Genomic DNA, 135,335 nt, shown 5'->3' with positions numbered 1-135,335 from the left:
CAGCACCCTGAGTACTGAGCACCCAGCACCCCGAGCACTGAGCACTGAGCAACCTGAGTACTGACCACTGAGCACCCTTAGTACAGAGCACCGAGCACCCTGACTGAGCACTGAGCACCCTGAGGACTGAGCACCCAGCACCCTGAGTACTGAGCACCCAGCATCCTGAGTACTGAGCACCGATCACCCTGAGCACTGAGCATCCAGCACCCCGAGCACTGAGCACACAGCACCCTGAGTACTGAGCACCCTGAGTACTGAGCACCCAGCACCCCTAGCCCTGAGCACCCAGCACCCTGAGAACTTAGCACCCAGCAAATGAGCACTGAGCACCCAGCACCCTGAGTACTGAGCACCGAGCACCCTGAGTACTGAGCACCCAGCACCCTGAGTACTGAGCACCGAGCACCCCGAGTACTGAGCACCCAGCACCCTGAGAACTGAGCACCCAGCACCCTGAGCACTGAGCACCCAGCACCCTGACTACTGAGCACCGAGCACCCCGAGCACTGAGCACCAGGCACCCTGAGCACTGAGCACCCAGCACCCTGAGTACTGAGCATCCAGCACCCTGAGTACTGAGCACACAGCACCCTGAGCACTGAGCACCCAGCAGCCTGAGTACTGAGCACCCAGCACCCTGAGTACTGAGCACCCAGCACCCTGAGTACTGAGCACCCAGCACTCTGAGTACTGAGCACCAAGCACCCTGAGTACTGAGCACCGAGCACCCCGAGTACTGAGCACCCAGCACCCCGAGCACTGAGCACCCAGCACCCTGAGCACTGAGCACCCAGCACCCTGAGTCCTGAGTACTGAGCACCCTGAGTACTGAGCACCCAGCATCCTGAGCACTGAGCACCCAGCACCCTGAGTACTGAGCACCGAGCACCCCAAACACTGAGCACCGAGCACCCTGAGAACTGAGCACCGAGCACCCTGAGTACTGAGCACTCAGCACCATGAGTACTGAGCCCCGTGCACCCAGAGTACTGAGCAACCTGAGTACTGAGCACCCAGAACCCCGAGAATGAGCACCCAGCACCATGAGTACTGAGCACCGAGCAGCCTGAGCACTGAGCACCCAGAACCCTGAGTACTGAGCACCAAGCACCCTGAGTACTGAGCACCCAGCACCCTGAGTACTGAGCACCCAGCACCCTGAGTTCTGAGCACCCAGCACCCTTAGCACTGAGCACACTGAGTACTGAGCAACCAGCACCCTGAGCACTGAGCACCCAGCACCCCGAGCACTGAGCACCCAGCACCCCGAGCACTGAGCATTGAGCACCCTGAGCAGTGAGGACCCAGCACCCCGAGCACTGAGCACCCAGCACCCTGAGTACTGAGCACCCAGCACCCTGAGCACTGAGGACCCAGCACCCCGAGCACTGAGCACCCAGCACGCTGAGTACTGAGCACTGAGCACCCAGCACCCTGAGTACTGAGCACCCAGCACCCTGAGTACTGAGCACCCAGCACCCCGAGCACTGAGCACTGAGCAACCTGAGTACTGACCACTGAGCACCCTTAGTACAGAGCACCGAGCACCCTGACTGAGCACTGAGCACCCTGAGGACTGAGCACCCAGCACCCTGAGTACTGAGCACCCAGCATCCTGAGTACTGAGCACCGATCACCCTGAGCACTGAGCATCCAGCACCCCGAGCACTGAGCACACAGCACCCTGAGTACTGAGCACCCTGAGTACTGAGCACCCAGCACCCCTAGCCCTGAGCACCCAGCACCCTGAGAACTTAGCACCCAGCAAATGAGCACTGAGCACCCAGCACCCTGAGTACTGAGCACCGAGCACCCTGAGTACTGAGCACCCAGCACCCTGAGTACTGAGCACCGAGCACCCCGAGTACTGAGCACCCAGCACCCTGAGAACTGAGCACCCAGCACCCTGAGCACTGAGCACCCAGCACCCTGACTACTGAGCACCGAGCACCCCGAGCACTGAGCACCAGGCACCCTGAGCACTGAGCACCCAGCACCCTGAGTACTGAGCATCCAGCACCCTGAGTACTGAGCACACAGCACCCTGAGCACTGAGCACCCAGCAGCCTGAGTACTGAGCACCCAGCACCCTGAGTACTGAGCACCCAGCACCCTGAGTACTGAGCACCCAGCACTCTGAGTACTGAGCACCAAGCACCCTGAGTACTGAGCACCGAGCACCCCGAGTACTGAGCACCCAGCACCCCGAGCACTGAGCACCCAGCACCCTGAGCACTGAGCACCCAGCACCCTGAGTCCTGAGTACTGAGCACCCTGAGTACTGAGCACCCAGCATCCTGAGCACTGAGCACCCAGCACCCTGAGTACTGAGCACCGAGCACCCCAGGCACTGAGCACCCAGCACCCTGAGTACTGAGCACCCAGCACCAAAAGTACTGAGCACCGAGCATCCTGAGCACTGAGCAACGAGAACCCCGAGCACTGAGCACCCAGCACCCTGAGTACTGAGCACCCAGCACCAAGAGTACTGAGCAGCGAGCACCCCGAGCACTGAGCACCCAGCACATTGAGTAATGAGCACCCAGCACCCCGAGTACTGAGCACCCAGCACCAAAAGTACTGAGCACCGAGCATCCTGAGCACTGAGCACCCAGCACCCCGAGAATGAGCACCCAGCACCCTGAGTACTGAGCACCCAGCACCCTGAGTACTGAGCACCCAGCACCCCGAGCACTGAGAACCCTGAATACTGAGCACCCAGCACCCTGAGTACTGTGCACTAAGCACCCAGAGCGCTGAGCACCCAGGACCCCGAGCACTGACTACTGAGCACCCAGCACCCTGAGTACTGAGCACCGAGCTCCCCGAGCACTGAGCACCCTGAGTACTGAGCACCCAGCACCCTGAGTACTGAGTACCCAGCACCCTGAGCACTGAGCACCCAGCACCCTGAGTACTGAGCACCCAGCACCCGAGCACTGAGCACCCAGCACCCTGAGTACTGAGCGCTCAGCACCCTTAGTACTGAGCAACCTGAGCACTGAGCACCCAGCACCCTGAGTACTGAGCACCCTGAGGACTGAGCACCGATCACCCTGAGCACTGAGTACCCAGCACCCTGAGTACTGAGCACCCAGCACCCTGAGCACTGAGCACACAGCACCCTGAGTACTGAGCAGCGAGCACCCTGAGTACTGAGCACCCAGCACCCTGAGTACTGAGCACCCAGCACCCTGAGTACTGAGCACCGAGCACCCCGAGTACAGAGCACCCAGCACCCTGAGCACTCAGCACCCAGCACCCCGAGCACTGAGCACCCAGCACCCTGAGTACTGAACTCCCAGCACCCCGATCCCTGAGCACCCAGCACCCTGAGTACTGAGCACCCTGAGTACTGAGCACCGATCACCCTGAGCACTGAGCACCCAGCACCCTGAGTACTGAGCACCCAACGTACTGAGCACCGAGCACACCGAGCACTGAGCACCCAGCAAACTGAGCACTGAGTACTGAGCTCCCAGCACCCTGAGCACTGAGCACCCAGAACCCTGAGCACTGAGCACCCAGCACCCTGAGTACTGAGCACCCAGCACCCCAAGCACTGAGCACCCAGCACCCTGAGTACTGAGCATCAAGCACGCTGAGCACTGAGCACCCAGCACCCTGAGCACTGAGCACCCAGCACCCCGAGTACTGAGCACCCAGCACCCTGAGTACTGAGCACCCAGCACCCTGAGTACTGAGCACCCAGCACTTTGAGCACTGAGCACCCAGCACCCTGAGCACTGAGCACCCAGCACCCTGAGTACTGAGCATCAAGCACGCTGAGCACTGAGCACCTAGCACCCTGAGCACTGAGCACCCAGCACCCTGAGCAATGAGCACTCAGCACCCTGAGTACTGAGCACCGAGCACCCCGAGCACTGAGCACCGGGTACCCAGAGCACTGAGCACCCAGCACCCTGAGTACTGAGCACCCAGCACGCTGAGTACTGAGCACCCAGCACCCTGAGCACTGAGCACCCAACACCCTGAGTATTGAGCACTGAGCACCCAGCACCCCAAGCACTGAGCACCCAGCACCCTGAGTACTGAGTACTGAGCACCCTGAGTACTGAGCACCCAGCACCCTGAGTACTGAGCACCGAGCTCCCCGAGAACTGAGCACCCAGCACCCTGAGCACTGAGCACCCAGCACCCTGAGCACTGAGCACTCAGCACCCTGAGTACTGAGCACCGAGCACCCCGAGCACTGAGCACCGGGTACCCCGAGCATTGAGCACCCAGCACCCTGAGTACTGAGCACCCAGCACCCTGAGTACTGAGCACTGAGCACTGAGCACCCTGAGCACTGAGCACCCAGCACCCTGAGCAATGAGCATCCAGCATCCTGAGCACTGAGTACTGAGCACCCAGCACCCCGAGCACTGAGCACTGAGCAACCTGAGTACTGAGCACTGAGCACCCAGCACCCTGAGTACTGAGCACCCAGCACCCTGAGCACTGAGCACCCAGCACCCTGAGTACTGAGCACCCAACGTACAGAGCACCGAGCACCCTGAGCACTGAGCACCCAGCACCCTGAGTACTGAGCACCCAGCACCCTGAGTACTGAGCACCCCGAGTACTGAGCACCCAGCACCCCGAGCACTGAGCATCCAGCACCCTGAGTACTGAGAACAGATCACCCTGAGCACTGAGCACCCAGCACCCCGAGAACTGAGCACCCAGCACCCCGAGTACTGAGCACCGACCACCCCGACCACTGAGCACCCAGCACCCTGAGTACTGAGCACCCAGCACCCTGAGTACTGAGCACCCCGAGTACTGAGCACCCAGCACCCCGAGCACTGAGCACCCAGCACCCTGAGTACTGAGAACAGATCACCCTGAGTACTGAGCACCCAGCACCCTGAGTACGGAACACCCAGCACCCTGAGCACTGAGCACTGAGCACCCAGCACCCTGAGCACTGAGCACTGACCACCCAGCACCCCGAGCACTGAGCACCCAGCACCCCGAGCACTGAGTACTGAGCACCCAGCACCCTGAGTACTGAGCACCGAGCTCCCCGAGCACTGAGCACCCAGCACCCTGTGCACTGAGCACCCAGCACCCTGAGCACTGAGCACCCAGCACCCTGAGTACTGAGAACTGGGCACCCTGAGTACTGAGCCCCCAGCACCCCGAGCACTGAGCACAAAGCACCCCGAGCACTGAGCACCCAGCACCCCGAGAATGAGCACCCAGCACCCTGAGTACTGAGCACCCAGCACCCTGAGCACCGAGCACCCAGGACCCCGAGCACTGAGTACTGAGCACCCAGCACCCTGAGTACTGAGCACCGAGCTCCCCGAGCACTGAGCACCCAGCACCCTGAGCACTGAGCACCCAGCACCCTGAGCACTGAGCACCCAGCACCCTGAGTACTGAGCACCCACCACGCTGAGTACTGAGCACCCAGCACCCTGAGCACTGAGCACCCAACACCCTGAGTACTGAGCACTGAGCACCCAGCACCCCGAGCCCTGAGCACCCAGGACCCTGAGCACTGAGCACCGAGCACCCCGAGCACTGAGCACCCAGCACCCTGAGCACTCAGCACCCATCACCCCGATCACTGAGCACCCAGCACCCAGAGCACTGAGCACCCAGCACCCTGAGAACTGAGCACCCAGCACCCAGAGAACTGAGCACCCAGCACACTGAGCACTGAGCACCCAGCACCCTGAGTACTGAGCACCCAGCACCCTGAGTACTGAGCACCCAGACCCCGAGCACTGAGCACCCAGCACCCCTAGCACTGTGCACCCAGCACCCTGAGTACTGAGCACCCAGCACCCTGAGCACTGAGCACCCTGCAGCACGAGCACTGAGCACCCAGCAAACTGAGCACTGAGTACTGACCTCCCAGCACCCTGAGCACTGAGCACCCAGAACCCTGAGCACTGAGCACCCAGCACCCTGAGTACTGAGCACCTAGCACCCCAAGCACTGAGCACCCAGCACCCTGAGTACTGAGCATCAAGCACGCTGAGCACTGAGCACCCAGCACCCTGAGCACTGAGCACCCAGCACCCCGAGTACTGAGCACCCAGCACCCTGAGTACTGAGCACCCAGCACCCTGAGTACTGAGCACCCAGCACCCAGAGCACTGAGCACCCAGCACCCTGAGAACTGAGCACCCAGCACCCAGAGAACTGAGCACCCAGCACACTGAGCACTGAGCACCCAGCACCCTGAGTACTGAGCACGCAGCACCCTGAATACTGAGCACCCAGACCCCGAGCACTGAGCACCCAGCACCCTGAGCACTGAGCACCCAGCACCCTGAGTACTGAGCACCTAGCACCCCAAGCACTGAGCACCCAGCACCCTGAGTACTGAGCATCAAGCACGCTGAGCACTGAGCACCCAGCACCCTGAGCACTGAGCACCCAGCACCCCGAGTACTGAGCACCCAGCACCCTGAGTACTGAGCACCCAGCACCCTGAGTACTGAGCACCCAGCACTTTGAGCACTGAGCACCCAGCACCCTGAGCACTGAGCACCCAGCACCCTGAGTACTGAGCATCAAGCACGCTGAGCACTGAGCACCTAGCACCCTGAGCACTGAGCACCCAGCACCCTGAGTACTGAGCACCCAGCACGCTGAGTACTGAGCACCCAGCACCCTGAGCACTGAGCACCCAACACCCTGAGTACTGAGCACTGAGCACCCAGCACCCCAAGCACTGAGCACCCAGCACCCTGAGTACTGAGTACTGAGCACCCTGAGTACTGAGCACCCAGCACCCTGAGTACTGAGCACCGAGCTCCCCGAGCACTGAGCACCCAGCACCCTGAGCACTGAGCACCCAGCACCCTGAGCACTGAGCACTCAGCACCCTGAGTACTGAGCACCGAGCACCCCGAGCACTGAGCACCGGGTACCCCGAGCATTGAGCACCCAGCACCCTGAGTACTGAGCACCCAGCACCCTGAGTACTGAGCACTGAGCACTGAGCACCCTGAGCACTGAGCACCCAGCACCCTGAGCAATGAGCATCCAGCATCCTGAGCACTGAGTACTGAGCACCCAGCACCCTGAGCACTGAGCACCCAGCACCCTGAGTACTGAGCACCCAGCACCCCAAACACTGAGCACCGAGCACCCTGAGAACTGAGCACCGAGCACCCTGAGTACTGAGCACTCAGCACCATGAGTACTGAGCCCCGTGCACCCAGAGTACTGAGCAACCTGAGTACTGAGCACCCAGAACCCCGAGAATGAGCACCCAGCACCATGAGTACTGAGCACCGAGCAGCCTGAGCACTGAGCACCCAGAACCCTGAGTACTGAGCACCAAGCACCCTGAGTACTGAGCACCCAGCACCCTGAGTACTGAGCACCCAGCACCCTGAGTTCTGAGCACCCAGCACCCTGAGCACTGAGCACCCAGCACCCCGAGCACTGAGCATTGAGCACCCTGAGCACTGAGGACCCAGCACCCCGAGCACTGAGAACCCAGCACCCTGAGTACTGAGCACCCAGCACCCTGAGCACTGAGGACCCAGCACCCCGAGCACTGAGCACCCAGCACGCTGAGTACTGAGCACTGAGCACCCAGCACCCTGAGTACTGAGCACCCAGCACCCTGAGTACTGAGCACCCAGCACCCCGAGCACTGAGCACTGAGCAACCTGAGTACTGACCACTGAGCACCCTTAGTACAGAGCACCGAGCACCCTGACTGAGCACTGAGCACCCTGAGGACTGAGCACCCAGCACCCTGAGTACTGAGCACCCAGCATCCTGAGTACTGAGCACCGATCACCCTGAGCACTGAGCATCCAGCACCCCGAGCACTGAGCACACAGCACCCTGAGTACTGAGCACCCTGAGTACTGAGCACCCAGCACCCCTAGCCCTGAGCACCCAGCACCCTGAGAACTTAGCACCCAGCAAATGAGCACTGAGCACCCAGCACCCTGAGTACTGAGCACCGAGCACCCTGAGTACTGAGCACCCAGCAACCTGAGTACTGAGCACCGAGCACACCGAGTACTGAGCACCCAGCACCCTGAGAACTGAGCACCCAGCACCCCGAGCACTGAGCACCCAGCACCCTGACTACTGAGCACCGAGCACCCCGAGCACTGAGCACCAGGCACCCTGAGCACTGAGCACCCAGCACCCTGAGTACTGAGCATCCAGCACCCTGAGTACTGAGCACACAGCACCCTGAGCACTGAGCACCCAGCAGCCTGAGTACTGAGCACCCAGCACCCTGAGTACTGAGCACCCAGCACCCTGAGTACTGAGCACCCAGCACCCTGAGTACTGAGCACCAAGCACCCTGAGTACTGAGCACCGAGCACCCCGAGTACTGAGCACCCAGCACCCCGAGCACTGAGCACCCAGCACCCTGAGCACTGAGCACCCAGCACCCTGAGTCCTGAGTACTGAGCACCCTGAGTACTGAGCACCCAGCATCCTGAGCACTGAGCACCCAGCACCCTGAGTACTGAGCACCGAGCACCCCAGGCACTGAGCACCCAGCACCCTGAGTACTGAGCACCCAGCACCAAAAGTACTGAGCACCGAGCATCCTGAGCACTGAGCAACGAGAACCCCGAGCACTGAGCACCCAGCACCCTGAGTACTGAGCACCCAGCACCAAGAGTACTGAGCAGCGAGCACCCCGAGCACTGAGCACCCAGCACATTGAGTAATGAGCACCCAGCACCCCGAGTACTGAGCACCCAGCACCAAAAGTACTGAGCACCGAGCATCCTGAGCACTGAGCACCCAGCACCCCGAGAATGAGCACCCAGCACCCTGAGTACTGAGCACCCAGCACCCTGAGTACTGAGCACCCAGCACCCTGAGCACTGAGAACCCTGAATACTGAGCACCCAGCACCCTGAGTACTGTGCACTAAGCACCCAGAGCGCTGAGCACCCAGGACCCCGAGCACTGACTACTGAGCACCCAGCACCCTGAGTACTGAGCACCGAGCTCCCCGAGCACTGAGCACCCTGAGTACTGAGCACCCAGCACCCTGAGTACTGAGTACCCAGCACCCTGAGCACTGAGCACCCAGCACCCTGAGTACTGAACACCCAGCACCCGAGCACTGAGCACCCAGCACCCTGAGTACTGAGCACTCAGCACCCTTAGTACTGAGCAACCTGAGCACTGAGCACCCAGCACCCTGAGTACTGAGCACCCTGAGGACTGAGCATCGATCACCCTGAGCACTGAGTACCCAGCACCCTGAGTACTGAGCACCCAGCACCCTGAGCACTGAGCACACAGCACCCTGAGTACTGAGCAGCGAGCACCCTGAGTACTGAGCACCCAGCACCCTGAGTACTGAGCACCCAGCACCCTGAGTACTGAGCACCGAGCACCCCGAGTACAGAGCACCCAGCACCCTGAGCACTCAGCACCCAGCACCCCGAGCACTGAGCACCCAGCACCCTGAGTACTGAACTCCCAGCACCCCGATCCCTGAGCACCCAGCACCCTGAGTACTGAGCACCCTGAGTACTGAGCACCGATCACCCTGAGCACTGAGCACCCAGCACCCTGAGTACTGAGCACCCAACGTACTGAGCACCGAGCACACCGAGCACTGAGCACCCAGCACCCTGAGTACTGAGCACCGAGCACCCTGAGCACTGAGCACCCAGCACCCTGAGTACTGAGCACCGAGCACCCCGAGCACTGAGCACCCAGCGCCCAGAGCACTGAGCACCCAGCACACCGAGCACTGAGCACCCAGCACCCGTAGCACTGAGCACCCAGCACCCCGAGCACTGAGCATTGAGCACCCTGAGCACTGAGGACCCAGCACCCCGAGCACTGAGCACCCAGCACCCTGAGTACTGAGCACCCAGCACCCTGAGCACTGAGGACCCAGCACCCCGAGCACTGAGCACCCAGCACGCTGAGTACTGAGCACTGAGCACCCAGCACCCTGAGTACTGAGCACCCAGCACCCTGAGTACTGAGCACCCAGCACCCCGAGCACTGAGCACTGAGCAACCTGAGTACTGAGCACTGAGCACCCTTAGTACAGAGCACCGAGCACCCTGACTGAGCACTGAGCACCCTGAGGACTGAGCACCCAGCACCCTGAGTACTGAGCACCCAGCATCCTGAGTACTGAGCACCGATCACCCTGAGCACTGAGCATCCAGCACCCCGAGCACTGAGCACACAGCACCCTGAGTACTGAGCACCCTGAGTACTGAGCACCCAGCACCCCTAGCCCTGAGCACCCAGCACCCTGAGAACTTAGCACTCAGCAAATGAGCACTGAGCACCCAGCACCCTGAGTACTGAGCACCGAGCACCCTGAGTACTGAGCACCCAGCACCCTGAGTACTGAGCACCGAGCACCCCGAGTACTGAGCACCCAGCACCCTGAGAACTGAGCACCCAGCACCCCGAGCACTGAGCACCCAGCACCCTGACTACTGAGCACCGAGCACCCCGAGCACTGAGCACCCAGCACCCTGAGCACTGAGCACCCAGCACCCTGAGTACTGAGCATCCAGCACCCTGAGTACTGAGCACACAGCACCCTGAGCACTGAGCACCCAGCAGCCTGAGTACTGAGCACCCAGCACCCTGAGTACTGAGCACCCAGCACCCTGAGTACTGAGCACCCAGCACCCTGAGTACTGAGCACCAAGCACCCTGAGTACTGAGCACCGAGCACCCCGAGTACTGAGCACCCAGCACCCGGAGCACTGAGCACCCAGCACCCTGAGCACTGAGCACCCAGCACCCTGAGTCCTGAGTACTGAGCACCCTGAGTACTGAGCACCCAGCATCCTGAGCACTGAGCACCCAGCACCCTGAGTACTGAGCACCGAGCACCCCAGGCACTGAGCACCCAGCACCCTGAGTACTGAGCACCCAGCACCAAAAGTACTGAGCACCGAGCATCCTGAGCACTGAGCACCGAGAACCCCGAGCACTGAGCACCCAGCACCCTGAGTACTGAGCAACCAGCACCAAGAGTACTGAGCAGCGAGCACCCCGAGCACTGAGCACCCAGCACATTGAGTAATGAGCACCCAGCACCCAGAGTACTGAGCACCCAGCACCAAAAGTACTGAGCACCGAGCATCCTGAGCACTGAGCACCCAGCACCCCGAGAATGAGCACCCAGCACCCTGAGTACTGAGCACCCAGCACCCTGAGTACTGAGCATCCAGCACCCTGAGTACTGAGCACACAGCACCCTGAGCACTGAGCACCCAGCAGCCTGAGTACTGAGCACCCAGCACCCTGAGTACTGAGCACCCAGCACCCTGAGTACTGAGCACCCAGCACCCTGAGTACTGAGCACCAAGCACCCTGAGTACTGAGCACCGAGCACCCCGAGTACTGAGCACCCAGCACCCCGAGCACTGAGCACCCAGCACCCTGAGCACTGAGCACCCAGCACCCTGAGTCCTGAGTACTGAGCACCCTGAGTACTGAGCACCCAGCATCCTGAGCACTGAGCACCCAGCACCCTGAGTACTGAGCACCGAGCACCCCAGGCACTGAGCACCCAGCACCCTGAGTACTGAGCACCCAGCACCAAAAGTACTGAGCACCGAGCATCCTGAGCACTGAGCAACGAGAACCCCGAGCACTGAGCACCCAGCACCCTGAGTACTGAGCACCCAGCACCAAGAGTACTGAGCAGCGAGCACCCCGAGCACTGAGCACCCAGCACATTGAGTAATGAGCACCCAGCACCCCGAGTACTGAGCACCCAGCACCAAAAGTACTGAGCACCGAGCATCCTGAGCACTGAGCACCCAGCACCCCGAGAATGAGCACCCAGCACCCTGAGTACTGAGCACCCAGCACCCTGAGTACTGAGCACCCAGCACCCCGAGCACTGAGAACCCTGAATACTGAGCACCCAGCACCCTGAGTACTGTGCACTAAGCACCCAGAGCGCTGAGCACCCAGGACCCCGAGCACTGACTACTGAGCACCCAGCACCCTGAGTACTGAGCACCGAGCTCCCCGAGCACTGAGCACCCTGAGTACTGAGCACCCAGCACCCTGAGTACTGAGTACCCAGCACCCTGAGCACTGAGCACCCAGCACCCTGAGTACTGAGCACCCAGCACCCGAGCACTGAGCACCCAGCACCCTGAGTACTGAGCACTCAGCACCCTTAGTACTGAGCAACCTGAGCACTGAGCACCCAGCACCCTGAGTACTGAGCACCCTGAGGACTGAGCACCGATCACCCTGAGCACTGAGTACCCAGCACCCTGAGTACTGAGCACCCAGCACCCTGAGCACTGAGCACACAGCACCCTGAGTACTGAGCAGCGAGCACCCTGAGTACTGAGCACCCAGCACCCTGAGTACTGAGCACCCAGCACCCTGAGTACTGAGCACCGAGCACCCCGAGTACAGAGCACCCAGCACCCTGAGCACTCAGCACCCAGCACCCCGAGCACTGAGCACCCAGCACCCTGAGTACTGAACTCCCAGCACCCCGATCCCTGAGCACCCAGCACCCTGAGTACTGAGCACCCTGAGTACTGAGCACCGATCACCCTGAGCACTGAGCACCCAGCACCCTGAGTACTGAGCACCCAACGTACTGAGCACCGAGCACACCGAGCACTGAGCACCCAGCACCCTGAGTACTGAGCACCGAGCACCCTGAGCACTGAGCACCCAGCACCCTGAGTACAGAGCACCGAGCACCCCGAGCACTGAGCCCCCAGCGCCCAGAGCACTGAGCACCCAGCACACCGAGCACTGAGCACCCAGCACCCGTAGCACTGAGCACCCAGCACCCCGAGCAATGAGCACCCAGCACCCTGAGTACTGAGCACCCAGCACCACGAGTCCTGTGCACCCAGAAACCTGAGCACCGAACACCCAGCACCCCGAGCACTGACCACCCAGCACCCTGAGCACTGAGCACCCAGCACCCTGAGTACTGAGCACTGAACACCCCGAGTACTGAGCACCCAGCACCCCGAGCAGTGAGCACCGAGCACCGCGAGCACTGAGCACCCAGCACCCCGAGCACTGAGCACCCAGAACACTGAGCACTGAGCACCCAGCACCCCGAGCACTGAGCACCCAGCACCCGGAGCACTGAGCACCCAGCACCCCGAGCACTGAGCACCCAGCACCCCGAGCACTGAGCACCCAGCACCCTGAGTACTCAGCACCCAGCACCCTGAGCACTGAGCAACCAGCACCCTGAGTACTGAGCACCCTGCACCCCAAGCACTGAGCACTTTGAGTACTGAGCACCCAGCACCCCAAGCACTGAGCACACTGAGTACTGAGCAACCAGCACCCTGATTAATGAGCACCCAGCACCCCGAGCACTGAGCACCCAGCACCCTGAGTACTGAGCACCGAGCACCCTGAGTACTGAGCACCCAGCACCCTGAGTACTGAGCACCCAGCGTACTGAGCACCCAGCACCCTGATAATTGAGCACCCAGCACCCCGAGCACTGAACACCCAGCACCCTGAGTACTGAGCACCGAGCACCCTGAGTACTGAGCACCCAGCACCCTGAGCACTGAGCACCCAGCACCCTGAGTACTGAGCACCGAGCACCCCGAGTACTGAGCACCCAGCACCCCGAGCACTGAGCACCCAGCACCCCGAGCACTGAGCACCCAGCACACCGAGCACTCAACACCCAGCACCCCGAGCACTGAGCACCCAGCACACCAAGCACTGAGCACCCAGCACCCCGAGCACCGAGCACCATGAGTACTAAGCACCGAGTTCCCTGAGCACTGAGCACCCAGCACCCTGAGCACTGAGCACCCAGCACCCTGAGTACTGAGCACCAAGCACCCCGAGCACTGAGCACCCAGCACACTGAGTACTGAGCACCCAGCACCCTGAGCACTGAGCACCGAGTACCCTGAGCACTGAGCACCCAGCACCCTGAGGACTGAGTACCCAGCACCCCGAGCACTGAGCACCCAGCACCCTGAGCACTGAGCACCCTGAGTACTGAGCACTGAGCACCCTGAGTACTGAGCACTGAGCACCCTGAGTACTGAGCACCCAGCACCCTGAGTTCTGAGCACCCAGCAACCTGAGCACTGAGCACCGAGCACCCTGAGCACTGAGCACCCAGCACCCTGAGCACTGAGCACCCAGCACCCTGAGCACTGAGCACCCAGCACCCTGAGTACTGAGCACCCTGAGTACTGAGCACAAAGCACCCTGTGCACTGAGCACCCAGCACCCCGAGCACTGAGCACCCAGCACCCTGAGCACTGAGCACCCTGAGTACTGAGCACTGAGCACCCTGAGTACTGAGCACTGAGCACCCTGAGTACTGAGCACCCAGCACCCTGAGCAATGAGCACCCTGAGTACTGAGCACCCAGCACCCGGAGTACTGAGCACCGAGCACCCTGAGTACTCCGCACCGAGCACCCTGAGTACTGAGCACCCAGTACCCTGAGCACTGAAGACACAGCACCCTGAGTACTGAGCACCCCGAGCATTGAACACCCAGCACCCTGAGCACTGAGGGCCCATCACCCTGAGTACTGAGCACCCAGCACCCTGAGCACTGAGCAACCAGCACCCTGAGAACTGAGCAGCCAGCACCCTGAGCACTGAGCACCCAGGACCCTGAGTACTGAGCATCCAGCACCCCGAGCACTGAGCACCCAGCACCCTGAGTACTGAAGACTGAGCACCCAGCACCCCGAGTACTGAGCACTGAGTACCCAGCACCCCGAGCACTGAGCACCCAGCACCCTGAGCACTGAGCACCCTGAGTACTGAGCACCCAGAGCACTGAGCACTGAGCACACTGAGTACTGAGCACCGAGCACCCTGAGTACTGAGCACCCAGCACTCTGAGCACTGAGCACAATGCAAGCTGAGTACTGAGCACCCTGAGTACTGAGCACCGAGGACCCTGAGCACCCAGTACCCTGAGTACTGAGCACCGAGCACCCCGAGTACTGAGCACCCAGCAGCCTGAGCACTGAGCATCCAGCACCCCGAGCACTGAGCACCCAGCACCTTGAGTACTGAGCACCGAGCACCCCGAGCACTGAGCACCCAGCACCCTGAGTACTGAGCACCCAGCACCCCGAGCACTGAGCACCCAGCACCCTGAGTACTGAGCACCCAGGACCCTGAGTACTGAGCACTGAGCAGCCTGAGCACGGAGCACCCAACACCCCGAGAACTGAGCACCCAGCACCGTGAATACTGAGCACCCAGCACCCTGAGTACTGAGCACTCAGCACCCTGAGTACTGAGCACCGAGCACCCCGAGCACTGAGCACCCAGCACCCTGAGCACTGAGCACCCTGAGGACTGAGCACCCAGCACCCTGAGTACTGAGCACCCAGCACCCTGAGTACTGAGCACCCAGCATCCTGAGTACTGAGCACAGATAACCCTGAGCACTGAGCATCCAGCACCCCGAGCACTGAGCACCCAGCACCCCGAGTACTGAGCACCCTGAGTACTGAGCACCCAGCACCCCGAGCACTGAGCACCCAGCACCCTGAGTACTGAGCACCCTGAGTGCTGAGCACCCAGCACCCTGAGTACTGAGCACCCAGCACCCTGAGTACTTAGCACCCAGCACCTGAGCACTGAGCACCCAGCACCCTGAGTACTGAGCACCGAGCACCCTGAGTGCTGAGCACCCAGCACCCTGAGTACTGAGCACCCAGCACCCCGAGTACTGAGCACCGAGCACCTTAGTACTGAGAACCCAGCACCCTGAGCACTGAGCACCCAGCACCCTGAGTACTGAGCACCCAGCACCCTGAGTCCTGAGCACCCAGCACCCTGAGTACTGAGCACCCAGCACCCTGAGTACTGAGCACCCAGCACCCTGAGTACTGAGAACCGAGCACCCCGAGCACTGAGCACCCAGCACCCTGAGTACTGAGCACCCAGCACCAAAAGTACTGAGCACCAAGAATCCTGAGCACTGTGCACCGAGCACCCCGAGCACTGAGCACCCAGCACCCTGAGTACTGAGCACCCAGCACCAAGAGTACTGAGCAGCGAGCACCCCGAGCACTGAGCACCCAGCACCCTGAGTAATGAGCACCCAGCACCCCGAGTACTGAGCACCCAGCACCGTGAGTACTGAGCACCCAGCACCCTGAGTACTGAGCACCCAGCACCCTGAGCACTGAGCACAAAGCACGCTGAGTACTGAGCACCCTGAGTACTGAGCACCGAGGACCCTGAGCACTTAGCACCCAGCACCCTGAGCACTGAGCACCCAGCACCCGAGAATGAGCACCCAGCACCCTGAGTACTGAGAACCGAGCACCCTGAGTACATAGCACACAGCACGCTGAGCACTGAGCACCCAGCACCCCGAGTACTGAGCACCCAGCACCCCGAGCACTGAGCACCCAGCACCCCGAGAATGAGCACCCAGCACCCTGAGTACTGAGCACCCAGCACCCTGTGTACTGAGCACCCAGCACCCCGAGCACTGAGCACCCTGAATACTGAGCACCCAGCACCCTGAGTACTGTGCACTAAGCACCCAGAGCGCTGAGCACCCAGGACCCCGAGCACTGAGTACTGAGCACCCAGCACCCTGAGTACTGAGCACCGAGCTCCCCGAGCACTGAGCACCCTGATTACTGAGCACCCAGCACCCTGAGTACTGAGCACCCAGCACCCTGAGTACTGAGCACCGAGCACCCCGAGTACAGAGCACCCAGCACCCTGAGCACTCAGGACCCAGCACCCCGAGCACTGAGCACCCAGCACCCTGAGTACTGAGCACCCAGCACCCTGAGTACTGAGCACCCTGAGTACTGAGCACCGATCACCCTGAGCACTGAGCACCCAGCACCCTGAGTACTGAGCACCCAACGTACTGAGCACCGAGCACACCGAGCACTGAGCACCCAGCACCCTGAGTACTGAGCACCGAGCACCCTGAGCACTGAGCACCCAGCACCCTGAGTACTGAGCACCGAGCACCCCGAGCACTGAGCACCCAGCGCCCAGAGCACTGAGCACCCAGCACACTGAGCACTGAGCACCCAGCACCCGTAGCACTGAGCACCCAGCACCCCGAGCAATGAGCACCCAGCACCCTGAGTACTGAGCACACAGCACCCCGAGTCCTGAGCACCCAGAAACCTGAGCACCGAGCACCCAGCACCCCAAGCACTGAGCACCCAGCACCCTGAGCACTGAGCACCCAGCACCCTGAGTACTGAGCACTGAACACCCCGAGTACTGAGCACCCAGCACCCCGAGTACTGAGCACCCAGAACCCTGAGCACTGAGCACCCAGCACCCCGAGCACTGAGCACCCAGCACCCCGAGCACTGAGCACCCAGCACCCTGAGTACTCAGCACCCAGCACCCTGAGCACTGAGCACCCAGCACCCTGAGTACTGAGCACCCTGAGTACTGAGCACACAGCACCCTGTGCACTGAGCACCCAGCACCCCGAGCACTGAGCTCCCAGCACCCTGAGCACTGAGCACCCTGAGTACTGAGCAATGAGCACCCTGAGTACTGAGCACTGAGCACCCTGAGTACTGAGCACCCAGCAACCTGAGTACTGAGCACCCAGCACGCTGAGCAATGAGCACCCTGAGTACTGAGCACCCAGCACCTTGAGCACTGAGCACCGAGCACCCCGAGCACTGAGCACCCAGCACCCGGAGTACTGAGCACCCAGCACCCTGAGTACTCAGCACCGAGCACCCTGAGTACTGAGCACCCAGTACCCTGAGCACTGAACACACAGCACCCTGAGTACTGAGCACCCCGAGCACTGACCACCAAGCACCCTGAGCACTGAGGACCCAGCACCCTGAGTACTGAGCACCCAGCACCCTGAGCACTGAGCACCCAGCACCCTGAGTACTGAGCACCCAGCACCCTGAGCACTGAGCACCCAGGACCCTGAGTACTGAGCATCCAGCACCCCGAGCACTGAGCCCCCAGCACCCTGTGTACTGAGGACTGAGCACCCAGCACCCCGAGCACTGAGCACTGAGTACCCAGCACCCCGAGCACTGAGCACCCAGCACCCTGAGCACTGAGCACCCTGAATACTGAGCACCCAGAGCACTGAACACTGAGCACCCTGAGTACTGAGCACCGAGCACCCTGAGTACTGAGCACCCTGCACTCTGAGCACTGAGCACAAAGCAAGCTGAGTACTGAGCACCCTGAGTACTGAGCACCGAGGACCCTGAGCACCCAGTACCCTGAGTACTTAGCTCCGAGCACCCCGAGTACTGAGCACCCAGCACCCTGAGCACTGAGCACCCAGCACCCCGAGCACTGAGCACCGAGCACCGCGAGCACTGAGCACCCAGCACCCTGAGTACTGAGCACCCAGAACCCTGAGCACTGAGCAACCAGCACCCCGAGCACTGAGCACCCAGCACCCCGAGCACTGAGCACCCAGCACCCTGAGTACTCAGCGCCCAGCACCCTGAGCACTGAACAACCAGCACCCTGAGTACTGAGCACCCTGCACCCCAAGCACTGAGCACCCTGAGTACTGAGCACCCAGCACCCCAAGCACTGAGCACCCTGAGTACTGAGCACCCAGCAACCCGAGCACTGAGCACCCAGCACCCTGAGTACTGAGCACCGAGCACCCTGAGTACTGAGCACCCAGCACCCTGAGTACTGAGCACCCAGCGTACTGAGCACCCAGCACCCTGATTAATGAGCACCCAGCACCCCGAGCACTGAACACCCAGCACCCTGAGTACTGAACACCGAGCACCCTGAGTACTGAGCACCCAGCACCCTGAGCACTGAGCACCCAGCACCCTGAGTACTGAGCACCGAGCACCCTGAGTACTGAGCACCCAGCACCCCGAGCACTGAGCACCCAGCACCCCGAGCACTGAGCACCCAGCACACTGAGCACTCAGCACCCAGCACCCTGAGTACTGAGCACCCAGCACCCCGAGCACTGAGCACAAAGCACCCTGAGTACTGAGCACCCAGCACCCTGAGCACTGAGCACCGAGTACCGTGAGCACTGAGCACCCAGCACCCTGAGGACTGAGTACCCAGCACCCGAGCACTGAACACCCAGCACCTTGAGCACTGAGCACCCTGAGTACTGAGCACGGAGCACCCTGAGTACTGAGCACTGAGCACCCTTAGTACTGAGCACCCAGCACCCTGAGTACTGAGCACCCAGCAACCTGAGCACTGAGCACCGAGCACCCTGAGCACTGAGCACCCAGCACCCTGAGCACTGAGCACCCAGCACCCTGAGCACTGAGCACCCAGCACCCTGAGTACTGAGCACCCTGAGTACTGAGCACACAGCACCCTGTGCACTGAGCACCCAGTACCCCGAGCACTGAGCACCCAGCACCCTGAGCACTGAGCACCCTGAGTACTGAGCACTGAGCACCCTGAGTACTGAGCACTGAGCACCCTGAGTACTGAGCACCCAGCAACCTGAGTACTGAGCACCCAGCACCCTGAGCAATGAGCACCCTGAGTACTGAGCACCCAGCACCCTGAGCACTGAGCACCGAGCACCCCGAGCACTGAGCACCCAGCACCCGGAGTACTGAGCACCCAGCACCCTGAGTACTCAGCACCGAGCACCCTGAGTACTGAGCACCCAGTACCCTGAGCACTGAACACACAGCACCCTGAGTACTGAGCACCCCGAGCACTGACCACCCAGCACCCTGAGCACTGAGGACCCAGCACCCTTAGTACTGAGCACCCAGCACCCTGAGCACTGAGCACCCAGCACCCTGAGTACTGAGCACCCAGCACCCTGAGCACTGAGCACCCAGGACCCTGAGTATTGAGCATCCAGCACCCCGAGCACTGAGCACCCAGCACCCTGTGTACTGAGGACTGAGCACCCAGCACCCCGAGCACTGAGCACTGAGTACCCAGCACCCCGAGCACTGAGCACTGAGCACCCTGAGTACTGAGCACCGTGCACCCTGAGTACTGTGCACCCAGCACTCTGAGCACTGAGCACAAAGCAAGCTGAGTACTGAGCACCCTGAGTACTGAGCACCGAGGACCCTGAGCACCCAGTACCCTGAGTACTGAGCACCGAGCACCCCGAGTACTGAGCACCCAGCACCCTGAGCACTGAGCACCCAGCACCCCGAGCACTGAGCACCCAGCACCTTGAGTACTGAGCACCGAGCACCCCGAGCACTGAGCACCCAGCACCCTGAGTACTGAGCACCCAGCACCCCGAGCACTGAGCACCCAGCACCCTGAGTACTGAGCACCCAGAACCCTGAGTACTGAGCACTGAGCACCCTGAGCACGGAGCACCCAACACCCCGAGCACTGAGCACCCAGCACCCTGAGTACTGTGCACCCAGCACCCTGAGTACTGAGCACTCAGCACCCTGAGTACTGAGCACTGAGCACCCCGAGCACTGAGCACCCAGCACCCTGAGCACTGAGCACCCTGAGGACTGAGCACCCAGCACCCTGAGTACTGAGCACCCAGCATCCTGAGTACTGAGCACAGATCACCCTGAGCACTGAGCATCCAGCACCACGAGCACTGAGCACCCAGCACCCCGAGTACTGAGCACCCTGAGTAATGAGCACCCAGCACCCCGAGCACTGGGCACCCAGCACCCTGAGTACTGAGCACCCTGAGTGCTGAGCACCCAGCACCCTGAGTACTGAGCACCCAGCACCCTGAGTACTTAGCACCCAGCACCTGATCACTGAGCACCCAGCACCCTGAGTACTGAGCACCGAGCACCCTGAGTACTGAGCACCCAGCACCCTGAGTACTGAGCACCCAGCACCCCGAGTACTGAGGACCCAGCACCCTGAGCACTTAGCACCCAGCACCCTGAGCACTGAGCACCGAGCACCCCAAGTGATCACCCCAGGGTGATCATTGCCCAGTGTTCAGGGTGCTGGGTGCTCAGTCCTCATGGTGCTCAGTACTCAGGGTGCTCGGTGCTCAGCACTCAGGGTGCTGGGTGCTCAGTGTCCAGGGTGCTGGGTGCTCAGTACTCAGGGTGCTGGGTGCTCAGTACTCAGGGTGCTGGGTGCTCAGTGCTCAGGGTGATCAGTGCTCAGTACTCAGGGTGCTGGGTTCTCAGTGCTCAGGGTGATGGGTGCTCAGTCCTCAGGGTGCTCAGTACTCAGACTGCTGGGTGCTCAGTGCTCAGTACTCATGGTGCTCAGTACTCAGGGTGCTGGATGCTCAGTGCTCGGTGTGCTGGGTGCTCAGCACTCAGCGTGCTGGGTGCTCAGTGCCCAGGGTGCTGGGTGCTCAGTACTCAGGGTGCTGGGTGCTCAGTACTCAGGGTGCTGGGTGCTCAGTGCTCAGGGTGATCAGTGCTCAGTACTCAGTGTGCTGGGTGCTCAGTGCTAGGGGTGCTGGGTGCTCAGCACTCAGCGTGCTGGGTGCTCAGTGCCCAGGGTGCTGGGTGCTCAGTACTCAGGGTGCTGGGTGCTCAGTACTCAGGGTGCTGGGTGCTCAGTGCTCAGGGTGATCAGTGCTCAGTACTCAGGGTGCTGGGTGCTCATTGCTCAGGGTGCTGGGTGCTCAGTACTCAGGGTGCTTGGTGCTCAGCACTCAGGGTGCTGGGTGCTCAGTGCCCAGGGTGCTGGGTGCTCAGTACTCAGGGTGCTGGGTGCTCAGTACTCAGGGTGCTGGGTGCTCAGTGCTCAGGGTGATCAGTGCTCAGTACTCAGGGTGCTGGGTGATCAGTACTCAGGGTGCTGGGTGCTCAGTACTCACGGTTCTGGGTTCTCAGTACTCGGGGTGCTGGGTGCTCATTACTCAGGGTGCTGGGTGCTCAGTGCTCGGGGTGCTCGGTGCTCAGTACTCAGGATGCTCGGTGCTCAGAACTCTTGGTGCTGGGTGCTCAGTACTCAGGGTGCTGGGTGCTCAGTGCTCAGGGTGCTGGGTACTCAGTGCTCAGGGTGCTGGGTGCTCAGTATTCAGGGTGCTGGGTGCTCAGTGCTCAGGGTGCTGGGTTCTCAGTGCTCAGGGTGCTGGGTGCTCAGTACTCAGGGTGCTGGCTGCTCAGTACTCAGGGTGCTGGGTGCTCAGTGCTCGGGGTGCTGGGTGCTCAGTGCTCGGGGTGCTGGGTGCTCAGTGCTCGGGGTGCTCGGTGCTCAGTACTCAGGGTGCTGGGTGCTCAGTGCTCGATGTGCTCAGTACTCAGGGTGCTGTGTGTTCAGTGCTCAGGGTGCTGGGTGCTCAGTACTCAGGATGCTCGGTGCTTAGTACTCGGGGTGCTGGGTGCTCAGTGCTCGGGGTGCTCGGTGCTCAGTACTCAGTGCTCAGGGTGCTCAGTGCTCAGTGCTCAGGGTGCTGGGTGTTCAGTACTCAGGGTGCTTGGTGCTCAGTACTCGGGGTGCTGGGTGCTCAGTGCTCAGTACTCAGGGTGCTGGGTGCTCAGTGCTCGGGGTGCTGGGTGCTCAGTGCTCAGTACTCAGGGTGCTGGGTGCTCAGTGCTCAGGGTGCTGTGTGCTCAGTGCTCAGGGTGCTGGGTGCTCAGTGCTCAGGGTGCTGGGTACTCAGTGTCAGGGTGCTGGGTGCTCATTCTCAGGGTGCTGGGTGCTCAGTACTCAGGTTGCTCAGTACTCTGGGTGCTCGGTGCTCAGTACTCATGGTGCTGGCTGCTCAGTACTCAGGGTGCTCGGTGCTCAGTTCTCAGGGTGCTCGGTGCTCAGTGTTTGGGGTGCTGGGTGCTCAGTACTCAGTGCTCAGGATGCTGGGTGCTCAGTGCTCAGGGTGCTGGGTGCTCAGTGCTCAGGGAGCTCAGTGGTCAGTGCTCAATACTTAGGGTGCTGGGTGCTCAGTACTCAGGGTGCTGGGTGCTCAGTGCTCGGGGTGCCCGGTGCTCAGAGCTCGGGGTGCTCGGTGCTCAGTTTTCAGGGTGCTGGGTGCTCAGTACTCACGGTGCTGGGTGCTCAGTGCTCGGGGTGCTGGGTGCTCAGTGCTCGGGGTACTGGGTGCTCAGTGCTCGGGGTGCTGGGTGCTCAGTACTCAGGGTGCTCAGCGCTCAGTACTCAGGGTTCTGGGTGCTCAGTGCTCGGGGTGCTCGTTGCTCAGTACGTTGGGTGCTCAGTGCTCAGGGTGCTGGCTGCTCAGTGCTCAGGGTGCTGGGTGCTCAGTGCTCAGGGTGCTTGATGCTCAGTACTCAGGGTGCTGGGAGCTCAGGGCTCGGGGTGCTGGGTGCTCAGTATTCAGGGTGCTGGGTGCTCAGTGCTCAGGGTGCTGGGTACTCAGTGCTCAGGGTGCTGGGTGCTCAGTATTCAGGGTGCTGGGTGCTCAGTGCTCGGGGTGCTGGGTACTCAGTGCTCAGGGTGCTGGGTGCTCAGTACTCAGGGTGCTGGGTGCTCAGTACTCAGGGTGCTGGGTGCTCAGTGCTCGGGGTGCTGGGTGCTCAGTGCTCGGCGTGCTGGGTGCTCAGTGCTCGGGGTGCTCGGTGCTCAGTACTCAGGGTGCTGGGTGCTCAGTGCTCGAGGTGCTCAGTACTCAGGGTGCTGTGTGTTCAGTGCTCAGGGTGCTGGGTGCTCAGTACTCAGGATGCTCGGTGCTTAGTACTCAGCGTGCTGGGTGCTCAGTACTCTGGGTGCTGGGTGCTCAGTGCTCGGGGTGCTCGGTGCTCAGTACTCAGTGCTCAGGGTGCTCAGTGCTCAGTGCTCAGGGTGCTGGGTGTTCAGTACTCAGGGTGCTTGGTGCTCAGTACTCGGGGTGCTGGGTGCTCAGTACTCAGGGTGCTGGGTGCTCAGTACTCAGGGTGCTGGGTGCTCAGTACTCGGGTGCTGGGTGCTCAGTGCTCAGGGTGCTGGGTGCTCAGTGCTCGGGGTGCTGGGTGCTCAGTACTCAGGGTGCTGCGTGCTCAGTACTCAGGGTGCTGGGTGCTCTGTGCTCGGGGTGCTGGGTGCTCAGTGCTCGCGGTGCTGGGTGCTCAGTGCTCGAGGTGCTCGGTGCTCAGTACTCAGGGTGCTGGGTGCTCAGTCCTCTAGGTGCTCAGTACTCAGGGTGCTGTGTGTTCAGTGCTCAGGGTGCTGGGTGCTCAGTACTCAGGGTGCTCGGTGCTTAGTACTCAGGGTGCTGGGTGCTCAGTACTCCGTGTGCTGGGTGCTCAGTGCTTGGGGTGCTCGGTGCTCAGTGCTCAGGGTGCTGGGTGCTTAGTGCTCGGGGTGCCCGGTGCTCAGTACTCGGGGTTCTGGGTGCTCAGTTCTCAGGGTACTAGGTGCTCAGTACGTTGGGTGCTCAGAACTCAGGGTGCTGGGTGCTCAGTGCTCAGGGTGCTAGGTGCTCAGTGCTCAGGGTGCTGGGTGCTCAGTGCTCAGGGTGCTGGGTGCTCAGTGCTCAGGGTGCTGGGTGCTCGGTGCTCTGGGTGCTGGGTGCTTAGTGCTCGGGGTGCCCGGTGCTCAGTACTCAGGGCGCTGGGTGCTCAGTGCTCAGGGTGCTGGGTGCTCAGTACTCAGGGTGCTGGGTGCTCAGTACTCAGGGTGCTGGGTGCTCAGTACTCAAGGCGCTGGGTGCTCAGTGCTCAGTACGCTGGGTGCTCAGTACTCAGGGTGCTGGGTGCTCAGTACTCAGGGTGCTCGGTACTCAGTGCTCAGGGTGCTGGGTGCTCGGTGCTCCGGGTGCTGAGTGCTTAGTGCTCTGGTTGCTATATGCTCAGTACTCAGGGTGCTGGGTGCTCAGTGCTCAGTACTCAGGGTGCTGGGTGCTCAGTGCTCAGGGTGCTGGGTGCTCAGTGCTCAGGGTGCTGGGTGCTTGGTGCTCGGGGTGCTGGGTGCTTAGTGCTCGGGTTGCTGGGTGCTCAGTACTCAGGGTGCTGGGTGCTCAGTGCTCAGTACTCAGGGTGCTCTGTGCTCAGTGCTCAGGGTGCTGTGTGCTCAGTGCTCAGGGTGCTGGGTGCTCAGTACTCAGGGTGCTGGGTGCTCAGAACTCAGGGTGCTGGGTGCTCTGTGCTCGGGGTGCTGGGTGCTCAGTGCTCGCGGTGCTGGGTGCTCAGTGCTCAGGGTGCTCGGTGCTCAGTACTCAGGGTGCTGGGTGCTCAGTGCTCGAGGTGCTCAGTACTCAGGGTGCTGTGTGTTCAGTGCTCAGTGTGCTGGGTGCTCAGTACTCAGGGTGCTCGGTGCTTAGTACTCAGACTGCTGGGTGCTCAGTACTCCGGGTGCCGGGTGCTCAGTGCTCGGGGTGCTCGGTGCTCAGTGCTCAAGGTGCTGGGTGCTCAGTACTCAGGGTGCTCATTGCTCAGGGTGCTGGGTGCTCAGTACTCAGGGTGCTGGCTGCTCAGTGCTCAGGGTGCTCGGTGCTCAGTACGTTGGGTGCTCAGTACTCAGGGTGCTCGGTGCTCAGTACTCGGGGTGCTGGGTGCTCATTAATCAGGGTGATGGGTGCTCAGTACTCAGGGTGCACAGTGCTTGGGGTGCAGGGTGCTCAGTACTCAGGGTGCTCTGTGCTTGTGGTGCTGGGTGCTCAGTACTCAGGGTGCTGGGTGCTCAGTGCTCAGGGTGTTGGGTGCTAAGTACTCAGGGTGCTGGGTGCTCAGTACTCAGGGTGCTGGGTGCACAGAGCTCGGGGTGCTGGGTGCTCAGTGCTCGGGGTGCGGGGTGCTCAGTGCTCGGGGTGCTGGGTGCTCAGTTCTCGGGGTTCTGGGTGCTCAGTGCTCAGGGTGCTGGGTGCTCAGTGCTCGGCGTGCTGGGTGCTCAGTGCTCGTGGTGCTTGGTGCTCAGTGCTCGGGGTGCTGGGTGCTCAGTGCTCGGGGTGCTTGGTGCTCAGTGCTCGGGGTGCTGGGTGCTCAGTGCTCAAGGTGCTGGGTGCTCGGTGCTCGGGGTGCTGGGTGCTTAGTGCTCGGGGTGCCCGGTGCTCAGTACTCGGGGTTCTGGGTGCTCAGTGCTCAGGGTACTCGGTGCTCAGTACGTTGGGTGCTCAGTATTCAGGGTGCTGGGTGCTCAGTGCTCAGGGTGCTGGGTGCTCAGTGCTCAGGGTGCTGGGTGCTCAGTGCTCAGGGTGCTGGGTGCTCAGTGCTCAGGGTGCTGGGTGCTCAGTGCTCAGGGTGCTGGGTGCTCGGTGCTCTGGGTGCTGGGTGCTTAGTGCTCGGGGTGCCCGGTGCTCAATACTCGGCGTGCTCAGTGCTCAGTACTCAGGGTGGTGGGTGCTCAGTGCTCAGGGTGCTGGGTGCTCAGTACTCAGGGTGCTGGGTGCTCGGTGCTCAGTACGCTGGGTGCTCAGTACTCAGGGTGCTGGGTGCTCAGTACTCAGGGTGCTGGGTGCTCAGTACTCAGGGTGCTGGGTGCTCAGTGCTCGGGGTGCTCGGTGCTCAGTACGCTGGGTGCTCAGTACTCAGGGTGCTGGGTGCTCAGTACTCAGGGTGCTGGGTGCTTAGTACTCAGGGTGCTGGGTGCTCAGTGCTCGGGGTGCTGGGTGCTCAGTGCTCAGTACTCAGGGTGCTGGGTGCTCAGGGCTCAGGTTGCTGGGTCCTCGGTGCTCAGTACGCTGGGTGCTCAGTACTCAGGGTGCTGGGTGCTCAGTACTCAGAGTGCTGGGTGCTCAGTACTCAGAGTGCTCGGTGCTCAGTACTCAGGGTGCTGGGTGCTCAGTGCTCAGGGTGCTGGGTGCTCAGTACTCAGGGTGCTGGGTGCTCAGTGCTCGGGGTGCTGGGTGCTCAGTACTCAGGGTGCTGGGTGCTCAGTGCTCAGGGTGATCAGTGCTCAGTACTCAGGGTGCTGGGTTCTCAGTGCTCAGGGTGATGGGTGCTCAGTCCTCAGGGTGCTCAGTACTCAGGCTGCTGGGTGCTCAGTGCTCAGTACTCATGGTGCTCAGTACTCAGGGTGCTGGATGCTCAGTGCTCGGGGTGCTGGGTGCTCAGTACTCAGGGTGCTGGGTGCTCAGTGCTCAGGGTGATCAGTGCTCAGTACTCAGTGTGCTGGGTGCTCATTGCTAGGGGTGCTGGGTGCTCAGCACTCAGCGTGCTGGGTGCTCAGTGCCCAGGGTGCTGGGTGCTCAGTACTCAGGGTGCTGGGTGCTCAGTACTCAGGGTGCTGGGTGCTCAGTGCTCAGGGTGATCAGTGCTCAGTACTCAGGGTGCTGGGTGCTCATTGCTCAGGGTGCTGTGTGCTCAGTACTCAGGGTGCTCGGTGCTCAGCACTCAGGGTGCTGGGTGCTCAGTGCCCAGGGTGCTGGGTGCTCAGTACTCAGGGTGCTGGGTGCTCAGTACTCAGGGTGCTGGGTGCTCAGTGCTCAGGGTGATCAGTGCTCAGTACTCAGGGTGCTGGGTGCTCAGTACTCAGGGTGCTGGGTGCTCAGTACTCACGGTTCTGGGTTCTCAGTACTCGGGGTGCTGGGTGCTCATTACTCAGGGTGCTGGGTGCTCAGTGCTCGGGGTGCTCGGTGCTCAGTGCTCAGGATGCTCGGTGCTCAGAACTCTTGGTGCTGGGTGCTCAGTACTCAGGGTGCTGGGTGCTCAGTGCTCAGGGTGCTGGGTACTCAGTGCTCAGGGTGCTGGGTGCTTAGTATTCAGGGTGCTGGGTGCTCAGTGCTCAGGGTGCTGGGTTCTCAGTGCTCAGGGTGCTGGGTGCTCAGTACTCAGGGTGCTGGGTGCTCAGTACTCAGGGTGCTGGGTGCTCAGTGCTCGGGGTGCTGGGTGCTCAGTGCTCGGGGTGCTGGGTGCTCAGTGCTCGGGGTGCTCGGTGCTCAGTACTCAGGGTGCTGGGTGCTCAGTGCTCGAGGTGCTCAGTACTCAGGGTGCTGTGTGTTCAGTGCTCAGGGTGCTGGGTGCTCAGTACTCAGGATGCTCGGTGCTTAGTAGTCGGGGTGCTGGGTGCTCAGTGCTCGGGGTGCTCGGTGCTCAGTACTCAGTGCTCAGGGTGCTCAGTGCTCAGTGCTCAGGGTGCTGGGTTTTCAGTACTCAGGGTGCTTGGTGCTCAGTACTCGGGGTGCTGGGTGCTCAGTGCTCAGTACTCAGGGTGCTGGGTGCTCAGTGCTCGGGGTGCTGGGTGCTCAGTGCTCAGTACTCAGGGTGCTGGGTGCTCAGTGCTCAGGGTGCTGTGTGCTCAGTGCTCAGGGTGCTGGGTGCTCAGTGCTCAGGGTGCTGGGTACTCAGTGCTCAGGATGCTGGGTGCTCATTCTCAGGGTGCTGGGTGCTCAGTACTCAGGTTGCTCAGTACTCTGGGTGCTCGGTGCTCAGTACTCATGGTGCTGGCTGCTCAGTACTCAGGGTGCTCGGTGCTCAGTTCTCAGGGTGCTCGGTGCTCAGTGTTTGGGGTGCTGGGTGCTCAGTACTCAGTGCTCAGGATGCTGGGTGCTCAGTGCTCAGGGTGCTGGGTGCTCAGTGCTCAGGGAGCTCAGTGGTCAGTGCTCAATACTTAGGGTGCTGGGTGCTCAGTACTCAGGGTGCTGGGTGCTCAGTGCTCGGGGTGCCCGGTGCTCAGTGCTCGGCGTGCTCGGTGCTCAGTTTTCAGGGTGCTGGGTGCTCAGTACTCACGGTGCTGGGTGCTCAGTGCTCGGGGTGCTGGGTGCTCAGTGCTCGGGGTGCTGGGTGCTCAGTGCTCGGGGTGCTGGGTGCTCAGTACTCAGGGTGCTCAGCGCTCAGTACTCAGGGTTCTGGGTGCTCAGTGCTCGGGGTGCTCGTTGCTCAGTACGTTGGGTGCTCAGTGCTCAGGGTGCTGGCTGCTCAGTGCTCAGGGTGCTGGGTGCTCAGTGCTCAGGGTGCTTGATGCTCAGTACTCAGGGTGCTGGGAGCTCAGGGCTCGAGGTGCTGGGTGCTCAGTATTCAGGGTGCTGGGTGCTCAGTGCTCAGGGTGCTGGGTACTCAGTGCTCAGGGTGCTGGGTGCTCAGTATTCAGGGTGCTGGGTGCTCAGTGCTCAGGGTGCTGGGTGCTCAGTGCTCAGGGTGCTGGGTGCTCAGTACTCAGGGTGCTGGGTGCTCAGTGCTCGGGGTGCTGGGTGCTCAGTGCTCGGCGTGCTGGGTGCTCAGTGCTCGGGGTGCTCGGTGCTCAGTACTCAGGGTGCTGGGTGCTCAGTGCTCGAGGTGCTCAGTACTCAGGGTGCTGTGTGTTCAGTGCTCAGGGTGCTGGGTGCTCAGTACTCAGGATGCTCGGTGCTTAGTACTCAGCGTGCTGGGTGCTCAGTACTCCGGGTGCTGGGTGCTCAGTGCTCGGGGTGCTCGGTGCTCAGTACTCAGTGCTCAGTGTGCTCAGTGCTCAGTGCTCAGGGTGCTGGGTGTTCAGTACTCAGGGTGCTTGGTGCTCAGTACTCGGGGTGCTGGGTGCTCAGTACTCAGGGTGCTGGGTGCTCAGTACTCAGGGTGCTGGGTGCTCAGTACTCGGGTGCTGGGTGCTCAGTGCTCAGGGTGCTGGGTGCTCAGTGCTCGGGGTGCTGGGTGCTCAGTACTCAGGGTGCTGCGTGCTCAGTACTCAGGGTGCTGGGTGCTCTGTGCTCGGGGTGCTGGGTGCTCAGTGCTCGCGGTGCTGGGTGCTCAGTGCTCGAGGTGCTCGGTGCTCAGTACTCAGGGTGCTGGGTGCTCAGTCCTCTAGGTGCTCAGTACTCAGGGTGCTGTGTGTTCAGTGCTCAGGGTGCTGGGTGCTCAGTACTCAGGGTGCTCGGTGCTTAGTACTCAGGGTGCTGGGTGCTCAGTACTCCGGGTGCTGGGTGCCCAGTGCTTGGGGTGCTCGGTGCTCAGTGCTCAGGGTGCTGGGTGCTTAGTGCTCAGGGTGCCCGGTGCTCAGTACTCGGGGTTCTGGGTGCTCAGTGCTCAGGGTACTAGGTGCTCAGTACGTTGGGTGCTCAGAACTCAGGGTGCTGGGTGCTCAGTGCTCAGGGTGCTAGGTGCTCAGTGCTCAGGGTGCTGGGTGCTCATTGCTCAGGGTGCTGGGTGCTCAGTACTCAGGGTGCTGGCTGCTCAGTGCTCAGGGTGCTCGGTGCTCAGTACGTTGGGTGCTCAGTACTCAGGGTGCTGGGTGCTCAGTACTCAGGGTGCTGCGTGCTCAGTACTCAGGGTGCTGGGTGCTCTGTGCTCGGGGTGCTGGGTGCTCAGTGCTCGCGGTGCTGGGTGCTCAGTGCTCAAGGTGCCCGGTGCTCAGTACTCGGGGTTCTGGGTGCTCAGTGCTCAGGGTACTAGGTGCTCAGTACGTTGGGTGCTCAGAACTCAGGGTGCTGGGTGCTCAGTGCTCAGGGTGCTAGGTGCTCAGTGCTCAGGGTGCTGGGTGCTCAGTGCTCAGGGTGCTGGGTGCTCAGTGCTCGGGGTGCTGGGTGCTCAGTACTCAGGGTGCTGCGTGCTCAGTACTCAGGGTGCTGGGTGCTCTGTGCTCGGGGTGCTGGGTGCTCAGTGCTCGCGGTGCTGGGTGCTCAGTGCTCGAGGTGCTCGGTGCTCAGTACTCAGGGTGCTGGGTGCTCAGTCCTCTAGGTGCTCAGTACTCAGGGTGCTGTGTGTTCAGTGCTCAGGGTGCTGGGTGCTCAGTACTCAGGGTGCTCGGTGCTTAGTACTCAGGGTGCTGGGTGCTCAGTACTCCGTGTGCTGGGTGCTCAGTGCTTGGGGTGCTCGGTGCTCAGTGCTCAGGGTGCTGGGTGCTTAGTGCTCGGGGTGCCCGGTGCTCAGTACTCGGGGTTCTGGGTGCTCAGTTCTCAGGGTACTAGGTGCTCAGTACGTTGGGTGCTCAGAACTCAGGGTGCTGGGTGCTCAGTGCTCAGGGTGCTAGGTGCTCAGTGCTCAGGGTGCTGGGTGCTCAGTGCTCAGGGTGCTGGGTGCTCAGTGCTCAGGGTGCTGGGTGCTCGGTGCTCTGGGTGCTGGGTGCTTAGTGCTCGGGGTGCCCGGTGCTCAGTACTCAGGGCGCTGGGTGCTCAGTGCTCAGGGTGCTGGGTGCTCAGTACTCAGGGTGCTGGGTGCTCAGTACTCAGGGTGCTGGGTGCTCAGTACTCAAGGCGCTGGGTGCTCAGTGCTCAGTACGCTGGGTGCTCAGTACTCAGGGTGCTGGGTGCTCAGTACTCAGGGTGCTCGGTACTCAGTGCTCAGGGTGCTGGGTGCTCGGTGCTCCGGGTGCTGAGTGCTTAGTGCTCTGGTTGCTATGTGCTCAGTACTCAGGGTGCTGGGTGCTCAGTGCTCAGTACTCAGGGTGCTGGGTGCTCAGTGCTCAGGGTGCTGGGTGCTCAGTGCTCAGGGTGCTGGGTGCTTGGTGCTCGGGGTGCTGGGTGCTTAGTGCTCGGGTTGCTGGGTGCTCAGTACTCAGGGTGCTGGGTGCTCAGTGCTCAGTACTCAGGGTGCTCTGTGCTCAGTGCTCAGGGTGCTGTGTGCTCAGTGCTCAGGGTGCTGGGTGCTCAGTACTCAGGGTGCTGGGTGCTCAGAACTCAGGGTGCTGGGTGCTCTGTGCTCGGGGTGCTGGGTGCTCAGTGCTCGCGGTGCTGGGTGCTCAGTGCTCAGGGTGCTCGGTGCTCAGTACTCAGGGTGCTGGGTGCTCAGTGCTCGAGGTGCTCAGTACTCAGGGTGCTGTGTGTTCAGTGCTCAGTGTGCTGGGTGCTCAGTACTCAGGGTGCTCGGTGCTTAGTACTCAGACTGCTGGGTGCTCAGTACTCCGGGTGCCGGGTGCTCAGTGCTCGGGGTGCTCGGTGCTCAGTGCTCAAGGTGCTGGGTGCTCAGTACTCAGGGTGCTCATTGCTCAGGGTGCTGGGTGCTCAGTACTCAGGGTGCTGGCTGCTCAGTGCTCAGGGTGCTCGGTGCTCAGTACGTTGGGTGCTCAGTACTCAGGGTGCTCGGTGCTCAGTACTCGGGGTGCTGGGTGCTCATTAATCAGGGTGATGGGTGCTCAGTACTCAGGGTGCACAGTGCTTGGGGTGCAGGGTGCTCAGTACTCAGGGTGCTCTGTGCTTGTGGTGCTGGGTGCTCAGTACTCAGGGTGCTGGGTGCTCAGTGCTCAGGGTGTTGGGTGCTAAGTACTCAGGGTGCTGGGTGCTCAGTACTCAGGGTGCTGGGTGCACAGAGCTCGGGGTGCTGGGTGCTCAGTGCTCGGGGTGCGGGGTGCTCAGTGCTCGGGGTGCTGGGTGCTCAGTTCTCGGGGTTCTGGGTGCTCAGTGCTCAGGGTGCTGGGTGCTCAGTGCTCGGCGTGCTGGGTGCTCAGTGCTCGTGGTGCTTGGTGCTCAGTGCTCGGGGTGCTGGGTGCTCAGTGCTCGGGGTGCTTGGTGCTCAGTGCTCGGGGTGCTGGGTGCTCAGTGCTCAAGGTGCTGGGTGCTCGGTGCTCGGGGTGCTGGGTGCTTAGTGCTCGGGGTGCCCGGTGCTCAGTACTCGGGGTTCTGGGTGCTCAGTGCTCAGGGTACTCGGTGCTCAGTACGTTGGGTGCTCAGTACTCAGGGTGCTGGGTGCTCAGTGCTCAGGGTGCTGGGTGCTCAGTGCTCAGGGTGCTGGGTGCTCAGTGCTCAGGGTGCTGGGTGCTCAGTGCTCAGGGTGCTGGGTGCTCAGTGCTCAGGGTGCTGGGTGCTCGGTGCTCTGGGTGCTGGGTGCTTAGTGCTCGGGGTGCCCGGTGCTCAATACTCGGCGTGCTCAGTGCTCAGTACTCAGGGTGGTGGGTGCTCAGTGCTCAGGGTGCTGGGTGCTCAGTACTCAGGGTGCTGGGTGCTCGGTGCTCAGTACGCTGGGTGCTCAGTACTCAGGGTGCTGGGTGCTCAGTACTCAGGGTGCTGGGTGCTCAGTACTCAGGGTGCTGGGTGCTCAGTGCTCGGGGTGCTCGGTGCTCAGTACGCTGGGTGCTCAGTACTCAGGGTGCTGGGTGCTCAGTACTCAGGGTGCTGGGTGCTTAGTACTCAGGGTGCTGGGTGCTCAGTGCTCGGGGTGCTGGGTGCTCAGTGCTCAGTACTCAGGGTGCTGGGTGCTCAGGGCTCAGGTTGCTGGGTCCTCGGTGCTCAGTACGCTGGGTGCTCAGTACTCAGGGTGCTGGGTGCTCAGTACTCAGAGTGCTGGGTGCTCAGTACTCAGAGTGCTCGGTGCTCAGTACTCAGGGTGCTGGGTGCTCAGTGCTCAGGGTGCTGGGTGCTCAGTACTCAGGGTGCTGGGTGCTCAGTGCTCGGGGTGCTGGGTGCTCAGTACTCAGGGTGCTGGGTGCTCAGTGCTCAGGGTGATCAGTGCTCAGTACTCAGGGTGCTGGGTTCTCAGTGCTCAGGGTGATGGGTGCTCAGTCCTCAGGGTGCTCAGTACTCAGGCTGCTGGGTGCTCAGTGCTCAGTACTCATGGTGCTCAGTACTCAGGGTGCTGGATGCTCAGTGCTCGGGGTGCTGGGTGCTCAGTACTCAGGGTGCTGGGTGCTCAGTGCTCAGGGTGATCAGTGCTCAGTACTCAGTGTGCTGGGTGCTCATTGCTAGGGGTGCTGGGTGCTCAGCACTCAGCGTGCTGGGTGCTCAGTGCCCAGGGTGCTGGGTGCTCAGTACTCAGGGTGCTGGGTGCTCAGTACTCAGGGTGCTGGGTGCTCAGTGCTCAGGGTGATCAGTGCTCAGTACTCAGGGTGCTGGGTGCTCATTGCTCAGGGTGCTGTGTGCTCAGTACTCAGGGTGCTCGGTGCTCAGCACTCAGGGTGCTGGGTGCTCAGTGCCCAGGGTGCTGGGTGCTCAGTACTCAGGGTGCTGGGTGCTCAGTACTCAGGGTGCTGGGTGCTCAGTGCTCAGGGTGATCAGTGCTCAGTACTCAGGGTGCTGGGTGCTCAGTACTCAGGGTGCTGGGTGCTCAGTACTCACGGTTCTGGGTTCTCAGTACTCGGGGTGCTGGGTGCTCATTACTCAGGGTGCTGGGTGCTCAGTGCTCGGGGTGCTCGGTGCTCAGTGCTCAGGATGCTCGGTGCTCAGAACTCTTGGTGCTGGGTGCTCAGTACTCAGGGTGCTGGGTGCTCAGTGCTCAGGGTGCTGGGTACTCAGTGCTCAGGGTGCTGGGTGCTTAGTATTCAGGGTGCTGGGTGCTCAGTGCTCAGGGTGCTGGGTTCTCAGTGCTCAGGGTGCTGGGTGCTCAGTACTCAGGGTGCTGGGTGCTCAGTACTCAGGGTGCTGGGTGCTCAGTGCTCGGGGTGCTGGGTGCTCAGTGCTCGGGGTGCTGGGTGCTCAGTGCTCGGGGTGCTCGGTGCTCAGTACTCAGGGTGCTGGGTGCTCAGTGCTCGAGGTGCTCAGTACTCAGGGTGCTGTGTGTTCAGTGCTCAGGGTGCTGGGTGCTCAGTACTCAGGATGCTCGGTGCTTAGTAGTCGGGGTGCTGGGTGCTCAGTGCTCGGGGTGCTCGGTGCTCAGTACTCAGTGCTCAGGGTGCTCAGTGCTCAGTGCTCAGGGTGCTGGGTTTTCAGTACTCAGGGTGCTTGGTGCTCAGTACTCGGGGTGCTGGGTGCTCAGTGCTCAGTACTCAGGGTGCTGGGTGCTCAGTGCTCGGGGTGCTGGGTGCTCAGTGCTCAGTACTCAGGGTGCTGGGTGCTCAGTGCTCAGGGTGCTGTGTGCTCAGTGCTCAGGGTGCTGGGTGCTCAGTGCTCAGGGTGCTGGGTACTCAGTGCTCAGGATGCTGGGTGCTCATTCTCAGGGTGCTGAGTGCTCAGTACTCAGGTTGCTCAGTACTCTGGGTGCTCGGTGCTCAGTACTCATGGTGCTGGCTGCTCAGTACTCAGGGTGCTCGGTGCTCAGTTCTCAGGGTGCTCGGTGCTCAGTGTTTGGGGTGCTGGGTGCTCAGTACTCAGTGCTCAGGATGCTGGGTGCTCAGTGCTCAGGGTGCTGGGTGCTCAGTGCTCAGGGAGCTCAGTGGTCAGTGCTCAATACTTAGGGTGCTGGGTGCTCAGTACTCAGGGTGCTGGGTGCTCAGTGCTCGGGGTGCCCGGTGCTCAGTGCTCGGCGTGCTCGGTGCTCAGTTTTCAGGGTGCTGGGTGCTCAGTACTCACGGTGCTGGGTGCTCAGTGCTCGGGGTGCTGGGTGCTCAGTGCTCGGGGTGCTGGGTGCTCAGTGCTCGGGGTGCTGGGTGCTCAGTACTCAGGGTGCTCAGCGCTCAGTACTCAGGGTTCTGGGTGCTCAGTGCTCGGGGTGCTCGTTGCTCAGTACGTTGGGTGCTCAGTGCTCAGGGTGCTGGCTGCTCAGTGCTCAGGGTGCTGGGTGCTCAGTGCTCAGGGTGCTTGATGCTCAGTACTCAGGGTGCTGGGAGCTCAGGGCTCGAGGTGCTGGGTGCTCAGTATTCAGGGTGCTGGGTGCTCAGTGCTCAGGGTGCTGGGTACTCAGTGCTCAGGGTGCTGGGTGCTCAGTATTCAGGGTGCTGGGTGCTCAGTGCTCAGGGTGCTGGGTGCTCAGTGCTCAGGGTGCTGGGTGCTCAGTACTCAGGGTGCTGGGTGCTCAGTGCTCGGGGTGCTGGGTGCTCAGTGCTCGGCGTGCTGGGTGCTCAGTGCTCGGGGTGCTCGGTGCTCAGTACTCAGGGTGCTGGGTGCTCAGTGCTCGAGGTGCTCAGTACTCAGGGTGCTGTGTGTTCAGTGCTCAGGGTGCTGGGTGCTCAGTACTCAGGATGCTCGGTGCTTAGTACTCAGCGTGCTGGGTGCTCAGTACTCCGGGTGCTGGGTGCTCAGTGCTCGGGGTGCTCGGTGCTCAGTACTCAGTGCTCAGTGTGCTCAGTGCTCAGTGCTCAGGGTGCTGGGTGTTCAGTACTCAGGGTGCTTGGTGCTCAGTACTCGGGGTGCTGGGTGCTCAGTACTCAGGGTGCTGGGTGCTCAGTACTCAGGGTGCTGGGTGCTCAGTACTCGGGTGCTGGGTGCTCAGTGCTCAGGGTGCTGGGTGCTCAGTGCTCGGGGTGCTGGGTGCTCAGTACTCAGTGTGCTGCGTGCTCAGTACTCAGGGTGCTGGGTGCTCTGTGCTCGGGGTGCTGGGTGCTCAGTGCTCGCGGTGCTGGGTGCTCAGTGCTCGAGGTGCTCGGTGCTCAGTACTCAGGGTGCTGGGTGCTCAGTCCTCTAGGTGCTCAGTACTCAGGGTGCTGTGTGTTCAGTGCTCAGGGTGCTGGGTGCTCAGTACTCAGGGTGCTCGGTGCTTAGTACTCAGGGTGCTGGGTGCTCAGTACTCCGGGTGCTGGGTGCCCAGTGCTTGGGGTGCTCGGTGCTCAGTGCTCAGGGTGCTGGGTGCTTAGTGCTCAGGGTGCCCGGTGCTCAGTACTCGGGGTTCTGGGTGCTCAGTGCTCAGGGTACTAGGTGCTCAGTACGTTGGGTGCTCAGAACTCAGGGTGCTGGGTGCTCAGTGCTCAGGGTGCTAGGTGCTCAGTGCTCAGGGTGCTGGGTGCTCATTGCTCAGGGTGCTGGGTGCTCAGTACTCAGGGTGCTGGCTGCTCAGTGCTCAGGGTGCTCGGTGCTCAGTACGTTGGGTGCTCAGTACTCAGGGTGCTGGGTGCTCAGTACTCAGGGTGCTGCGTGCTCAGTACTCAGGGTGCTGGGTGCTCTGTGCTCGGGGTGCTGGGTGCTCAGTGCTCGCGGTGCTGGGTGCTCAGTGCTCAAGGTGCTCGGTGCTCAGTACTCAGGGTGCTGGGTGCTCAGTCCTCTAGGTGCTCAGTACTCAGGGTGCTGTGTGTTCAGTGCTCAGGGTGCTGGGTGCTCAGTACTCAGGGTGCTCGGTGCTTAGTACTCAGGGTGCTGGGTGCTCAGTACTCCGGGTGCTGGGTGCCCAGTACTTGGGGTGCTCGGTGCTCAGTGCTCAGGGTGCTGGGTGCTTAGTGCTCGGGGTGCCCGGTGCTCAGTACTCGGGGTTCTGGGTGCTCAGTGCTCAGGGTACTAGGTGCTCAGTACGTTGGGTGCTCAGAACTCAGGGTGCTGGGTGCTCAGTGCTCAGGGTGCTAGGTGCTCAGTGCTCAGGGTGCTGGGTGCTCAGTGCTCAGGGTGCTGGGTGCTCAGTGCTCAGGGTGCTGGGTGCTCGGTGCTCTGGGTGCTGGGTGCTTAGTGCTTGGGGTGCCCGGTGCTCAGTACTCAGGGTGCTCAGTGCTCAGTACTCAGGGTGCTGGGTGCTCAGTGCTCAGGGTGCTGGGTGCTCAGTACTCAGGGTGCTGGGTGCTCGGTGCTCAGTACGCTGGGTGCTCAGTACTCAGGGTGCTGGGTGCTCAGTACTCAGGGTGCTCGGTGCTCAGTGCTCAGGGTGCTGGGTGCTCGGTGCTCGGGGTGCTGAGTGCTTAGTGCTCTGGTTGCTATGTGCTCAGTACTCAGGGTGCTGGGTGCTCAGTGCTCAGTACTCAGGGTGCTGGGTGCTCAGTGCTCAGGGTGCTGTGTGCTCAGTGCTCAGGGTGCTGGGTGCTTGGTGCTCGGGGTGCTGGGTGCTTAGTGCTCGGGTTGCTGGGTGCTCAGTACTCAGGGTGCTGGGTGCTCAGTGCTCGGGGTGCTGGGTGCTCAGTGCTCAGTACTCAGGGTGCTCTGTGCTCAGTGCTCAGGGTGCTGTGTGCTCAGTGCTCAGGGTGCTGGGTGCTCAGTACTCAGGGTGCTGGGTGCTCAGTACTCAGGGTGCTGGGTGCTCTGTGCTCGGGGTGCTGGGTGCTCCGTGCTCGCGGTGCTGGGTGTTCAGTGCTCAGGGTGCTCGGTGCTCAGTACTCAGGGTGCTGGGTGCTCAGTGCTCGAGGTGCTCAGTACTCAGGGTGCTGTGTGTTCAGTGCTCAGTGTGCTGGGTGCTCAGTACTCAGGGTGCTCGGTGCTTAGTACTCAGACTGCTGGGTGCTCAGTACTCCGGGTGCTGGGTGCTCAGTGCTCGGGGTGCTCGGTGCTCAGTGCTCAAGGTGCTGGGTGCTCAGTACTCAGGGTGCTCATTGCTCAGGGTGCTGGGTGCTCAGTACTCAGGGTGCTGGGTGTTCAGTGCTCAGGGTGCTCGGTGCTCAGTACGTTGGGTGCTCAGTACTCAGGGTGCTCGGTGCTCAGTACTCGGGGTGCTGGGTGCTCATTAATCAGGGTGATGGGTGCTCAGTACTCAGGGTGCACAGTGCTTGGGGTGCAGGGTGCTCAGTACTCAGGGTGCTCTGTGCTTGTGGTGCTGGGTGCTCAGTACTCAGGGTGCTGGGTGCTCAGTGCTTAGGGTGTTGGGTGCTAAGTACTCAGGGTGCTGGGTGCTCAGTACTCAGGGTGCTGGGTGCACAGTGCTCGCGGTGCTGGGTGCTCAGTGCTCGGGGTGCGGGGTGCTCAGTGCTCGGGGTGCTGGGTGCTCAGTTCTCGGGGTTCTGGGTGCTCAGTGCTCAGGGTGCTGGGTGCTCAGTGCTCGGGGTGCTGGGTGCTCAGTGCTCGGGGTGCTTGGTGCTCAGTGCTCGGGGTGCAGGGTGCTCAGTGCTCGGGGTGCTTGGTGCTCAGTGCTCGGGGTGCTGGGTGCTCAGTGCTCAAGGTGCTGGGTGCTCGGTGCTCGGGGTGCTGGGTGCTTAGTGCTCGGGGTGCCCGGTGCTCAGTACTCGGGGTTCTGGGTGCTCAGTGCTCAGGGTACTCGGTGCTCAGTACGTTGGGTGCTCAGTACTCAGGGTGCTGGTTGCTCAGTGCTCAGGGTGCTGGGTGCTCAGTGCTCAGGGTGCCGGGTGCTCAGTGCTCAGGGTGCTGGGTGCTCAGTGCTCAGGGTGCTGGGTGCTCAGTGCTCAGGGTGCTGGGTGCTCGGTGCTCTGGGTGCTGGGTGCTTAGTGCTCGGGGTGCCCGGTGCTCAATACTCGGCGTGCTCAGTGCTCAGTACTCAGGGTGGTGGGTGCTCAGTGCTCAGGTTGCTGGGTGCTCAGTACTCAGGGTGCTGGGTGCTCGGTGCTCAGTACGCTGGGTGCTCAGTACTCAGGGTGCTGGGTGCTCAGTACTCAGGGTGCTCGGTGCTCAGTACTCAGGGTGCTGGGTGCTCAGTGCTCGGGGTGCTGGGTGCTCAGTACTCAGGGTGCTGGGTGCTCAGTGCTCGGGGTGCTCGGTGCTCAGTACGCTGGGTGCTCAGTACTCAGGGTGCTGGGTGCTCAGTACTCAGGGTGCTGGGTGCTTAGTACTCAGGGTGCTGGGTGCTCAGTGCTCGGGGTGCTGGGTGCTCAGTGCTCAGTACTCAGGGTGCTGGGTGCTCAGGGCTCAGGTTGCTGGGTCCTCGGTGCTCAGTACGCTGGGTGCTCAGTACTCAGGGTGCTGGGTGCTCAGTACTCAGGGTGCTCGGTGCTCAGTACTCAGGGTGCTGGGTGCTCAGTGCTCGGGGTGCTGGGTGCTCAGTACTCAGGGTGTTGGGTGCTCAGTGCTCGGGGTGCTCGGTGCTCAGTACGCTGGGTGCTCAGTATTCAGGGTGCTGGGTGCTCAGTACTCAGGGTGCTGGGTGCTCAGTGCTCAGGGTGCTGGGTGCTCAGTGCTCGGGGTGCTCAGTGCTAAGTACTCAGGGTGCTGGGTGCTCAGTACTCAGGGTGCTGGGTGCTCAGTACTCAGAGTGCTGGGTGCTCAGTGCTCGTAGTGCTGGGTGCTCAGTGCTCAGGGTGCTCAGTGCTCAGTACTCAGGGTGCTGGGTGCTCATTACTCACTCTGCTGGGTGCTCAGTGCTCGGGGTGCTGGGTGCTCAGTACACAGTGTGCTGGGTGCTCAGTGCTCAGGGTGCTCGGTGCTCAGTACTCATGGTGCTGGGTGCTCATTCTCAGGGTGCTGGGTGCTCAGTACTCAGGTTTCTCAGTACTCTGGGTGCTCGGTGCTCAGTACTCATGGTGCTGGCTGCTCAGTACTCAGGGTGCTCGGTGCTAAGTTCTCAGGGTGCTCGGTGCTCAGTACGTTGGGTGCTCAGTGCTCAGGGTGCTGGCTGCTCAGTGCTCAGGGTGCTGGGTGCTCAGTGCTCAGGGTGCTTGATGCTCAGTACTCAGGGTGCTGGGTGCTCAGTGCTCAGGGTGCTGGGTGCTCAGTGCTCAGGGTGCTGGGTGCTCAGTGCTCAGGGTGCTGGGTGCTCAGTACTCAGGGTGCTGGGTGCTCAGTACTCGGGGTGCTGGGTGCTCTGTACTCAGGGTGCTCGGTGCTCAGTGCTTGGGGTGCTGGGTGCTCAGTACTCAGGGTGCTGGGTGCTCAGTTCTCAGGGTGCTGCGTGCTCAGTGCTCAGGGTGCTGGGTGCTCAGTACTCAGTGCTCAGGATTCTGGGTGCTCAGTGCTCGGGCTGCTGGGTGCTCAGTGCTCAGGGTGCTGGGTGCTCAGTACTCAGGGTGCTGGGTTCTCAGTACTCAGGGTGCTGGGTGCACAGTGCTAGGGGTGCTGGGTGCTCAGTGCTCGGGGTCTGGGTGCTCAGTACTCCTGGTGCTGGGTGCTCAGTACTCAGGGTTCTGGGTGCTCAGTGCTCAGGGTGCTGGGTGCTCAGTGCTCTGGGTGCTGGGTGCTCAGTGCTCAGGGTGCTGGGTGCTCAGTGCTCTGGGTGCTGGGTGCTCAGTGCTCGGGGTGCTGGGTGCTGAGTGCTCAGGGTGCTGGTTGCTCAGTGCTCGGGGTGCTCGGTGCTCAGTACACAGGGTGCTAGGTGCTCAGTGCTCGGGGTGCTGGGTGCTCAGTGTTCAGTACTCAGGGTGCTGGGTGCTCAGTGCTCGGGGTGCTGGGTGCTCAGTACTCAGGGTGCTGGGTGCTCAGTGCTCAGGGTGCTGGGTGCTCAGTGCTCAGGGTGCTGGGTGCTCAGTGATCGGGGTGCTGGGTGCTCAGTACTCAGGGTGCTCAGTGCTCGGGGAGCTCGGTGCTCAGTACTCAGGGTGCTGGGTGCTCAGTACTCAGTGCTCGGGGTCCTGGGTGCTCCGTGCTCGGGGTGCTGGGTGCTCAGTGCTCTGGGTGCTTAGTGCTCAGTACTCAGGGTGCTGGGTGCTGAGTACTCAGGGTGCTCAGTGCTCGGGGTGCTGGGTGCTCAGTACTCAGTGTGCTGGGTGCTCAGTACTCAGGGTGCTCAGTGCTCGGGGTGCTGGGTGCTCAGTGCTCAGGGTGATCGGTGCTCAGTACTCAAGATGCTGGGTGCTCAGTACTCAGGGTGCTGGGTGCTCAGTACTCAGGGTGCTGGTTGCTCAGTCCTCAGGGTGCTCAGTGCTCAGGGTGCTGGGTGATCAGTGCTCGGGGTGCTCGGTGCTCAGTACTCAGGGTGCTGAGTGCTCAGTACTCAGGGTGCTGGGTGCTCAGTACTCAGGGTGCTGGGTGCTCAGTGCTCGGGGTGCTGGGTGCTCAGTGCTCAGGGTGCTCAGTGCTCAGTACTCAGGGTGCTGGGTGCTCAGTACTCAGGGTGCTCATTGCTCAGGGTGCTGGGTGCTCAGTACTCAGGGTGCTGGGTGCTCAGTGCTCAGGGTGCTCGGTGCTCAGTACGTTGGGTGCTCAGTACTCAGTGTGCTCGGTGCTCAGTACTCGGGGTGCTGGGTGCTCATTAATCAGGGTACTGGGTGCTCAGTACTCAGGGTGCTCAGTGCTTGGGGTGCAGGGTGCTCAGTACTCAGGGTGCTCTGTGCTTGGGGTGCTGGGTGCTCAGTACTCAGGGTGCTGGGTGCTCAGTGCTCAGGGTGTTTTGTGCTCAGTACTCAGGGTGCTGGGTGCTCAGTACTCAGTGTGCTGGGTGCTCAGTGCTCGGGGTGCTGGGTGCTCAGTGCTCGGGGTGCTGGGTGCTCAGTGCTCGGGGTGCTGGGTGCTCAGTGCTCAGGGTGCTGGGTGCTCAGTGCTCGGGGTGCTGGGTGCTCAGTGCTCGGGGTGCTTGGTGCTCAGTGCTCGGGGTGCTGGGTGCTCAGTGCTCAGTGTGCTGGGTGCTCGGTGCTCGGGGTGCTGGGTGCTTAGTGCTCGGGGTGCCCGGTGCTCAGTACTCGGGGTTCTGGGTTCTCAGTGCTCAGGGTACTCGGTGCTCAGTACGTTGGGTGCTCAGTACTCAGGGTGCTGGGTGCTCAGTGCTCAGGGTGCTAGGTGCTCAGTGCTCAGGGTGCTGGGTGCTCAGTGCTCAGGGTGCTGTGTGCTCAGTGCTCAGGGTGCTGGGTGCTCGGTGCTCTGGGTGCTGGGTGCTTAGTGCTCGGGGTGCCCGGTGCTCAGTACTCGGGGTGCTCAGTGCTCAGTACTCAGGGTGCTGGGTGCTCAGTACTCAGGGTGCTGCTTGCTCGGTGCTCAGTACGCAGTGTGCTCAGTACTCAGGGTGCTGGGTGCTCAGTACTCAGGGTGCTCGGTGCTCAGTGCTCAGGGTGCTAGGTGCTCGGTGCTCGGGGTGCTGGGTGCTTAGTGCTCGGGTTGCTGGGTGCTCAGTACTCAGGGTGCTGGGTGCTCAGTGCTCAGTACTCAGGGTGCTGGGTGCTCAGTGCTCAGGGATCTGGGTACTCAGTGCTCAGGGTGCTGGGTGCTCGGAGCTCGGGGTGCTGGGTGCTTAGTGCTCGGGTTGCTGGGTGCTCAGTACTCATGGTGCTGGGTGCTCAGTACTCAGGGTGCTGGGTGCTCAGTGCTCAGGGTGCTGGGTGCTCGGTGCTCGGGGTGCTGGGTGCTTAGTGCTCGGGTTGCTGGGTGCTCAGTACTCAGGGTGCTGGGTGCTCAGTGCTCGGGGTGCTGGGTGCTCAGTGCTCAGTACTCAGGGTGCTGGGTGCTCAGTGCTCAGGGTGCTGTGTGTTCAGTTCTCAGGGTGCTGGGTGCTCAGTACTCAGGGTGCTGGGTGCTCAGTACTCAGGGTGCTGGGTGCTCAGTGCTCAGGGTGCTGGGTGCTCGGTGCTCGGGGTGCTGGGTGCTAAGTGCTCGGGTTGCTGGGTGCTCAGTACTCAGGGTGCTGGGTGCTCAGTGCTCGGGGTGCTGGGTGCTCAGTGCTCAGTACTCAGGGTGCTGGGTGCTCAGTGCTCAGGGTGCTGTGTGCTCAGTGCTCAGGGTGCTGGGTACTCAGTGCTCCGGGTGCTGGGTGCTCAGTACTCAGGGTGCGGGGTGCTCAGTACTCAGGGTGCTGGGTGCTCTGTGCTCGGGGTGCTGGGTGCTCAGTCCTCGCGGTGCTGGGTGCTCAGTGCTCAGGGTGCTCGGTGCTCAGTACTCAGGGTGCTGGGTGCTCAGTGCTCGAGGTGCTCAGTACTCAGGGTGCTGTGTGTTCAGTGCTCAGTGTGCTGGGTGCTCAGTACTCAGGGTGCTCGGTGCTTAGTACTCAGGGTGCTGGGTGCTCAGTACTCCGGGTGCTGGGTGCTCAGTGCTCGGGGTTCTCGGTGCTCAGTGCTCAAGGTGCTGGGTGCTCAGTACTCAGCGTGCTCATTGCTCAGGGTGCTGGGTGCTCAGTACTCAGGGTGCTGGGTGCTCAGTGCTCAGGGTGCTCGGTGCTCAGTACGTTGGGTGCTCAGTACTCAGGGTGCTTGGTGCTCAGTACTCGGGGTGCTGGGTGCTCATTAATCAGGGTGATGCGTGCTCAGTACTCAGGGTGCTCAGTGCTTGGGGTGCAGGGTGCTCAGTACTCAGGGTGCTCTGTGCTTGGGGTGCTGGGTGCTCAGTACTCAGGGTGCTGGGTGCTCAGTGCTCAGGGTGTTGGGTGCTCAGTACTCAGGGTGCTGGGTGCTCAGTACTCAGGGTGCTGGGTGCTCAGTGCTCGGGGTGTTGGGTGCTCAGTGCTCGGGGTGCTGGGTGCTCAGTGCTCGGGGTGCTGGGTGCTCAGTGCTCGGGGTTCTGGGTGCTCAGTGCTCGGGGTGCTGGGTGCTCAGTGCTCAGGGTGCTGGGTGCTCGGTGCTCGGGGTGCTGGGTGCTTAGTGCTCGTGGTGCCCGGTGCTCAGTACTCGGGGTTCTGGGTGCTCAGTGCTCAGGGTACTCGGTGCTCAGTACGTTGGGTGCTCAGTACTCAGGGTGCTGGGTGCTCAGTGCTCAGGGTGCTGGGTGCTCAGTGCTCAGGGTGCTGGGTGCTCAGTGCTCAGGGTGCTGGGTGCTCAGTGCTCAGGGTGCTGGGTGCTCAGTGCTCAGGGTGCTGGGTGCTCGGTGCTCTGGGTGCTGGGTGCTTAGTGCTCGGGGTGCTCGGTGCTCAGTACTCAGGCTGGTGGATGCTCAGTGCTCAGGGTGCTGGGTGCTCAGTACTCAGGGTGCTGGGTGCTCGGTTCTCAGTACGCTGGGTTCTCAGTACTCAGGGTGCTGGGTGCTCAGTACTCAGGGTGCTCGGTGCTCAGTACTCAGGGTGGTGGGTACTCAGTGCTCGGGGTGCTGGGTGCTCAGTACTCAGGGTGCTGGGTGCTCAGTGCTCGGGGTGCTCGGTGCTCAGTACGCTGGGTGATCAGTACTCAGGGTGCTGGGTGCTCAGTACTCAGGGTGCTGGGTGCTTAGTACTCAGGGTGCTGGGTGCTCAGTGCTCCGGGTACTGGGTGCTCAGTGCTCAGTACTCAGGGTGCTGGGTGCTCAGTGCTCAGGTTGCTGGGTGCTCAGTGCTCAGGGTGCTTCGTGCTCGGTGCTCGGTGCTCGGGGTGCTGGGTGCTTAGTGCTCGGGGTGCTGGGTGCTCAGTACTCAGGGTGCTGGGTGGTCAGTACTCACGGTGCTGGGTGCTCAGTACTCGGGGTGCTGGGTGCTCACTACTCAGGGTGCTGGGTGCTCAGTTCTCAGGGTGCTGGGTGCTCAGTGCTCGGGGTGCTCGGTGCTCAGTACTCAGGGTGCTCATTACTCAGGGTGCTCAGTACTCAGGGTGCTGGGTGCTCAGTACTCAGGGTGCTCAGTACTCAGGGTGCTGGGTGCTCAGCGCTCGGGGTTCTGGGTGCTCAGTGCTCAGGGTGATCGGTGCTCAGTACGTTGGGTGCTCAGTACTCAGGGTGCTGGGTGCTCAGTGCTCGGTGTTCTGGGTGCTCAGTGCTCAGGGTGATCGGTGCTCAGTGCTCGGGGTGCTGGGTGCTCAGTACTCAGGGTGCTCGGTGCTTAATACTCAGGGTGCTGGGTGCTCAGTGCTCGTGGTGCTGGGTGCTCAGTGCTCAGTACGCAGGGTGCTGGGTGCTCAGTGCTCGGGGTGCTGGGTGCTCAGTGCTCAGTACTCAGGGTGCTGGGTGCTCAGTGCTCAGTTTGCTGGGTGCTCAGTGCTCGGGGTGCTGTGTGCTCAGTACTCAGTGTGCTTTGTGCTCAGTACTCCGGGTGCTGGGTGCTCAGTTCTCGGGGTGCTCGGTGCTCAGTACTCAGTGCTCAGGGTGCTCAGTTCTCAGTGCTCAGGGTGCTGGGTGTTCAGTACTCAGGTTACTGGGTGCTCAGTACTCAGGGTGCTGGGTGCTCGGTGCTCAGGGTCCTGGGTGCTCAGTACTCGGGGTGCTCGGTGCTCCGTGCTCAGGGTGCTGGGTGCTCAGTACTCATGGTGCTGGGTGCTCAGTACTCAGTGTGCTGGGTGCTCAGTGTGCTGGGTACTCAGTGCTCAGAGTGCTCGGTGCTCAGTACTCGGGGTGCTGGGTGCTCATTCTCGGGGTGCTGGGTGCTCAGTGCTCGGGGTGCTGGGTGCTCAGTACTCAGGGTGCTGGGTGCTCAGTGCTCAGGGTGCTGGGTGATCAGTACTCAGGGTGCTGGGTGCTCAGGGTGCTCAGGGTGCTGGGTGCTCAGTACTCAGGGTGCTGGGTGCTCAGTGCTCAGGGTGCTGGGTGCTCAGTACTCAGGGTGCTCAGTACTCAGGGTGCTGGGTGCTCAGTGCTCGGGGTGCTGGGTGCTCAGTACTCAGGGTGCTGGGTGCTCAGTGCTCGGGGTTCTGGGTGCTCAGTGCTCAGGGTGATCGGTGCTCAGTACTCAGGGTGCTGGGTGCTCAGTGCTCAGGGTGCTGGGTGCTCAGTACTCAAGGTGCTCAGTGCTCAGTGTGCTGGGCGCTCAGTGCTCGGGGTGCTCGGTGCTCAGTACTCAGGGTGCTGAGTGCTCAGTACTCAGGGTGCTGGGTGCTCAGTGCTCGGGTTGCTCGGTGCTCAGTACGCTGGGTGCTCAGTACTCAGGGTGCTGGGTGCTCAGTACTCAGGGTGCTTGGTGCTTAGTACTCAGGGTGCTGGGTGCTCAGTGCTCCGGGTGCTGGGTGCTCAGTGCTCAGTACTCAGGGTGCTGGGTGCTCAGTGCTCAGGCTGCTGGGTGCTCAGTGCTCAGGGTGCTTCGTGCTCGGTGCTCGGTGCTCGGGGTGCTGGGTGCTTAGTGCTCGGGGTGCTGGGTGCTCAGTACTCATGGTGCTGGGTGGTCAGTACTCACGGTGCTGGGTGCTCAGTACTCGGGGTGCTGGGTGCTCACTACTCAGGGTGCTGTGTGCTCAGTACTCAGGGTGCTGGGTGCTCAGTGCTCGGGGTGCTCGGTGCTCAGTACTCAGGGTGCTCATTACTCAGGGTGCTCAGTACTCAGGGTGCTGGGTGCTCAGTACTCAGGGTGCTCAGTACTCAGGGTGCTGGGTGCTCAGTGCTCGGGGTGCTGGGTGCTCAGTACTCAGGGTGCTCAGTACTCAGGGTGCTGGGTGCTCAGTGCTCGGGGTGCTGGGTGCTCAGTGCTCAGGGTGATCGGTGCTCAGTACTCAGGATGCTGGGTGCTCAGTACTTAGGGTGCTGGGTGCTCAGTGCTCGCGGTGCTGGGTGCTCAGTGCTCGGGGTGCTGGGTGCTCAGTGCCCGGGGTGCTGGGTGCTCAGTGCTCGGGGTGCTGGCTGCTCAGTGCTCGGGGTGCTTGGTGCTCAGTGCTCGGGGTGCTGGGTGCTCAGTGCTCAGGGTGCTGGGTGTTCGGTGCTCGGGGTGCTGGGTGCTTAGTGCTCGGGGTGCCCGGTGCTCAGTACTCCGGGTTCTGGGTGCTCAGTGCTCAGGGTACTCGGTGCTCAGTACGTTGGGTGCTCAGTACTCAGGGTGCTGGGTGCTCAGTGCTCGGGGTGCTGGGTGCTCAGTGCTCAGTACTCAGGGTGCTGGCTGCTCAGTGCTCGGGGTTCTGGGTGCTCAGTGCTCAGTACTCAGGGTGCTGGGTGCTCAGTGCTCAGTTTGCTGGGTGCTCAGTGCTCGGGGTGCTGGGTGCTCAGTACTCAGTGTGCTTTGTGCTCAGTACTCCGGGTGCTGGGTGCTCAGTTCTCGGGGTGCTCGGTGCTCAGTACTCAGTGCTCAGGGTGCTCAGTGATCTGTGCTCAGGGTGCTGGGTGTTCAGTACTCAGGGTGCTGGGTGCTCAGTACTCAGGGTTCTGGGTGCTCAGTGCTCAGGGTCCTGGGTGCTCAGTACTCGGTGTGCTCGGTGCTCTGTGCTCAGGGTGCTGGGTGCTCAGTACTCATGGTGCTGGGTGCTCATTACTCAGTGTGCTGGGTGCTCAGTTCTCAGGGTGCTGGGTACTCAGTGCTCAGAGTGCTCGGTGCTCAGTACTCGGGGTGCTAGGTGCTCATTCTCGGGGTACTGGGTGCTCAGTGCTCGGGGTGCTGGGTGCTCAGTACTCAGGGTGCTGGGTGCTCAGTGCTCAGGGTGCTGGGTGCTCAGTACTCAGGGTGCTGTGTGCTCAGGGTGCTGGGTGCTCAGTACTCAGGGTGCTGGGTGCTCAGTGCTCAGGGTGCTGGGTGCTCAGTACTCAGGGTGCTGGGAGCTCAGTGCTCAGGGTGATCTTTGCTCAGTACTCAGGGTGCTCAGTACTCAGGGTGCTGGGTGCTCAGTGCTCGGGGTGCTGGGTGCTCAGTACTCAGGGTGCTGGGTGCTCAGTGCTCGGTGTTCTGGGTGCTCAGTGCTCAGGGTGATCGGTGCTCAGTACTCAGGGTGCTGGGTGCTCAGTGCTCAGGGTGCTGGGTGCTCAGTCCTCAAGGTGCTCAGTGCTCAGTGTGCCGGGCGCTCAGTGCTCGGGGTGCTCGGTGCTCAGTACTCAGGGTGCTGAGTGCTCAGTACTCAGGGTGCTGGGTGCTCAGTACTCAGGGTGCTGGGTGCTCAGTGCTCAGGGTGCTGGGTGATCAGTGCTCAGTGTGCTGGGTGCTCAGTGCTCAGGGTGCTGGGTGCTCAGTGCTCGGGGTGCTGGGTGCTCAGTACTCAGGGTGCTGGGTGCTCAGTGCTCGGGGCGCTGGGTGCTCAGTGCTTGGGGTGCTCAGAGCTCAGTACTCAGGGTGCTGGGTGCTCAGTGCTCGGGGTGATCGGTGCTCAGTAGTCAGGGTGCTGGGTGCTCAGTGCTCGAGGTGCTCAGTACTCAGGGTGCTGTGTGTTCAGTGCTCAGGGTGCTGGGTGCTCAGTACTCAGGGTGCTCGGTGCTTAGTACTCAGGGTGCTGGGTGCTCAGTACTCAGGGTGCTCGGTGCTTAGTACTCAGGGTGCTGGGTGCTCAGTGCTCAGGGTGCTGGGTGCTCAGTGCTCAGTACGCAGGGTGCTGGGTGCTCAGTGCTCGGGGTGCTGGGTGCTCAGTGCTCAGTACTCAGGGTGCTGGGTGCTCAGTGCTCAGTTTGCTGGGTGATCAGAGCTCGGGGTGCTGGGTGCTCAGTACTCAGTGTGCTTTGTGCTCAGTACTCCGGGTGCTGGGTGCTCAGTTCTCGGGGTGCTCGGTGCTCAGTACTCAGTGCTCAGGGTGCTCAGTGCTCAGTGCTCAGGGTGCTGGGTGCTCAGTGCTCGGGGTGCTCGGAGCTCAGTACTCAGGGTGCTGGGTGCTCAGTGCTCGGGGTGATCGGTGCTCAGTAGTCAGGGTGCTGGGTGCTCAGTGCTCGGGGTGCTCGGTGCTCAGTACGTTGGGTGCTCACTACTCAGGGTGCTGGGTGCTCAGTGCTCAGGGTGCTGGGTGCTCAGTGCTCAGGGTGCTGGCTGCTTAGTGCTCAGGGTGCTGGGTGCTCAGTGCTCGGGGCGCTGGGTGCTCAGTGCTCAGGGTGCTGGGTGCTCAGTACTCGGGGTGCTGGGTGCTCAGTACTCAGGGTGCTGGGTGCTCAGTACTCAGGGTGCTGGGTGCTCAGTGCTCGGGGTGCTGGGTGCTCAATACTCAGGGTGCTGGGTTCTCAGTTCTCGGGGTGCTGGGTGCTCAGTACTCAGGGTGCTGGGTGCTCAGTACTCAGGGTGCTGGGTGCTCAGTACTCGGGTGCTGGGTGCTCAGGGCTCAGGGTGCTGGGTGCTCATTTCTCGGGGTGCTGGGTGCTCAGTACTCGGGTGCTGGGTGCTCAGTACTCAGGGTGCTGGGTGCTCAGTACTCAGGGTGCTGGGTGCTAAGTACTCGGGTTCTGGGTGCTCAGTGCTCAGGGTGCTGGGAGCTCAGTGCTCGGTGTGCTGTATGCTCCGTGCTCAGTACTCAGGGTGCTGGGTGCTCAGTGCTCGGGGTGCTGGGTGCTCAGTGCTCAGTACTCAGGGTGCTGGGTGCTCAGTGCTCAGGGTGCTGTGTGCTCAGTGCTCAGGGTGCTGGGTGCTCAGTGCACAGGGTGCTGGGTACTCAGTTCTCAGGGTGCTGGGTACTCAGTACTCAGGGTTCTGGGTGCTCAGTACTCAGGGTGCTGGGTGCTCAGTGCTCGGGGTTGCTGGGTGCTCAGTGCTCGGGGTGCTCGGTGCTCAGTACTCAGGGTGCTGGGTGCTCAGTGTTCGAGGTGCTCAGTACTCAGGGTGCTGTGTGTTCAGTGCTCAGGGTGCTGGGTGCTCAGTACTCAGGGTGCTCGGTGCTTAGTACTCAGGGTGCTGGGTGCTCAGTGCTCGGGGTGCTGGGTGCTCAGTGCTCAGTACTCAGGGTGCTGGGTGCTCAGTGCTCGGGGTGCTGGGTGCTCAGTGCTCAGTACTCAGGGTGCTGGGTGCTCAGTGCTCAGTTTGCTGGGTGCTCAGTGCTCAGGGTGCTGGGTGCTCAGTACTCAGTGTGCTTTGTGCTCAGTACTCCGGGTCCTGGGTGCTCAGTTCTCGGGGTGCTCGGTGCTCAGTACTCAGTGCTCAGGGTGCTCATTGCTCAGTGCTCAGGGTGCTGGCTGTTCAGTACTCAGGTTGCTGGGTGCTCAGTACTCAGGTTGCTGGGTGCTCAGTGCTCAGGGTCCTGGGTGCTCAGTACTCGGGGTGCTGGGTGCTCATTCTCGGGGTGCTCGGTGCTCAGTGCTCGGGGTGCTGGGTGCTCAGTACTCAGGGTGCTGGGTGCTCAGTGCTCAGGGTGCTGGGTGCTCAGTACTCAGGGTGCTGGCTGCTCAGGGTGCTCAGGGTGCTGGGTGCTCAGTGCTCGGGGTGCTCGGAGCTCAGTACTCAGGGTGCTGGGTGCTCAGTGCTCGGGGTGATCGGTGCTCAGTAGTCAGGGTGCTGGGTGCTCAGTGCTCGGGGTGCTCGGTGCTCAGTACGTTGGGTGCTCACTACTCAGGGTGCTGGGTGCTCAGTGCTCAGGGTGCTGGGTGCTCAGTGCTCAGGGTGCTGGCTGCTTAGTGCTCAGGGTGCTGGGTGCTCAGTGCTCGGGGCGCTGGGTGCTCAGTGCTCAGGGTGCTGGGTGCTCAGTACTCGGGGTGCTGGGTGCTCAGTACTCAGGGTGCTGGGTGCTCAGTACTCAGGGTGCTGGGTGCTCAGTGCTCGGGGTGCTGGGTGCTCAATACTCAGGGTGCTGGGTTCTCAGTTCTCGGGGTGCTGGGTGCTCAGTACTCAGGGTGCTGGGTGCTCAGTACTCAGGGTGCTGGGTGCTCAGTACTCGGGTGCTGGGTGCTCAGGGCTCAGGGTGCTGGGTGCTCATTTCTCGGGGTGCTGGGTGCTCAGTACTCGGGTGCTGGGTGCTCAGTACTCAGGGTGCTGGGTGCTCAGTACTCAGGGTGCTGGGTGCTAAGTACTCGGGTTCTGGGTGCTCAGTGCTCAGGGTGCTGGGAGCTCAGTGCTCGGTGTGCTGTATGCTCAGTGCTCAGTACTCAGGGTGCTGGGTGCTCAGTGCTCGGGGTGCTGGGTGCTCAGTGCTCAGTACTCAGGGTGCTGGGTGCTCAGTGCTCAGGGTGCTGTGTGCTCAGTGCTCAGGGTGCTGGGTGCTCAGTGCACAGGGTGCTGGGTACTCAGTTCTCAGGGTGCTGGGTACTCAGTACTCAGGGTTCTGGGTGCTCAGTACTCAGGGTGCTGGGTGCTCAGTGCTCGGGGTTGCTGGGTGCTCAGTGCTCGGGGTGCTCGGTGCTCAGTACTCAGGGTGCTGGGTGCTCAGTGTTCGAGGTGCTCAGTACTCAGGGTGCTGTGTGTTCAGTGCTCAGGGTGCTGGGTGCTCAGTACTCAGGGTGCTCGGTGCTTAGTACTCAGGGTGCTGGGTGCTCAGTGCTCGGGGTGCTGGGTGCTCAGTGCTCAGTACTCAGGGTGCTGGGTGCTCAGTGCTCGGGGTGCTGGGTGCTCAGTGCTCAGTACTCAGGGTGCTGGGTGCTCAGTGCTCAGTTTGCTGGGTGCTCAGTGCTCAGGGTGCTGGGTGCTCAGTACTCAGTGTGCTTTGTGCTCAGTACTCCGGGTGCTGGGTGCTCAGTTCTCGGGGTGCTCGGTGCTCAGTACTCAGTGCTCAGGGTGCTCAGTGCTCAGTGCTCAGGGTGCTGGCTGTTCAGTACTCAGGTTGCTGGGTGCTCAGTACTCAGGTTGCTGGGTGCTCAGTGCTCAGGGTCCTGGGTGCTCAGTACTCGGGGTGCTGGGTGCTCATTCTCGGGGTGCTCGGTGCTCAGTGCTCGGGGTGCTGGGTGCTCAGTACTCAGGGTGCTGGGTGCTCAGTGCTCAGGGTGCTGGGTGCTCAGTACTCAGGGTGCTGGCTGCTCAGGGTGCTCAGGGTGCTGGGTGCTCAGTACTCAGGGTGCTGGGTGCTCAGTGCTCAGGGTGCTGGGTGCTCAGTACTCAGGGTGCTCAGTACTCAGGGTGCTGGGTGCTCAGTGCTCGGGGTGCTGGGTGCTCAGTACTCAGGGTGCTGGGTGCTCAGTGCTCGGGGTTCTGGGTGCTCAGTGCTCAGGGTGATCGGTGCTCAGTACTCAGGGTGCTGGGTGCTCAGTGCTCAGGGTGCTGGGTGCTCAGTACTCAAGGTGCTCAGTGCTCAGTGTGCTGGGCGCTCAGTGCTCGGGGTGCTCGGTGCTCAGTACTCAGGGTGCTGAGTGCTCAGTACTCAGGGTGCTGGGTGCTCAGTGCTGGGGGGGCTGGGTGCTCAGTACTCAGGGTGCTGGGTGCTTAGTACTCAGGGTGCTGGGTGCTCAGTGCTCCGGGTGCTGGGAGCTCAGTACTCAGGGTGCTGGGTGCTTAGTACTCAGGGTGCTGGGTGCTCAGTGCTCCGGGTGCTGGGTGCTCAGTGCTCAGTACTCAGGGTGCTGGGTGCTCAGTGCTCAGGTTGCTGGGTGCTCAGTGCTCAGGGTGCTTCGTGCTCGGTGCTCGGTGCTCGGGGTGCTGGGTGCTTAGTGCTCGGGGTGCTGGGTGCTCAGTACTCAGGGTGCTGGGTGGTCAGTACTCACGGTGCTGGGTGCTCAGTACTCGGGGTGCTGGGTGCTCACTACTCAGGGTGCTGTGTGCTCAGTACTCAAGGTGCTGGGTGCTCAGTGCTCGGGGTGCTCGGTGCTCAGTACTCAGGGTGCTCATTACTCAGGGTGCTCAGTACTCAGGGTGCTGGGTGCTCAGTACTCAGGGTGCTCAGTACTCAGGGTGCTGGGTGCTCAGTGCTCGGGGTGCTGGGTGCTCAGTACTCAGGGTGCTCAGTACTCAGGGTGCTGGGTGCTCAGTGCTCGGGGTGCTGGGTGCTCAGTGCTCAGGGTGATCGGTGCTCAGTACTCAGGATGCTGGGTGCTCAGTACTTAGGGTGCTGGGTGCTCAGTACTCAGGGTGCTGGTTGCTCAGTCCTCAGGGTGCTCAGTGCTCAGGGTGCTGGGTGCTCAGTGCTCGTGGTGCTCGGTGCTCAGTACTCAGGGTGCTGGGTGCTCAGTACTCAGGGTGCTGGGTGCTCAGTACTCAGGGTGCTGGGTGATCAGTGCTCGTAGTGCTTGGTGCTCAGTGCTCAGGGTGCCCAGTGCTCAGTACTCAGGGTGCTGGGTGCTCATTACTCAGAGTGCTGGGTGCTCAGTGCTCGGGGTACTGGGTGCTCAGTACTCAGGGTGCTGGGTGCTCAGTGCTCAGGGTGCTCGGTGCTCAGTACTCATGGTGCTGGGTGCTCATTCTCAGGGTGCTGGGTGCTCAGTACTCAGGTTGCTCAGTACACTGGGTGCTCGGTGCTCAGTACTCATGGTGCTGGCTGCTCAGTACTAAGGGTGCTCGGTGCTCAGTTCTCAGGGTGCTCGGTGCTCAGTGTTTGGGGTGCTGGGTGCTCAATACTCAGGGTGCTGAGTGCTCAGTGCTCAGGGTGCTCGGTGCTCAGTGCTCTGGGTGCTGGGTGCTCAGTACTCAGTGCTCAGGATGCTGGGTGCTCAGTGCTCAGGGTGCTGGGTGCTCAGTGCTCAGGGAGCTCAGTGCTCAGTACTTAGGGTGCTGGGTGCTCAGTACTCAGGGTGCTGGGTGCTCAGTGCTCGGGGTGCCCGGTGCTCAGTGCTCGGGGTGCTCGGTGCTCAGTACTCAGGGTGCTGGGTGCTCAGAACTCATGGTGCTGGGTGCTCAGTGCTCGGGGTTTGGGTGCTCAGTGCTCGGAGTGCTGGGTGCTCAGTGCTCAGGGTGCTGGGTGCTCAGTATTCAGGGTGCTGGGTGCTCAGTGCTTGGGGTGCTGGGTGCTCAGTACTCAGGGTGCTGGGTGCTCAGTACTCAGGGTGCTCGGTGCTCAGTGCTTGGGGTGCTGGGTGCTCAGTACTCAGGGTGCTGGGTGCTCAGTGCTCAGCGTGCTGCGTGCTCAGTGCTCAGGGTGCTGGGTGCTCAGTACTCAGTGCTCAGGATGCTGGGTGCTCAGTGCTCGGGCTGCTGGGTGCTCAGTGCTCAGGTGGCTGGGTGCTCAGTACTCAGGGTGCTCGGTGCTTAATACTCAGGGTGCTGGGTGCTCAGTGCTCGTGGTGCTGGGTGCTCAGTGCTCAGTACGCAGGGTGCTGGGTGCTCAGTGCTCGGGGTGCTGGGTGCTCAGTGCTCAGTACTCAGGGTGCTGGGTGCTCAGTGCTCAGTTTGCTGGGTGCTCAGTGCTCGGGGTGCTGTGTGCTCAGTACTCAGTGTGCTTTGTGCTCAGTACTCCGGGTGCTGGGTGCTCAGTTCTCGGGGTGCTCGGTGCTCAGTACTCAGTGCTCAGGGTGCTCAGTTCTCAGTGCTCAGGGTGCTGGGTGTTCAGTACTCAGGTTACTGGGTGCTCAGTACTCAGGGTGCTGGGTGCTCGGTGCTCAGGGTCCTGGGTGCTCAGTACTCGGGGTGCTCGGTGCTCCGTGCTCAGGGTGCTGGGTGCTCAGTACTCATGGTGCTGGGTGCTCAGTACTCAGTGTGCTGGGTGCTCAGGGTGCTGGGTGCTCAGTACTCAGGGTGCTGGGTGCTTAGTACTCAGGGTGCTGGGTGCTCAGTGCTCCGGGTGCTGGGAGCTCAGTACTCAGGGTGCTGGGTGCTTAGTACTCAGGGTGCTGGGTGCTCAGTGCTCCGGGTGCTGGGTGCTCAGTGCTCAGTACTCAGGGTGCTGGGTGCTCAGTGCTCAGGTTGCTGGGTGCTCAGTGCTCAGGGTGCTTCGTGCTCGGTGCTCGGTGCTCGGGGTGCTGGGTGCTTAGTGCTCGGGGTGCTGGGTGCTCAGTACTCAGGGTGCTGGGTGGTCAGTACTCACGGTGCTGGGTGCTCAGTACTCGGGGTGCTGGGTGCTCACTACTCAGGGTGCTGTGTGCTCAGTACTCAAGGTGCTGGGTGCTCAGTGCTCGGGGTGCTCGGTGCTCAGTACTCAGGGTGCTCATTACTCAGGGTGCTCAGTACTCAGGGTGCTGGGTGCTCAGTACTCAGGGTGCTCAGTACTCAGGGTGCTGGGTGCTCAGTGCTCGGGGTGCTGGGTGCTCAGTACTCAGGGTGCTCAGTACTCAGGGTGCTGGGTGCTCAGTGCTCGGGGTGCTGGGTGCTCAGTGCTCAGGGTGATCGGTGCTCAGTACTCAGGATGCTGGGTGCTCAGTACTTAGGGTGCTGGGTGCTCAGTACTCAGGGTGCTGGTTGCTCAGTCCTCAGGGTGCTCAGTGCTCAGGGTGCTGGGTGCTCAGTGCTCGTGGTGCTCGGTGCTCAGTACTCAGGGTGCTGGGTGCTCAGTACTCAGGGTGCTGGGTGCTCAGTACTCAGGGTGCTGGGTGCTCAGTGCTCGTAGTGCTTGGTGCTCAGTGCTCAGGGTGCCCAGTGCTCAGTACTCAGGGTGCTGGGTGCTCATTACTCAGAGTGCTGGGTGCTCAGTGCTCGGGGTACTGGGTGCTCAGTACTCAGGGTGCTGGGTGCTCAGTGCTCAGGGTGCTCGGTGCTCAGTACTCATGGTGCTGGGTGCTCATTCTCAGGGTGCTGGGTGCTCAGTACTCAGGTTGCTCAGTACACTGGGTGCTCGGTGCTCAGTACTCATGGTGCTGGCTGCTCAGTACTAAGGGTGCTCGGTGCTCAGTTCTCAGGGTGCTCGGTGCTCAGTGTTTGGGGTGCTGGGTGCTCAATACTCAGGGTGCTGAGTGCTCAGTGCTCAGGGTGCTCGGTGCTCAGTGCTCTGGGTGCTGGGTGCTCAGTACTCAGTGCTCAGGATGCTGGGTGCTCAGTGCTCAGGGTGCTGGGTGCTCAGTGCTCAGGGAGCTCAGTGCTCAGTACTTAGGGTGCTGGGTGCTCAGTACTCAGGGTGCTGGGTGCTCAGTGCTCGGGGTGCCCGGTGCTCAGTGCTCGGGGTGCTCGGTGCTCAGTACTCAGGGTGCTGGGTGCTCAGAACTCATGGTGCTGGGTGCTCAGTGCTCGGGGTGCTGGGTGCTCAGTGCTCGGAGTGCTGGGTGCTCAGTGCTCAGGGTGCTGGGTGCTCAGTATTCAGGGTGCTGGGTGCTCAGTGCTTGGGGTGCTGGGTGCTCAGTACTCAGGGTGCTGGGTGCTCAGTACTCAGGGTGCTCGGTGCTCAGTGCTTGGGGTGCTGGGTGCTCAGTACTCAGGGTGCTGGGTGCTCAGTGCTCAGCGTGCTGCGTGCTCAGTGCTCAGGGTGCTGGGTGCTCAGTACTCAGTGCTCAGGATGCTGGGTGCTCAGTGCTCGGGCTGCTGGGTGCTCAGTGCTCAGGTGGCTGGGTGCTCAGTACTCAGGGTGCTCGGTGCTTAATACTCAGGGTGCTGGGTGCTCAGTGCTCGTGGTGCTGGGTGCTCAGTGCTCAGTACGCAGGGTGCTGGGTGCTCAGTGCTCGGGGTGCTGGGTGCTCAGTGCTCAGTACTCAGGGTGCTGGGTGCTCAGTGCTCAGTTTGCTGGGTGCTCAGTGCTCGGGGTGCTGTGTGCTCAGTACTCAGTGTGCTTTGTGCTCAGTACTCCGGGTGCTGGGTGCTCAGTTCTCGGGGTGCTCGGTGCTCAGTACTCAGTGCTCAGGGTGCTCAGTTCTCAGTGCTCAGGGTGCTGGGTGTTCAGTACTCAGGTTACTGGGTGCTCAGTACTCAGGGTGCTGGGTGCTCGGTGCTCAGGGTCCTGGGTGCTCAGTACTCGGGGTGCTCGGTGCTCCGTGCTCAGGGTGCTGGGTGCTCAGTACTCATGGTGCTGGGTGCTCAGTACTCAGTGTGCTGGGTGCTCAGTGTGCTGGGTACTCAGTGCTCAGAGTGCTCGGTGCTCAGTACTCGGGGTGCTGGGTGCTCATTCTCGGGGTGCTGGGTGCTCAGTGCTCGGGGTGCTGGGTGCTCAGTACTCAGGGTGCTGGGTGCTCAGTGCTCAGGGTGCTGGGTGATCAGTACTCAGGGTGCTTGGTGCTCAGGGTGCTCAGGGTGCTGGGTGCTCAGTACTCAGGGTGCTGGGTGCTCAGTGCTCAGGGTGCTGGGTGCTCAGTACTCAGGGTGCTCAGTACTCAGGGTGCTGGGTGCTCAGTGCTCGGGGTGCTGGGTGCTCAGTACTCAGGGTGCTGGGTGCTCAGTGCTCGGGGTTCTGGGTGCTCAGTGCTCAGGGTGATCGGTGCTCAGTACTCAGGGTGCTGGGTGCTCAGTGCTCAGGGTGCTGGGTGCTCAGTACTCAAGGTGCTCAGTGCTCAGTGTGCTGGGCGCTCAGTGCTCGGGGTGCTCGGTGCTCAGTACTCAGGGTGCTGAGTGCTCAGTACTCAGGGTGCTGGGTGCTCAGTGCTCGGGTTGCTCGGTGCTCAGTACGCTGGGTGCTCAGTACTCAGGGTGCTGGGTGCTCAGTACTCAGGGTGCTTGGTGCTTAGTACTCAGGGTGCTGGGTGCTCAGTGCTCCGGGTGCTGGGTGCTCAGTGCTCAGTACTCAGGGTGCTGGGTGCTCAGTGCTCAGGCTGCTGGGTGCTCAGTGCTCAGGGTGCTTCGTGCTCGGTGCTCGGTGCTCGGGGTGCTGGGTGCTTAGTGCTCGGGGTGCTGGGTGCTCAGTACTCATGGTGCTGGGTGGTCAGTACTCACGGTGCTGGGTGCTCAGTACTCGGGGTGCTGGGTGCTCACTACTCAGGGTGCTGTGTGCTCAGTACTCAGGGTGCTGGGTGCTCAGTGCTCGGGGTGCTCGGTGCTCAGTACTCAGGGTGCTCATTACTCAGGGTGCTCAGAACTCAGGGTGCTGGGTGCTCAGTACTCAGGGTGCTCAGTTCTCAGGGTGCTGGGTGCTCAGTGCTCGGGGTGCTGGGTGCTCAGTACTCAGGGTGCTCAGTACTCAGGGTGCTGGGTGCTCAGTGCTCGGGGTGCTGGGTGCTCAGTGCTCAGGGTGATCGGTGCTCAGTACTCAGGATGCTGGGTGCTCAGTACTTAGGGTGCTGGGTACTCAGTGCTCGGGGTGCTCGGTGCTCAGTACTCAGGGTGCTGGGTGCTCAGTACTCAGGGTGCTGGGTGCTCAGTACTCAGGGTGCTGGGTGCTCAGTGCTCGTAGTGCTTGGTGCTCAGTGCTCAGGGTGCCCAGTGCTCAGTACTCAGGGTGCTGGGTGCTCATTACTCAGGGTGCTGGGTGCTCAGTGCTCGGGGTACTGGGTGCTCAGTACTCAGGGTGCTGGGTGCTCAGTGCTCAGGGTGCTCGGTGCTCAGTACTCATGGTGCTGGGTGCTCATTCTCAGGGTGCTGGGTGCTCAGTACTCAGGTTGCTCAGTACACTGGGTGCTCGGTGCTCAGTACTCATGGTGCTGGCTGCTCAGTACTAAGGGTGCTCGGTGCTCAGTTCTCAGGGTGCTCGGTGCTCAGTGTTTGGGGTGCTGGGTGCTCAATACTCAGGGTGCTGAGTGCTCAGTGCTCAGGGTGCTCGGTGCTCAGAGCTCTGGGTGCTGGGTGCTCAGTACTCCGTGCTCAGGATGCTGGGTGCTCAGTGCTCAGGGTGCTGGGTGCTCAGTGCTCAGGGAGCTCAGTGCTCAGTACTTAGGGTGCTGGGTGCTCAGTACTCAGGGTGCTGGGTGCTCAGTGCTCGGGGTGCCCGGTGCTCAGTGCTCGGGGTGCTCGGTGCTCAGTACTCAGGGTGCTGGGTGCTCAGTACTCACGGTGCTGGGTGCTCAGTGCTCGGGGTGCTGGGTGCTCAGTGCTCGGGGTGCTGGGTGCTCAGTGCTCAGGGTGCTGGGTGCTCAGTATTCAGGGTGCTGGGTGCTCAGTGCTTGGGGTGCTGGGTGCTCAGTACTCAGGGTGCTGGGTGCTCAGTACTCAGGGTGCTCGGTGCTCAGTGCTTGGGGTGCTGGGTGCTCAGTACTCAGGGTGCTGGGTGCTCAGTGCTCAGGGTGCTGCGTGCTCAGTGCTCAGGGTTCTGGGTGCTCAGTACTCAGTGCTCAGGATGCTGGGTGCTCAGTGCTCGGGCTGCTGGGTGCTCAGTGCTCAGGGTGCTGGGTGCTCAGTACTCAGGGTGCTGGGTGCTCTGTGCTCAGGGTGCTGGGTGCTCAGTGCTCTGGGTGCTGGGTGCTCAGTGCTCGGGGTTCTCGGTGCTCAGTGCTCAAGGTGCTGGGTGCTCAGTACTCAGGGTGCTCATTGCTCAGGGTGCTGGGTGCTCAGTACTCAGGGTGCTGGGTGCTCAGTGCTCAGGGTGCTCGTTGCTCAGTACGTTGGGTGCTCAGTACTCAGGGTGCTTGGTGCTCAGTACTCGGGGTGCTGGGTGCTCATTAATCAGGGTGATGGGTGCTCAGTACTCAGGGTGCTCAGTGCTTGGGGTGCAGGGTGCTCAGTACTCAGGGTGCTCTGTGCTTGGGGTGCTGGGTGCTCAGTACTCAGGGTGCTGGGTGCTCATTACTCAGGGTGCTGGGTGCTCAGTGCTCGGGGTACTGGGTGCTCAGTACTCAGGGTGCTGGGTGCTCAGTGCTCAGGGTGCTCGGTGCTCAGTACTCATGGTGCTGGGTGCTCATTCTCAGGGTGCTGGGTGCTCAGTACTCAGGTTGCTCAGTACACTGGGTGCTCGGTGCTCAGTACTCATGGTGCTGGCTGCTCAGTACTAAGGGTGCTCGGTGCTCAGTTCTCAGGGTGCTCGGTGCTCAGTGTTTGGGGTGCTGGGTGCTCAATACTCAGGGTGCTGAGTGCTCAGTGCTCAGGGTGCTCGGTGCTCAGAGCTCTGGGTGCTGGGTGCTCAGTACTCCGTGCTCAGGATGCTGGGTGCTCAGTGCTCGGGGTGCTGGGTGCTCAGTGCTCTTGGTGCTGGGTGCTCAGTGCTCGGGGTGCTGGGTGCTCAGTGCTCGGGGTTCTGGGTGCTCAGTGCTCAGGGTCCTGGGTGCTCAGTACTCGGGTTGCTCGGTGCTCTGTGCTCAGGGTGCTGGGTGTTCAGTACTCAGGGTGCTGGGTGCTCAGTACTCAGGGTGCTGGGTGCTCAGTGCTCAGGGTCCTGGGTGCTCAGTACTCGGGGTGCTTGGTGCTCTGTGCTCAGGGTGCTGGGTGCTCAGTACTCATGGTGCTGGCTGCTCAGTACTCAGTGTGCTGGGTGCTCAGTGCTCAGGGTGCTGGGTACTCAGTGCTCAGAGTGCTCGGTGCTCAGTACTCGGGGTGCTGGGTGCTCATTCTCGGGGTGCTGGGTGCTCAGTGCTCGGGGTGCTGGGTGCTCAGTACTCAGGGTGCTGGGTGCTCAGTGCTCAGGGTGCTGGGTGCTCAGTACTCAGGGTGCTGGGTGCTCAGGGTGCTGGGTGCTCAGTACTCAGGGTGCTGGGTGCTCAGTGCTCAGGGTGCTGGGTGCTCAGTACTCAGGGTGCTGGGAGCTCAGTGCTCAGGGTGATCGTTGCTCAGTACTCAGGGTGCTCAGTACTCAGGGTGCTGGGTGCTCAGTGCTCGGGGTGCTGGGTGCTCAGTACTCAGGGTGCTGGGTGCTCAGTGCTCGGTGTTCTGGGTGCTCAGTGCTCAGGGTGATCGGTGCTCAGTACTCAGGGTGCTGGGTGCTCAGTGCTCAGGGTGCTGGGTGCTCAGTCCTCAAGGTGCTCAGTGCTCAGTGTGCTGGGCGCTCAGTGCTCGGGGTGCTCGGTGCTCAGTACTCAGGGTGCTGAGTGCTCAGTACTCAGGGTGCTGGGTGCTCAGTACTCAGGGTTCTGGGTGCTCAGTGCTCAGGGTGCTGGGTGATCAGTGCTCAGTGTGCTGGGTGCTCAGTGCTCAGGGTGCTGGGTGCTCAGTGCTCGGGGTGCTGGGTGCTCAGTACTGAGGGTGCTGGGTGCTCAGTGCTCAGGGTGCTGGGTTCTCAGTACTCAGGGTGCTCGGTGCTTAATACTCAGGGTGCTGGGTGCTCAGTGCTCGTGGTGCTGGGTGCTCAGTGCTCAGTACGCAGGGTGCTGGGTGCTCAGTGCTCGGGGTGCTGGGTGCTCAGTGCTCAGTACTCAGGGTGCTGGGTGCTCAGTGCTCAGTTTGCTGGGTGCTCAGTGCTCGGGGTGCTGGGTGCTCAGTACTCAGTGTGCTTTGTGCTCAGTACTCCGGGTGCTGGGTGCTCAGTTCTCGGGGTGCTCGGTGCTCAGTACTCAGTGCTCAGGGTGCTCAGTGCTCAGTGCTCAGGGTGCTGGGTGCTCAGTGCTCGGGGTGCTCGGAGCTCAGTACTCAGGGTGCTGGGTGCTCAGTGCTCGGGGTGATCGGTGCTCAGTAGTCAGGGTGCTGGGTGCTCAGTGCTCGGGGTGCTCGGTGCTCAGTACGTTGGGTGCTCACTACTCAGGGTGCTGGGTGCTCAGTGCTCAGGGTGCTGGGTGCTCAGTGCTCAGGGTGCTGGCTGCTCAGTGCTCAGGGTGCTGGGTGCTCAGTGCTCGGGGCGCTGGGTGCTCAGTGCTCAGGGTGCTGGGTGCTCAGTACTCGGGGTGCTGGGTGCTCAGTACTCAGGGTGCTGGTTGCTCAGTACTCAGGGTGCTGGGTGCTCAGTGCTCGGGGCGCTGGGTGCTCAGTGCTTGGGGTGCTCAGAGCTCAGTACTCAGGGTGCTGGGTGCTCAGTGCTCGGGGTGATCGGTGCTCAGTAGTCAGGGTGCTGGGTGCTCAGTGCTCGAGGTGCTCAGTACTCAGGGTGCTGTGTGTTCAGTGCTCAGGGTGCTGGGTGCTCAGTACTCAGGGTGCTGGGATCTCAGTTCTCGGGGTGCTGGGTGCTCAGTACTCAGGGTGCTGGGTGCTCAGTACTCAGGGTCCTGGGTGCTCAGTACTCGGGTGCTGGGTGCTCAGGGCTCAGGGTGCTGGGTGCTCATTTCTCGGGGTGCTGGGTGCTCAGTACTCAGGGTGCTGGGTGCTCAGTACTCAGGGTGCTGGGTGCTAAGTACTCGGGTGCTGGGTGCTCAGTGCTCAGGGTGCTGGGAGCTCAGTGCTCGGTGTGCTGGATGCTCAGTGCTTAGTACTCAGGGTGCTGGGTGCTCAGTGCTCGGGGTGCTGGGTGCTCAGTGCTCAGTACTCAGGGTGGTGGGTGCTCAGTGCTCAGGGTGCTGTGTGCTCAGTGCTCAGGGTGCTGGGTGCTCAGTGCACAGGGTGCTGGGTACTCAGTTCTCAGGGTGCTGGGTGCTCAGTACTCAGGGTTCTGGGTGCTCAGTACTCAGGGTGCTGTGTGCTCAGTGCTCGGGGTTGCTGGGTGCTCAGTGCTCGCGGTGCTGGGTGCTCAGTGCTCGGGGTGCTCGGTGCTCAGTACTCAGGGTGCTGGGTGCTCAGTGCTCAGGGTGCTGGGTGCTCAGTCCTCAAGGTGCTCAGTGCTCAGTGTGCTGGGCGCTCAGTGCTCGGGGTGCTCGGTGTTCAGTACTCAGGGTGCTGAGTGCTCAGTACTCAGGGTGCTGGGTGCTCAGTACTCAGGGTTCTGGGTGCTCAGTGCTCAGGTTGCTGGGTGATCAGTGCTCAGTGTGCTGGGTGCTCAGTGCTCAGGGTGCTGGGTGCTCAGTGCTCAGGGTGCTGGGTGCTCAGTACTCAGGGTGCTGGGTGCTCAGTGCTCAGGGTGCTGGGTGCTCAGTGCTCGGGGCGCTGGGTGCTCAGTGCTTGGGGTGCTCGGAGCTCAGTACTCAGGGTGCTGGGTGCTCAGTTCTCGGGGTGATCGGTGCTCAGTAGTCAGGGTGCTGGGTGCTCAGTGCTCGAGGTGCTCAGTACTCAGGGTGCTGTGTGTTCAGTGCTCAGGGTGCTGGGTGCTCTGTACTCAGGGTGCTCGGTGCTTAATACTCAGGGTGCTGGGTGCTCAGTGCTCGTGGTGCTGGGTGCTCAGTGCTCAGTACGCAGGGTGCTGGGTGCTCAGTGCTCGGGGTGCTGGGTGCTCAGTGCTCAGTACTCAGGGTGCTGGGTGCTCAGTGCTCAGTTTGCTGGGTGCTCAGTGCTCGGGGTGCTGTGTGCTCAGTACTCAGTGTGCTTTGTGCTCAGTTCTCCGGGTGCTGGGTGCTCAGTTCTCAGGGTGCTCGGTGCTCAGTACTCAGTGCTCAGGGTGCTCAGTTCTCAGTGCTCAGGGTGCTGGGTGTTCAGTACTCAGGTTACTGGGTGCTCAGTTCTCAGGGTGCTGGGTGCTCGGTGCTCAGGGTCCTGGGTGCTCAGTACTCGGGGTGCTCGGTGCTCCGTGCTCAGGGTGCTGGGTGCTCAGTACTCATGGTGCTGGGTGCTCAGTACTCAGTGTGCTGGGTGCTCAGTGTGCTGGGTACTCAGTGCTCAGAGTGCTCGGTGCTCAGTACTCGGGGTGCTGGGTGCTCATTCTCGGGGTGCTGGGTGCTCAGTGCTCGGGGTGCTGGGTGCTCAGTACTCAGGGTGCTGGGTGCTCAGTGCTCAGGGTGCTGGGTGCTCAGTACTCAGGGTGCTGGGTGCTCAGGGTGCTCAGGGTGCTGGGTGCTCAGTACTCAGGGTGCTGGGTGCTCAGTGCTCAGGGTGCTGGGTGCTCAGTACTCAGGGTGCTCAGTACTCAGGGTGCTGGGTGCTCAGTGCTCGGGGTGCTGGGTGCTCAGTACTCAGGGTGCTGGGTGCTCAGTGCTCGGGGTTCTGGGTGCTCAGTACTCAAGGTGCTCAGTGCTCAGTGTGCTGGGCGCTCAGTGCTCGGGGTGCTCGGTGCTCAGTACTCAGGGTGCTTCGTGCTCGGTGCTCGGTGCTCGGGGTGCTGGGTGCTTAGTGCTCGGGGTGCTGGGTGCTCAGTACTCATGGTGCTGGGTGGTCAGTACTCACGGGGCTGGGTGCTCAGTACTCGGGGTGCTGGGTGCTCAGTACTCAGGGTGCTGTGTGCTCAGTACTCAGGGTGCTGGGTGCTCAGTGCTCGGGGTGCTCGGTGCTCAGTACTCAGGGTGCTCATTACTCAGGGTGCTCAGTACTCAGGGTGCTGGGTGCTCAGTACTCAGGGTGCTCAGTACTCAGGGTGCTGGGTGCTCAGTGCTCGGGGTGCTGGGTGCTCAGTACTCAGGGTGCTCAGTACTCAGGGTGCTGGGTGCTCAGTGCTCGGGGTGCTGGGTGCTCAGTGCTCAGGGTGATCGGTGCTCAGTACTCAGGATGCTGGGTGCTCAGTACTTAGGGTGCTGGGTGCTCAGTACTCAGGGTGCTGGTTGCTCAGTCCTCAGGGTGCTCAGTGCTCAGGGTGCTGGGTGCTCAGTGCTCGGGGTGCTCGGTGCTCAGTACTCAGGGTGCTGGGTGCTCAGTACTCAGGGTGCTGGGTGCTCAGTACTCAGGGTGCTGGGTGCTCAGTGCTCGTAGTGCTTGGTGCTCAGTGCTCAGGGTGCCCAGTGCTCAGTACTCAGGGTGCTGGGTGCTCATTACTCAGGGTGCTGGGTGCTCAGTGCTCGGGGTGCTCGGTGCTCAGTGCTTGGGGTGCTGGGTGCTCAGTACTCAGGGTGCTCGGTGCTCAGTGCTTGGGGTGCTGGGTGCTCAGTACTCAGGGTGCTAGGTGCTCAGTGCTCAGGGTGCTGCGTGCTCAGTGCTCAGGGTTCTGGGTGCTCAGTACTCAGTGCTCAGGATGCTTTGTGCTCAGTGCTCGGGCTGCTGGGTGCTCAGTGCTCAGGGTGCTGGGTGCTCAGTACTCAGGGTGCTGGGTTCTCTGTGCTCAGGGTGCTGGGTGCTCAGTGCTCTGGGTGCTGGGTGCTCAGTGCTCGGGGTTCTCGGTGCTCAGTGCTCAAGGTGCTGGGTGCTCAGTACTCAAGGTGCTCATTGCTCAGGGTGCTGGGTGCTCAGTACTCAGGGTGCTGGGTGCTCAGTGCTCAGGGTGCTCGTTGCTCAGTACGTTGGGTGCTCAGTACTCAGGGTGCTTGGTGCTCAGTACTCGGGGTGCTGGGTGCTCATTAATCAGGGTGATGGGTGCTCAGTACTCAGGGTGCTCAGTGCTTGGGGTGCAGGGTGCTCAGTACTCAGGGTGCTCTGTGCTTGGGGTGCTGGGTGCTCAGTACTCAGGGTGCTGGGTGCTCAGTACTCAGGGTGCTGGGTGCTCAGTGCTCGGGGTGCTGGGTGCTCAGTGCTCAGGGTCCTGGGTGCTCAGTACTCGGGGTGCTCGGTGCTCTGTGCTCAGGGTGCTGGGTGTTCAGTACTCAGGGTGCTGGGTGCTCAGTACTCAGGGTGCTGGGTGCTCAGTGCTCAGGGTCCTGGGTGCTCAGTACTCGGGGTGCTTGGTGCTCTGTGCTCAGGGTGCTGGGTGCTCAGTACTCATGGTGCTGGCTGCTCAGTACTCAGTGTGCTGGGTGCTCAGTGCTCAGGGTGCTGGGTACTCAGTGCTCAGAGTGCTCGGTGCTCAGTACTCGGGGTGCTGGGTGCTCATTCTCGGGGTGCTGGGTGCTCAGTGCTCGGGGTGCTGTGTGCTCAGTACTCAGGGTGCTGGGTGCTCAGTGCTCAGGGTGCTGGGTGCTCAGTACTCAGGGTGCTGGGTGCTCAGGGTGCTGGGTGCTCAGTACTCAGGGTGCTGGGTGCTCAGTGCTCAGGGTGCTGGGTGCTCAGTACTCAGGGTGCTGGGAGCTCTGTGCTCAGGGTGATCTTTGCTCAGTACTCAGGGTGCTCAGTACTCAGGGTGCTGGGTGCTCAGTGCTCGGGGTGCTGGGTGCTCAGTACTCAGGGTGCTGGGTGCTCAGTGCTCGGTGTTCTGGGTGCTCAGTGCTCAGGGTGATCGGTGCTCAGTACTCAGGGTGCTGTGTGCTCAGTGCTCAGGGTGCTGGGTGCTCAGTCCTCAAGGTGCTCAGTGCTCAGTGTGCTGGGCGCTCAGTGCTCGGGGTGCTCGGTGCTCAGTACTCAGGGTGCTGAGTGCTCAGTACTCAGGGTGCTGGGTGCTCAGTACTCAGGGTTCTGGGTGCTCAGTGCTCAGGGTGCTGGGTGATCAGTGCTCAGTGTGCTGGGTGCTCAGTGCTCAGGGTGCTGGGTGCTCAGTGCTCGGGGTGCTGGGTGCTCAGTACTGAGGGTGCTGGGTGCTCAGTGCTCAGGGTGCTGGGTGCTCAGTGCTCGGGGCGCTGGGTGCTCAGTGCTTGGGGTGCTCGGAGCTCAGTACTCAGGGTGCTGGGTGCTCAGTTCTCGGGGTGATCGGTGCTCAGTAGTCAGGGTGCTGGGTGCTCAGTGCTCGAGGTGCTCAGTACTCAGGGTGCTGTGTGTTCAGTGCTCAGGGTGCTGGGTGCTCAGTACTCAGGGTGCTCGGTGCTTAATACTCAGGGTGCTGGGTGCTCAGTGCTCGTGGTGCTGGGTGCTCAGTGCTCAGTACGCAGGGTGCTGGGTGCTCAGTGCTCGGGCTGCTGGGTGCTCAGTGCTCAGTACTCAGGGTGCTGGGTGCTCAGTGCTCAGTTTGCTGGGTGCTCAGTGCTCGGGGTGCTGGGTGCTCAGTACTCAGTGTGCTTTGTGCTCAGTACTCCGGGTGCTGGGTGCTCAGTTCTCGGGGTGCTCGGTGCTCAGTACTCAGTGCTCAGGGTGCTCAGTGCTCAGTGCTCAGGGTGCTGGGTGCTCAGTGCTCGGGGTGCTCGGAGCTCAGTACTCAGGGTGCTGGGTGCTCAGTGCTCGGGGTGATCGGTGCTCAGTAGTCAGGGTGCTGGGTGCTCAGTGCTCGGGGTGCTCGGTGCTCAGTACGTTGGGTGCTCACTACTCAGGGTGCTGGGTGCTCAGTGCTCAGGGTGCTGGGTGCTCAGTGCTCAGGGTGCTGGCTGCTCAGTGCTCAGGGTGCTGGGTGCTCAGTGCTCGGGGCGCTGGGTGCTCAGTGCTCAGGGTGCTGGGTGCTCAGTACTCGGGGTGCTGGTTGCTCAGTACTCAGGGTGCTGGGTGCTCAGTACTCAGGGTGCTGGGTGCTCAGTGCTCGGGGTGCTGGGTGCTCAATACTCAGGGTGCTGGGATCTCAGTTCTCGGGGTGCTGGGTGCTCAGTACTCAGGGTGCTGGGTGCTCAGTACTCAGGGTCCTGGGTGCTCAGTACTCGGGTGCTGGGTGCTCAGGGCTCAGGGTGCTGGGTGCTCATTTCTCGGGGTGCTGGGTGCTCAGTACTCAGGGTGCTGGGTGCCCATTACTCAGGGTGCTGGGTGCAAAGTACTCGGGTGCTGGGTGCTCAGTGCTCAGGGTGCTGGGAGCTCAGTGCTCGGTGTGCTGGATGCACAGTGCTCAGTACTCAGGGTGCTGTGTGCTCAGTGCTCGGGGTGCTGGGTGCTCAGTGCTCAGTACTCAGGGTGGTGGGTGCTCAGTGCTCAGGGTGCTGTGTGCTCAGTGCTCAGGGTGCTGGGTGCTCAGTGCACAGGGTGCTGGGTACTCAGTTCTCAGGGTGCTGGGTGCTCAGTACTCAGGGTTCTGGGTGCTCAGTACTCAGGGTGCTGTGTGCTCAGTGCTCGGGGTTGCTGGGTGCTCAGTGCTCGCGGTGCTGGGTGCTCAGTGCTCGGGGTGCTCGGTGCTCAGTACTCAGGGTGCTGGGTGCTCAGTGCTCGAGGTGCTCAGTACTCAGGGTGCTGTGTGTTCAGTGCTCAGGGTGCTGGGTGCTCAGTAGTCAGGGTGCTCGGTGCTTAGTACTCAGGGTGCTGGGTGCTCAGTGCTCGGGGTGCTGGGTGCACAGGGCTCAGTACTCAGGGTGCTGGGTGCTCAGTGCTCGGGGTGCTGGGTGCTCAGTGCTCAGTACTCAGGGTGCTGGGTGCTCAGTGCTCAGTTTGCTGGGTGCTCAGTGCTCGGGGTGCTGGGTGCTCAGTACTCAGTGTGCTTTGTGCTCAGTACTCAAGGTGCTGGGTGCTCAGTTCTCGGGGTGCTCTGTGCTCAGTACTCAGTGCTCAGGGTGCTTAGTGCTCAGTGCTCAGGGTGCTGGGTGTTCAGTACTCAGGTTGCTGGGTGCTCAGTACTCAGGGTGCTGGGTGCTCAGTGCTCAGGGTCCTGGGTGCTCAGTACTCGGGGTGCTCGGTGCTCCGTGCTCAGGGTGCTGGGTGCTCAGTACCCATGGTGCTGGGTGCTCAGTACTCAGTGTGCTGGGTGCTCAGTGTGCTGGGTACTCAGTGCTCAGAGTGCTCGGTGCTCAGTACTCGGGGTGCTGGGTGCTCATTCTCGGGGTGCTGGGTGCTCAGTGCTCGGGGTGCTGTGTGCTCAGTACTCAGGGTGCTGGGTGCTCAGTGCTCAGGGTGCTGGGTGCTCAGTACTCAGGGTGCTGGGTGCTCAGGGTGCTGGGTGCTCAGTACTCAGGGTGCTGGGTGCTCAGTGCTCAGGGTGCTGGGTGCTCAGTACTCAGGGTGCTCAGTACTCAGGGTGCTGGGTGCTCAGTTCTCGGGGTGCTGGGTGCTCAGTACTCAGGGTGTTGGGTGCTCAGTGCTCGGGGTTCTGGGTGCTCAGTGCTCAGGGTGATCGGTGCTCAGTACTCAGGGTGCTGGGTGCTCAGTGCTCAGGGTGCTGGGTGCTCAGTACTCAAGGTGCTCAGTGCTCAGTGTGCTGGACGCTCAGTGCTCGGGGTGCTCGGTGCTCAGTACTCAGGGTGCTGAGTGCTCAGTACTCAGGGTGCTGGGTGCTCAGTACTCAGGGTGCTGGGTGCTCAGTGCTCAGGGTGCTGGGTGCTCAGTGCTTGGGGTGCTGGGTGCTCAGTACTCAGGGTGCTGAGTGCTCAGTACTCAGGGTGCTGGGTGATCAGTGCTCAGTGTGCTGGGTGCTCAGTGCTCAGGGTGCTGGGTGCTCAGTGCTCGGGGTGCTGGGTGCTCAGTACTCAGGGTGCTGGGTGCTCAGTGCTCAGGGTGCTGGGTGCTCAGTGCTCGGGGCCCTGGGTGCTCAGTGCTCGGGGTGCTCGGAGCTCAGTACTCAGGGTGCTGGGTGCTCAGTGCTCGGGGTGATCGGTGCTCAGTAGTCAGGGTGCTGGGTGCTCAGTGCTCGGGGTGCTCGGTGATCAGTACGTTGGGTGCTCACTACTCAGGGTGCTGGGTGCTCAGTGCTCGAGGTGCTCAGTACTCAGGGTGCTGTGTGTTCAGTGCTCAGGGTGCTGGGTGCTCAGTGCTCACGTTGCTGGGTGCTCAGTACTCAGGGTGCTGGGTGCTCAGTACTCAGGGTGCTCATTGCTCAGTACTCAGGGTGCTCAGTGCTCAGTACTCAGGGTGCTCAGTGCTCAGGGTGCTGGGTGCTCAGTGCTCGGGGTGCTGGGTGCTCAGTCCTCGGGGTGCTGGGTTCTCAGTGCTCAGGGTGCTGGGTGCTCAGTGCTCAGGGTGCTGGGTGCTCAGTTCTCAGGGTGCTGGGTGCTCAGTACTCAGGGTGCTGGGTGCTCAGTGCTCAGGGTGCTGGGTGCTCAGTACTCAGGGTGCTGGGTGCTCAGGGTGCTGGGTGCTCAGTACTCAGGGTGCTGGGTGCTCAGTGCTCAGGGTGCTGGGTGCTCAGTACTCAGGGTGCTGGGAGCTCAGTGCTCAGGGTGATCTTTGCTAAGTACTCAGGGTGCTCAGTACTCAGGGTGCTGGGTGCTCAGAGCTCGGGGTGCTGGGTGCTCAGTACTCAGGGTGCTGGGCGCTCAGTGCTCAGGGTGCTGGGTGCTCAGTGCTCGGGGCGCTGGGTGCTCAGTGCTCGGGGTGCTCGGAGCTCAGTACTCAGGGTGCTGGGTGCTCAGTTCTCGGGGTGATCGGTGCTCAGTAGTCAGGGTGCTGGGTGCTCAGTGCTCGGGGTGCTCGGTGCTCAGTACGTTGGGTGCTCACTAATCAGGGTGCTGGGTGCTCAGTGCTCAGGGTGCTGGGTGCTCAGTGCTCAGGGTGCTGGGTGCTCAGTACTCGGGGTGCTGGGTGCTCAGTTCTCAGGGTGCTGGGTGCTCAGTACTCAGGGTGCTGGGTGCTCAGTACTCGGGTGCTGGGTGCTCAGTGCTCAGGGTGCTGGGTGCTCATTGCTCGGGGTGCTGGGTGCTCAGTGCTCAGTACTCAGGGTGCTGGGTGCTCAGTGCTCAGGGTGCTGGGTGCTCAGTACTCAGGGTGCTGGGTGCTCAGGGTGCTGGGTGCTCAGTACTCAGGGTGCTGGGTGCTCAGTGCTCGGGGTGCTGGGTGCTCAGTACTCAGGGTGCTGGGTGCTCAGTGCTCGGGGTTCTGGGTGCTCAGTGCTCAGGGTGATCGGTGCTCAGTACTCAGGGTGCTGGGTGCTCAGTGCTCAGGGTGCTGGGTGCTCAGTCCTCAAGGTGCTCAGTGCTCAGTGTGCTGGGCGCTCAGTGCTCGGGGTGCTCGGTGCTCAGTACTCAGGGTGCTGAGTGCTCAGTACTCAGGGTGCTGGGTGCTCAGTACTCAGGGTGCTGGGTGTTCAGTGCTCAGGGTGCTGGGTGATCAGTGCTCAGTGTGCTGGGTGCTCAGTGCTCAGGGTGCTGGGTGCTCAGTGCTCGGGGTGCTGGGTGCTCAGTACTCAGGGTGCTGGGTGCTCAGTGCTCAGGGTGCTGGGTGCTCAGGGCTCGGGGCGCTGGGTGCTCAGTGCTCGGGGTGCTCGGAGCTCAGTACTCTGGGTGCTGGGTGCTCAGTGCTCGGGGTGATCGGTGCTCAGTAGTCAGGGTGCTGGGTGCTCAGTGCTCGGGGTGCTCGGTGCTCAGTACGTTGGGTGCTCACTACTCAGGGTGCTGGGTGCTCAGTGCTCGAGGTGCTCAGTACTCAGGGTGCTGTGTGTTCAGTGCTCAGGGTGCTGGGTGCTCAGTACTCAGGGTGCTCGGTGCTTAGTACTCAGGGTGCTGGGTGCTCAGTGCTCGGGGTGCTGGGTGCTCAGTGCTCAGTACGCAGGGTGCTGGGTGCTCAATGCTCGGGGTGCTGGGTGCTCAGTGCTCAGTACTCAGGGTGCTGGGTGCTCAGGGTGCTGGGTGCTCAGTACTCAGGGTGCTGGGTGCTCAGTGCTCAGGGTGCTGGGTGCTCATTACTCAGGGTGCTGGGTGCTCAGTGCTCAGGGTGATCTTTGCTCAGTACTCAGGGTGCTCAGTACTCAGGGTGCTGGGTGCTCAGTGCTCGGGGTGCTGGGTGCTCAGTACTCAGGGTGCTGGGTGCTCAGTGCTCGGAGTTCTGGGTGCTCAGTGCTCAGGGTGATTGGTGCTCAGTACTCAGGGTGCTGGGTGCTCAGTGCTCAGGGTGATTGTTGCTCAGTACTCAGGGTGCTGGGTGCTCAGTACTCAGGGTGCTGGGTGCTCAGTGCTCAGGGTGCTGGGTGATCCGTGCTCAGTGTGCTGGGTGCTCAGTGCTCAGGGTGCTGGGTGCTCAGTGCTCGGGGTGCTGGGTGCTCAGTACTCAGGGTGCTGGGTGCTCAGTGCTCAGGGTGCTGGGTGCTCAGTGCTCGGGGCGCTGGGTGCTCAGTGCTCGGGGTGCTCGGAGCTCAGTACTCAGGGTGCTGGGTGCTCAGTTCTCGGGGTGATGGGTGCTCAGTAGTCAGGGTGCTGGTTGCTCAGTGCTCGGGGTGCTCGGTGCTCAGTACGTTGGGTGCTCACTAATCAGGGTGCTGGGTGCTCAGTGCTCAGGGTGCTGGGTGCTCAGTGCTCAGGGTGCTGGGTGCTCAGTACTCGGGGTGCTGGGTGCTCAGTTCTCAGGGTGCTGGGTGCTCAGTGCTCGGGGTGCTGGGTGCTCAGTACTCAGGGTGCTGGGTGCTCAGTGCTCGGGGTGCTCGGTGCTCATTACGCTGGGTGCTCAGTACTCAGGGTGCTGGGTGCTCAGTACTCAGGGTGCTGGGTGCTCAGTGCTCGGGGTACTGGGTGCTCAGTACTCAGGGTGCTGGGTGCTCAGTACTCGGGTGCTGGGTGCTCAGTGCTCAGGGTGCTGGGTGCTCAGTACTCAGGGTGCTCGGTGCTTAGTACTCAGGGTGCTGGGTGCTCAGTACTCCGGGTGCTGGGTGCTCAGTACTCAGGGTGCTCGGTGCTCAGTACTCAGGGTGCTCAGTGCTCAGTACTCAGCGTGCTGGGTGCTCAGTGCTCAGGGTGCTCGGTGCTCAGTACTCAGGGTGCTCAGTGCTCAGTACTCAGCGTGCTGGGTGCTCAGTACTCAGGGTACTCAGTTCTCAGTACTCAGCGTGCTGGGTGCTCAGTGCTTAGGGTGCTTGGTGCTCAGTACTCAGGGTGCTGGGTGCTTAGTACTCAGGGTGCTCGGTCCTCAGTGCTCAGGGTGCTGGGTGCTCAGTACTCAGGGTGCTGGGTGCTCAGTGCTCAGGGTGCTCAGTGATCAGTACTCAGGGTGCTAGGTGCTCAGTGCTCAGGGTGCTGAGTGCTCAGTACTCAGGGAGCTGAGTGCTCAGTTCTCTGGGTGCTGGGTGCTCAGTGCTCGGGGTGCTGGGTGCTCAGTGCTCAGGGTGCTGGGTGCTCATTACTCAGGGTGCTCAGTGCTCAGGGTGCTGGGTGCTCAGTGCTCGGGGTGCTGGGTACTCAGTGCTCAGTACACAGGGTGCTGAGTGCTCAGTGCTCGGGGTGCTGTGTGCTCAGTGTTCAGTACTCAGGGTGCTGGCTGCTCAGTGCTCGGGGTGCTGGATGCTCAGTACTCAGGGTGCTGGGTGCTCAGGGCTCAGGGTGCTGGGTGCTCAGTACTCAGTGTGCTGGGTGCTCAGTGCTCAGGGTGCTGGGTGCTCAGTACTCAGGGTGCTGGGTCCTCAGTGCTCAGGGTGTTGGGTGCTCAGTGTTCGGGGTGCTCAGTACTCAATGTGCTGAGTGTTCAGTGCTCAGGGTACTGGGTGCACAGTACTCAGGGTGCTCGGTGCTTAGTACTCAGGGTGCTGGGTGCACAGTACTCCGGGTGCTGGGTGCTCAGTGCTCAGGCTGCTCGGTGCTCAGTGCTCAGGGTGCTGGGTGCTCAGTACTCAGGGTGCTCATTGCTCAGGGTGCTGGGTGCTCAGTACTCAGGGTGCTGGCTGCTCAGTACTCAGGGTGCTCAGTGCTCAGTACTCAGGGTGCTCAGTGCTCAGTACTAAGGGTGCTCAGTGCTCAGGGTGCTGGGTGCTCAGTGCTCGGGGTGCTGAGTGCTCAGTGCTCAGGGTGCTTTGTACTCAGTACTCAGGGTGCTCAGTACTCAGGGTGCTGGGTGCTCAGTGCTCAGGGTGCTGGGTGCTCAGTGCAAAGGGTGCTCGGTGCTCAGTGCTCACGTTGCTGGGTGCTCAGTACTCAGGGTGCTGGGTGCTCAGTACTCAGGGTGCTCATTGCTCAGTACTCAGGGTGCTCAGTGCTCAGTACTCAGGGTGCTCAGTGCTCAGGGTGCTGGGTGCTCAGTGCTCGGGGTGCTGGGTGCTCAGTCCTCGGGGTGCTGGGTTCTCAGTGCTCAGGGTGCTGGGTGCTCAGTGCTCAGGGTGCTGGGTGCTCAGTACTCAGGGTGCTGGGTGCTCAGTACTCAGGGTGCTCAGTGCTCAGGGTGCTGGGTGCTCAGTGCTCGTTGTGCTGGGTGCTCAGTGCTCAGGGTGCTTTGTGCTCAGTACTCAGGGTGCTCAGTACTCAGGGTGCTGGGTGCTCAGTGCTCAGGGTGCTGGGTGCTCAGTGCTCAGGGTGCTGGGTGCTCAGTGCAAAGGGTGCTCTGTGCTCAGTGCTCAGGTTGCTGGGTGCTCAGTACTCAGGGTGCTGTGTGCTCAGTACTCAGGGTGCTCATTGCTCAGTATTCAGGGTGCTCAGTGCTCAGTACTCAGGGTGCTCAGTGCTCAGGGTGCTGGGTGCTCAGTGCTCGGGGTGCTGGGTGCTCAGTCCTCAGGGTGCTGGGTGCTCAGTGCTCAGGGTGCTCGGTGCTCAGTGCTCAGGGTGCTCAGTACTCAGGGTGCTGGGTGCTCAGTGCTCGGGGTACTGGGTGCTCAGTACTCAGGGTTCTGGGTGCTCAGTACTCGGGTGCTGGGTGCTCAGTGCTCAGGGTGCTGGGTGCTCAGTGCTCGGGGTGCTGGGTGCTCAGTGCTCAGTACTCAGGTTGCTGGGTGCTCAGTGCTCGGGGTGCTGGGTGCTCAGTGTTCAGTACTCAGGGTGCTGGGTGCTCAGTGCTCATGGTGCTGGGTGCTCAGTGCTCAGGGTGCTGGGTGCTCAGTGCTCAGGGTGCTGGGTACTCAGTGCTCGGGGTGCTGGGTGCTCAGTACTCAGGGTGCTGGGTGCTCAGTGCACGGGGTGCTGGGTGCTCAGTGCTCGGGGTGCTGGGTGCTCAGTACTCAGGGTGCTGGGTGCTCAGTGCTCGGAGTTCTGGGTGCTCAGTGCTCAGGGTGATCGGTGCTCAGTACTCAGGGTGCTGGGTGCTCAGTGCTCAGGGTGATTGTTTCTCAGTACTCAGGGTGCTGGGTGCTCAGTACTCAGGGTGCTCGGTGCTCAGTACTCAGGGTGCTGGGTGATCCGTGCTCAGTGTGCTGGGTGCTCAGTGCTCAGGGTGCTGGGTGCTCAGAGCTCGGGGTGCTGGGTGCTCAGTACTCAGTGTGCTGGGTGCTCAGTGCTCAGCGTGCTGGGTGCTCAGTGCTCGGGGCGCTGGGTGCTCAGTGCTCGGGGTGCTCGGAGCTCAGTACTCAGGGTGCTGGGTGCTCAGTTCTCGGGGTGATCGGTGCTCAGTAGTCAGGGTGCTGGGTGCTCAGTGCTCGGGGTGCTCGGTGCTCAGTACGTTGGGTGCTCACTAATCAGGGTGCTGGGTGCTCAGTGCTCAGGGTGCTGGGTGCTCAGTGCTCAGGGTGCTGGGTGCTCAGTACTCGGGGTGCTGGGTGCTAAGTTCTCAGGTTGCTGGGTGCTCAGTACTCAGGGTGCTGGGTGCTCAGTACTCGGGTGCTGGGTGCTCAGTGCTCAGGGTGCTGGGTGCTCATTGCTCGGGGTGCTGGGTGCTCAGTGCTCAGTACTCAGGGTGCTGGGTGCTCAGTGCTCAGGGTGCTGGGTGCTCAGTACTCAGGGTGCTGGGTGCTCAGGGTGCTGGGTGCTCAGTACTCAGGGTGCTGGGTGCTCAGTGCTCGGGGTGCTGGGTGCTCAGTACTCAGGGTGCTGGGTGCTCAGTGCTCGGGGTTCTGGGTGCTCAGTGCTCAGGGTGATCGGTGCTCAGTACTCAGGGTGCTGGGTGCTCAGTGCTCAGGGTGCTGGGTGCTCAGTCCTCAAGGTGCTCAGTGCTCAGTGTGCTGGGCGCTCAGTGCTCGGGGTGCTCGGTGCTCAGTACTCAGGGTGCTGAGTGCTCAGTACTCAGGGTGCTGGGTGCTCAGTACTCAGGGTGCTGGGTGCTCAGTGCTCAGGGTGCTGGGTGATCAGTGCTCAGTGTGCTGGGTGCTCAGTGCTCAGGGTGCTGGGTGCTCAGTGCTCAGGGTGCTGGGTGCTCAGTACTCAGGGTGCTGGGTGCTCAGTGCTCAGGGTGCTGGGTGCTCAGGGCTCGGGGCGCTGGGTGCTCAGTGCTCGGGGTGCTCGGAGCTCAGTACTCAGGGTGCTGGGTGCTCAGTGCTCGGGGTGATCGGTGCTCAGTAGTCAGGGTGCTGGGTGCTCAGTGCTCGGGGTGCTCGGTGCTCAGTACGTTGGGTGCTCACTACTCAGGGTGCTGGGTGCTCAGTGCTCGAGGTGCTCAGTACTCAGGGTGCTGTGTGTTCAGTGCTCAGGGTGCTGGGTGCTCAGTACTCAGGGTGCTCGGTGCTTAGTACTCAGGGTGCTGGGTGCTCAGTGCTCGGGGTGCTGGGTGCTCAGTGCTCAGTACGCAGGGTGCTGGGTGCTCAATGCTCGGGGTGCTGGGTGCTCAGTGCTCAGTACTCAGGGTGCTGGGTGCTCAGGGTGCTGGGTGCTCAGTACTCAGGGTGCTGGGTGCTCAGTGCTCAGGGTGCTGGGTGCTCATTACACAGGGTGCTGGGTGCTCAGTGCTCAGGGTGATCTTTGCTCAGTACTCAGGGTGCTCAGTACTCAGGGTGCTGGGTGCTCAGTGCTCGGGGTGCTGGGTGCTCAGTACTCAGGGTGCTGGGTGCTCAGTGCTCGGAGTTCTGGGTGCTCAGTGCTCAGGGTGATTGGTGCTCAGTACTCAGGGTGCTGGGTGCTCAGTGCTCAGGGTGATTGTTGCTCAGTACTCAGGGTGCTGGGTGCTCAGTACTCAGGGTGCTGGGTGCTCAGTGCTCAGGGTGCTGGGTGATCCGTGCTCAGTGTGCTGGGTGCTCAGTGCTCAGGGTGCTGGGTGCTCAGTGCTCGGGGTGCTGGGTGCTCAGTACTCAGTGTGCTGGGTGCTCAGTGCTCAGGGTGCTGGGCGCTCAGTGCTCGGGGCGCTGGGTGCTCAGTGCTCGGGGTGCTCGGAGCTCAGTACTCAGGGTGCTGGGTGCTCAGTTCTCGGGGTGATGGGTGCTCAGTACTCAGGGTGCTGGCTGCTCAGTACTCAGGGTGCTCAGTGCTCAGTACTCAGGGTGCTCAGTGCTCAGTACTAAGGGTGCTCAGTGCTCAGGGTGCTGGGTGCTCAGTGCTCGGGGTGCTGAGTGCTCAGTGCTCAGGGTGCTTTGTACTCAGTACTCAGGGTGCTCAGTACTCAGGGTGCTGGGTGCTCAGTGCTCAGGGTGCTGGGTGCTCAGTGCAAAGGGTGCTCGGTGCTCAGTGCTCACGTTGCTGGGTGCTCAGTACTCAGGGTGCTGGGTGCTCAGTACTCAGGGTGCTCATTGCTCAGTACTCAGGGTGCTCAGTGCTCAGTACTCAGGGTGCTCAGTGCTCAGGGTGCTGGGTGCTCAGTGCTCGGGGTGCTGGGTGCTCAGTCCTCAGGGTGCTGGGTTCTCAGTGCTCAGGGTGCTGGGTGCTCAGTGCTCAGGGTGCTGGGTGCTCAGTACTCAGGGTGCTGGGTGCTCAGTACTCAGGGTGCTCAGTGCTCAGGGTGCTGGGTGCTCAGTGCTCGTTGTGCTGGGTGCTCAGTGCTCAGGGTGCTTTGTGCTCAGTACTCAGGGTGCTCAGTACTCAGGGTGCTGGGTGCTCAGTGCTCAGGGTGCTGGGTGCTCAGTGCTCAGGGTGCTGGGTGCTCAGTGCAAAGGGTGCTCTGTGCTCAGTGCTCAGGTTGCTGGGTGCTCAGTACTCAGGGTGCTGTGTGCTCAGTACTCAGGGTGCTCATTGCTCAGTATTCAGGGTGCTCAGTGCTCAGTACTCAGGGTGCTCAGTGCTCAGGGTGCTGGGTGCTCAGTGCTCGGGGTGCTGGGTGCTCAGTCCTCAGGGTGCTGGGTGCTCAGTGCTCAGGGTGCTCGGTGCTCAGTGCTCAGGGTGCTCAGTACTCAGGGTGCTGGGTGCTCAGTGCTCGGGGTACTGGGTGCTCAGTACTCAGGGTTCTGGGTGCTCAGTACTCGGGTGCTGGGTGCTCAGTGCTCAGGGTGCTGGGTGCTCAGTGCTCGGGGTGCTGGGTGCTCAGTGCTCAGTACTCAGGTTGCTGGGTGCTCAGTGCTCGGGGTGCTGGGTGCTCAGTGTTCAGTACTCAGGGTGCTGGGTGCTCAGTGCTCATGGTGCTGGGTGCTCAGTGCTCAGGGTGCTGGGTGCTCAGTGCTCAGGGTGCTGGGTACTCAGTGCTCGGGGTGCTGGGTGCTCAGTACTCAGGGTGCTGGGTGCTCAGTGCACGGGGTGCTGGGTGCTCAGTGCTCGGGGTGCTGGGTGCTCAGTACTCAGGGTGCTGGGTGCTCAGTGCTCGGAGTTCTGGGTGCTCAGTGCTCAGGGTGATCGGTGCTCAGTACTCAGGGTGCTGGGTGCTCAGTGCTCAGGGTGATTGTTTCTCAGTACTCAGGGTGCTGGGTGCTCAGTACTCAGGGTGCTCGGTGCTCAGTACTCAGGGTGCTGGGTGATCCGTGCTCAGTGTGCTGGGTGCTCAGTGCTCAGGGTGCTGGGTGCTCAGAGCTCGGGGTGCTGGGTGCTCAGTACTCAGTGTGCTGGGTGCTCAGTGCTCAGCGTGCTGGGTGCTCAGTGCTCGGGGCGCTGGGTGCTCAGTGCTCGGGGTGCTCGGAGCTCAGTACTCAGGGTGCTGGGTGCTCAGTTCTCGGGGTGATCGGTGCTCAGTAGTCAGGGTGCTGGGTGCTCAGTGCTCGGGGTGCTCGGTGCTCAGTACGTTGGGTGCTCACTAATCAGGGTGCTGGGTGCTCAGTGCTCAGGGTGCTGGGTGCTCAGTGCTCAGGGTGCTGGGTGCTCAGTACTCGGGGTGCTGGGTGCTAAGTTCTCAGGTTGCTGGGTGCTCAGTACTCAGGGTGCTGGGTGCTCAGTACTCGGGTGCTGGGTGCTCAGTGCTCAGGGTGCTGGGTGCTCATTGCTCGGGGTGCTGGGTGCTCAGTGCTCAGTACTCAGGGTGCTGGGTGCTCAGTGCTCAGGGTGCTGGGTGCTCAGTACTCAGGGTGCTGGGTGCTCAGGGTGCTGGGTGCTCAGTACTCAGGGTGCTGGGTGCTCAGTGCTCGGGGTGCTGGGTGCTCAGTACTCAGGGTGCTGGGTGCTCAGTGCTCGGGGTTCTGGGTGCTCAGTGCTCAGGGTGATCGGTGCTCAGTACTCAGGGTGCTGGGTGCTCAGTGCTCAGGGTGCTGGGTGCTCAGTCCTCAAGGTGCTCAGTGCTCAGTGTGCTGGGCGCTCAGTGCTCGGGGTGCTCGGTGCTCAGTACTCAGGGTGCTGAGTGCTCAGTACTCAGGGTGCTGGGTGCTCAGTACTCAGGGTGCTGGGTGCTCAGTGCTCAGGGTGCTGGGTGATCAGTGCTCAGTGTGCTGGGTGCTCAGTGCTCAGGGTGCTGGGTGCTCAGTGCTCAGGGTGCTGGGTGCTCAGTACTCAGGGTGCTGGGTGCTCAGTGCTCAGGGTGCTGGGTGCTCAGGGCTCGGGGCGCTGGGTGCTCAGTGCTCGGGGTGCTCGGAGCTCAGTACTCAGGGTGCTGGGTGCTCAGTGCTCGGGGTGATCGGTGCTCAGTAGTCAGGGTGCTGGGTGCTCAGTGCTCGGGGTGCTCGGTGCTCAGTACGTTGGGTGCTCACTACTCAGGGTGCTGGGTGCTCAGTGCTCGAGGTGCTCAGTACTCAGGGTGCTGTGTGTTCAGTGCTCAGGGTGCTGGGTGCTCAGTACTCAGGGTGCTCGGTGCTTAGTACTCAGGGTGCTGGGTGCTCAGTGCTCGGGGTGCTGGGTGCTCAGTGCTCAGTACGCAGGGTGCTGGGTGCTCAATGCTCGGGGTGCTGGGTGCTCAGTGCTCAGTACTCAGGGTGCTGGGTGCTCAGGGTGCTGGGTGCTCAGTACTCAGGGTGCTGGGTGCTCAGTGCTCAGGGTGCTGGGTGCTCATTACACAGGGTGCTGGGTGCTCAGTGCTCAGGGTGATCTTTGCTCAGTACTCAGGGTGCTCAGTACTCAGGGTGCTGGGTGCTCAGTGCTCGGGGTGCTGGGTGCTCAGTACTCAGGGTGCTGGGTGCTCAGTGCTCGGAGTTCTGGGTGCTCAGTGCTCAGGGTGATTGGTGCTCAGTACTCAGGGTGCTGGGTGCTCAGTGCTCAGGGTGATTGTTGCTCAGTACTCAGGGTGCTGGGTGCTCAGTACTCAGGGTGCTGGGTGCTCAGTGCTCAGGGTGCTGGGTGATCCGTGCTCAGTGTGCTGGGTGCTCAGTGCTCAGGGTGCTGGGTGCTCAGTGCTCGGGGTGCTGGGTGCTCAGTACTCAGTGTGCTGGGTGCTCAGTGCTCAGGGTGCTGGGCGCTCAGTGCTCGGGGCGCTGGGTGCTCAGTGCTCGGGGTGCTCGGAGCTCAGTACTCAGGGTGCTGGGTGCTCAGTTCTCGGGGTGATGGGTGCTCAGTAGTCAGGGTGCTGGTTGCTCAGTGCTCGGGGTGCTCGGTGCTCAGTACGTTGGGTGCTCACTAATCAGGGTGCTGGGTGCTCAGTGCTCAGGGTGCTGGGTGCTCAGTGCTCAGTGTGCTGGGTGCTCAGTACTCGGGGTGCTGGGTGCTCAGTTCTCAGGGTGCTGGGTGCTCAGTGCTCGGGGTGCTGGGTGCTCAGTACTCAGGGTGCTGGGTGCTCAGTGCTCGGGGTGCTCGGTGCTCATTACGCTGGGTGCTCAGTACTCAGGGTGCTGGGTGCTCAGTACTCAGGGTGCTGGGTGCTCAGTGCTCGGGGTACTGGGTGCTCAGTACTCAGGGTGCTGGGTGCTCAGTACTCGGGTGCTGGGTGCTCAGTGCTCAGGGTGCTGGGTGCTCAGTACTCAGGGTGCTCGGTGCTTAGTACTCAGGGTGCTGGGTGCTCAGTACTCCGGGTGCTGGGTGCTCAGTATTCAGGGTGCTCGGTGCTCAGTACTCAGGGTGCTCAGTGCTCAGTACTCAGCGTGCTGGGTGCTCAGTGCTCAGGGTGCTCGGTGCTCAGTACTCAGGGTGCTCAGTGCTCAGTACTCAGCGTGCTGGGTGCTCAGTACTCAGGGTACTCAGTTCTCAGTACTCAGCGTGCTGGGTGCTCAGTGCTTAGGGTGCTTGGTGCTCAGTACTCAGGGTGCTGGGTGCTTAGTACTCAGGGTGCTCGGTCCTCAGTGCTCAGGGTGCTAGGTGCTCAGTGCTCAGGGTGCTCAGTGCTCAGTACTCAGGGAGCTGAGTGCTCAGTTCTCTGGGTGCTGGGTGCTCAGTGCTCGGGGTGCTGGGTGCTCAGTGCTCAGGGTGCTGGGTGCTCATTACTCAGGGTGCTCAGTGCTCAGGGTGCTGGGTGCTCAGTGCTCGGGGTGCTGGGTACTCAGTGCTCAGTACACAGGGTGCTGAGTGCTCAGTGCTCGGGGTGCTGTGTGCTCAGTGTTCAGTACTCAGGGTGCTGGCTGCTCAGTGCTCGGGGTGCTGGATGCTCAGTACTCAGGGTGCTGGGTGCTCAGGGCTCAGGGTGCTGGGTGCTCAGTACTCAGTGTGCTGGGTGCTCAGTGCTCAGGGTGCTGGGTGCTCAGTACTCAGGGTGCTGTGTCCTCAGTGCTCAGGGTGTTGGGTGCTCAGTGTTCGGGGTGCTCAGTACTCAATGTGCTGAGTGTTCAGTGCTCAGGGTACTGGGTGCACAGTACTCAGGGTGCTCGGTGCTTAGTACTCAGGGTGCTGGGTGCACAGTACTCCGGGTGCTGGGTGCTCAGTGCTCAGGCTGCTCGGTGCTCAGTGCTCAGGGTGCTGGGTGCTCAGTACTCAGGGTGCTCATTGCTCAGGGTGCTGGGTGCTCAGTACTCAGGGTGCTGGCTGCTCAGTACTCAGGGTGCTCAGTGCTCAGTACTCAGGGTGCTCAGTGCTCAGTACTAAGGGTGCTCAGTGCTCAGGGTGCTGGGTGCTCAGTGCTCGGGGTGCTGAGTGCTCAGTGCTCAGGGTGCTTTGTACTCAGTACTCAGGGTGCTCAGTACTCAGGGTGCTGGGTGCTCACTGCTCAGGGTGCTGGGTGCTCAGTGCAAAGGGTGCTCGGTGCTCAGTGCTCACGTTGCTGGGTGCTCAGTACTCAGGGTGCTGGGTGCTCAGTACTCAGGGTGCTCATTGCTCAGTACTCAGGGTGCTCAGTGCTCAGTACTCAGGGTGCTCAGTGCTCAGGGTGCTGGGTGCTCAGTGCTCGGGGTGCTGGGTGCTCAGTCCTCAGGGTGCTGGGTTCTCAGTGCTCAGGGTGCTGGGTGCTCAGTGCTCAGGGTGCTGGGTGCTCAGTACTCAGGGTGCTGGGTGCTCAGTACTCAGGGTGCTCAGTGCTCAGGGTGCTGGGTGCTCAGTGCTCGTTGTGCTGGGTGCTCAGTGCTCAGGGTGCTTTGTGCTCAGTACTCAGGGTGCTCAGTACTCAGGGTGCTGGGTGCTCAGTGCTCAGGGTGCTGGGTGCTCAGTGCTCAGGGTGCTGGGTGCTCAGTGCAAAGGGTGCTCTGTGCTCAGTGCTCAGGTTGCTGGGTGCTCAGTACTCAGGGTGCTGTGTGCTCAGTACTCAGGGTGCTCATTGCTCAGTATTCAGGGTGCTCAGTGCTCAGTACTCAGGGTGCTCAGTGCTCAGGGTGCTGGGTGCTCAGTGCTCGGGGTGCTGGGTGCTCAGTCCTCAGGGTGCTGGGTGCTCAGTGCTCAGGGTGCTGTGTGCTCAGTGCTCAGGGTGCTCAGTACTCAGGGTGCTGGGTGCTCAGTGCTCGGGGTACTGGGTGCTCAGTACTCAGGGTTCTGGGTGCTCAGTACTCGGGTGCTGGGTGCTCAGTGCTCAGGGTGCTGGGTGCTCAGTGCTCGGGGTGCTGGGTGCTCAGTGCTCAGTACTCAGGTTGCTGGGTGCTCAGTGCTCGGGGTGCTGGGTGCTCAGTGTTCAGTACTCAGGGTGCTGGGTGCTCAGTGCTCATGGTGCTGGGTGCTCAGTGCTCAGGGTGCTGGGTGCTCAGTGCTCAGAGTGCTGGGTACTCAGTGCTCGGGGTGCTGGGTGCTCAGTACTCAGGGTGCTGGGTGCTCAGTACTCAGGGTGCTGGGTGCTCAGTGCACGGGGTGCTGGGTGCTCAGTGCTCGGGGTGCTGGGTGCTCAGTGCTCGGGGTGCTCGCTGCTCAGTACTCAGGGTGCTGGGTGCTCAGTGCTCCGGGTGCTCAGTACTCAGGGTGCTGTGTGTTCAGTGCTCAGGGTGCTGGGTGCTCAGTACTCAGGGTGCTCGGTGCTTAGTACTCAGGGTGCTGGGTGCTCAGTACTCCGGGTGCTGGGTGCTCAGTGCTCAGGGTGCTCGGTGCTCAGTGCTCAAGGTGCTGGGTGCTCAGTTCTCAGGGTGCTCAGTGCTCAGGGTGCTGGGTGCTCGGTGCTCGGGGTGCTGGGTGCCCAGTGCTCGGGGTGCTCGGTGCTCAGTACTCAGGGTGCTCAGTGCTCAGTACTCAGCGTGCTGGGTGCTCAGTGCTCAGGGTGCTGGGTGCTCAGTACTCAGGGTGCTGGGTGCTCGGTTCTCAGTACGCTGGGTGCTCAGTACTCAGGGTGCTGGGTGCTCAGTACTCAGGGTGCTCGGTGCTCAGTACTCAGGGTGCTGGGTGCTCAGTGCTCGGGGTGCTGGGTGCTCAGTACTCAGGGTGCTGGGTGCTCAGTGCTCGGGGTGCTCGGTGCTCAGTGCTCGGGGTGCTGGGTGCTCAGTACTCAGGGTGCTGTGTGCTCAGTACTCGCTGTGCTGGGTGCTCATTACTCAGGGTGCTCGGTGCTCAGTGCTCGGGGTGCTGGGTGCTCAGTACTCAGGGTGCTCGGTGCTCAGTACTCAGGGTGCTCAGTGCTCAGTACGCAGGGTGCTCAGTGCTCAGTGCTCAGGGTGCTGGGTGCTCAGTGCTCAGAGTGCTGGGTGCTCAGTACTCAGGGTGCTTGGTGCTCAGTACTCAGGGTTCTCAGTGCTCAGTACTCAGCGTGCTGTGTGCTCAGTGCTCAGGGTGCTCGGTGCTCAGTACTCAGGGTGCTCAGTGCTCAGTACTCAGCGTGCTGGGTGCTCAGTGCTCAGGGTGCTGGGTGCTCAGTACTCAGGGTGCTGGGTGCTTAGTACTCAGGGTGATCGGTACTCAGTGCTCAGGGTGCTGGGTGCTCAGTATTCAGGGTGCTGGGTGCTCAGTGCTCAGGGTGCTCAGTGCTCAGTACTCAGGGAGCTCAGTGCTCAGTGCTCTGGGTGCTGGGTGCTCAGTTCTCAGGGTGCTGGGTGCTCAGTACTCAGGGTGCTCAGTGCTCAGGGTGCTGGGTGCTTAGTGCTCAGGGTGCTGGGTACTCAGTGCTCAGTACACAGGGTGCTGAATCCTCAGTCCTCGGGGTGCTGGGTGCTCAGTGCTCAGTACTCAGGGTGCTGGGTGCTCAGTGCTCAGGGTCCTGTGTGCTCAGTGATCGGGGTGCTCAGTACTCAGGGTGCTGTGTGTTCAGTACTCCAGGTGCTGGGTGCTCAGTGCTCGGGGTGCTCGGTGCACAGTGCTCAGGGTGCTGGGTGCTCAGTACTCAGGGTGCTCATTGCTCATTGTGCTGGGTGCTCAGTACTCAGGGTGCTGGGTGCTCAGTACTCAGGGTGCTCGGTGCTCAGTACTCAGGGTGCTCAGTGCTCAGTACACAGGGTGCTCAGTGCTCAGGGTGCTGGGTGCTCAGTGCTCGGGGTGCTGGGTGCTCAGTGCTCAGGGTGCTTTGTGCTCAGTACTCAGGGTGCTCAGTACTCAGGGTGCTGGGTGCTCAGTGCTCAGGGTGCTGGGTGCTCAGTGCTCAGGGTGCTGGGTGCTCAGTGCAAAGGGTGCTCGGTGCTCAGTGCTCAGGTTGCTGGGTGCTCAGTCCTCAGGGTGCTGGGTGCTCAGTACTCAGGGTGCTCATTGCTCAGTATTCAGGGTGCTCAGTGCTCAGTACTCACGGTGCTCAATGCTCAGGGTGCTGGGTGCTCAGTGCTCGGGGTGCTGGGTGCTCAGTCCTCAGGGTGTTGGGTGCTCAGTGCTCAGGGTGCTCGGTGCTCAGTGCTCAGGGTGCTGGGTGCTCAGTACTCAGGGTGCTGGGTGCTCAGTGCTCGGGGTACTGGGTGCTCAGTACTCAGGGTGCTGGGTGCTCAGTACTCGGGTGCTGGGTGCTCAGTACTCAGGGTGCTGGGTGCTCAGTGCTCGGGGTACTGGGCGCTCAGTACTCAGGGTGCTGGGTGCTCAGTGCTCGGGGTGCTGGGTGCTCAGTGCTCAGGACTCAGGTTGCTGGGTGCTCAGTGCCCGGGGTGCTGGGTGCTCAGTGCTCAGTACTCAGGGTGCTGGGTGCTCAGTACTCAGGGTGCTGGGTGCTCAGTACTCAGGGTGCTGGGTGCTCAGTGCTCGGGGTGCTGGGTGCTCAGTGCTCGGGGTGCTCGGAGCTCAGTACTCAGGGTGCTGGGTGCTCAGTGCTCCGGGTGCTCAGTACTCAGGGTGCTGTGTGTTCAGTGCTCAGGGTGCTGGGTGCTCAGTACTCAGGGTGCTCGGTGCTTAGTACTCAGGGTGCTGGGTGCTCAGTACTCCGGGTGCTGGGTGCTCAGTGCTCAGGGTGCTCGGTGCTCAGTGCTCAAGGTGCTGGGTGCTCAGTACTCAGGGTGCTCATTGCTCAGGGTGCTGGGTGCTCAGTACTCAGGGTGCTGGGTGCTCAGTGCTCAGGGTGCTGGGTGCTCAGTGCTCAGGGTGCTGGGTGCTCAGTGCTCAGGGTGCTGGGTGCTCGGTGCTCGGGGTGCTGGGTGCGCAGTGCTCGGTGTGCTCGGTGCTCAGTACTCAGGGTGCTCAGTGCTCAGTACTCAGCGTGCTGGGTGCTCAGTGCTCAGGGTGCTCGGTGCTCAGTACTCAGGGTGCTCAGTGCTCAATACTCAGCGTGCTGGGTGCTCAGTGCTCAGGGTGCTGGTTGCTCAGTACTCAGGGTGCTGGGTGCTTAGTACTCAGGGTGCTCGGTCCTCTGTGCTCAGGGTGCTGGGTGCTCAATATTCAGGGTGCTGGGTGCTCAGTGCTCAGGGTGCTCAGTGCTCAGTACTCAGGGTGCTCAGTGCTCAGTGCTCTGGGTGCTGGGTGCTCAGTGCTCGGGGTGCTGGGTGCTCAGTGCTCAGGGTGCTGGGTGCTCAGTACTCAGGGTGCTCAGTGCTCAGGGTGCTGGGTGCTCAGTGCTCAGGGTGCTGGGTACTCAGTGCTCAGTACACAGGGTGCTGAGTGCTCAATGCTCGGGCTGCTGGGTGCTCAGTGCTCAGTACTCAGGGTGCTGGGTGCTCAGTGCTCAGGGTGCTGGGTGCTCAGTGCTCAGGGTGCTGGGTGCTCAGTACTCAGGGTGCTGGGTCCTCAGTGCTCAGGGTGCTGGGTGCTCAGTGCTCGGGGTGCTCAGTACTCAGGGTGCTGTGTGTTCAGTGCTCAGGGTACTGGGTGCTCAGTACTCAGGGTGCTAGGTGCTTAGTACTCAGGGTGCTGGGTGCTCAGTACTCCGGGTGCTGGGTGCTCAGTGCTCGGGGTGCTCGGTGCTCAGTGCTCAGGGAGCTGGGTGCTCAGTACTCAGGGTGCTCATTGCTCAGGGTGCTGGGTGCTCAGTACTCAGGGTCCTGGGTGCTCAGTATTCAGGGTGCTCAGTGCTCAGTACTCAGGGTGCTCAGTGCTCAGTACTCAGCGTGCTCAGTGCTCAGGTTGCTGGGTGCTCAGTGCTCGGGGTGCTGGGTGCTCAGTGCTCAGGGTGCTGGGTGCTCAGTGCTCGTGGTGCTGGGTACTCAGTCCTCAGGGTGCTGGGTGCTCAGTGCTCAGGGTGCTCGGTGCTCAGTGCTCAGGGTGCTGGGTGCTCAGTACTCAGGGTGCTGGGTGCTCAGTGCTCAGGGTGCTGGGTGCTCAGTGCTCAGGGTGCTGGGTGCTCAGTACTCAGGGTGCTGGGTGCTCAGTACTCAGGGTGCTCAGTGCTCAGGGTGCTGGGTGCTCAGTGCTCGTTGTGCTGGGTGCTCAGTGCTCAGGGTGCTTTGTGCTCAGTACTCAGGGTGCTCAGTACTCAGGGTGCTGGGTGCTCAGTGCTCAGGGTGCTGGGTGCTCAGTGCTCAGGTTGCTGGGTGCTCAGTACTCAGGGTGCTGGGTGCTCAGTACTCAGTGTGCTCATTGCTCAGTATTCAGGGTGCTCAGTGCTCAGTACTCAGGGTGCTCAGTGCTCAGGGTGCTGGGTTCTCAGTGCTCGGGGTGCTGGGTGCTCAGTCCTCAGGGTGCTGGGTGCTCAGTGCTCAGGGTGCTCGGTGCTCAGTGCTCAGGGTGCTCAGTACTCAGGGTGCTGGGTGCTCAGTGCTCGGGGTACTGGGTGCTCAGTACTCAGGGTTCTGGGTGCTCAGTACTCGGGTGCTGGGTGCTCAGTGCTCAGGGTGCTGGGTGCTCAGTGCTCGGGGTGCTGGGTGCTCAGTGCTCAGTACTCAGGTTGCTGGGTGCTCAGTGCTCGGGGTGCTGGGTGCTCAGTGCTCAGTACTCAGGGTGCTGGGTGCTCAGTGCTCAGGGTGCTGGGTGCGCAGTGCTCGGGGTGCTCGGTGCTCAGTACTCAGGGTGCTCAGTGCTCAGTACTCAGCGTGCTGGGTGCTCAGTGCTCAGGGTGCTGGGTGCTCAATACTCAGGGTGCTGGGTGCTCGGTGCTCAGGGTGCTGGGTGCTGGGTGCTCAATATTCAGGGTGCTGGGTGCTCAGTGCTCAGGGTGCTCAGTGCTCAGTACTCAGGGTGCTCAGTGCTCAGTGCTCTGGGTGCTGGGTGCTCAGTCCTCGGGGTGCTGGGTGCTCAGTGCTCAGGGTGCTGGGTGCTCAGTACTCAGGGTGCTCAGTGCTCAGGGTGCTGGGTGCTCAGTGCTCAGGGTGCTGGGTACTCAGTGCTCAGTACACAGGGTGCTGAGTGCTCAATGCTCGGGGTGCTGGGTGCTCAGTGCTCAGTACTCAGGGTGCTGGGTGCTCAGTGCTCAGGGTGCTGGGTGCTCAGTGCTCAGGGTGCTGGGTGCTCAGTACTCAGGGTGCTGGGTCCTCAGTGCTCAGGGTGCTGGGTGCTCAGTGCTCGGGGTGCTCAGTACTCAGGGTGCTGTGTGTTCAGTGCTCAGGGTACTGGGTGCTCAGTACTCAGGGTGCTAGGTGCTTAGTACTCAGGGTGCTGGGTGCTCAGTACTCCGGGTGCTGGGTGCTCAGTGCTAGGGGTGCTCGGTGCTCTGTGCTCAGGGAGCTGGGTGCTCAGTACTCAGGGTGCTCATTGCTCAGGGTGCTGGGTGCTCAGTACTCAGGGTGCTGGGTGCTCAGTATTCAGGGTGCTGGGTGCTCAGTGCTCGGGGTGCTGGGTGCTCAGTGCTCGGGGTGCTGGGTGCTCAGTGCTCGGGTGCTCGCTGCTCAGTACTCAGGGTGCTGGGTGCTCAGTGCTCCGGGTGCTCAGTACTCAGGGTGCTGTGTGTTCAGTGCTCATGGTGCTGGGTGCTCAGTACTCAGGGTGCTCGGTGCTTAGTACTCAGGGTGCTGGGTGCTCAGTACTCCGGGTGCTGGGTGCTCAGTGCTCAGGGTGCTTGGTGCTCAGTGCTCAAGGTGCTGGGTGCTCAGTTCTCAGGGTGCTCATTGCTCAGGGTGCTGGGTGCTCAGTACTCAGGGTGCTGGGTGCTCAGTGCTCAGGGTGCTCGGTGCTCAGTACGTTGGGTGCTCAGTACTCCGGGTGCTGGGTGCTCAGTGCTCAGGGTGCTGGGTGCTCAGTGCTCAGGGTGCTGGGTGCTCGGTGCTCGGGGTGCTGGGTGCGCAGTGCTCAGGGTGCTGGGTGCTCAGTACGTTGGGTGCTCAGTACTCAGGGTGCTGGGTGCTCAGTGCTCAGGGTGCTGGGTGCTCAGTGCTCAGGGTGCTGGGTGCTCAGTACTTAGGGTGCTCAGTGCTCAGTACTCAGCGTGCTGGGTGCTCAGTGCTCAGGGTGCTGGGTGCTCAGTACTCAGGGTGCTGGGTGCTCGGTGCTCAGTACGCTGGCTGCTCAGTACTCAGGGTGCTGGTTGCTCAGTACTCAGGGTGCTCGGTGCTCAGTACTCAGGGTGCTGGGTGCTCAGTGCTCGGGGTGCTGGGTCCTCAGTACTCTGGGTGCTGGGTGATCAGTGCTCGGGGTGCTCGGTGCTCAGTGCTCGGGGTGCTGGGTGCTCAGTACTCAGGGTGCTGGGTGCTCAGTACTCGGTGTGCTGGGTGCTCAGTACTCAGGGTGCTCGGTGCTCAGTGCTCGATGTTCTGGGTGCTCAGTACTCATGGTGCTCGGTGGTCAGTACTCAGAGTGCTCAGTGCTCAGTACGCAGGGTGCTCAGTGCTCAGTGCTCGAGGTGCTGGGTGCTCAGTGCTCGGGGTGCTGGGTGCTCAGTGCTCGGGGTGCTGGGTGCTCAGTGCTCAGGGTGCTGGGTGCTCAGTGCTCAGAGTGCTGGGTGCTCAGTACTCAGGGTGCTCGGTGCTCAGTTCTCAGAGTTCTCAGTGCTCAGTACTCAGCGTGCTGTGTGCTCAGTGCTCAGGGTGCTCGGTGCTCAGTACTCAGGGTGCTCAGTGCTCAGTACTCAGCGTGCTGGGTGCTCAGTGCTCAGGGTGCTGGGTGCTCAGTACTCAGGGTGCTGGGTGCTTAGTACTCAGGGTGTTCGGTCCTCAGTGCTCAGGGTGCTGGGTGCTCAGTATTCAGGGTGCTGGGTGCTCAGTGCTCAGGGTGCTCAGTGCTCAGTACTCAGGGTGCTCAGTGCTCAGTGCTCTGGGTGCTGGGTGCTCAGTGCTCGGGGTGCTGGGTGCTCAGTTCTCAGGGTGCTGGGTGCTCAGTAATCAGGTTGCTCAGTGCTCAGGGTGCTGGGTGCTCAGTGCTCAGGGTGCTGGGTACTCAGTGCTCAGTACACAGGGTGCTGAGTGCTCAGTGCTCGGGGTGCTGGGTGCTCAGTGCTCAGTACTCAGGGTGCTGGGTGCTCAGTGCTCAGGGTGCTGGGTGCTCAGTACTCAGGGTGCTGGGTGCTCAGTGCTCAGGGTGCTGGGTGTTCCGTACTCAGGGTGCTGGGTCCTCAGTGCTCCGGGTGCTGGGTACTCAGTGCTCGGGGTGCTCAGTATTCAGGGTGCTGTGTGTTCAGTGCTCAGGGTACTGGGTGCTCAGTACTCAGGGTGCTAGGTGCTTAGTACTCAGGGTGCTGGGTGCTCAGTACTCAGGGTGCTCAGTGCTCAGGGTGCTGGCTGCTCAGTGCTCGTTGTGCTGGGTGCTCAGTGCTCAGTGTGCTTTGTGCTCAGTACTCAGGGTGCTCAGTACTCAGGGTGCTGGGTGCTCAATGCTCAGGGTGCTGGGTGCTCAGTGCTCAGGGTGCTGGGTGCTCAGTGCAAAGGGTGCTCGGTGCTCAGTGCTCAGGTTGCTGGGTGCTCAGTACTCAGGGTTCTGGGTGCTCAGTACACAGGGTGCTCATTTCTCAGTATTCAGGGTGCTCAGTGCTCAGTACTCAGGGTGCTCAGTGCTCAGGGTGCTGGGTGCTCAGTGCTCGGGGTGCTGGGTGCTCAGTCCTCAGGGTGCTGGGTGCTCAGTGCTCAGGGTGCTCGGTGCTCAGTGCTCAGAATGCTCAGTACTCAGGGTGCTGGGTGCTCAGTGCTCGGGGTACTGGGTGCTCAGTACTCAGGGTTCTGGGTGCTCAGTACTCGGGTGCTGGGTGCCAGGGCTCAGGGTGCTGGGTGCTCAGTGCTCGGGGTGCTGGGTGCTCAGTGCTCAGTACTCAGGTTGCTGGGTGCTCAGTGCTCGGGGTGCTGGGTGCTCAGTGCTCAGTACTCAGGGTGCTGGGTGCTCAGTGCTCATGGTGCTGGGTGCTCAGTTCTCAGGGTGCTGGCTGCTCAGTGCTCAGGGTGCTGGGTACTCAGTGCTCGGGGTGCTGGGTGCTCAGTACTCAGGGTGCTGGGTGCTCAGTACTCAGGGTGCTGGGTGCTCAGTGCTAGGGATGCTGGGTGCTCAGTGCTCGGGGTGCTGGGTGCTCAGTGCTCGGGGTGCTCGCTGCTCAGTACTCAGGGTGCTGGGTGCTCAGTGCTCCGGGTGCTCAGTACTCAGGGTGCTGTGTGTTCAGTGCTCAGGGTGCTGGGTGCTCAGTACTCAGGGTGCTCGGTGCTTAGTACTCAGGGTGCTGGGTGCTCAGTACTCCGTGTGCTGGGTGCTCAGTGCTCAGGGTGCTCGGTGCTCAGTGCTCAAGCTGCTGGGTGCTCAGTTCTCAGGGTGCTCATTGCTCAGGGTGCTGGGTGCTCAGTACTCAGGGTGCTGGGTGCTCAGTGCTCAGGGTGCTCGGTGCTCAGTACGTTGGGTGCTCAGTACTCAGGGTGCTGGGTGCTCAGTGCTCAGAGTGCTGGGTGCTCAGTACTCAGGGTGCTGGGTGCTCAGTGCTCGGGGTGCTGGGTGCTCAGTACTCAGGGTGCTGGGTGCTCAGTGCTCGGGGTGCTCAGTGCTCAGTGCTCGGGGTGCTGGGTGCTCAGTACTCAGCGTGCTGGGTGCTCAGTTCTCAGGGTGCTGGGTGCTCAGTACTCAGGGTGCTGGGTGCTCAGTGCTCCGGGTGCTCAGTACTCAGGGTGCTGTGTGTTCAGTGCTCAGGGTGCTGGGTGCTCAGTACTCAGGGTGCTCGGTGCTTAGTACTCAGGGTGCTGGGTGCTCAGTACTCCGTGTGCTGGGTGCTCAGTGCTCAGGGTGCTCATTGCTCAGGGTGCTGGGTGCTCAGTACTCAGGGTGCTGGGTGCTCAGTGCTCAGGGTGCTCGGTGCTCAGTACGTTGGGTGCTCAGTACTCAGGGTGCTGGGTGCTCAGTGCTCAGAGTGCTGGGTGCTCAGTACTCAGGGTGCTGGGTGCTCAGTGCTCGGGGTGCTGGGTGCTCAGTACTCAGGGTGCTGGGTGCGCAGTGCTCGGGGTGCTCGGTGCTCAGTACTCAGGGTGCTCAGTGCTCAGTACTCAGCGTGATGGGTGCTCAGTGCTCAGGGTGCTGGGTGCTCAGTACTCAGGGTGCTGGGTGCTCGGTGCTCAGTACGCTGGGTGCTCAGTACTCAGGGTGCTGGGTGCTCAGTGCTCGGGGTGCTGGGTGCTCAGTACTCAGGGTGCTGGGTGCTCAGTGCTCGGGGTGCTCGGTGCTCAGTGCTCGGGGTGCTGGGTGCTCAGTACTCAGGGTGCTGGGTGCTCAGTACTCGGTGTGCTGGGTGCTCATTACTCAGGGTGCTCGGTGCTCAGTGCTCGGGGAGCTGGGTGCTCAGTACTCAGGGTGCTCGGTGCTCAGTACTCAGGGTGCTCAGAGCTCAGTACGCAGGGTGCTCAGTGCTCGGGGTGCTGGGTGCTCAGTGCTCGGGGTGCTGGGTGCTCAGTGCTCAGGGTGGTGGGTGCTCAGTGCTCAGAGTGCTGGGTGCTCAGTACTCAGGGTGCTCGGTGCTCAGTACTCAGGGTTCTCAGTGCTCAGTACTCAGCGTGCTGTGTGCTCAGTGCTCAGGGTGCTGGGTGCTCAGTACTCAGGGTGCTGGGTGCTTAGTACCCAGGGTGCTCGGTCCTCAGTGCTCAGGGTGCTGGGTGCTCAGTATTCAGGGTGCTGGGTGCTCAGTGCTCAGGGTGCTCAGTGCTCAGTACTCAGGGTGCTCAGTGCTCAGTGCTCTGGGTGCTGGGTGCTCAGTGCTCGGGGTGCTGGGTGCTCAGTTCTCAGGGTGCTGGGTGCTCAGTACTCAGGGTGCTCAGTGCTCAGGGTGCTGGGTGCTCAGTGCTCAGGGTGCTGGGTACTCAGTGCTCAGTACACAGGGTGCTGAGTGCTCAGTGCTCGGGGTGCTGGGTGCTCAGTGCTCAGTACTCAGGATGCTGGGTGCTCAGTGCTCAGGGTGCTGGGTGCTCAGTACTCAGGGTGCTGGGTGCTCAGTGCTCAGGGTGCTGGGTGCTCAGTACTCAGGGTGCTGGGTCCTCAGTGCTCAGGGTGCTGGGTGCTCAGTGCTCGGGGTGCTCAGTACTCAGGGTGCTGTGTGTTCAGTGCTCAGGGTACTGGGTGCTCAGTACTCAGGGTGCTAGGTGCTTAGTACTCAGGGTGCTGGGTGCTCAGTACTCCGGGTGCTGGGTGCTCAGTGCTCGGGGTGCTCGGTGCTCTGTGCTCAGGGAGCTGGGTGCTCAGTGCTCAGGGTGCTCATTGCTCAGGGTGCTGGGTGCTCAGTACTCAGGGTGCTGGGTGCTCAGTACTCAGGGTGCTGGGTGCTCAGTGCTCGGGGTGCTGGGTGCTCAGTGCTCGGGGTGCTGGGTGCTCAGTGCTCGGCGTGCTCGCTGCTCAGTACTCAGGGTGCTGGGTGCTCAGTGCTCCGGGTGCTCAGTACTCAGGGTGCTGTGTGTTCAGTGCTCATGGTGCTGGGTGCTCAGTACTCAGGGTGCTCGGTGCTTAGTACTCAGGGTGCTGGGTGCTCAGTACTCCGGGTGCTGGGTGCTCAGTGCTCAGGGTGCTTGGTGCTCAGTGCTCAAGGTGCTGGGTGCTCAGTTCTCAGGGTGCTCATTGCTCAGGGTGCTGGGTGCTCAGTACTCAGGGTGCTGGTTGCTCAGTGCTCAGGGTGCTCGGTGCTCAGTACGTTGGGTGCTCAGTACTCAGGGTGCTGGGTGCTCAGTGCTCAGGGTGCTGGGTGCTCAGTGCTCAGGGTGCTGGGTGCTCAGTGCTCAGGGTGCTGGGTGCTCGGTGCTCGGGGTGCTGGGTGCGCAGTGCTCGGGGTGCTCGGTGCTCAGTACTCAGGGTGCTCAGTGCTCAGTACTCAGCGTGCTGGGTGCTCAGTGCTCAGGGTGCTGGGTGCTCAGTACTCAGGGTGCTGGGTGCTCGGTGCTCAGTACGCTGGGTGCTCAGTACTCAGGGTGATGGGTGCTCAGTACTCAGGGTGCTCGGTGCTCAGTACTCAGGGTGCTTGGTGCTCAGTGCTCGGGGTGCTGGGTGCTCAGTACTCAGGGTGCTGGGTGCTCAGTGCTCGGGGTGCTCGGTGCTCAGTGCTCGGGGTGCTGGGTGCTCAGTACTCAGGGTGCTGGGTGCTCAGTACTCGGTGTGCTGGGTGCTCAGTACTCAGGGTGCTCGGTGCTCAGTGCTCGGGGTGCTGGGTGCTCAGTACTCAGGGTGCTCGGTGCTCAGTACTCAGGGTGCTCAGTGCTCAGTACGCAGGGTGCTCAGTGCTCAGTGCTCGGGGTGCTGGGTGCTCAGTGCTCGGGGTGCTGGGTGCTCAGTGCTCGGGGTGCTGGGTGCTCAGTGCTCAGGGTGCTGGGTGCTCATTGCTCAGAGTGCTGGGTGCTCAGTACTCAGGGTGCTGGGTGCTCAGTGCTCGGGGTGCTCGGTGCTCTGTGCTCAGGGAGCTGGGTGCTCAGTACTCAGGGTGCTCATTGCTCAGGGTGCTGGTTGCTCAGTACTCAGGGTGCTGGGTGCTCAGTATTCAGGGTGCTCAGTGCTCAGTACTCAGGGTGCTCAGTGCTCAGTACTCAGGGTGCTCAGTGCTCAGGTTGCTGGGTGCTCATTGCTCGGGGTGCTGGGTGCTCAGTGCTCAGGGTGCTGTTTGCTCAGTGCTCAGGGTGCTGGGTACTCAGTCCTCAGGGTGCTGGGTGCTCAGTGCTCAGGGTGCTCGGTGCTCAGTGCTCAGGGTGCTGGGTGCTCAGTACTCATGGTGCTGGGTGCTCAGTGCTCAGGGTGCTGGGTGCTCAGTGCTCAGGGTGCTGGGTGCTCAGTACTCAGGGTGCTGGGTGCTCAGTACTCAGGGTGCTCAGTGCTCAGGGTGCTGGGTGCTCAGTGCTCGGGGTGCTGGGTGCTCAGTGCTCAGGGTGCTTTGTGCTCAGTACTCAGGGTGCTCAGTACTCAGGGTGCTGGGTGCTCAGTGCTCAGGGTGCTGGGTGCTCAGTGCGCAGGGTGCTGTGTGCTCAGTGCAAAGGGTGCTCGGTGCTCAGTGCTCAGGTTGCTGGGTGCTCAGTACTGAGGGTGCTGGGTGCTCAGTACTCAGGGTGCTCATTGCTCAGTATTCAGGGTGCTCAGTGCTCAGTACTCAGGGTGCTCAGTGCTCAGGGCGCTGGGTGCTCAGTGCTCGGGGTGCTGGGTGCTCAGTCCTCAGGGTGCTGGGTGCTCAGTGCTCAGGGTGCTCGGTGCTCAGTGCTCAGGGTGCTCAGTATTCAGGGTGCTGGGTGCTCAGTGCTCCCTGTACTGGGTGCTCAGTACTCAGGGTTCTGGGTGCTCAGTACTCGGGTGCTGGGTGCTCAGTGCTCAGGGTGCTGGGTGCTCAGTGCTCGGGGTGCTTGGTGCTCAGTGCTCAGTACTCAGGGTGCTGGGTGCTCAGTGCTCAGGGTGCTGGGTGCTCAGTGCTCAGGGTGCTGGGTGCTCAGTGCTCAGGGTGCTGGGTACTCAGTGCTCGCGGTGCTGGGTGCTCAGTACTCAGGGTGCTGGGTGCTCAGTACTCAGGGTGCTGGGTGCTCAGTGCTCGGGGTGCTGGGTGCTCAGTGCTCGGGGTGCTGGGTGCTCAGTGCTTGGGGTGCTCGCTGCTCAGTACTCAGGGTGCTGGGTGCTCAGTTCTCCGGGTGCTCAGTACTCAGGGTGCTGTGTGTTCAGTGCTCAGGGTGCTGGGTGCTCAGTACTCAGGGTGCTCGGTGCTTAGTACTCAGGGTGCTGGGTGCTCAGTACTCCGGGTGCTGGGTGCTCAGTGCTCAGGGTGCTCGGTGCTCAGTGCTCAAGGTGCTGGGTGCTCAGTTCTCAGGGTGCTGGGTGCTCAGTACTCAGGGTGCTGGGAGCTCAGTGCTCAGGGTGCTGGGTGCTCAGTACTCAGGGTGCTGGGAGCTCAGTGCTCAGGGTGATCGGTGCTCAGTACTCAGGGTGCTCAGTACTCAGGGTGCTGGGTGCTCAGTGCTCGGGTTGCTGGGTGCTCAGTGCTCAGGGTGATTGGTGCTCAGTACTCAGGGTGCTGGGTGCTCAGTGCACAGGGTGTTGGGTGCTCAGTCCTCAGGGTGCTCAGTGCTCATTACTCGGGTTGCTGGGTGCTCAGTGCTCAGGGTGCTGGGTGCTCAGTACTCAGGGTGCTGGGTGCTCAGTACTCGGGGTGCTGGGTGCTCAGTACTCAGGGTGCTGGGTGCTCAATACTCAGGGTGCTGGGTGCTCAGTATTCGGGTGCTGGGTGCTCAGTGCTCATGGTGCTGGGTGCTCAGTTCTCAGGGTGCTGGCTGCTCAGTGCTCAGGGTGCTGGGTACTCAGTGCTCGGGGTGCTGGGTGCTCAGTACTCAGGGTGCTGGGTGCTCAGTACTCAGGGTGCTGGGTGCTCAGTGCTAGGGATGCTGGGTGCTCAGTGCTCGGGGTGCTGGGTGCTCAGTGCTCGGGGTGCTCGCTGCTCAGTACTCAGGGTGCTGGGTGCTCAGTGCTCCGGGTGCTCAGTACTCAGGGTGCTGTGTGTTCAGTGCTCAGGGTGCTGGGTGCTCAGTACTCAGGGTGCTCGGTGCTTAGTACTCAGGGTGCTGGGTGCTCAGTACTCCGTGTGCTGGGTGCTCAGTGCTCAGGGTGCTCGGTGCTCAGTGCTCAAGCTGCTGGGTGCTCAGTTCTCAGGGTGCTCATTGCTCAGGGTGCTGGGTGCTCAGTACTCAGGGTGCTGGGTGCTCAGTGCTCAGGGTGCTCGGTGCTCAGTACGTTGGGTGCTCAGTACTCAGGGTGCTGGGTGCTCAGTGCTCAGAGTGCTGGGTGCTCAGTACTCAGGGTGCTGGGTGCTCAGTGCTCGGGGTGCTGGGTGCTCAGTACTCAGGGTGCTGGGTGCTCAGTGCTCGGGGTGCTCAGTGCTCAGTGCTCGGGGTGCTGGGTGCTCAGTACTCAGCGTGCTGGGTGCTCAGTTCTCAGGGTGCTGGGTGCTCAGTACTCAGGGTGCTGGGTGCTCAGTGCTCCGGGTGCTCAGTACTCAGGGTGCTGTGTGTTCAGTGCTCAGGGTGCTGGGTGCTCAGTACTCAGGGTGCTCGGTGCTTAGTACTCAGGGTGCTGGGTGCTCAGTACTCCGTGTGCTGGGTGCTCAGTGCTCAGGGTGCTCATTGCTCAGGGTGCTGGGTGCTCAGTACTCAGGGTGCTGGGTGCTCAGTGCTCAGGGTGCTCGGTGCTCAGTACGTTGGGTGCTCAGTACTCAGGGTGCTGGGTGCTCAGTGCTCAGAGTGCTGGGTGCTCAGTACTCAGGGTGCTGGGTGCTCAGTGCTCGGGGTGCTGGGTGCTCAGTACTCAGGGTGCTGGGTGCGCAGTGCTCGGGGTGCTCGGTGCTCAGTACTCAGGGTGCTCAGTGCTCAGTACTCAGCGTGATGGGTGCTCAGTGCTCAGGGTGCTGGGTGCTCAGTACTCAGGGTGCTGGGTGCTCGGTGCTCAGTACGCTGGGTGCTCAGTACTCAGGGTGCTGGGTGCTCAGTGCTCGGGGTGCTGGGTGCTCAGTACTCAGGGTGCTGGGTGCTCAGTGCTCGGGGTGCTCGGTGCTCAGTGCTCGGGGTGCTGGGTGCTCAGTACTCAGGGTGCTGGGTGCTCAGTACTCGGTGTGCTGGGTGCTCATTACTCAGGGTGCTCGGTGCTCAGTGCTCGGGGAGCTGGGTGCTCAGTACTCAGGGTGCTCGGTGCTCAGTACTCAGGGTGCTCAGAGCTCAGTACGCAGGGTGCTCAGTGCTCGGGGTGCTGGGTGCTCAGTGCTCGGGGTGCTGGGTGCTCAGTGCTCAGGGTGGTGGGTGCTCAGTGCTCAGAGTGCTGGGTGCTCAGTACTCAGGGTGCTCGGTGCTCAGTACTCAGGGTTCTCAGTGCTCAGTACTCAGCGTGCTGTGTGCTCAGTGCTCAGGGTGCTGGGTGCTCAGTACTCAGGGTGCTGGGTGCTTAGTACCCAGGGTGCTCGGTCCTCAGTGCTCAGGGTGCTGGGTGCTCAGTATTCAGGGTGCTGGGTGCTCAGTGCTCAGGGTGCTCAGTGCTCAGTACTCAGGGTGCTCAGTGCTCAGTGCTCTGGGTGCTGGGTGCTCAGTGCTCGGGGTGCTGGGTGCTCAGTTCTCAGGGTGCTGGGTGCTCAGTACTCAGGGTGCTCAGTGCTCAGGGTGCTGGGTGCTCAGTGCTCAGGGTGCTGGGTACTCAGTGCTCAGTACACAGGGTGCTGAGTGCTCAGTGCTCGGGGTGCTGGGTGCTCAGTGCTCAGTACTCAGGATGCTGGGTGCTCAGTGCTCAGGGTGCTGGGTGCTCAGTACTCAGGGTGCTGGGTGCTCAGTGCTCAGGGTGCTGGGTGCTCAGTACTCAGGGTGCTGGGTCCTCAGTGCTCAGGGTGCTGGGTGCTCAGTGCTCGGGGTGCTCAGTACTCAGGGTGCTGTGTGTTCAGTGCTCAGGGTACTGGGTGCTCAGTACTCAGGGTGCTAGGTGCTTAGTACTCAGGGTGCTGGGTGCTCAGTACTCCGGGTGCTGGGTGCTCAGTGCTCGGGGTGCTCAGTGCTCTGTGCTCAGGGAGCTGGGTGCTCAGTGCTCAGGGTGCTCATTGCTCAGGGTGCTGGGTGCTCAGTACTCAGGGTGCTGGGTGCTCAGTACTCAGGGTGCTGGGTGCTCAGTGCTCGGGGTGCTGGGTGCTCAGTGCTCGGGGTGCTGGGTGCTCAGTGCTCGGCGTGCTCGCTGCTCAGTACTCAGGGTGCTGGGTGCTCAGTGCTCCGGGTGCTCAGTACTCAGGGTGCTGTGTGTTCAGTGCTCATGGTGCTGGGTGCTCAGTACTCAGGGTGCTCGGTGCTTAGTACTCAGGGTGCTGGGTGCTCAGTACTCCGGGTGCTGGGTGCTCAGTGCTCAGGGTGCTTGGTGCTCAGTGCTCAAGGTGCTGGGTGCTCAGTTCTCAGGGTGCTCATTGCTCAGGGTGCTGGGTGCTCAGTACTCAGGGTGCTGGTTGCTCAGTGCTCAGGGTGCTCGGTGCTCAGTACGTTGGGTGCTCAGTACTCAGGGTGCTGGGTGCTCAGTGCTCAGGGTGCTGGGTGCTCAGTGCTCAGGGTGCTGGGTGCTCAGTGCTCAGGGTGCTGGGTGCTCGGTGCTCGGGGTGCTGGGTGCGCAGTGCTCGGGGTGCTCGGTGCTCAGTACTCAGGGTGCTCAGTGCTCAGTACTCAGCGTGCTGGGTGCTCAGTGCTCAGGGTGCTGGGTGCTCAGTACTCAGGGTGCTGGGTGCTCGGTGCTCAGTACGCTGGGTGCTCAGTACTCAGGGTGATGGGTGCTCAGTACTCAGGGTGCTCGGTGCTCAGTACTCAGGGTGCTTGGTGCTCAGTGCTCGGGGTGCTGGGTGCTCAGTACTCAGGGTGCTGGGTGCTCAGTGCTCGGGGTGCTCGGTGCTCAGTGCTCGGGGTGCTGGGTGCTCAGTACTCAGGGTGCTGGGTGCTCAGTACTCGGTGTGCTGGGTGCTCAGTACTCAGGGTGCTCGGTGCTCAGTGCTCGGGGTGCTGGGTGCTCAGTACTCAGGGTGCTCGGTGCTCAGTACTCAGGGTGCTCAGTGCTCAGTACGCAGGGTGCTCAGTGCTCAGTGCTCGGGGTGCTGGGTGCTCAGTGCTCGGGGTGCTGGGTGCTCAGTGCTCGGGGTGCTGGGTGCTCAGTGCTCAGGGTGCTGGGTGCTCATTGCTCAGAGTGCTGGGTGCTCAGTACTCAGGGTGCTGGGTGCTCAGTGCTCGGGGTGCTCGGTGCTCTGTGCTCAGGGAGCTGGGTGCTCAGTACTCAGGGTGCTCATTGCTCAGGGTGCTGGTTGCTCAGTACTCAGGGTGCTGGGTGCTCAGTATTCAGGGTGCTCAGTGCTCAGTACTCAGGGTGCTCAGTGCTCAGTACTCAGGGTGCTCAGTGCTCAGGTTGCTGGGTGCTCATTGCTCGGGGTGCTGGGTGCTCAGTGCTCAGGGTGCTGTTTGCTCAGTGCTCAGGGTGCTGGGTACTCAGTCCTCAGGGTGCTGGGTGCTCAGGGTGCTGGGTGCTGTGTGCTCAGTGCAAAGGGTGCTCGGTGCTCAGTACTCAGGGTGCTCAGTACTCAGGGTGCTGGGTGCTCAGTGCTCAGGGTGCTGGGTGCTCAGTGCGCAGGGTGCTGTGTGCTCAGTGCAAAGGGTGCTCGGTGCTCAGTGCTCAGGTTGCTGGGTGCTCAGTACTGAGGGTGCTGGGTGCTCAGTACTCAGGGTGCTCATTGCTCAGTATTCAGGGTGCTCAGTGCTCAGTACTCAGGGTGCTCAGTGCTCAGGGCGCTGGGTGCTCAGTGCTCGGGGTGCTGGGTGCTCAGTCCTCAGGGTGCTGGGTGCTCAGTGCTCAGGGTGCTCGGTGCTCAGTGCTCAGGGTGCTCAGTATTCAGGGTGCTGGGTGCTCAGTGCTCCCTGTACTGGGTGCTCAGTACTCAGGGTTCTGGGTGCTCAGTACTCGGGTGCTGGGTGCTCAGTGCTCAGGGTGCTGGGTGCTCAGTGCTCGGGGTGCTTGGTGCTCAGTGCTCAGTACTCAGGGTGCTGGGTGCTCAGTGCTCAGGGTGCTGGGTGCTCAGTGCTCAGGGTGCTGGGTGCTCAGTGCTCAGGGTGCTGGGTACTCAGTGCTCGCGGTGCTGGGTGCTCAGTACTCAGGGTGCTGGGTGCTCAGTACTCAGGGTGCTGGGTGCTCAGTGCTCGGGGTGCTGGGTGCTCAGTGCTCGGGGTGCTGGGTGCTCAGTGCTTGGGGTGCTCGCTGCTCAGTACTCAGGGTGCTGGGTGCTCAGTTCTCCGGGTGCTCAGTACTCAGGGTGCTGTGTGTTCAGTGCTCAGGGTGCTGGGTGCTCAGTACTCAGGGTGCTCGGTGCTTAGTACTCAGGGTGCTGGGTGCTCAGTACTCCGGGTGCTGGGTGCTCAGTGCTCAGGGTGCTCGGTGCTCAGTGCTCAAGGTGCTGGGTGCTCAGTTCTCAGGGTGCTGGGTGCTCAGTACTCAGGGTGCTGGGAGCTCAGTGCTCAGGGTGCTGGGTGCTCAGTACTCAGGGTGCTGGGAGCTCAGTGCTCAGGGTGATCGGTGCTCAGTACTCAGGGTGCTCAGTACTCAGGGTGCTGGGTGCTCAGTGCTCGGGTTGCTGGGTGCTCAGTGCTCAGGGTGATTGGTGCTCAGTACTCAGGGTGCTGGGTGCTCAGTGCACAGGGTGTTGGGTGCTCAGTCCTCAGGGTGCTCAGTGCTCATTACTCGGGTTGCTGGGTGCTCAGTGCTCAGGGTGCTGGGTGCTCAGTACTCAGGGTGCTGGGTGCTCAGTACTCGGGGTGCTGGGTGCTCAGTACTCAGGGTGCTGGGTGCTCAATACTCAGGGTGCTGGGTGCTCAGTATTCGGGTGCTGGGTGCTCAGTGCTCATGGTGCTGGGTGCTCAGTTCTCAGGGTGCTGGCTGCTCAGTGCTCAGGGTGCTGGGTACTCAGTGCTCGGGGTGCTGGGTGCTCAGTACTCAGGGTGCTGGGTGCTCAGTACTCAGGGTGCTGGGTGCTCAGTGCTAGGGATGCTGGGTGCTCAGTGCTCGGGGTGCTGGGTGCTCAGTGCTCGGGGTGCTCGCTGCTCAGTACTCAGGGTGCTGGGTGCTCAGTGCTCCGGGTGCTCAGTACTCAGGGTGCTGTGTGTTCAGTGCTCAGGGTGCTGGGTGCTCAGTACTCAGGGTGCTCGGTGCTTAGTACTCAGGGTGCTGGGTGCTCAGTACTCCGTGTGCTGGGTGCTCAGTGCTCAGGGTGCTCGGTGCTCAGTGCTCAAGCTGCTGGGTGCTCAGTTCTCAGGGTGCTCATTGCTCAGGGTGCTGGGTGCTCAGTACTCAGGGTGCTGGGTGCTCAGTGCTCAGGGTGCTCGGTGCTCAGTACGTTGGGTGCTCAGTACTCAGGGTGCTGGGTGCTCAGTGCTCAGAGTGCTGGGTGCTCAGTACTCAGGGTGCTGGGTGCTCAGTGCTCGGGGTGCTGGGTGCTCAGTACTCAGGGTGCTGGGTGCTCAGTGCTCGGGGTGCTCAGTGCTCAGTGCTCGGGGTGCTGGGTGCTCAGTACTCAGCGTGCTGGGTGCTCAGTTCTCAGGGTGCTGGGTGCTCAGTACTCAGGGTGCTGGGTGCTCAGTGCTCCGGGTGCTCAGTACTCAGGGTGCTGTGTGTTCAGTGCTCAGGGTGCTGGGTGCTCAGTACTCAGGGTGCTCGGTGCTTAGTACTCAGGGTGCTGGGTGCTCAGTACTCCGTGTGCTGGGTGCTCAGTGCTCAGGGTGCTCATTGCTCAGGGTGCTGGGTGCTCAGTACTCAGGGTGCTGGGTGCTCAGTGCTCAGGGTGCTCGGTGCTCAGTACGTTGGGTGCTCAGTACTCAGGGTGCTGGGTGCTCAGTGCTCAGAGTGCTGGGTGCTCAGTACTCAGGGTGCTGGGTGCTCAGTGCTCGGGGTGCTGGGTGCTCAGTACTCAGGGTGCTGGGTGCGCAGTGCTCGGGGTGCTCGGTGCTCAGTACTCAGGGTGCTCAGTGCTCAGTACTCAGCGTGATGGGTGCTCAGTGCTCAGGGTGCTGGGTGCTCAGTACTCAGGGTGCTGGGTGCTCGGTGCTCAGTACGCTGGGTGCTCAGTACTCAGGGTGCTGGGTGCTCAGTGCTCGGGGTGCTGGGTGCTCAGTACTCAGGGTGCTGGGTGCTCAGTGCTCGGGGTGCTCGGTGCTCAGTGCTCGGGGTGCTGGGTGCTCAGTACTCAGGGTGCTGGGTGCTCAGTACTCGGTGTGCTGGGTGCTCATTACTCAGGGTGCTCGGTGCTCAGTGCTCGGGGAGCTGGGTGCTCAGTACTCAGGGTGCTCGGTGCTCAGTACTCAGGGTGCTCAGAGCTCAGTACGCAGGGTGCTCAGTGCTCGGGGTGCTGGGTGCTCAGTGCTCGGGGTGCTGGGTGCTCAGTGCTCAGGGTGGTGGGTGCTCAGTGCTCAGAGTGCTGGGTGCTCAGTACTCAGGGTGCTCGGTGCTCAGTACTCAGGGTTCTCAGTGCTCAGTACTCAGCGTGCTGTGTGCTCAGTGCTCAGGGTGCTGGGTGCTCAGTACTCAGGGTGCTGGGTGCTTAGTACTCAGGGTGCTCGGTCCTCAGTGCTCAGGGTGCTGGGTGCTCAGTATTCAGGGTGCTGGGTGCTCAGTGCTCAGGGTGCTCAGTGCTCAGTACTCAGGGTGCTCAGTGCTCAGTGCTCTGGGTGCTGGGTGCTCAGTGCTCGGGGTGCTGGGTGCTCAGTTCTCAGGGTGCTGGGTGCTCAGTACTCAGGGTGCTCAGTGCTCAGGGTGCTGGGTGCTCAGTGCTCAGGGTGCTGGGTACTCAGTGCTCAGTACACAGGGTGCTGAGTGCTCAGTGCTCGGGGTGCTGGGTGCTCAGTGCTCAGTACTCAGGGTGCTGGGTGCTCAGTGCTCAGGGTGCTGGGTGCTCAGTACTCAGGGTGCTGGGTGCTCAGTGCTCAGGGTGCTGGGTGCTCAGTACTCAGGGTGCTGGGTCCTCAGTGCTCAGGGTGCTGGGTGCTCAGTGCTCGGGGTGCTCAGTACTCAGGGTGCTGTGTGTTCAGTGCTCAGGGTACTGGGTGCTCAGTACTCAGGGTGCTAGGTGCTTAGTACTCAGGGTGCTGGGTGCTCAGTACTCCGGGTGCTGGGTGCTCAGTGCTCGGGGTGCTCGGTGCTCTGTGCTCAGGGAGCTGGGTGCTCAGTGCTCAGGGTGCTCATTGCTCAGGGTGCTGGGTGCTCAGTACTCAGGGTGCTGGGTGCTCAGTACTCAGGGTGCTGGGTGCTCAGTGCTCGGGGTGCTGGGTGCTCAGTGCTCGGGGTGCTGGGTGCTCAGTGCTCGGCGTGCTCGCTGCTCAGTACTCAGGGTGCTGGGTGCTCAGTGCTCCGGGTGCTCAGTACTCAGGGTGCTGTGTGTTCAGTGCTCATGGTGCTGGGTGCTCAGTACTCAGGGTGCTCGGTGCTTAGTACTCAGGGTGCTGGGTGCTCAGTACTCCGGGTGCTGGGTGCTCAGTGCTCAGGGTGCTTGGTGCTCAGTGCTTAAGGTGCTGGGTGCTCAGTTCTCAGGGTGCTCATTGCTCAGGGTGCTGGGTGCTCAGTACTCAGGGTGCTGGTTGCTCAGTGCTCAGGGTGCTCGGTGCTCAGTACGTTGGGTGCTCAGTACTCAGGGTGCTGGGTGCTCAGTGCTCAGGGTGCTGGGTGCTCAGTGCTCAGGGTGCTGGGTGCTCAGTGCTCAGGGTGCTGGGTGCTCGGTGCTCGGGGTGCTGGGTGCGCAGTGCTCGGGGTGCTCGGTGCTCAGTACTCAGGGTGCTCAGTGCTCAGTACTCAGCGTGCTGGGTGCTCAGTGCTCAGGGTGCTGGGTGCTCAGTACTCAGGGTGCTGGGTGCTCGGTGCTCAGTACGCTGGGTGCTCAGTACTCAGGGTGATGGGTGCTCAGTACTCAGGGTGCTCGGTGCTCAGTACTCAGGGTGCTTGGTGCTCAGTGCTCGGGGTGCTGGGTGCTCAGTACTCAGGGTGCTGGGTGCTCAGTGCTCGGGGTGCTCGGTGCTCAGTGCTCGGGGTGCTGGGTGCTCAGTACTCAGGGTGCTGGGTGCTCAGTACTCGGTGTGCTGGGTGCTCAGTACTCAGGGTGCTCGGTGCTCAGTGCTCGGGGTGCTGGGTGCTCAGTACTCAGGGTGCTCGGTGCTCAGTACTCAGGGTGCTCAGTGCTCAGTACGCAGGGTGCTCAGTGCTCAGTGCTCGGGGTGCTGGGTGCTCAGTGCTCGGGGTGCTGGGTGCTCAGTGCTCGGGGTGCTGGGTGCTCAGTGCTCAGGGTGCTGGGTGCTCATTGCTCAGAGTGCTGGGTGCTCAGTACTCAGGGTGCTGGGTGCTCAGTGCTCGGGGTGCTCGGTGCTCTGTGCTCAGGGAGCTGGGTGCTCAGTACTCAGGGTGCTCATTGCTCAGGGTGCTGGTTGCTCAGTACTCAGGGTGCTGGGTGCTCAGTATTCAGGGTGCTCAGTGCTCAGTACTCAGGGTGCTCAGTGCTCAGTACTCAGGGTGCTCAGTGCTCAGGTTGCTGGGTGCTCATTGCTCGGGGTGCTGGGTGCTCAGTGCTCAGGGTGCTGTTTGCTCAGTGCTCAGGGTGCTGGGTACTCAGTCCTCAGGGTGCTGGGTGCTCAGTGCTCAGGGTGCTCGGTGCTCAGTGCTCAGGGTGCTGGGTGCTCAGTACTCATGGTGCTGGGTGCTCAGTGCTCAGGGTGCTGGGTGCTCAGTGCTCAGGGTGCTGGGTGCTCAGTACTCAGGGTGCTGGGTGCTCAGTACTCAGGGTGCTGGGTGCTCAGGGTGCTGGGTGCTCAGTGCTCGGGGTGCTGGGTGCTCAGTGCTCAGGGTGCTTTGTGCTCAGTACTCAGGGTGCTCAGTACTCAGGGTGCTGGGTGCTCAGTGCTCAGGGTGCTGGGTGCTCAGTGCGCAGGGTGCTGTGTGCTCAGTGCAAAGGGTGCTCGGTGCTCAGTGCTCAGGTTGCTGGGTGCTCAGTACTGAGGGTGCTGGGTGCTCAGTACTCAGGGTGCTCATTGCTCAGTATTCAGGGTGCTCAGTGCTCAGTACTCAGGGTGCTCAGTGCTCAGGGCGCTGGGTGCTCAGTGCTCGGGGTGCTGGGTGCTCAGTCCTCAGGGTGCTGGGTGCTCAGTGCTCAGGGTGCTCGGTGCTCAGTGCTCAGGGTGCTCAGTATTCAGGGTGCTGGGTGCTCAGTGCTCCCTGTACTGGGTGCTCAGTACTCAGGGTTCTGGGTGCTCAGTACTCGGGTGCTGGGTGCTCAGTGCTCAGGGTGCTGGGTGCTCAGTGCTCGGGGTGCTTGGTGCTCAGTGCTCAGTACTCAGGGTGCTGGGTGCTCAGTGCTCAGGGTGCTGGGTGCTCAGTGCTCAGGGTGCTGGGTGCTCAGTGCTCAGGGTGCTGGGTACTCAGTGCTCGCGGTGCTGGGTGCTCAGTGCTTGGGGTGCTCGCTGCTCAGTACTCAGGGTGCTGGGTGCTCAGTTCTCCGGGTGCTCAGTACTCAGGGTGCTGTGTGTTCAGTGCTCAGGGTGCTGGGTGCTCAGTACTCAGGGTGCTCGGTGCTTAGTACTCAGGGTGCTGGGTGCTCAGTACTCCGGGTGCTGGGTGCTCAGTGCTCAGGGTGCTCGGTGCTCAGTGCTCAAGGTGCTGGGTGCTCAGTTCTCAGGGTGCTGGGTGCTCAGTACTCAGGGTGCTGGGAGCTCAGTGCTCAGGGTGCTGGGTGCTCAGTACTCAGGGTGCTGGGAGCTCAGTGCTCAGGGTGATCGGTGCTCAGTACTCAGGGTGCTCAGTACTCAGGGTGCTGGGTGCTCAGTGCTCGGGTTGCTGGGTGCTCAGTGCTCAGGGTGATTGGTGCTCAGTACTCAGGGTGCTGGGTGCTCAGTGCACAGGGTGTTGGGTGCTCAGTCCTCAGGGTGCTCAGTGCTCATTACTCGGGATGCTGGGTGCTCAGTGCTCAGGGTGCTGGGTGCTCAGTACTCAGGGTGCTGGGTGCTCAGTACTCGGGGTGCTGGGTGCTCAGTACTCAGGGTGCTGGGTGCTCAATACTCAGGGTGCTGGGTGCTCAGTATTCGGGTGCTGGGTGCTCAGTGCTCAGGGTGCTGGGTGCTCAGTGCTCGGGGTGCTGGGTGCTCAGTGCTCAGTACTCAGGTTGCTGCGTGCTCAGTGCTCGGGGTGCTGTGTGCTCAGTGCTCAGTACTCAGGGTGCTGGGTGCTCAGTGCTCAGGGTGCTGTGTGCTCAGTGCTCAGGGCGCTGGGTGCTCAGTGCTCAGGGTGCTGGGTACTCAGTGCTCAGGGTGCTGGGTGCTCTGTACTCAGGGTGCTGGGGGCTCAGTACTCAGGGTGCTGGGTGCTCAGTGCTCGGGGTGCTTGGTGCTCAGTGCTCGCGGTGCTGGGTGCTCAGTGCTCGGGGTGCTCAGTGCTCAGTACTCAGGGTGCTGGGTGCTCAGTGCTCGAGGTGCTCAGTACTCAGGGTGCTGTGTGTTCAGTGCTCAGGGTGCTGGGTTCTCAGTACTCAGGGTGCTCGGTGCTTATTACTCAGGGTGCTGGGTGCTCAGTACTCCGGATGCCTGGTCCTCAGTGCTCGGGGTGCTCGGTGCTCAGTGCTCAAGGTGCTGGGTGCTCAGTACTCAGGGTGCTCATTGCTCAGGGTGCTGGGTACTCAGTACTCAGGGTGCTGGGTGCTCAGTGCTCACGGTGCTCGGTGCTCAGTAAGTTGGGTGCTCAGTACTCAGTGTGCTGGGTGCTCAGTGCTCAGGGTGTTGGGTGCTCAGTGCTCAGGGTGCTGGGTGCTCAGTGCTCAGGGTGCTGGGTGCTCAGTGCTCAGGGTGCTGGGTGCTCAGTGCTCAGGGTGCTGGGTGCTCAGTGCTCAGGGTGCTGGGTGCTCAGTGCTCAGGGTGCTGGGTGCTCAGTGCTCAGGGTGCTGGGTGCTCAGTACTCAGGGTGCTCAGTGCTCAGTACTCAGGGTGCTGGGTGCTCAGTGCTCGGGGTGCTGGGTGCTCAGTACTCAGGGTGCTGGGTGCTCAGTGCTCGGGGTGCTCGGTGCTCATTACGCTGGGTGCTCAGTACTCAGGGTGCTGGGTGCTCAGTACTCAGGGTGCTGGGTGCTTAGTACTCAGGGTGCTGGGTGCTCAGTGCTCGGGGTGCTGGGTGCTCAGTGCTCAGTACTCAGAGTGCTGGGTGCTCAGTGCTCAGGGTGCTGGGTGCTCAGTGCTCAGGGTGCTGGGTGCTCAGTGCTCAGGGTGCTGGGTACTCAGTGCTCAGGGTGCTGGGTGCTCAGTACTCAGGGTGCTTTGTGCTCAGTACTCAGGGTGCTGGGTGCTCAGTGCTCAGGGTGCTGGGTGCTCAGTGCTCGGGGTGCTGGGTGCTCAGTGCTCGGTGTGCTCGGTGCTCAGTACTCAGGGTGCTGGGTGCTCAGTGCTCGAGGTGCTCAGTACTCAGGGTGCTGTGTGTTCAGTGCTCAGGTTGCTGGGTGCTCAGTACTCAGGGTGCTCGGTGCTTAGTACTCAGGGTGCTGGGTGCTCAGTACTCCGGGTGCTGGGTGCTCAGTACTCAGGGTGCTCGGTGCTCAGTACTCAGGGTGCTCAGTGCTCAGTACTCAGCGTGCTGGGTGCTCAGTGCTCAGGGTGCTCGGTGCTCAGTACTCAGGGTGCTCAGTTCTCAGTACTCAGCGTGCTGGGTGCTCAGTGCTCAGGGTGCTTGGTGCTCAGTACTCAGGGTGCTGGGTGCTTAGTACTCAGGGTGCTCGGTCCTCAGTGCTCAGGGTGCTGGGTGCTCAGTACTCAGGGTGCTGGGTGCTCAGTGCTCAGTGTGCTCAGTGATCAGTACTCAGGGTGCTCGGTGCTCAGTGCTCAGGGTGCTCAGTGCTCAGTACTCAGGGTGCTCAGTGCTCAGTGCTCTGGGTACTGGGTGCTCAGTGCTCGGGGTGCTGGGTGCTCAGTGCTCAGGGTGCTGGGTGCTCATTACTCAGGGTGCTCAGTGCTCAGGGTGCTGGGTGCTCAGTGCTCGGGGTGCTGGGTACTCAGTGCTCAGTACACAGGGTGCTGAGTGCTCAGTGCTCGGGGTGCTGGGTGCTCAGTGCTCAGTACTCAGGGTGCTGGCTGCTCAGTGCTCGGGGTGCTGGATGCTCAGTACTCAGGGTGCTGGGTGCTCAGGGCTCAGGGTGCTGGGTGCTCAGTACTCAGTGTGCTGGGTGCTCAGTTCTCAGGGTGCTGGGTGCTCAGTACTCAGGGTGCTGGGTCCTCAGTGCTCAGGGTGTTGGGTGCTCAGTGCTCGGGGTGCTCAGGACTCAATGTGCTGAGTGTTCAGTTCTCAGGGTACTGGGTGCACAGTACTCACGGTGCTCGGTGCTTAGTACTCAGGGTGCTGGGTGCACAGTACTCCGGATGCTGGGTGCTCAGTGCTCATGCTGCTCGGTGCTCAGTGCTCAGGGTGCTGGGTGCTCAGTACTCAGGGTGCTCATTGCTCAGGGTGCTGGGTGCTCAGTACTCAGGGTGCTGGCTGCTCAGTACTCAGGGTGCTCAGTGCTCAGTACTCAGGGTGCTCAGTGCTCAGTACTCAGGGTGCTCAGTGCTCAGGGTGCTGGGTGCTCAGTGCTAGGGGTGCTGAGTGCTCAGTGCTCAGCGTGCTTTGTACTCAGTACTCAGGGTGCTCAGTACTCAGGGTGCTGGGTGCTCAGTGCTCAGGGTGCTGGGTGCTCAGTGCAAAGGGTGCTCGGTGCTCAGTGCTCACGTTGCTGGGTGCTCAGTACTCAGGGTGCTGGGTGCTCAGTACTCAGGGTGCTGGGTCCTCAGTGCTCAGGGTGTTGGGTGCTCAGTGCTCGGGGTGCTCAGTACTCAATGTGCTGAGTGTTCAGTGCTCAGGGTACTGGGTGCACAGTACTCACGGTGCTCGGTGCTTAGTACTCAGGGTGCTGGGTGCACAGTACTCCGGATCCTGGGTGCTCAGTGCTCAGGCTGCTCGGTGCTCAGTGCTCAGTGTGCTGGGTGCTCAGTACTCAGGGTGCTCATTGCTCAGGGTGCTGGGTGCTCAGTACTCAGGGTGCTGGCTGCTCAGTACTCAGGGTGCTCAGTGCTCATTACTCAGGGTGCTCAGTGCTCAGTACTCAGGGTGCTCAGTGCTCAGGGTGCTGGGTGCTCAGTGCTAGGGGTGCTGAGTGCTCAGTGCTCAGGGTGCTTTGTACTCAGTACTCAGGGTGCTCAGTACTCAGGGTGCTGGGTGCTCAGTGCTCAGGGTGCTGGGTGCTCAGTGCAAAGGGTGCTCGGTGCTCAGTGCTCACGTTGCTGGGTGCTCAGTACTCAGGGTGCTGGGTGCTCAGTACTCAGGGTGCTCATTGCTCAGTACTCAGGTTGCTCAGTGCTCAGTACTCAGGGTGCTCAGTGCTCAGGGTGCTGGGTGCTCAGTACTCGGGGTGCTGGGTGCTCAGTACTCAGGGTGCTGGGTGCTCAATACTCAGGGTGCTGGGTGCTCAGTATTCGGGTGCTGGGTGCTCAGTGCTCAGGGTGCTGGGTGCTCAGTGCTCGGGGTGCTGGGTGCTCAGTGCTCAGTACTCAGGTTGCTGCGTGCTCAGTGCTCGGGGTGCTGTGTGCTCAGTGCTCAGTACTCAGGGTGCTGGGTGCTCAGTGCTCAGGGTGCTGTGTGCTCAGTGCTCAGGGTGCTGGGTACTCAGTACTCAGGGTGCTGGGTGCTCAGTACTCAGGGTGCTGGGTGCTCAGTGCTCGGGGTGCTGGGTGCTCAGTGCTCGGGGTGCTGGGTGCTCAGTGCTCGGTGTGCTCGGTGCTCAGTACTCAGGGTGCTGGGTGCTCAGTGCTCGAGGTGCTCAGTACTCAGGGTGCTGTGTGTTCAGTGCTCAGGTTGCTGGGTGCTCAGTACTCAGGGTGCTCGGTGCTTAGTACTCAGGGTGCTGGGTGCTCAGTACTCCGGGTGCTGGGTGCTCAGTACTCAGGGTGCTCGGTGCTCAGTAGTCAGGGTGCTCAGTGCTCAGTACTCAGCGTGCTGGGTGCTCAGTGCTCAGGGTGCTCGGTGCTCAGTACTCAGGGTGCTCAGTTCTCAGTACTCAGCGTGCTGGGTGCTCAGTGCTCAGGGTGCTTGGTGCTCAGTACTCAGGGTGCTGGGTGCTTAGTACTCAGGGTGCTCGGTTCTCAGTGCTCAGGGTGCTGGGTGCTCAGTACTCAGGGTGCTGGGTGCTCAGTGCTCAGTGTGCTCAGTGATCAGTACTCAGGGTGCTCGGTGCTCAGTGCTCAGGGTGCTCAGTGCTCAGTACTCAGGGTGCTCAGTGCTCAGTGCTCTGGGTACTGGGTGCTCAGTGCTCGGGGTGCTGGGTGCTCAGTGCTCAGGGTGCTGGGTGCTCATTACTCAGGGTGCTCAGTGCTCAGGGTGCTGGGTGCTCAGTGCTCGGGGTGCTGGGTACTCAGTGCTCAGTACACAGGGTGCTGAGTGCTCAGTGCTCGGGGTGCTGGGTGCTCAGTACTCAGGGTGCTGGGTGCTCAGGGCTCAGGGTGCTGGGTGCTCAGTACTCAGTGTGCTGGGTGCTCAGTTCTCAGGGTGCTGGGTGCTCAGTACTCAGGGTGCTGGGTCCTCAGTGCTCAGGGTGTTGGGTGCTCAGTGCTCGGGGTGCTCAGTACTCAATGTGCTGAGTGTTCAGTGCTCAGGGTACTGGGTGCACAGTACTCACGGGGCTCGGTGCTTAGTACTCAGGGTGCTGGGTGCACAGTACTCCGGATGCTGGGTGCTCAGTGCTCAGGCTGCTCGGTGCTCAGTGCTCAGGGTGCTGGGTGCTCAGTACTCAGGGTGCTCATTGCTCAGGGTGCTGGGTGCTCAGTACTCAGGGTGCTGGCTGCTCAGTACTCAGGGTGCTCAGTGCTCAGTACTCAGGGTGCTCAGTGCTCAGTACTCAGGGTGCTCAGTGCTCAGGGTGCTGGGTGCTCAGTGCTAGGGGTGCTGAGTGCTCAGTGCTCAGGGTGCTTTGTACTCAGTACTCAGGGTGCTCAGTACTCAGGGTTCTGGGTGCTCAGTGCTCAGGGTGCTGGGTGCTCAGTGCAAAGGGTGCTCGGTGCTCAGTGCTCACGTTTCTGGGTGCTCAGTACTCAGGGTGCTGGGTGCTCAGTACTCAGGGTGCTGGGTCCTCAGTGCTCAGGGTGTTGGGTGCTCAGTGCTCGGGGTGCTCAGTACTCAATGTGCTGAGTGTTCAGTGCTCAGGGTACTGGGTGCACAGTACTCACGGTGCTCGGTGCTTAGTACTCAGGGTGCTGGGTGCACAGTACTCCGGATGCTGGGTGCTCAGTGCTCAGGCTGCTCGGTGCTCAGTGCTCAGGGTGCTGGGTGCTCAGTACTCAGGGTGCTCATTGCTCAGGGTGCTGGGTGCTCAGTACTCAGGGTGCTGGCTGCTCAGTACTCAGGGTGCTCAGTGCTCAGTACTCAGGGTGCTCAGTGCTCAGTACTCAGGGTGCTCAGTGCTAAGGGTGCTGGGTGCTCAGTGCTAGGGGTGCTGAGTGCTCAGTGCTCAGGGTGCTTTGTACTCAGTACTCAGGGTGCTCAGTACTCAGGGTGCTGGGTGCTCAGTGCTCAGGGTGCTGGGTGCTCAGTGCAAAAGGTGCTCGGTGCTCAGTGCTCACGTTGCTGGGTGCTCAGTACTCAGGGTGCTGGGTGCTCAGTACTCAGGGTGCTCATTGCTCAGTACTCAGGTTGCTCAGTGCTCAGTACTCAGGGTGCTCAGTGCTCAGGGTGCTGGGTGCTCAGTACTCGGGTTGCTGGGTGCTCAGTACTCAGGGTGCTGTGTGCTCAATACTCAGGGTGCTGGGTGCTCAGTATTCGGGTGCTGGGTGCTCAGTGCTCAGGGTGCTGGGTGCTCAGTGCTCGGGGTGCTGGGTGCTCAGTGCTCAGTACTCAGGTTGCTGCGTGCTCAGTGCTCGGGGTGCTGTGTGCTCAGTGCTCAGTACTCAGGGTGCTGGGTGCTCAGTGCTCAGGGTGCTGTGTGCTCAGTGCTCAGGGTGCTGGGTACTCAGTACTCAGGGTGCTGGGTGCTCAGTACTCAGGGTGCTGGGTGCTCAGTGCTCAGGGTGCTGGGTGCTCAGTGCTCGGGGTGCTGGGTGCTCAGTGCTCGGTGTGCTCGGTGCTCAGTACTCAGGGTGCTGGGTGCTCAGTGCTCGAGGTGCTCAGTACTCAGGGTGCTGTGTGTTCAGTGCTCAGGTTGCTGGGTGCTCAGTACTCAGGGTGCTCGGTGCTTAGTACTCAGGGTGCTGGGTGCTCAGTACTCCGGGTGCTGGGTGCTCAGTACTCAGGGTGCTCGGTGCTCAGTACTCAGGTTGCTCAGTGCTCAGTACTCAGCGTGCTGGGTGCTCAGTGCTCAGGGTGCTCGGTGCTCAGTACTCAGGGTGCTCAGTTCTCAGTACTCAGCGTGCTGGGTGCTCAGTGCTCAGGGTGCTTGGTGCTCAGTACTCAGGGTGCTGGGTGCTTAGTACTCAGGGTGCTCGGTCCTCAGTGCTCAGGGTGCTGGGTGCTCAGTACTCAGGGTGCTGGGTGCTCAGTGCTCAGTGTGCTCAGTGATCAGTACTCAGGGTGCTCGGTGCTCAGTGCTCAGGGTGCTCAGTGCTCAGTACTCAGGGTGCTCAGTGCTCAGTGCTCTGGGTACTGGGTGCTCAGTGCTCGGGGTGCTGGGTGCTCAGGGCTCAGGGTGCTGGGTGCTCATTACTCAGGGTGCTCAGTGCTCAGGGTGCTGGGTGCTCAGTGCTTGGGGTGCTGGGTACTCAGTGCTCAGTACACAGGGTGCTGAGGGCTCAGTGCTCGGGGTGCTGGGTGCTCAGTGCTCAGTACTCAGGGTGCTGGCTGCTCAGTGCTCGGGGTGCTGGATGCTCAGTACTCAGGGTGCTGGGTGCTCAGGGCTCAGGGTGCTGGGTGCTCAGTACTCAGTGTACTGGGTGCTCAGTTCTCAGGGTGCTGGGTGCTCAGTACTCAGGGTGCTGGGTCCTCAGTGCTCAGGGTGTTGGGTGCTCAGTGCTCGGGGTGCTCAGTACTCAATGTGCTGAGTGTTCAGTGCTCAGGGTACTGGGTGCACAGTACTCACGGTGCTCAGTGCTTAGTACTCAGGGTGCTGGGTGCACAGTACTCCGGATCCTGGGTGCTCAGTGCTCAGGCTGCTCGGTGCTCAGTGCTCAGTGTGCTGGGTGCTCAGTACTCAGGGTGCTCATTGCTCAGGGTGCTGGGTGCTCAGTACTCAGGGTGCTGGCTGCTCAGTACTCAGGGTGCTCAGTGCTCAGTACTCAGGGTGCTCAGTGCTCAGTACTCAGGGTGCTCAGTGCTCAGGGTGCTGGGTGCTCAGTGCTAGGGGTGCTGAGTGCTCAGTGCTCAGGGTGCTTTGTACTCAGTACTCAGGGTGCTCAGTACTCAGGGTGCTGGGTGCTCAGTGCTCAGGGTGCTGGGTGCTCAGTGCAAAGGGTGCTCGGTGCTCAGTGCTCACGTTGCTGTGTGCTCAGTACTCAGGGTGCTGGGTGCTCAGTACTCAGGGTGCTCATTGCTCAGTACTCAGGTTGCTCAGTGCTCAGTACTCAGGGTGCTCAGTGCTCAGGGTGCTGGGTGCTCAGTACTCGGGGTGCTGGGTGCTCAGTACTCAGGGTGCTGGGTGCTCAATACTCAGGGTGCTGGGTGCTCAGTATTCGGGTGCTGGGTGCTCAGTGCTCAGGGTGCTGGGTGCTCAGTGCTCGGGGTGCTGGGTGCTCAGTGCTCAGTACTCAGGTTGCTGCGTGCTCAGTGCTCGGGGTGCTGTGTGCTCAGTGCTCAGTACTCAGGGTGCTGGGTGCTCAGTGCTCAGGGTGCTGTGTGCTCAGTGCTCAGGGTGCTGGGTACTCAGTACTCAGGGTGCTGGGTGCTCAGTACTCAGGGTGCTGGGTGCTCAGTGCTCGGGGTGCTGGGTGCTCAGTGCTCGGGGTGCTGTGTGCTCAGTGCTCGGTGTGCTCGGTGCTCAGTACTCAGGGTGCTGGGTGCTCAGTGCTCGAGGTGCTCAGTACTCAGGGTGCTGTGTGTTCAGTGCTCAGGTTGCTGGGTGCTCAGTACTCAGGGTGCTCGGTGCTTAGTACTCAGGGTGCTGGGTGCTCAGTACTCCGGGTGCTGGGTGCTCAGTACTCAGGGTGCTCGGTGCTCAGTAGTCAGGGTGCTCAGTGCTCAGTACTCAGCGTGCTGGGTGCTCAGTGCTCAGGGTGCTCGGTGCTCAGTACTCAGGGTGCTCAGTTCTCAGTACTCAGCGTGCTGGGTGCTCAGTGCTCAGGGTGCTTGGTGCTCAGTACTCAGGGTGCTGGGTGCTTAGTACTCAGGGTGCTCGGTCCTCAGTGCTCAGGGTGCTGGGTGCTCAGTACTCAGGGTGCTGGGTGCTCAGTGCTCAGTGTGCTCAGTGATCAGTACTCAGGGTGCTCGGTGCTCAGTGCTCAGGGTGCTCAGTGCTCAGTACTCAGGGTGCTCAGTGCTCAGTGCTCTGGGTACTGGGTGCTCAGTGCTCGGGGTGCTGGGTGCTCAGTGCTCAGGGTGCTGGGTGCTCATTACTCAGGGTGCTCAGTGCTCAGGGTGCTGGGTGCTCAGTGCTCGGGGTGCTGGGTACTCAGTGCTCAGTACACAGGGTGCTGAGTGCTCAGTGCTCGGGGTGCTGGGTGCTCAGTGCTCAGTACTCAGGGTGCTGGCTGCTCAGTGCTCGGGGTGCTGGATGCTCAGTACTCAGGGTGCTGGGTGCTCAGGGCTCAGGGTGCTGGGTGCTCAGTACTCAGTGTGCTGGGTGCTCAGTTCTCAGGGTGCTGGGTGCTCAGTACTCAGGGTGCTGGGTCCTCAGTGCTCAGGGTGTTGGGTGCTCAGTGCTCGGGGTGCTCAGTACTCAATGTGCTGAGTGTTCAGTGCTCAGGGTACTGGGTGCACAGTACTCACGGGGCTCGGTGCTTAGTACTCAGGGTGCTGGGTGCACAGTACTCCGGATGCTGGGTGCTCAGTGCTCAGGCTGCTCGGTGCTCAGTGCTCAGGGTGCTGGGTGCTCAGTACTCAGGGTGCTCATTGCTCAGGGTGCTGGGTGCTCAGTACTCAGGGTGCTGGCTGCTCAGTACTCAGGGTGCTCAGTGCTCAGTACTCAGGGTGCTCAGTGCTCAGTACTCAGGGTGCTCAGTGCTCAGGGTGCTGGGTGCTCAGTGCTAGGGGTGCTGAGTGCTCAGTGCTCAGGGTGCTTTGTACTCAGTACTCAGGGTGCTCAGTACTCAGGGTTCTGGGTGCTCAGTGCTCAGGGTGCTGGGTGCTCAGTGCAAAGGGTGCTCGGTGCTCAGTGCTCACGTTTCTGGGTGCTCAGTACTCAGGGTGCTGGGTGCTCAGTACTCAGGGTGCTGGGTCCTCAGTGCTCAGGGTGTTGGGTGCTCAGTGCTCGGGGTGCTCAGTACTCAATGTGCTGAGTGTTCAGTGCTCAGGGTACTGGGTGCACAGTACTCACGGTGCTCGGTGCTTAGTACTCAGGGTGCTGGGTGCACAGTACTCCGGATGCTGGGTGCTCAGTGCTCAGGCTGCTCGGTGCTCAGTGCTCAGGGTGCTGGGTGCTCAGTACTCAGGGTGCTCATTGCTCAGGGTGCTGGGTGCTCAGTACTCAGTGTGCTGGCTGCTCAGTACTCAGGGTGCTCAGTGCTCAGTACTCAGGGTGCTCAGTGCTCAGTACTCAGGGTGCTCAGTGCTAAGGGTGCTGGGTGCTCAGTGCTAGGGGTGCTGAGTGCTCAGTGCTCAGGGTGCTTTGTACTCAGTACTCAGGGTGCTCAGTACTCAGGGTGCTGGGTGCTCAGTGCTCAGGGTGCTGGGTGCTCAGTGCAAAAGGTGCTCGGTGCTCAGTGCTCACGTTGCTGGGTGCTCAGTACTCAGGGTGCTGGGTGCTCAGTACTCAGGGTGCTCATTGCTCAGTACTCAGGTTGCTCAGTGCTCAGTACTCAGGGTGCTCAGTGCTCAGGGTGCTGGGTGCTCAGTACTCGGGTTGCTGGGTGCTCAGTACTCAGGGTGCTGGGTGCTCAATACTCAGGGTGCTGGGTGCTCAGTATTCGGGTGCTGGGTGCTCAGTGCTCAGGGTGCGGGGTGCTCAGTGCTCAGTACTCAGGTTGCTGCGTGCTCAGTGCTCGGGGTGCTGTGTGCTCAGTGCTCAGTACTCAGGGTGCTGGGTGCTCAGTGCTCAGGGTGCTGTGTGCTCAGTGCTCAGGGTGCTGGGTACTCAGTACTCAGGGTGCTGGGTGCTCAGTACTCAGGGTGCTGGGTGCTCAGTGCTCAGGGTGCTGGGTGCTCAGTGCTCGGGGTGCTGGGTGCTCAGTGCTCGGTGTGCTCGGTGCTCAGTACTCAGGGTGCTGGGTGCTCAGTGCTCGAGGTGCTCAGTACTCAGGGTGCTGTGTGTTCAGTGCTCAGGTTGCTGGGTGCTCAGTACTCAGGGTGCTCGGTGCTTAGTACTCAGGGTGCTGGGTGCTCAGTACTCCGGGTGCTGGGTGCTCAGTACTCAGGGTGCTCGGTGCTCAGTACTCAGGTTGCTCAGTGCTCAGTACTCAGCGTGCTGGGTGCTCAGTGCTCAGGGTGCTCGGTGCTCAGTACTCAGGGTGCTCAGTTCTCAGTACTCAGCGTGCTGGGTGCTCAGTGCTCAGGGTGCTTGGTGCTCAGTACTCAGGGTGCTGGGTGCTTAGTACTCAGGGTGCTCGGTCCTCAGTGCTCAGGGTGCTGGGTGCTCAGTACTCAGGGTGCTGGGTGCTCAGTGCTCAGTGTGCTCAGTGATCAGTACTCAGGGTGCTCGGTGCTCAGTGCTCAGGGTGCTCAGTGCTCAGTACTCAGGGTGCTCAGTGCTCAGTGCTCTGGGTACTGGGTGCTCAGTGCTCGGGGTGCTGGGTGCTCAGGGCTCAGGGTGCTGGGTGCTCATTACTCAGGGTGCTCAGTGCTCAGGGTGCTGGGTGCTCAGTGCTCGGGGTGCTGGGTACTCAGTGCTCAGTACACAGGGTGCTGAGGGCTCAGTGCTCGGGGTGCTGGGTGCTCAGTGCTCAGTACTCAGGGTGCTGGCTGCTCAGTGCTCGGGGTGCTGGATGCTCAGTACTCAGGGTGCTGGGTGCTCAGGGCTCAGGGTGCTGGGTGCTCAGTACTCAGTGTACTGGGTGCTCAGTTCTCAGGGTGCTGGGTGCTCAGTACTCAGGGTGCTGGGTCCTCAGTGCTCAGGGTGTTGGGTGCTCAGTGCTCGGGGTGCTCAGTACTCAATGTGCTGAGTGTTCAGTGCTCAGGGTACTGGGTGCACAGTACTCACGGTGCTCAGTGCTTAGTACTCAGGGTGCTGGGTGCACAGTACTCCGGATGCTGGGTGCTCAGTGCTCAGGCTGCTCGGTGCTCAGTGCTCAGGGTGCTGGGTGCTCAGTACTCAGGGTGCTCATTGCTCAGGGTGCTGGGTGCTCAGTACTCAGGGTGCTGGCTGCTCAGTACTCAGGGTGCTCAGTGCTCAGTACTCAGGGTGCTCAGTGCTCAGTACTCAGGGTGCTCAGTGCTCAGGGTGCTGGGTGCTCAGTGCTAGGGGTGCTGAGTGCTCAGTGCTCAGGGTGCTTTGTACTCAGTTCTCAGGGTGCTCAGTACTCAGGGTGCTGGGTGCTCAGTGCTCAGGGTGCTGGGTGCTCAGTGCAAAGGGTGCTCGGTGCTCAGTGCTCACGTTGCTGGGTGCTCAGTACTCAGGGTGCTGGGTGCTCAGTACTCAGGGTGCTCATTGCTCAGTACTCAGGTTGCTCAGTGCTCAGTACTCAGGGTGCTCAGTGCTCGGGGTGCTGGGTGCTCAGTGCTCAGTACTCAGGTTGCTGCGTGCTCAGTGCTCGGGGTGCTGTGTGCTCAGTGCTCAGTACTCAGGGTGCTGGGTGCTCAGTGCTCAGGGTGCTGTGTGCTCAGTGCTCAGGGCGCTGGGTGCTCAGTGCTCAGGGTGCTGGGTACTCAGTGCTCAGGGTGCTGGGTGCTCTGTACTCAGGGTGCTGGGTGCTCAGTACTCAGGGTGCTGGGTGCTCAGTGCTCGGGGTGCTTGGTGCTCAGTGCTCGCGGTGCTGGGTGCTCAGTGCTCGGGGTGCTCGGTGCTCAGTACTCAGGGTGCTGGGTGCTCAGTGCTCGAGGTGCTCAGTACTCAGGGTGCTGTGTGTTCAGTGCTCAGGGTGCTGGGTTCTCAGTACTCAGGGTGCTCGGTGCTTATTACTCAGGGTGCTGGGTGCTCAGTATTCCGGATGCTGGGTGCTCAGTGCTCGGGGTGCTCGGTGCTCAGTGCTCAAGGTGCTGGGTGCTCAGTACTCAGGGTGCTCATTGCTCAGGGTGCTGGGTACTCAGTACTCAGGGTGCTGGGTGCTCAGTGCTCACGGTGCTCGGTGCTCAGTAAGTTGGGTGCTCAGTACTCAGTGTGCTGGGTGCTCAGTGCTCAGGGTGCTGGGTGCTCAGTGCTCAGGGTGCTGGGTGCTCAGTGCTCAGGGTGCTGGGTGCTCAGTGCTCAGGGTGCTGGGTGCTCAGTGCTCAGGGTGCTGGCTGCTCAGTGCTCAGGATGCTGGGTACTCAGTGCTCAGGGTGCTGGGTGCTCAGTGCTCAGGGTGCTGGGTGCTCAGTGCTCAGGGTGCTGGGTGCTCAGTGCTCAGGGTGCCGGCTGCTCAGTGCTCAGGGTGCTGGGTACTCAGTACTCAGTGTGCTGGGTGCTCAGTGCTCAGGGTGCTGGGTGCTCAGTGCTCAGGGTGCTGGGTGCTCAGTGCTCAGGGTGCTGGGTGCTCAGTGCTCAGGGTGCTGGGTGCTCAGTGCTCAGGGTGCTGGCTGCTCAGTGCTCAGGGTGCTGGGTGCTCAGTGCTCGGGGTGCTGGGTGCTCAGTACTCAGGGTGCTGGGTGCTCAGTGCTCGGGGTGCTCGGTGCTCATTACGCTGGGTGCTCAGTACTCAGGGTGCTGGGTGCTCAGTACTCAGGGTGCTGGGTGCTTAGTACTCAGGGTGCTGGGTGCTCAGTGCTCGGGGTGCTGGGTGCTCAGTGCTCAGTACTCAGAGTGCTGGGTGCTCAGTGCTCAGGGTGCTGGGTGCTCAGTGCTCAGGGTGCTGGGTGCTCAGTGCTCAGGGTGCTGGGTACTCAGTGCTCAGGGTGCTGGGTGCTCAGTGCTCAGGGTGCTGGGTGCTCAGTACTCAGGGTGCTGGGTGCTCAGTGCTCAGGGTGCTGGGTGCTCAGTGCTCGGGGTGCTGGGTGCTCAGTGCTCGGTGTGCTCGGTGCTCAGTACTCAGGGTGCTGGGTGCTCAGTGCTCGAGGTGCTCAGTACTCAGGGTGCTGTGTGTTCAGTGCTCAGGTTGCTGGGTGCTCAGTACTCAGGGTGCTCGGTGCTTAGTACTCAGGGTGCTGGGTGCTCAGTACTCCGGGTGCTGGGTGCTCAGTACTCAGGGTGCTCGGTGCTCAGTACTCAGGGTGCTCAGTGCTCAGTACTCAGCGTGCTGGGTGCTCAGTGCTCAGGGTGCTCGGTGCTCAGTACTCAGGGTGCTCAGTTCTCAGTACTCAGCGTGCTGGGTGCTCAGTACTCAGGGTGCTCAGTGCTCAGTGCTCAGGGTGCTGGGTGCTTAGTACTCAGGGTGCTCGGTCCTCAGTGCTCAGGGTGCTGGGTGCTCAGTACTCAGGGTGCTGGGTGCTCAGTGCTCAGTGTGCTCAGTGATCAGTACTCAGGGTGCTCGGTGCTCAGTGCTCAGGGTGCTCAGTGCTCAGTACTCAGGGTGCTCAGTGCTCAGTGCTCTGGGTACAGGGTGCTCAGTGCTCGGGGTGCTGGGTGCTCAGTGCTCAGGGTGCTGGGTGCTCATTACTCAGGGTGCTCAGTGCTCAGGGTGCTGGGTGCTCAGTGCACGGGGTGCTGGGTACTCAGTGCTCAGTACACAGGGTGCTGAGTGCTCAGTGCTCGGGGTGCTGGGTGCTCAGTGCTCAGTACTCAGGGTGCTGGGTGCTCAGTGCTCAGGGTGCTGGGTGCTCAGTACTCAGGGTGCTGGCTGCTCAGTGCTCAGGGTGCTGGGTGCTCAGTACTCAGGGTGCTGGGTCCTCAGTGCTCAGGGTGCTGGGTGCTCAGTGCTCGGGGTGCTCAGTACTCAGGGTGCTGTGTGTTCAGTGCTCAGGGTACTGGGTGCTCAGAACTCAGGGTGCTAGGTGCTTAGTACTCAGGGTGCTGGGTGCTCAGTACTCTGGGTGCTGGGTGCTCAGTGCTCGGGGTGCTCGGTGCTCTGTGCTCAGGGAGCTGGGTGCTCAGTGCTCAGGGTGCTCATTGCTCAGGGTGCTGGGTGCTCATTACTCAGGGTGCTCAGTGCTCAGGGTGCTGGGTGCTCAGTGCACGGGGTGCTGGGTACTCAGTGCTCAGTACACAGGGTGCTGCGTGCTCAGTGCTCGGGGTGCTGTGTGCTCAGTGCTCAGTACTCAGGGTGCTGGGTGCTCAGTGCTCAGGGTGCTGTGTGCTCAGTGCTCAGGGTGCTGGGTACTCATTACTCAGGGTGCTGGGTGCTCAGTACTCAGGGTGCTGGGTGCTCAGTGCTCAGGGTGCTGGGTGCTCAGTGCTCGGGGTGCTGTGTGCTCAGTGCTCGGTGTGCTCGGTGCTCAGTACTCAGGGTGCTGGGTGCTCAGTGCTCGAGGTGCTCAGTACTCAGGGTGCTGTGTGTTCAGTGCTCAGGTTGCTGGGTGCTCAGTACTCAGGGTGCTCGGTGCTTAGTACTCAGGGTGCTGGGTGCTCAGTACTCCGGGTGCTGGGTGCTCAGTACTCAGGGTGCTCGGTGCTCAGTACTCAGGGTGCTCAGTGCTCAGTACTCAGCGTGCTGGGTGCTCAGTGCTCAGGGTGCTTGGTGCTCAGTACTCAGGGTGCTGGGTGCTTAGTACTCAGGGTGCTCGGTCCTCAGTGCTCAGGGTGCTGGGTGCTCAGTACTCAGGGTGCTGGGTGCTCAGTGCTCAGTGTGCTCAGTGATCAGTACTCAGGGTGCTCGGTGCTCAGTGCTCAGGGTGCTCAGTGCTCAGTACTCAGGGTGCTCAGTGCTCAGTGCTCTGGGTACTGGGTGCTCAGTGCTCGGGGTGCTGGGTGCTCAGTGCTCAGGGTGCTGGGTGCTCATTACTCAGGGTGCTCAGTGCTCAGGGTGCTGGGTGCTCAGTGCTCGGGGTGCTGGGTACTCAGTGCTCAGTACACAGGGTGCTGAGGGCTCAGTGCTCGGGGTGCTGGGTGCTCAGTGCTCAGTACTCAGGGTGCTGGCTGCTCAGTGCTCGGGGTGCTGGATGCTCAGTACTCAGGGTGCTGGGTGCTCAGGGCTCAGGGTGCTGGGTGCTCAGTACTCAGTGTACTGGGTGCTCAGTTCTCAGGGTGCTGGGTGCTCAGTACTCAGGGTGCTGGGTCCTCAGTGCTCAGGGTGTTGGGTGCTCAGTGCTCAGGGTGCTCAGTACTCAATGTGCTGAGTGTTCAGTGCTCAGGGTACTGGGTGCACAGTACTCACGGTGCTCAGTGCTTAGTACTCAGGGTGCTGGGTGCACAGTACTCCGGATGCTGGGTGCTCAGTGCTCAGGCTGCTCGGTGCTCAGTGCTCAGGGTGCTGGGTGCTCAGTACTCAGGGTGCTCATTGCTCAGGGTGCTGGGTGCTCAGTACTCAGGGTGCTGGCTGCTCAGTACTCAGGGTGCTCAGTGCTCAGTACTCAGGGTGCTCAGTGCTCAGTACTCAGGGTGCTCAGTGCTCAGGGTGCTGGGTGCTCAGTGCTAGGGGTGCTGAGTGCTCACTGCTCAGGGTGCTTTGTACTCAGTTCTCAGGGTGCTCAGTACTCAGGGTGCTGGGTGCTCAGTGCTCAGGGTGCTGGGTGCTCAGTGCAAAGGGTGCTCGGTGCTCAGTGCTCACGTTGCTGGGTGCTCAGTACTCAGGGTGCTGGGTGCTCAGTACTCAGGGTGCTCATTGCTCAGTACTCAGGTTGCTCAGTGCTCAGTACTCAGGGTGCTCAGTGCTCGGGGTGCTGGGTGTTCAGTGCTCAGTACTCACGTTGCTGCGTGCTCAGTGCTCGGGGTGCTGTGTGCTCAGTGCTCAGTACTCAGGGTGCTGGGTGCTCAGTGCTCAGGGTGCTGTGTGCTCAGTGCTCAGGGCGCTGGGTGCTCAGTGCTCAGGGTGCTGGGTACTCAGTGCTCAGGGTGCTGGGTGCTCTGTACTCAGGGTGCTGGGTGCTCAGTACTCAGGGTGCTGGGTGCTCAGTGCTCGGGGTGCTTGGTGCTCAGTGCTCGCGGTGCTGGGTGCTCAGTGCTCGGGGTGCTCGGTGCTCAGTACTCAGGGTGCTGGGTGCTCAGTGCTCGAGGTGCTCAGTACTCAGGGTGCTGTGTGTTCAGTGCTCAGGGTGCTGGGTTCTCAGTACTCAGGGTGCTCGGTGCTTATTACTCAGGGTGCTGGGTGCTCAGTACTCCGGATGCTGGGTGCTCAGTGCTCGGGGTGCTCGGTGCTCAGTGCTCAAGGTGCTGGGTGCTCAGTACTCAGGGTGCTCATTGCTCAGGGTGCTGGGTACTCAGTACTCAGGGTGCTGGGTGCTCAGTGCTCACGGTGCTCGGTGCTCAGTAAGTTGGGTGCTCAGTACTCAGTGTGCTGGGTGCTCAGTGCTCAGGGTGCTGGGTGCTCAGTGCTCAGGGTGCTGGGTGCTCAGTGCTCAGGGTGCTGGGTGCTCAGTGCTCAGTGTGCTGGGTGCTCAGTGCTCAGGGTGCTGGCTGCTCAGTGCTCAGGGTGCTGGGTACTCAGTGCTCAGGGTGCTGGGTGCTCAGTGCTCAGGGTGCTGGGTGCTCAGTACTCAGGTTGCTCTGTGCTCAGTACTCAGGGTGCTGGGTGCTCAGTGCTCGGGGTGCTGGGTGCTCAGTACTCAGGGTGCTGGGTGCTCAGTGCTCGGGGTGCTCGGTGCTCATTACGCTGGGTGCTCAGTACTCAGGGTGCTGGGTGCTCAGTACTCAGGGTGCTGGGTGCTTAGTACTCAGGGTGCTGGGTGCTCAGTGCTCGGGGTGCTGGGTGCTCAGTGCTCAGTACTCAGAGTGCTGGGTGCTCAGTGCTCAGGGTGCTGGGTGCTCAGTGCTCAGGGTGCTGGGTGCTCAGTGCTCAGGGTGCTGGGTACTCAGTGCTCAGGGTGCTGGGTGCTCAGTGCTCAGGGTGCTGGGTGCTCAGTACTCAGGGTGCTGGGTGCTCAGTGCTCAGGGTGCTGGGTGCTCAGTGCTCGGGGTGCTGGGTGCTCAGTGCTCGGTGTGCTCGGTGCTCAGTACTCAGGGTGCTGGGTGCTCAGTGCTCGAGGTGCTCAGTACTCAGGGTGCTGTGTGTTGAGTGCTCAGGTTGCTGGGTGCTCAGTACTCAGGGTGCTCGGTGCTTAGTACTCAGGGTGCTGGGTGCTCAGTACTCCGGGTGCTGGGTGCTCAGTACTCAGGGTGCTCGGTGCTCAGTACTCAGGGTGCTCAGTGCTAAGTACTCAGCGTGCTGGGTGCTCAGTGCTCAGGGTGCTCGGTGCTCAGTACTCAGGGTGCTCAGTTCTCAGTACTCAGCGTGCTGGGTGCTCAGTACTCAGGGTGCTCAGTGCTCAGTGCTCAGGGTGCTGGGTGCTTAGTACTCAGGGTGCTCGGTCCTCAGTGCTCAGGGTGCTGGGTGCTCAGTACTCAGGGTGCTGGGTGCTCAGTGCTCAGTGTGCTCAGTGATCAGTACTCAGGGTGCTCGGTGCTCAGTGCTCAGGGTGCTCAGTGCTCAGTACTCAGGGTGCTCAGTGCTCAGTGCTCTGGGTACTGGGTGCTCAGTGCTCGGGGTGCTGGGTGCTCAGTGCTCAGGGTGCTGGGTGCTCATTACTCAGGGTGCTCAGTGCTCAGGGTGCTGGGTGCTCAGTGCACGGGGTGCTGGGTACTCAGTGCTCAGTACACAGGGTGCTGAGTGCTCAGTGCTCGGGGTGCTGGGTGCTCAGTGCTCAGTACTCAGGGTGCTGGGTGCTCAGTGCTCAGGGTGCTGGGTGCTCAGTACTCAGGGTGCTGGGTGCTCAGTGCTCAGGGTGCTGGGTGCTCAGTACTCAGGGTGCTGGGTCCTCAGTGCTCAGGGTGCTGGGTGCTCAGTGCTCGGGGTGCTCAGTACTCAGGGTGCTGTGTGTTCAGTGCTCAGGGTACTGGGTGCTCAGTACTCAGGGTGCTAGGTGCTTAGTACTCAGGGTGCTGGGTGCTCAGTACTCTGGGTGCTGGGTGCTCAGTGCTCGGGGTGCTCGGTGCTCTGTGCTCAGGGAGCTGGGTGCTCAGTGCTCAGGGTGCTCATTGCTCAGGGTGCTGGGTGCTCAATACTCAGGGTGCTGGGTGCTCCGTACTCAGGGTGCTGGGTGCTCAGTGCTCGGGGTGCTGGGTGCTCAGTGCTCGGGGTGCTGGGTGCTCAGTGCTCGGGGTGCTCGCTGCTCAGTACTCAGGGTGCTGGGTGCTCAGTGCTCCGGGTGCTCAGTACTCAGGGTGCTGTGTGTTCAGTGCTCATGGTGCTGGGTGCTCAGTACTCAGGGTGCTCGGTGCTTAGTACTCAGGGTGCTGGGTGCTCAGTACTCCGGGTGCTGGGTGCTCAGTGCTCAGGGTGCTTGGTGCTCAGTGCTCAAGGTGCTGGGTGCTCAGTTCTCAGGGTGCTCATTGCTCAGGGTGCTGGGTGCTCAGTACTCAGGGTGCTGGTTGCTCAGTGCTCAGGGTGCTCGGTGCTCAGTACGTTGGGTGCTCAGTACTCAGGGTGCTGGGTGCTCAGTGCTCAGGGTGCTGGGTGCTCAGTGCTCAGGGTGCTGGGTGCTCAGTGCTCAGGGTGCTGGGTGCTCGGTGCTCGGGGTGCTGGGTGCGCAGTGCTCGGGGTGCTCGGTGCTCAGTACTCAGGGTGCTCAGTGCTCAGTACTCAGCGTGCTGGGTGCTCAGTGCTCAGGGTGCTGGGTGCTCAGTACTCAGGGTGCTGGATGCTCGGTGCTCAGTACGCTGGGTGCTCAGTACTCAGGGTGATGGGTGCTCAGTACTCAGGGTGCTCGGTGCTCAGTACTCAGGGTGCTTGGTGCTCAGTGCTCGGGGTGCTGGGTGCTCAGTACTCAGGGTGCTGGGTGCTCAGTACTCGGTGTGCTGGGTGCTCAGTACTCAGGGTGCTCGGTGCTCAGTGCTCGGGGTGCTGGGTGCTCAGTACTCAGGGTGCTCGGTGCTCAGTTCTCAGGGTGCTCAGTGCTCAGTACGCAGGGTGCTCAGTGCTCAGTGCTCAGGGTGCTGGGTGCTCAGTGCTCAGGGTGCTGGGTGCTCATTGCTCAGAGTGCTGGGTGCTCAGTACTCAGGGTCCTCCGTGCACAGTACTCAGGGTTCTCAGTGCTCAGTACTCAGCGTGCTGTGTGCTCAGTGCTCAGGGTGCTCGGTGCTCAGTACTCAGGGTGCTCAGTGCTCAGTACTCAGCGTGCTGGGTGCTCAGTGCTCAGGGTGCTGGGTGCTCAGTACTCAGGGTGCTGGGTGCTTAGTACTCAGGGTGCTCGGTCCTCAGTGCTCAGGGTGCTGGGTGCTCAGTATTCAGGGTGCTGGGTGCTCAGTGCTCAGGGTGCTCAGTGCTCAGTACTCAGGGTGCTCAGTGCTCAGTGCTCTGGGTGCTGGGTGATCAGTGCTCGGGGTGCTGGGTGCTCAGTACTCAGGGTGCTCAGTGGTCAGGGTGCTGGGTGCTCAGTGCTCAGGGTGCTGGGTACTCAGTGCTCAGTACACAGGGTGCTGAGTGCTCAGCGCTCGGGGTGCTGGGTGCTCAGTGCTCAGTACTCAGGGTGCTGGGTGCTCAGTGCTCAGGGTGCTGGGTGCTCAGTACTCAGAGTGCTGGGTGCTCACTGCTCAGGGTGCTGGGTGTTCCGTACTCAGGGTGCTGGGTCCTCAGTGCTCAGGGTGCTGGGTGCTCAGTGCTCGGGGTGCTCAGTATTCAGGGTGCTGTGTGTTCAGTGCTCAGGGTACTGGGTGCTCAGTACTCAGGGTGCTAGGTGCTTAGTACTCAGGGTGCTGGGTGCTCAGTACTCCGGGTGCTGGGTGCTCAGTGCTCGGGGTGCTCGGTGCTCTGTGCTCAGGGAGCTGGGTGCTCAGTACTCAGGGTGCTCATTGCTCAGGGTGCTGGTTGCTCAGTACTCAGGTTGCTGGGTGCTCAGTATTCAGGGTGCTCAGTGCTCAGTACTCAGGGTGCTCAGTGCTCAGTACTCAGGGTGCTCAGTGCTCAGGTTGCTGGGTGCTCAGTGCTCGGGGTGCTGGGTGCTCAGTGCTCAGGGTGCTGTTTGCTCAGTGCTCAGGGTGCTGGGTACTCAGTCCTCAGGGTGCTGGGTGCTCAGTGCTCAGGGTGCTCGGTGCTCAGTGCTCAGGGTGCTGGGTGCTCAGTACTCATGGTGCTGGGTGCTCAGTGCTCAGGGGGCTGGGTGCTCAGTGCTCAGGGTGCTGGGTGCTCAGTACGCAGGGTGCTGGGTGCTCAGTACTCAGGGTGCTCAGTGCTCAGGGTGCTGGGTGCTCAGTGCTCGGGGTGCTGGGTGCTCAGTGCTCAGGGTGCTTTGTGCTCAGTACTCAGGGTGCTCAGTACTCAGGGTGCTGGGTGCTCAGTGCTCAGGGTGCTGGGTGCTCAGTTCGCAGGGTGCTGTGTGCTCAGTGCAAAGGGTGCTCGGTGCTCAGTGCTCAGGTTGCTGGGTGCTCAGTACTCAGGGTGCTGGGTGCTCAGTACTCAGGGTGCTCATTGCTCAGTATTCAGGGTGCTCAGTGCTCAGTACTCAGGGTGCTCAGTGCTCAGGGCGCTGGGTGATCAGTGCTCGGGGTGCTGGGTGCTCAGTCCTCAGGGTGCTGGGTGCTCAGTGCTCAGGGTGCTCGGTGCTCAGTGCTCAGGGTGCTCAGTATTCAGGGTGCTGGGTGCTCAGTGCTCCCTGTACTGGGTGCTCAGTACTCAGGGTTCTGGGTGCTCAGTACTCGGGTGCTGGGTGCTCAGTGCTCAGGGTGCTGGGTGCTCAGTGCTCGGGGTGCTTGGTGCTCAGTGCTCAGTACTCAGGGTGCTGGGTGCTCAGTGCTCAGGGTGCTGGGTGCTCAGTGCTCAGGGTGCTGGGTGCTCAGTGCTCAGGGTGCTTGTTACTCAGTGCTCGCGGTGCTGGGTGCTCAGTACTCAGGGTGCTGGGTGCTCAGTACTCAGGGTGCTGGGTGCTCAGTGCTCGGGGTGCTGGGTGCTCAGTGCTCGGGGTGCTGGGTGCTCAGTGCTTGGGGTGCTCGCTGCTCAGTACTCAGGGTGCTGGGTGCTCAGTTCTCCGGGTGCTCAGTACTCAGGGTGCTGTGTGTTCAGTGCTCAGGGTGCTGGGTGCTCAGTACTCAGGGTGCTCGGTGCTTAGTACTCAGGGTGCTGGGTGCTCAGTACTCCGGGTGCTGGGTGCTCAGAGCTCAGGGTGCTCGGTGCTCAGTGCTCAAGGTGCTGGGTGCTCAGTTCTCAGGGTGCTGGGTGCTCAGTACTCAGGGTGCTGGGAGCTCAGTGCTCAGGGTGCTGGGTGCTCAGTACTCAGGGTGCTGGGAGCTCAGTGCTCAGGGTTATCGGTGCTCAGTACTCAGGGTGCTCAGTACTCAGGGTGCTGGGTGCTCAGTGCTCGGGTTGCTGGGTGCTCAGTGCTCAGGGTGATTGGTGCTCAGTACTCAGGGTGCTGGGTGCTCAGTGCTCAGGGTGTTGGGTGCTCAGTCCTCAGGGTGCTCAGTGCTCAGTACTCGGGGTGCTGGGTGCTCAGTGCTCAGGGTGCTGGGTGCTCAGTACTCAGGGTGCTGGGTGCTCAGTACTCGGGGTGCTGGGTGCTCAGTACTCAGGGTGCTGGGTGCTCAATACTCAGTGTGCTGGGTGCTCAGTATTCGGGTGCTGGGTGCTCAGTGCTCAGGGTGCTTTGTGCTCAGTGCTCGGGGTGCTGGGTGCTCAGTGCTCAGTACTCAGGTTGCTGCGTGCTCAGTGCTCGGGGTGCTGTGTGCTCAGTGCTCAGTACTCAGGGTGCTGGGTGCTCAGTGCTCAGGGTGCTGTGTGCTCAGTGCTCAGGGCGCTGGGTGCTCAGTGCTCAGGGTGCTGGGTACTCAGTGCTCAGGGTGCTGGGTGCTCTGTACTCAGGGTGCTGGGTGCTCAGTACTCAGGGTGCTGGGTGCTCAGTGCTCGGGGTGCTTGGTGCTCAGTGCTCAGGGTGCTGGGTGCTCAGTGCTCAGGGTGCTGGGTGCTCTGTGCTCAGGGTGCTGGGTACTCAGTGCTCAGGGTGCTGGGTGCTCAGTACTCAGGGTGCTGGGTGCTCAGTACTCAGGGTGCTGGGTGCTCAGTGCTCAGGGTGCTGGGTGCTCAGTGCTCGGGGTGCTGGGTGCTCAGTGCTCGGTGTGCTCGGTGCTCAGTACTCAGGGTGCTGGGTGCTCAGTGCTCGAGGTGCTCAGTACTCAGGGTGCTGTGTGTTCAGTGCTCAGGTTGCTGGGTGCTCAGTACTCAGGGTGCTCGGTGCTTAGTACTCAGGGTGCTGGGTGCTCAGTACTCCGGGTGCTGGGTGCTCAGTACTCAGGGTGCTCGGTGCTCAGTACTCAGGGTGCTCAGTGCTCAGTACTCAGCGTGCTGGGTGCTCAGTGCTCAGGGTGCTCGGTGCTCAGTACTCAGGGTGCTCAGTTCTCAGTACTCAGCGTGCTGGGTGCTCAGTGCTCAGGGTGCTTGGTGCTCAGTACTCAGGGTGCTGGGTGCTTAGTACTCAGGGTGCTCGGTCCTCAGTGCTCAGGGTGCTGGGTGCTCAGTACTCAGGGTGCTGGGTGCTCAGTGCTCAGTGTGCTCAGTGATCAGTACTCAGGGTGCTCGGTGCTCAGTGCTCAGGGTGCTCAGTGCTCAGTACTCAGGGTGCTCAATGCTCAGTGCTCTGGTTACTGGGTGCTCAGTGCTCGGGGTGCTGGGTGCTCAGTGCTCAGGGTGCTGGGTGCTCATTACTCAGGGTGCTCAGTGCTCAGGGTGCTGGGTGCTCAGTGCTCGGGGTGCTGGGTACTCAGTGCTCAGTACACAGGGTGCTGAGTGCTCAGTGCTCGGGGTGCTGGGTGCTCAGTGCTCAGTACTCATGGTGCTGGCTGCTCAGTGCTCGGGGTGCTGGATGCTCAGTACTCAGGGTGCTGGGTGCTCAGGGATCAGGGTGCTGGGTGCTCAGTACTCAGTGTGCTGGGTGCTCAGTTCTCAGGGTGCTGGGTGCTCAGTACTCAGGGTGCTGGGTCCTCAGTGCTCAGGGTGTTGGGTGCTCAGTGCTCGGGGTGCTCAGTACTCAATGTGCTGAGTGTTCAGTGCTCAGGGTACTGGGTGCACAGTACTCACGGTGCTCGGTGCTTAGTACTCAGGGTGCTGGGTGCACAGTACTCCGGATGCTGGGTGCTCAGTGCTCAGGCTGCTCGGTGCTCAGTGCTCAGGGTGCTGGGTGCTCAGTACTCAGGGTGCTCATTGCTCAGTACTCAGGTTGCTCAGTGCTCAGTACTCAGGGTGCTCAGTGCTCAGGGTGCTGGGTGCTCAGTACTCGGGGTGCTGGGTGCTCAGTACTCAGGGTGCTGGGTGCTCAATACTCAGGGTGCTGGGTGCTCAGTATTCGGGTGCTGGGTGCTCAGTGCTCAGGGTGCTGGGTGCTCAGTGCCCGGGGTGCTGGGTGCTCAGTGCTCAGTACTCAGGTTGCTGCGTGCTCAGTGCTCGGGGTGCTGTGTGCTCAGTGCTCAGTACTCAGGGTGCTGGGTGCTCAGTGCTCAGGGTGCTGTGTGCTCAGTGCTCAGGGCGCTGGGTGCTCAGTGCTCAGGGTGCTGGGTACTCAGTGCTCAGGGTGCTGGGTGCTCTGTACTCAGGGTGCTGGGTGCTCAGTACTCAGGGTGCTGGGTGCTCAGTGCTCGGGGTGCTTGGTGCTCAGTGCTCGCGGTGCTGGGTGCTCAGTGCTCGGGGTGCTCGGTGCTCAGTACTCAGGGTGCTGGGTGCTCAGTGCTCGAGTTGCTCAGTACTCAGGGTGCTGTGTGTTCAGTGCTCAGGGTGCTGGGTTCTCAGTACTCAGGGTGCTCGGTGCTTATTACTCAGGGTGCTGGGTGCTCAGTACTCCGGATGCTGGGTGCTCAGTGCTCGGGGTGCTCGGTGCTCAGTGCTCAAGGTGCTGGGTGCTCAGTACTCAGGGTGCTCATTGCTCAGGGTGCTGGGTACTCAGTACTCAGGGTGCTGGGTGCTCAGTGCTCACGGTGCTCGGTGCTCAGTAAGTTGGGTGCTCAGTACTCAGTGTGCTGGGTGCTCAGTGCTCAGGGTGCTGGGTGCTCAGTGCTCAGGGTGCTGGGTGCTCAGTGCTCAGGGTGCTGGGTGCTCAGTGCTCAGGGTGCTGGGTGCTCAGTGCTCAGGGTGCTGGCTGCTCAGTGCTCAGGGTGCTGGGTACTCAGTGCTCAGGGTGCTGGGTGCTCAGTGCTCAGGGTGCTGGGTGCTCAGTACTCAGGGTGCTCTGTGCTCAGTACTCAGGGTGCTGGGTGCTCAGTGCTCTGGGTGCTGGGTGCTCAGTACTCAGGTTGCTGGGTGCTCAGTGCTCGGGGTGCTCGGTGCTCATTACGCTGGGTGCTCAGTACTCAGGGTGCTGGGTGCTCAGTACTCAGGGTGCTGGGTGCTTAGTACTCAGGGTGCTGGGTGCTCAGTGCTCGGGGTGCTGGGTGCTCAGTGCTCAGTACTCAGAGTGCTGGGTGCTCAGTGCTCAGGGTGCTGGGTGCTCAGTGCTCAGGGTGCTGGGTGCTCAGTGCTCAGGGTGCTGGGTACTCAGTGCTCAGGGTGCTGGGTGCTCAGTACTCAGGGTGCTGGGTGCTCAGTACTCAGGGTGCTGGGTGCTCAGTGCTCAGGGTGCTGGGTGCTCAGTGCTCGGGGTGCTGGGTGCTCAGTGCTCGGTGTGCTCGGTGCTCAGTACTCAGGGTGCTGGGTGCTCAGTGCTCGAGGTGCTCAGTACTCAGGGTGCTGTGTGTTCAGTGCTCAGGTTGCTGGGTGCTCAGTACTCAGGGTGCTCGGTGCTTAGTACTCAGGGTGCTGGGTGCTCAGTACTCCGGGTGCTGGGTGCTCAGTACTCAGGGTGCTCGGTGCTCAGTACTCAGGGTGCTCAGTGCTCAGTACTCAGCGTGCTGGGTGCTCAGTGCTCAGGGTGCTCGGTGCTCAGTACTCAGGGTGCTCAGTTCTCAGTACTCAGCGTGCTGGGTGCTCAGTACTCAGGGTGCTCAGTGCTCAGTGCTCAGGGTGCTGGGTGCTTAGTACTCAGGGTGCTCGGTCCTCAGTGCTCAGGGTGCTGGGTGCTCAGTACTCAGGGTGCTGGCTGCTCAGTGCTCGGGGTGCTGGATGCTCAGTACTCAGGGTGCTGGGTGCTCAGGGCTCAGGGTGCTGGGTGCTCAGTACTCAGTGTGCTGGGTGCTCAGTTCTCAGGGTGCTGGGTGCACAGTACTCAGGGTGCTGGGTCCTCAGTGCTCAGGGTGTTGGGTGCTCAGTGCTCGGGGTGCTCAGTACTCAATGTGCTGAGTGTTCAGTGCTCAGGGTACTGGGTGCACAGTACTCACGGTGCTCGGTGCTCAGTACTCAGTGTGCTGGGTGCTCAGTTCTCAGGGTGCTGGGTGCTCAGTGCTCAGGGTGCTGGGTGCTCAGTACTCAGGGTGCTCATTGCTCAGGGTGCTGGGTGCTCAGTACTCAGGGTGCTGGCTGCGCAGTACTCAGGGTGCTCAGTGCTCAGTACTCAGGGTGCTCAGTGCTCAGTACTCAGGGTGCTCAGTGCTCAGGGTGCTGGGTGCTCAGTGCTAGGGGTGCTGAGTGCTCAGTGCTCAGGGTGCTTTGTACTCAGTACTCAGGGTGCTCAGTACTCAGGGTGCTGGGTGCTCAGTGCTCAGGGTGCTGGGTGCTCAGTGCAAAGGGTGCTCGGTGCTCAGTGCTCACGTTGCTGGGTGCTCAGTACTCAGGGTGCTGGGTGCTCAGTACTCAGGGTGCTCATTGCTCAGTACTCAGGTTGCTCAGTGCTCAGTACTCAGGGTGCTCAGTGCTCAGGGTGCTGGGTGCTCAGTACTCGGGGTGCTGGGTGCTCAGTACTCAGGGTGCTGGGTGCTCAATACTCAGGGTGCTGGGTGCTCAGTATTCGGGTGCTGGGTGCTCAGTGCTCAGGGTGCTGGGTGCTCAGTGCTCGGGGTACTGGGTGCTCAGTGCTCAGTACTCAGGTTGCTGCGTGCTCAGTGCTCGGGGTGCTGTGTGCTCAGTGCTCAGTACTCAGGGTGCTGGGTGCTCAGTGCTCAGGGTGCTGTGTGCTCAGTGCTCAGGGCGCTGGGTGCTCAGTGCTCAGGGTGCTGGGTACTCAGTGCTCAGGGTGCTGGGTGCTCTGTACTCAGGGTGCTGGGTGCTCAGTACTCAGGGTGCTGGGTGCTCAGTGCTCGGGGTGCTGGGTGCTCAGTGCTCGGGGTACTGGGTGCTCAGTGCTCGGGGTGCTGGGTGCTCAGTGCTCAGGGTGCTGGGTGCTCATTACTCAGGGTGCTCAGTGCTCAGGGTGCTGGGTGCTCAGTGCTCGGGGTGCTGGGTACTCAGTGCTCAGTACACAGGGTGCTGAGTGCTCAGTGCTCGGGGTGCTGGGTGCTCAGTGCTCAGTACTCATGGTGCTGGCTGCTCAGTGCTCGGGGTGCTGGATGCTCAGTACTCAGGGTGCTGGGTGCTCAGGGATCAGGGTGCTGGGTGCTCAGTACTCAGTGTGCTGGGTGCTCAGTTCTCAGGGTGCTGGGTGCTCAGTACTCAGGGTGCTGGGTCCTCAGTGCTCAGGGTGTTGGGTGCTCAGTGCTCGGGGTGCTCAGTACTCAATGTGCTGAGTGTTCAGTGCTCAGGGTACTGGGTGCACAGTACTCACGGTGCTCGGTGCTTAGTACTCAGGGTGCTGGGTGCACAGTACTCCGGATGCTGGGTGCTCAGTGCTCAGGCTGCTCGGTGCTCAGTGCTCAGGGTGCTGGGTGCTCAGTACTCAGGGTGCTCATTGCTCAGTACTCAGGTTGCTCAGTGCTCAGTACTCAGGGTGCTCAGTGCTCAGGGTGCTGGGTGCTCAGTACTCGGGGTGCTGGGTGCTCAGTACTCAGGGTGCTGGGTGCTCAATACTCAGGGTGCTGGGTGCTCAGTATTCGGGTGCTGGGTGCTCAGTGCTCAGGGTGCTGGGTGCTCAGTGCCCGGGGTGCTGGGTGCTCAGTGCTCAGTACTCAGGTTGCTGCGTGCTCAGTGCTCGGGGTGCTGTGTGCTCAGTGCTCAGTACTCAGGGTGCTGGGTGCTCAGTGCTCAGGGTGCTGTGTGCTCAGTGCTCAGGGCGCTGGGTGCTCAGTGCTCAGGGTGCTGGGTACTCAGTGCTCAGGGTGCTGGGTGCTCTGTACTCAGGGTGCTGGGTGCTCAGTACTCAGGGTGCTGGGTGCTCAGTGCTCGGGGTGCTTGGTGCTCAGTGCTCGCGGTGCTGGGTGCTCAGTGCTCGGGGTGCTCGGTGCTCAGTACTCAGGGTGCTGGGTGCTCAGTGCTCGAGTTGCTCAGTACTCAGGGTGCTGTGTGTTCAGTGCTCAGGGTGCTGGGTTCTCAGTACTCAGGGTGCTCGGTGCTTATTACTCAGGGTGCTGGGTGCTCAGTACTCCGGATGCTGGGTGCTCAGTGCTCGGGGTGCTCGGTGCTCAGTGCTCAAGGTGCTGGGTGCTCAGTACTCAGGGTGCTCATTGCTCAGGGTGCTGGGTACTCAGTACTCAGGGTGCTTGGTGCTCAGTGCTCACGGTGCTCGGTGCTCAGTAAGTTGGGTGCTCAGTACTCAGTGTGCTGGGTGATCAGTGCTCAGGGTGCTGGGTGCTCAGTGCTCAGGGTGCTGGGTGCTCAGTGCTCAGGGTGCTGGGTGCTCAGTGCTCAGGGTGCTGGGTGCTCAGTGCTCAGGGTGCTGGCTGCTCAGTGCTCAGGGTGCTGGGTACTCAGTGCTCAGGGTGCTGGGTGCTCAGTGCTCAGGGTGCTGGGTGCTCAGTACTCAGGGTGCTCTGTGCTCAGTACTCAGGGTGCTGGGTGCTCAGTGCTCGGGGTGCTGGGTGCTCAGTACTCAGGGTGCTGGGTGCTCAGTGCTCGGGGTGCTCGGTGCTCATTACGCTGGGTGCTCAGTACTCAGGGAGCTGGGTGCTCAGTACTCAGGGTGCTGGGTGCTTAGTACTCAGGGTGCTGGGTGCTCAGTGCTCGGGGTGCTGGGTGCTCAGTGCTCAGTACTCAGAGTGCTGGGTGCTCAGTGCTCAGGGTGCTGGGTGCTCAGTGCTCAGGGTGCTGGGTGCTCAGTGCTCAGGGTGCTGGGTACTCAGTGCTCAGGGTGCTGGGTGCTCAGTACTCAGGGTGCTGGGTGCTCAGTACTCAGGGTGCTGGGTGCTCAGTGCTCAGGGTGCTGGGTGCTCAGTGCTCGGGGTGCTGGGTGCTCAGTGCTCGGTGTGCTCGGTGCTCAGTACTCAGGGTGCTGGGTGCTCAGTGCTCGAGGTGCTCAGTACTCAGGGTGCTGTGTGTTCAGTGCTCAGGTTGCTGGGTGCTCAGTACTCAGGGTGCTCGGTGCTTAGTACTCAGGGTGCTGGGTGCTCAGTACTCCGGGTGCTGGGTGCTCAGTACTCAGGGTGCTCGGTGCTCAGTACTCAGGGTGCTCAGTGCTCAGTACTCAGCGTGCTGGGTGCTCAGTGCTCAGGGTGCTCGGTGCTCAGTACTCAGGGTGCTCAGTTCTCAGTACTCAGCGTGCTGGGTGCTCAGTACTCAGGGTGCTCAGTGCTCAGTGCTCAGGGTGCTGGGTGCTTAGTACTCAGGGTGCTCGGTCCTCAGTGCTCAGGGTGCTGGGTGCTCAGTACTCAGGGTGCTGGGTGCTCAGTGCTCAGTGTGCTCAGTGATCAGTACTCAGGGTGCTCGGTGCTCAGTGCTCAGGGTGCTCAGTGCTCAGTACTCAGGGTGCTCAGTGCTCAGTGCTCTGTGTACTGGGTGCTCAGTGCTCGGGGTGCTGGGTGCTCAGTGCTCAGGGTGCTGGGTGCTCATTACTCAGGGTGCTCAGTGCTCAGGGTGCTGGGTGCTCAGTGCTCGGGGTGCTGGGTACTCAGTGCTCAGTACACAGGGTGCTGAGTGCTCAGTGCTCGGGGTGCTGGGTGCTCAGTGCTCAGTACTCAGGGTGCTGGCTGCTCAGTGCTCGGGGTGCTGGATGCTCAGTACTCAGGGTGCTGGGTGCTCAGGGCTCAGGGTGCTGGGTGCTCAGTACTCAGTGTGCTGGGTGCTCAGTTCTCAGGGTGCTGGGTGCACAGTACTCAGGGTGCTGGGTCCTCAGTGCTCAGGGTGTTGGGTGCTCAGTGCTCGGGGTGCTCAGTACTCAATGTGCTGAGTGTTCAGTGCTCAGGGTACTGGGTGCACAGTACTCACGGTGCTCGGTGCTCAGTACTCAGTGTGCTGGGTGCTCAGTTCTCAGGGTGCTGGGTGCTCAGTGCTCAGGGTGCTGGGTGCTCAGTACTCAGGGTGCTCATTGCTCAGGGTGCTGGGTGCTCAGTACTCAGGGTGCTGGCTGCTCAGTACTCAGGGTGCTCAGTGCTCAGTACTCAGGGTGCTCAGTGCTCAGTACTCAGGGTGCTCAGTGCTCAGGGTGCTGGGTGCTCAGTGCTAGGGGTGCTGAGTGCTCAGTGCTCAGGGTGCTTTGTACTCAGTACTCAGGGTGCTCAGTACTCAGGGTGCTGGGTGCTCAGTGCTCAGGGTGCTGGGTGCTCAGTGCAAAGGGTGCTCGGTGCTCAGTGCTCACGTTGCTGGGTGCTCAGTACTCAGGGTGCTGGGTGCTCAGTACTCAGGGTGCTGGGTGCTCAGTGCTCAGGGTGCTCGGTGCTCAGTACTCAGGGTGCTGGGTGCTCAGTACTCAGGGTGCTGGGTGCTCAGTGCTCAGTGTGCTCAGTGATCAGTACTCAGGGTGCTCGGTGCTCAGTGCTCAGGGTGCTCAGTGCTCAGTACTCAGGGTGCTCAGTGCTCAGTGCTCTGTGTACTGGGTGCTCAGTGCTCGGGGTGCTGGGTGCTCAGTGCTCAGGGTGCTGGGTGCTCATTACTCAGGGTGCTCAGTGCTCAGGGTGCTGGGTGCTCAGTGCTCGGGGTGCTGGGTACTCAGTGCTCAGTACACAGGGTGCTGAGTGCTCAGTGCTCGGGGTGCTGGGTGCTCAGTGCTCAGTACTCAGGGTGCTGGCTGCTCAGTGCTCGGGGTGCTGGATGCTCAGTACTCAGGGTGCTGGGTGCTCAGGGCTCAGGGTGCTGGGTGCTCAGTACTCAGTGTGCTGGGTGCTCAGTTCTCAGGGTGCTGGGTGCACAGTACTCAGGGTGCTGGGTCCTCAGTGCTCAGGGTGTTGGGTGCTC

This window comes from Microtus oregoni, unplaced genomic scaffold (assembly GCF_018167655.1).
Source record: "Microtus oregoni isolate MIOR12 unplaced genomic scaffold, Mior012 000066F_ref0000041, whole genome shotgun sequence".
NCBI lineage: Eukaryota > Metazoa > Chordata > Mammalia > Rodentia > Cricetidae > Microtus > Microtus oregoni.
The sequence above is the reverse complement of the archived record's forward strand: the minus strand, read 5'-3'. Positions refer to the sequence as shown.